Here is a 142,825-nt window from a genome sequence, read left to right as displayed (position 1 = left end):
ATCAGAGGAGGATCAACAGTATGCCACTACGAGGAGCAAGAGAAGTGTGAAAAACGCGAGGCAAAGAAATAGGGGAGAAGAATACGAGGAGCAAGAAAAAAAAAGCAAAATACAAAAACGAGGAGAACACAAGGGGCGAAAATCAGAGGAGGATCAAAAGTGTGGCACTAGGTGGAGTAAGAGAAGTGTGAAAAACCCGAGGCGAAGAAACAGGGGAGAAGAATACGAGGAGCAAGAAAAAAAAAGCAAAATACAAAATCGAGGAGAACACAACGGGCGAAAATCAGAGGAGGATCAACAGTATGCCACTACGAGGAGTAAGAGAAGTGTGAAAAAGCTGATGCGAAGAAACAGGGGAGAAGAATACGAGGAGCAAGAAAAAAAAAGCAAAATACAAAAACGAGGAGAACACAAGGGGCGAAAATCAGAGGAGGATCAACAGTATGCCACTACGAGGAGTAAGAGAAGTGTGAAAAAGCTGATGCGAAGAAACAGGGGAGAAGAATACGAGGAGCAGGAAAAAAAAAGCAAAATACAAAAACGAGGAGAACACAAGGGGCGAAAATCAGAGGAGGATCAACAGTATGCCACTACGTGGAGTAAGAGAAGTGTGAAAAAGCCGAGGCGAAGAAACAGGGCAGAAGAATACGAGGAGCAAGAAAAAAAAAGCAAAACACAAAAACGAGGAGAACACAAGGGGCGAAAATCAGAGGAGGATCAAAAGTGTGGCACTACGTGGAGTAAGAGAAGCGTGAAAAAGGCGATGCGAAGAAATAGGGGAGAAGAATACGAGGAGCAAGAAAAAGAAAGCAAAATACAAAATCGAGGAGAACACAACGGGCGAAAATCAGAGGAGGATCAACAGTATGCCACTACGAGGAGTAAGAGAAGTGTGAAAAAGCTGATGCGAAGAAACAGGGGAGAAGAATACGAGGAGCAAGAAAAAAAAAGCAAAATACAAAAACGAGGAGAACACAAGGGGCGAAAATCAGAGGAGGATCAAAAGTGTGGCACTACGTGGAGTAAGAGAAGCGTGAAAAAGCCGATGCGAAGAAACAGGGGAGAAGAATACGAGGAGCAAGAAAAAAAAAGCAAAATACAAAATCGAGGAGAACACAAGGGGCGAAAATCAGAGGAGGATCAACAGTATGCCACTACGTGGAGTAAGAGAAGTGTGAAAAACCCGAGGCGAAGAAACAGGGGAGAAGAATACGAGGAGCAAGAAAAAAAAAGCAAAACACAAAAACGAGGAGACCACAAGGGGCGAAAATCAGAGGAGGATCAAAAGTGTGGCACTACGTGGAGTAAGAGCAGCGTGAAAAAGCCGATGCGAAGAAACAGGGGAGAAGAATACGAGGAGCAAGAAAAAAAAAGCAAAATACAAAATCGAGGAGAACACAAGGGGCGAAAATCAGAGGAGGATCAACAGTATGCCACTACGTGGAGTAAGAGAAGTGTGAAAAACCCGAGGTGAAGAAACAGGGGAGAAGAAAACGAGGAGCAAGAAAAAAAAAGCAAAATACAAAAACGAGGAGAACACAAGGGGCGAAAATCAGAGGAGGATCAAAAATGTGGCACTACGGGGAGTAAGAGAAGCGTGAAAAAGCCGAGGCAAAGAAACAGGGGAGAAGAATACGAGGAGCAAGAAAAAAAAAGCAAAATACAAAATCGAAGAGAACACAAGGGGCGAAAATCAGAGGAGGATCAACAGTATGCCACTACATGGAGTTAGAGAAGTGTGAAAAACCCGAGGTGAAGAAACAGGGGAGAAGAATACGAGGAGCAAGAAAAAAAAAGCAAAATACAAAAACGAGGAGAACACAAGGGGCGAAAATCAGAGGAGGATCAAAATGTGGCACTACGTGGAGTAAGAGAAGTAAGAAAAACCCGAGGCGAACAAACAGGGGAGAAGAATACGAGCAGCAAGAAAAAAAAAGCAAAATACAAAAACGAGGAGAACACAAGGGGCGAAAATCAGAGGAGGATCACCAGTATGCCACTACGTGGAGTAAGAGAAGTGTGAAAAACCCGAGGCGAAGAAACAGGGGAGAAGAATACAAGGAGCAAGAAAAAAAAGCAAAATACAAAAACGAGGAGAACACAAGGGGCGAAAATCAGAGGAGGATCAAAAGTGTGGCACTACGTGGAGTAAGAGAGGCGAAGAAACAGGGGAGAAGAATACGAGGAGCAAGAAAAAAAAAAGCAAAATACAAAAACGAGGAGAACACAAGGGGCGAAAATCAGAGGAGGATCAGCTGTATGCCACTACGAGGAGCAAGAGAAGTGTGAAAAAGCTGATGCGAAGAAACAGGGGAGAAGAATACGAGGAGCAAGAAAAAAAAAGCAAAATACAAAAACGAGGAGAACACAAGGGGCGAAAATCAGAGGAGGATCAACAGTATGCCACTACGAGGAGCAAGAGAAGTGTGAAAAAGCTGATGCGAAGAAACAGGGGAGAAGAATACGAGGAGCAAGAAAAAAAAAGCAAAATACAAAAACGAGGAGAACACAAGGGGCGAAAATCAGAGTAGGATCCAAAGTGTGGCACTACATGGAGTAAGAGAAGTGTGAAAACCCCGAGGCGAACAAACAGGGGAGAAGAATACGAGGAGCAAGAAAAAAAAAGCAAAATACATAAACGAGGAGAACACAAGGGGCGAAAATCAGAGGAGGATCCAAAGTGTGGCAAACCGTGGAGTAAGAGAAGTGTGAAAAACCCGAGGCGAAGAAACAGGGGAGAAGAATACGAGGAGCAAGAAAAAAAAAGCAAAATACAAAAACGAGGAGAACACAAGGGGCGAAAATCAGAGGGGGATCAACAGTATGCCACTACGAGGAGCAAGAGAAGTGTCAAAAACCCGAGGCGAAGAAACAGGGGAGAAGAATACGAGGAGCAAGAAAAAAAAAGCAAAATACAAAAACGAGGAGAACACAAGGGGCGAAAATCAGAGGAGGATCAAAAGTGTGGCACTACGTGGAGTAAGAGAAGTGTAAAAACCCAAGGCGAAGAAACAGGGGAGAAGAATACGAGGAGCAAGAAAAAATAAGCAAAATACCAAAACGAGGAGAACACAAGGGGCGAAAATCAGAGGAGGATCAACAGTATGCCACTACGTGGAGTAAGAGAAGTGTGAAAATGCTGATGCGAAGAAACAGGGGAGAAGAATACGAGGAGTAAGAAAAAAAAAGCAAAATACAAAAACGAGGAGAACAAAGGGGCGAAAATCAGAGGAGGATCAACAGTATGCCACTACGTGGAGTAAGAGAAGTGTGAAAAACCCGAGGCGAAGAAACAGGGGAGAAGAATACGAGGAGCAAGAAAAAAAAAGCAAAATACAAAAACGAGGAGAACACAAGGGGCGAAAATCAGAGGAGGATCAACAGTATGCCACTACGTGGAGTAAGAGAAGTGTGAAAAACCCGAGGCGAAGAAACAGGGGAGAAGAATACGAGGAGTAAGAAAAAAAAAGCAAAATACAAAAACGAGGAGAACACAAGGGGCGAAAATCAGAGGAGGATCAACAGTATGCCACTACGTGGAGTAAGAGAAGTGTGAAAAACCCGAGGCGAAGAAACAGGGGAGAAGAATACGAGGAGCAAGAAAAAAAAAAGCAAAATACAAAAACGAGGAGAACACAAGGGGCGAAAATCAGAGGAGGATCAACAGTATGCCACTACGTGGAGTAAGAGAAGTGTGAAAATGCTGATGCGAAGAAACAGGGGAGAAGAATACGAGGAGCAAGAAAAAAAAGCAAAATACAAAAACGAGGAGAACACAAGGGGTGAAAATCAGAGGAGGATCAACAGTATGCCACTACGAGGAGCAAGAGAAGTGTGAAAAACGCGAGGCGAAGAAACAGGGGAGAAGAATACGAGGAGCAAGAAAAAAAAAGCAAAATACAAAAACGAGGAGAACACAAGGGGCGAAAATCAGAGGAGGATCAACAGTATGCCACTACGTGGAGTAAGAGAAGTGTGAAAAACCCGAGGTGAAGAAACAGGGGAGAAGAATACAAGGAGCAAGAAAAAAAAAGCAAAATACAAAAACGAGGAGAACACAAGGGGCGAAAATCAGAGGAGGATCAACAGTATGCCACTACGAGGAGCAAGAGAAGTGTGAAAAACGCGAGGCAAAGAAATAGGGGAGAAGAATACGAGGAGCAAGAAAAAAAAAGCAAAATACAAAAACGAGGAGAACACAAGGGGCGAAAATCAGAGGAGGATCAACAGTATGCCACTACGTGGAGTAAGAGAAGTGTGAAAAAGCCGAGGCGAAGAAACAGGGCAGAAGAATACGAGGAGCAAGAAAAAAAAAGCAAAACACAAAAACGAGGAGAACACAAGGGGCGAAAATCAGAGGAGGATCAAAAGTGTGGCACTACGTGGAGTAAGAGAAGCGTGAAAAAGGCGATGCGAAGAAATAGGGGAGAAGAATACGAGGAGCAAGAAAAAGAAAGCAAAATACAAAATCGAGGAGAACACAACGGGCGAAAATCAGAGGAGGATCAACAGTATGCCCATACGAGGAGTAAGAGAAGTGTGAAAAAGCTGATGCGAAGAAACAGGGGAGAAGAATACGAGGAGCAAGAAAAAAAAAGCAAAATACAAAAACGAGGAGAACACAAGGGGCGAAAATCAGAGGAGGATCAAAAGTGTGGCACTACGTGGAGTAAGAGAAGCGTGAAAAAGCCGATGCGAAGAAACAGGGGAGAAGAATACGAGGAGCAAGAAAAAAAAAGCAAAATACAAAATCGAGGAGAACACAAGGGGCGAAAATCAGAGGAGGATCAACAGTATGCCACTACGTGGAGTAAGAGAAGTGTCAAAAACCCGAGGCGAAGAAACAGGGGAGAAGAATACGAGGAGCAAGAAAAAAAAAGCAAAATACAAAAACGAGGAGAACACAAGGGGCGAAAATCAGAGGAGGATCAAAAGTGTGGCACTACGTGGAGTAAGAGAAGTGTAAAAACCCAAGGCGAAGAAACAGGGGAGAAGAATACGAGGAGCAAGAAAAAATAAGCAAAATACCAAAACGAGGAGAACACAAGGGGCGAAAATCAGAGGAGGATCAACAGTATGCCACTACGTGGAGTAAGAGAAGTGTGAAAATGCTGATGCGAAGAAACAGGGGAGAAGAATACGAGGAGTAAGAAAAAAAAAGCAAAATACAAAAACGAGGAGAACAAAGGGGCGAAAATCAGAGGAGGATCAACAGTATGCCACTACGTGGAGTAAGAGAAGTGTGAAAAACCCGAGGCGAAGAAACAGGGGAGAAGAATACGAGGAGCAAGAAAAAAAAAGCAAAATACAAAAACGAGGAGAACACAAGGGGCGAAAATCAGAGGAGGATCAACAGTATGCCACTACGTGGAGTAAGAGAAGTGTGAAAAACCCGAGGCGAAGAAACAGGGGAGAAGAATACGAGGAGTAAGAAAAAAAAAGCAAAATACAAAAACGAGGAGAACACAAGGGGCGAAAATCAGAGGAGGATCAACAGTATGCCACTACGTGGAGTAAGAGAAGTGTGAAAAACCCGAGGCGAAGAAACAGGGGAGAAGAATACGAGGAGCAAGAAAAAAAAAAGCAAAATACAAAAACGAGGAGAACACAAGGGGCGAAAATCAGAGGAGGATCAACAGTATGCCACTACGTGGAGTAAGAGAAGTGTGAAAATGCTGATGCGAAGAAACAGGGGAGAAGAATACGAGGAGCAAGAAAAAAAAGCAAAATACAAAAACGAGGAGAACACAAGGGGTGAAAATCAGAGGAGGATCAACAGTATGCCACTACGAGGAGCAAGAGAAGTGTGAAAAACGCGAGGCGAAGAAACAGGGGAGAAGAATACGAGGAGCAAGAAAAAAAAAGCAAAATACAAAAACGAGGAGAACACAAGGGGCGAAAATCAGAGGAGGATCAACAGTATGCCACTACGTGGAGTAAGAGAAGTGTGAAAAACCCGAGGCGAAGAAACAGGGGAGAAGAATACAAGGAGCAAGAAAAAAAAAGCAAAATACAAAAACGAGGAGAACACAAGGGGCGAAAATCAGAGGAGGATCAACAGTATGCCACTACGAGGAGCAAGAGAAGTGTGAAAAACGCGAGGCAAAGAAATAGGGGAGAAGAATACGAGGAGCAAGAAAAAAAAAGCAAAATACAAAAACGAGGAGAACACAAGGGGCGAAAATCAGAGGAGGATCAAAAGTGTGGCACTAGGTGGAGTAAGAGAAGTGTGAAAAACCCGAGGCGAAGAAACAGGGGAGAAGAATACGAGGAGCAAGAAAAAAAAAGCAAAATACAAAATCGAGGAGAACACAACGGGCGAAAATCAGAGGAGGATCAACAGTATGCCACTACGAGGAGTAAGAGAAGTGTGAAAAAGCTGATGCGAAGAAACAGGGGAGAAGAATACGAGGAGCAAGAAAAAAAAAGCAAAATACAAAAACGAGGAGAACACAAGGGGCGAAAATCAGAGGAGGATCAACAGTATGCCACTACGAGGAGTAAGAGAAGTGTGAAAAAGCTGATGCGAAGAAACAGGGGAGAAGAATACGAGGAGCAGGAAAAAAAAAGCAAAATACAAAAACGAGGAGAACACAAGGGGCGAAAATCAGAGGAGGATCAACAGTATGCCACTACGTGGAGTAAGAGAAGTGTGAAAAAGCCGAGGCGAAGAAACAGGGCAGAAGAATACGAGGAGCAAGAAAAAAAAAGCAAAACACAAAAACGAGGAGAACACAAGGGGCGAAAATCAGAGGAGGATCAAAAGTGTGGCACTACGTGGAGTAAGAGAAGCGTGAAAAAGGCGATGCGAAGAAATAGGGGAGAAGAATACGAGGAGCAAGAAAAAGAAAGCAAAATACAAAATCGAGGAGAACACAACGGGCGAAAATCAGAGGAGGATCAACAGTATGCCACTACGAGGAGTAAGAGAAGTGTGAAAAAGCTGATGCGAAGAAACAGGGGAGAAGAATACGAGGAGCAAGAAAAAAAAAGCAAAATACAAAAACGAGGAGAACACAAGGGGCGAAAATCAGAGGAGGATCAAAAGTGTGGCACTACGTGGAGTAAGAGAAGCGTGAAAAAGCCGATGCGAAGAAACAGGGGAGAAGAATACGAGGAGCAAGAAAAAAAAAGCAAAATACAAAATCGAGGAGAACACAAGGGGCGAAAATCAGAGGAGGATCAACAGTATGCCACTACGTGGAGTAAGAGAAGTGTGAAAAACCCGAGGCGAAGAAACAGGGGAGAAGAATACGAGGAGCAAGAAAAAAAAAGCAAAACACAAAAACGAGGAGACCACAAGGGGCGAAAATCAGAGGAGGATCAAAAGTGTGGCACTACGTGGAGTAAGAGCAGCGTGAAAAAGCCGATGCGAAGAAACAGGGGAGAAGAATACGAGGAGCAAGAAAAAAAAAGCAAAATACAAAATCGAGGAGAACACAAGGGGCGAAAATCAGAGGAGGATCAACAGTATGCCACTACGTGGAGTAAGAGAAGCGTGAAAAACCCGAGGTGAAGAAACAGGGGAGAAGAAAACGAGGAGCAAGAAAAAAAAAGCAAAATACAAAAACGAGGAGAACACAAGGGGCGAAAATCAGAGGAGGATCAAAAATGTGGCACTACGGGGAGTAAGAGAAGCGTGAAAAAGCCGAGGCAAAGAAACAGGGGAGAAGAATACGAGGAGCAAGAAAAAAAAAGCAAAATACAAAATCGAAGAGAACACAAGGGGCGAAAATCAGAGGAGGATCAACAGTATGCCACTACATGGAGTTAGAGAAGTGTGAAAAACCCGAGGTGAAAAAACAGGGGAGAAGAATACGAGGAGCAAGAAAAAAAAAGCAAAATACAAAAACGAGGAGAACACAAGGGGCGAAAATCAGAGGAGGATCAAAATGTGGCACTACGTGGAGTAAGAGAAGTAAGAAAAACCCGAGGCGAACAAACAGGGGAGAAGAATACGAGCAGCAAGAAAAAAAAATCAAAATACAAAAACGAGGAGAACACAAGGGGCGAAAATCAGAGGAGTATCACCAGTATGCCACTACGTGGAGTAAGAGAAGTGTGAAAAACCCGAGGCGAAGAAACAGGGGAGAAGAATACAAGGAGCAAGAAAAAAAAGCAAAATACAAAAACGAGGAGAACACAAGGGGCGAAAATCAGAGGAGGATCAAAAGTGTGGCACTACGTGGAGTAAGAGAAGCGTGAAAAAACCGAGGCGAAGAAACAGGGGAGAAGAATACGAGGAGCAAGAAAAAAAAAGCAAAATACAAAAACGAGGAGAACACAAGGGGCGAAAATCAGAGGAGGATCAGCTGTATGCCACTACGAGGAGCAAGAGAAGTGTGAAAAAGCTGATGCGAAGAAACAGGGGAGAAGAATACGAGGAGCAAGAAAAAAAAAGCAAAATACAAAAACGAGGAGAACACAAGGGGCGAAAATCAGAGGAGGATCAACAGTATGCCACTACGAGGAGCAAGAGAAGTGTGAAAAAGCTGATGCGAAGAAACAGGGGAGAAGAATACGAGGAGCAAGAAAAAAAAAGCAAAATACAAAAACGAGGAGAACACAAGGGGCGAAAATCAGAGTAGGATCCAAAGTGTGGCACTACATGGAGTAAGAGAAGTGTGAAAACCCCGAGGCGAACAAACAGGGGAGAAGAATACGAGGAGCAAGAAAAAAAAAGCAAAATACATAAACGAGGAGAACACAAGGGGCGAAAATCAGAGGAGGATCCAAAGTGTGGCAAACCGTGGAGTAAGAGAAGTGTGAAAAACCCGAGGCGAAGAAACAGGGGAGAAGAATACGAGGAGCAAGAAAAAAAAAGCAAAATACAAAAACGAGGAGAACACAAGGGGCGAAAATCAGAGGGGGATCAACAGTATGCCACTACGAGGAGCAAGAGAAGTGTGAAAAACCCGAGGCGAAGAAACAGGGGAGAAGAATACGAGGAGCAAGAAAAAAAAAGCAAAATACAAAAACGAGGAGAACACAAGGGGCGAAAATCAGAGGAGGATCAAAAGTGTGGCACTACGTGGAGTAAGAGAAGTGTAAAAACCCAAGGCGAAGAAACAGGGGAGAAGAATACGAGGAGCAAGAAAAAATAAGCAAAATACCAAAACGAGGAGAACACAAGGGGCGAAAATCAGAGGAGGATCAACAGTATGCCACTACGTGGAGTAAGAGAAGTGTGAAAATGCTGATGCGAAGAAACAGGGGAGAAGAATACGAGGAGTAAGAAAAAAAAAGCAAAATACAAAAACGAGGAGAACAAAGGTGCGAAAATCAGAGGAGGATCAACAGTATGCCACTACGTGGAGTAAGAGAAGTGTGAAAAACCCGAGGCGAAGAAACAGGGGAGAAGAATACGAGGAGCAAGAAAAAAAAAGCAAAATACAAAAACGAGGAGAACACAAGGGGCGAAAATCAGAGGAGGATCAACAGTATGCCACTACGTGGAGTAAGAGAAGTGTGAAAAACCCGAGGCGAAGAAACAGGGGAGAAGAATACGAGGAGTAAGAAAAAAAAAGCAAAATACAAAAACGAGGAGAACACAAGGGGCGAAAATCAGAGGAGGATCAACAGTATGCCACTACGTGGAGTAAGAGAAGTGTGAAAAACCCGAGGCGAAGAAACAGGGGAGAAGAATACGAGGAGCAAGAAAAAAAAAGCAAAATACAAAAACGAGGAGAACACAAGGGGCGAAAATCAGAGGAGGATCAACAGTATGCCACTACGTGGAGTAAGAGAAGTGTGAAAATGCTGATGCGAAGAAACAGGGGAGAAGAATACGAGGAGCAAGAAAAAAAAGCAAAATACAAAAACGAGGAGAACACAAGGGGTGAAAATCAGAGGAGGATCAACAGTATGCCACTACGAGGAGCAAGAGAAGTGTGAAAAACGCGAGGCGAAGAAACAGGGGAGAAGAATACGAGGAGCAAGAAAAAAAAAGCAAAATACAAAAACGAGGAGAACACAAGGGGCGAAAATCAGAGGAGGATCAACAGTATGCCACTACGTGGAGTAAGAGAAGTGTGAAAAACCCGAGGCGAAGAAACAGGGGAGAAGAATACAAGGAGCAAGAAAAAAAAGCAAAATACAAAAACGAGGAGAACACAAGGGGCGAAAATCAGAGGAGGATCAACAGTATGCCACTACGAGGAGCAAGAGAAGTGTGAAAAACGCGAGGCAAAGAAATAGGGGAGAAGAATACGAGGAGCAAGAAAAAAAAAGCAAAATACAAAAACGAGGAGAACACAAGGGGCGAAAATCAGAGGAGGATCAAAAGTGTGGCACTACGTGGAGTAAGAGAAGTGTGAAAAACCCGAGGCGAAGAAACAGGGGAGAAGAATACGAGGAGCAAGAAAAAAAAAGCAAAATACAAAATCGAGGAGAACACAACGGGCGAAAATCAGAGGAGGATCAACAGTATGCCACTACGAGGAGTAAGAGAAGTGTGAAAAAGCTGATGCGAAGAAACAGGGGAGAAGAATACGAGGAGCAAGAAAAAAAAAGCAAAATACAAAAACGAGGAGAACACAAGGGGCGAAAATCAGAGGAGGATCAACAGTATGCCACTACGAGGAGTAAGAGAAGTGTGAAAAAGCTGATGCGAAGAAACAGGGGAGAAGAATACGAGGAGCAGGAAAAAAAAAGCAAAATACAAAAACGAGGAGAACACAAGGGGCGAAAATCAGAGGAGGATCAACAGTATGCCACTACGTGGAGTAAGAGAAGTGTGAAAAAGCCGAGGCGAAGAAACAGGGCAGAAGAATACGAGGAGCAAGAAAAAAAAAGCAAAACACAAAAACGAGGAGAACACAAGGGGCGAAAATCAGAGGAGGATCAAAAGTGTGGCACTACGTGGAGTAAGAGAAGCGTGAAAAAGCCGATGCGAAGAAACAGGGGAGAAGAATACGAGGAGCAAGAAAAAAAAAGCAAAATACAAAATCGAGGAGAACACAAGGGGCGAAAATCAGAGGAGGATCAACAGTATGCCACTACGTGGAGTAAGAGAAGTGTGAAAAACCCGAGGCGAAGAAACAGGGGAGAAGAATACGAGGAGCAAGAAAAAAAAAGCAAAACACAAAAACGAGGAGACCACAAGGGGCGAAAATCAGAGGAGGATCAAAAGTGTGGCACTACGTGGAGTAAGAGCAGCGTGAAAAAGCCGATGCGAAGAAACAGGGGAGAAGAATACGAGGAGCAAGAAAAAAAAAGCAAAATACAAAATCGAGGAGAACACAAGGGGCGAAAATCAGAGGAGGATCAAAATGTGGCACTACGTGGAGTAAGAGAAGTAAGAAAAACCCGAGGCGAACAAACAGGGGAGAAGAATACGAGCAGCAAGAAAAAAAAAGCAAAATACAAAAACGAGGAGAACACAAGGGGCGAAAATCAGAGGAGTATCACCAGTATGCCACTACGTGGAGTAAGAGAAGTGTGAAAAACCCGAGGTGAAGAAACAGGGGAGAAGAATACAAGGAGCAAGAAAAAAAAGCAAAATACAAAAACGAGGAGAACACAAGGGGCGAAAATCAGAGGAGGATCAAAAATGTGGCACTACGTGGAGTAAGAGAAGCGTGAAAAAACCGAGGCGAAGAAACAGGGGAGAAGAATACGAGGAGCAAGAAAAAAAAAGCAAAATACAAAAACGAGGAGAACACAAGGGGCGAAAATCAGAGGAGGATCAGCTGTATGCCACTACGAGGAGCAAGAGAAGTGTGAAAAAGCTGATGCGAAGAAACAGGGGAGAAGAATACGAGGAGCAAGGAAAAAAAAAGCAAAATACAAAAACGAGGAGAACACAAGGGGCGAAAATCAGAGGAGGATCAACAGTATGCCACTACGAGGAGCAAGAGAAGTGTGAAAAAGCTGATGCGAAGAAACAGGGGAGAAGAATACGAGGAGCAAGAAAAAAAAAGCAAAATACAAAAACGAGGAGAACACAAGGGGCGAAAATCAGAGTAGGATCCAAAGTGTGGCACTACATGGAGTAAGAGAAGTGTGAAAACCCCGAGGCGAAGAAACAGGGGAGAAGAATACGAGGAGCAAGAAAAAAAAAGCAAAATACATAAACGAGGAGAACACAAGGGGCGAAAATCAGAGGAGGATCCAAAGTGTGGCAAACCGTGGAGTAAGAGAAGTGTGAAAAACCCGAGGCGAAGAAACAGGGGAGAAGAATACGAGGAGCAAGAAAAAAAAAGCAAAATACAAAAACGAGGAGAACACAAGGGGCGAAAATCAGAGGGGGATCAACAGTATGCCACTACGAGGAGCAAGAGAAGTGTCAAAAACCTGAGGCGAAGAAACAGGGGAGAAGAATACGAGGAGCAAGAAAAAAAAAGCAAAATACAAAAACGAGGAGAACACAAGGGGCGAAAATCAGAGGAGGATCAAAAGTGTGGCACTACGTGGAGTAAGAGAAGTGTAAAAACCCAAGGCGAAGAAACAGGGGAGAAGAATACGAGGAGCAAGAAAAAATAAGCATAATACAAAAACGAGGAGAACACAAGGGGCGAAAATCAGAGGAGGATCAACAGTATGCCACTACGTGGAGTAAGAGAAGTGTGAAAAACCTGAGGTGAAGAAACAGGGGAGAAGAATACGAGGAGCAAGAAAAAAAAAGCAAAATACAAAAACGAGGAGAACAGAAGGGGCGAAAATCAGAGGAGGATCAAAAGTGTGGCACTACGGGGAGTAAGAGAAGTGTGAAAATGCTGATGCGAAGAAACAGGGGAGAAGAATACGAGGAGCAAGAAAAAAAAAGCAAAATACAAAAACGAGGAGAACACAAGGGGCGAAAATCAGAGGAGGATCAAAAGTGCGGCACTACGTGGGGTAAGAGACTTGTGAAAAACCCGAGGCGAAGAAACAGGGGAGAAGAATACGAGGAGCAAGAAAAAAAAAAGCAAAATACAAAAACGAGGAGAACACAAGGGGCGAAAATCAGAGGAGGATCAAAAGTGTGGCACTACGTGGAGTAAGAGAAGTGTGAAAAACGTGAGGCGAAGAAACAGGGGAGAAGAATACGAGGAGCAAGAAAAAATAAGCAAAATACCAAAACGAGGAGAACACAAGGGGCGAAAATCAGAGGAGGATCAACAGTATGCCACTACGTGGAGTAAGAGAAGTGTGAAAATGCTGATGCGAAGAAACAGGGGAGAAGAATACGAGGAGTAAGAAAAAAAAAGCAAAATACAAAAACGAGGAGAACAAAGGGGCGAAAATCAGAGGAGGATCAACAGTATGCCACTACGTGGAGTAAGAGAAGTGTGAAAAACCCGAGGCGAAGAAACAGGGGAGAAGAATACGAGGAGCAAGAAAAAAAAAGCAAAATACAAAAAGGAGGAGAACACAAGGGGCGAAAATCAGAGGAGGATCAACAGTATGCCACTACGTGGAGTAAGAGAAGTGTGAAAAACCCGAGGCGAAGAAACAGGGGAGAAGAATACGAGGAGTAAGAAAAAAAAAGCAAAATACAAAAACGAGGAGAACACAAGGGGCGAAAATCAGAGGAGGATCAACAGTATGCCACTACGTGGAGTAAGAGAAGTGTGAAAAACCCGAGGCGAAGAAACAGGGGAGAAGAATACGAGGAGCAAGAAAAAAAAAGCAAAATACAAAAACGAGGAGAACACAAGGGGCGAAAATCAGAGGAGGATCAACAGTATGCCACTACGTGGAGTAAGAGAAGTGTGAAAATGCTGATGCGAAGAAACAGGGGAGAAGAATACGAGGAGCAAGAAAAAAAAGCAAAATACAAAAACGAGGAGAACACAAGGGGTGAAAATCAGAGGAGGATCAACAGTATGCCACTACGAGGAGCAAGAGAAGTGTGAAAAACGCGAGGCGAAGAAACAGGGGAGAAGAATACGAGGAGCAAGAAAAAAAAAGCAAAATACAAAAACGAGGAGAACACAAGGGGCGAAAATCAGAGGAGGATCAACAGTATGCCACTACGTGGAGTAAGAGAAGTGTGAAAAACCCGAGGCGAACAAACAGGGGAGAAGAATACGAGGAGCAAGAAAAAAAAAGCAAAATACATAAACGAGGAGAACACAAGGGGCGAAAATCAGAGGAGGATCCAAAGTGTGGCACTACGTGGAGTAAGAGAAGTGTGAAAAACCCGAGGCGAAGAAACAGGGGAGAAGAATACGAGGAGCAAGAAAAAAAAAGCAAAATACAAAAACGAGGAGAACACAAGGGGCGAAAATCAGAGGGGGATCAACAGTATGCCACTACGAGGAGCAAGAGAAGTGTCAAAAACCCGAGGCGAAGAAACAGGGGAGAAGAATACGAGGAGCAAGAAAAAAAAAGCAAAATACAAAAACGAGGAGAACACAAGGGGCGAAAATCAGAGGAGGATCAACAGTATGCCACTACGAGGAGCAAGAGAAGTGTGAAAAAGCTGATGCGAAGAAACAGGGGAGAAGAATACGAGGAGCAAGAAAAAAAAAGCAAAATACAAAAACGAGGAGAACACAAGGGGCGAAAATCAGAGTAGGATCCAAAGTGTGGCACTACATGGAGTAAGAGAAGTGTGAAAACCCCGAGGCGAAGAAACAGGGGAGAAGAATACGAGGAGCAAGAAAAAAAAAGCAAAATACATAAACGAGGAGAACACAAGGGGCGAAAATCAGAGGAGGATCCAAAGTGTGGCAAACCGTGGAGTAAGAGAAGTGCCAAAAACCCGAGGCGAAGAAACAGGGGAGAAGAATACGAGGAGCAAGAAAAAAAAAGCAAAATACAAAAACGAGGAGAACACAAGGGGCGAAAATCAGAGGGGGATCAACAGTATGCCACTACGAGGAGCAAGAGAAGTGTCAAAAACCCGAGGCGAAGAAACAGGGGAGAAGAATACGAGGAGCAAGAAAAAAAAAGCAAAATACAAAAACGAGGAGAACACAAGGGGCGAAAATCAGAGGAGGATCAAAAGTGTGGCACTACGTGGAGTAAGAGAAGTGTAAAAACCCAAGGCGAAGAAACAGGGGAGAAGAATACGAGGAGCAAGAAAAAATAAGCATAATACAAAAACGAGGAGAACACAAGGGGCGAAAATCAGAGGAGGATCAACAGTATGCCACTACGTGGAGTAAGAGAAGTGTGAAAAACCTGAGGTGAAGAAACAGGGGAGAAGAATACGAGGAGCAAGAAAAAAAAAGCAAAATACAAAAACGAGGAGAACAGAAGGGGCGAAAATCAGAGGAGGATCAAAAGGGTGGCACTACGGGGAGTAAGAGAAGTGTGAAAAAGCTGATGCGAAGAAACAGGGGAGAAGAATACGAGGAGCAAGAAAAAAAAAGCAAAATACAAAAACGAGGAGAACACAAGGGGCGAAAATCAGAGGAGGATCAAAAGTGCGGCACTACGTGGAGTAAGAGACTTGTGAAAAACCCGAGGCGAAGAAACAGGGGAGAAGAATACGAGGAGCAAGAAAAAAAAAAGCAAAATACAAAAACGAGGAGAACACAAGGGGCGAAAATCAGAGGAGGATCAAAAGTGTGGCACTACGTGGAGTAAGAGAAGTGTGAAAAACGTGAGGCGAAGAAACAGGGGAGAAGAATACGAGGAGCAAGAAAAAATAAGCAAAATACCAAAACGAGGAGAACACAAGGGGCGAAAATCAGAGGAGGATCAACAGTATGCCACTACGTGGAGTAAGAGAAGTGTGAAAATGCTGAGGCGAAGAAACAGGGGAGAAGAATACGAGGAGTAAGAAAAAAAAAGCAAAATACAAAAACGAGGAGAACAAAGGGGCGAAAATCAGAGGAGGATCAACAGTATGCCACTACGTGGAGTAAGAGAAGTGTGAAAAACCCGAGGCGAAGAAACAGGGGAGAAGAATACGAGGAGCAAGAAAAAAAAAGCAAAATACAAAAAGGAGGAGAACACAAGGGGCGAAAATCAGAGGAGGATCAACAGTATGCCACTACGTGGAGTAAGAGAAGTGTGAAAAACCCGAGGCGAAGAAACAGGGGAGAAGAATACGAGGAGTAAGAAAAAAAAAGCAAAACACAAAAACGAGGAGAACACAAGGGGCGAAAATCAGAGGAGGATCATCAGTATGCCACTACGTGGAGTAAGAGAAGTGTGAAAAACCCGAGGCGAAGAAACAGGGGAGAAGAATACGAGGAGCAAGAAAAAAAAAGCAAAATACAAAAACGAGGAGAACACAAGGGGCGAAAATCAGAGGAGGATCAACAGTATGCCACTACGTGGAGTAAGAGAAGTGTGAAAATGCTGATGCGAAGCAACAGGGGAGAAGAATACGAGGAGCAAGAAAAAAAAAGCAAAATACAAAAACGAGGAGAACACAAGGGGCGAAAATCAGAGGAGGATCATCAGTATGCCACTACGTGGAGTAAGAGAAGTGTGAAAATGCTGATGCGAAGAAACAGGGGAGAAGAATACGAGGAGCAAGAAAAAAAAAGCAAAATACAAAAACGAGGAGAACACAAGGGGCGAAAATCAGAGGAGGATCAACAGTATGCCACTACGTGGAGTAAGAGAAGTGTGAAAAACCCGAGGCGAAGAAACAGGGGAGAAGAATACGAGGAGCAAGAAAAAAAAAGCAAAATACAAAAACGAGGAGAACACAAGGGGCGAAAATCAGAGGAGGATCAAAAGTGTGGCACTACGTGGAGTAAGAGAAGTGTGAAAAACCCGAGGCGAAGAAACAGGGGAGAAGAATACGAGGAGCAAGAAAAAAAAAGCAAAATACAAAAACGAGGAGAACACAAGGGGCGAAAATCAGAGGAGGATCAACAGTATGCCACTACGTGGAGTAAGAGAAGTGTGAAAATGCTGATGCGAAGAAACAGGGGAGAAGAATACGAGGAGCAAGAAAAAAAAAGCAAAATACAAAAACGAGGAGAACACAAGGGGCGAAAATCAGAGGAGGATCAACAGTATGCCACTACGTGGAGTAAGAGAAGTGTGAAAAACCCGAGGCGAAGAAACAGGGGAGAAGAATACGAGGAGCAAGAAAAAAAAAGCAAAATACAAAAACGAGGAGAACACAAGGGGCGAAAATCAGAGGAGGATCAACAGTATGCCACTACGTGGAGTAAGAGAAGTGTGAAAAACCCGAGGCGAAGCAACAGGGGAGAAGAATACGAGGAGCAAGAAAAAAAAGCAAAATACAAAAACGAGGAGAACACAAGGGGCGAAAATCAGAGGAGGATCAAAAGTGTGGCACTACGTGGAGTAAGACAAGTGTGAAAAACCCGAGGCGAAGAAACAGGGGAGAAGAATACGAGGAGCAAGAAAAAAAAAGCAAAATACAAAAACGAGGAGAACACAAGGGGCGAAAATCAGAGGAGGATCAACAGTATGCCACTACGTGGAGTAAGAGAAGTGTGAAAATGCTGATGCGAAGAAACAGGGGAGAAGAATACGAGGAGCAAGAAAAAAAAAGCAAAATACAAAAACGAGGAGAACACAAGGGGCGAAAATCAGAGGAGGATCAACAGTATGCCACTACGTGGAGTAAGAGAAGTGTGAAAAACCCGAGGCGAAGAAACAGGGGAGAAGAATACGAGGAGCAAGAAAAAAAAAGCAAAATACAAAAACGAGGAGAACACAAGGGGCGAAAATCAGAGGAGGATCAACAGTATGCCACTACGTGGAGTAAGAGAAGTGTGAAAAACCCGAGGCGAAGAAACAGGGGAGAAGAATACGAGGAGCAAGAAAAAGAAAGCAAAATACAAAAACGAGGAGAACACAAGGGGCGAAAATCAGAGGAGGATCAACAGTATGCCACTACGTGGAGTAAGAGAAGTGTGAAAATGCTGATGCGAAGAAACAGGGGAGAAGAATACGAGGAGCAAGAAAAAAAAAGCAAAATACAAAAACTAGGAGAACACAAGGGGCGAAAATCAGAGGAGGATCAACAGTATGCCACTACGTGGAGTAAGAGAAGTGTGAAAAACCCGAGGTGAAGAAACAGGGGAGAAGAATACGAGGAGCAAGAAAAAAAAAGCAAAATACAAAAACGAGGAGAACACAAGGGGCGAAAATCAGAGGAGGATCAAAAGTGTGGCACTACGTGGAGTAAGAGAAGTGTGAAAAACCCGAGGCGAAGAAACAGGGGAGAAGAATACGAGGAGCAAGAAAAAAAAAGCAAAATACAAAAACGAGGAGAACACAAGGGGCGAAAATCAGAGGAGGATCAAAAGTGTGGCACTACGTGAAGTAAGAGAAGTGTGAAAAACCCGAGGCGAAGAAACACGGGAGAAGAATACGAGCAGCAAGAAAAAAAAAGCAAAATACAAAAACGAGGAGAACACAAGGGGCGAAAATCAGAGGAGGATCAACAGTATGCCACTACGTGGAGTAAGAGAAGTGTGAAAAACCCGAGGCGAAGAAACAGGGGAGAAGAATACGAGGAGCAAGAAAAAAAAAGCAAAATACAAAAACGAGGAGAACACAAGGGGCGAAAATCAGAGGAGGATCAACAGTATGCCACTACGTGGAGTAAGAGAAGTGTGAAAAACCCGAGGCGAAGAAACAGGGGAGAAGAATACGAGGAGCAAGAAAAAAAAAGCAAAATACAAAAACGAGGAGAACACAAGGGGCGAAAATCAGAGGAGGATCATCAGTATGCCACTACGTGGAGTAAGAGAAGTGTGAAAAACGCGAGGCGAAGAAACAGGGGAGAAGAATACGAGGAGCAAGAAAAAAAAAGCAAAATACAAAAACGAGGAGAACACAAGGGGCGAAAATCAGAGGAGGATCAACAGTATGCCACTACGTGGAGTAAGAGAAGTGTGAAAATGCTGATGCGAAGCAACAGGGGAGAAGAATACGAGGAGCAAGAAAAAAAAAGCAAAATACAAAAACGAGGAGAACACAAGGGGCGAAAATCAGAGGAGGATCATCAGTATGCCACTACGTGGAGTAAGAGAAGTGTGAAAATGCTGATGCGAAGAAACAGGGGAGAAGAATACGAGGAGCAAGAAAAAAAAAGCAAAATACAAAAACGAGGAGAACACAAGGGGCGAAAATCAGAGGAGGATCAACAGTATGCCACTACGTGGAGTAAGAGAAGTGTGAAAAACCCGAGGCGAAGAAACAGGGGAGAAGAATACGAGGAGCAAGAAAAAAAAAGCAAAATACAAAAACGAGGAGAACACAAGGGGCGAAAATCAGAGGAGGATCAAAAGTGTGGCACTACGTGGAGTAAGAGAAGTGTGAAAAACCCGAGGCGAAGAAACAGGGGAGAAGAATACGAGGAGCAAGAAAAAGAAAGCAAAATACAAAAACGAGGAGAACACAAGGGGCGAAAATCAGAGGAGGATCAACAGTATGCCACTACGTGGAGTAAGAGAAGTGTGAAAATGCTGATGCGAAGAAACAGGGGAGAAGAATACGAGGAGCAAGAAAAAAAAAGCAAAATACAAAAACGAGGAGAACACAAGGGGCGAAAATCAGAGGAGGATCAACAGTATGCCACTACGTGGAGTAAGAGAAGTGTGAAAAACCCGAGGCGAAGAAACAGGGGAGAAGAATACGAGGAGCAAGAAAAAAAAAGCAAAATACAAAAACGAGGAGAACACAAGGGGCGAAAATCAGAGGAGGATCAACAGTATGCCACTACGTGGAGTAAGAGAAGTGTGAAAATGCTGATGCGAAGAAACAGGGGAGAAGAATACGAGGAGCAAGAAAAAAAAAGCAAAATACAAAAACGAGGAGAACACAAGGGGCGAAAATCAGAGGAGGATCAACAGTATGCCACTACGTGGAGTAAGAGAAGTGTGAAAAACCCGAGGTGAAGAAACAGGGGAGAAGAATACGAGGAGCAAGAAAAAAAAAGCAAAATACAAAAACGAGGAGAACACAAGGGGCGAAAATCAGAGGAGGATCAACAGTATGCCACTACGTGGAGTAAGAGAAGTGTGAAAAACCCGAGGCGAAGAAACAGGGGAGAAGAATACGAGGAGCAAGAAAAAAAAAGCAAAATACAAAAACGAGGAGAACACAAGGGGCGAAAATCAGAGGAGGATCAACAGTATGCCACTACGTGGAGTAAGAGAAGTGTGAAAATGCTGATGCGAAGAAACAGGGGAGAAGAATACGAGGAGCAAGAAAAAAAAAGCAAAATACAAAAACGAGGAGAACACAAGGGGCGAAAATCAGAGGAGGATCAACAGTATGCCACTACGTGGAGTAAGAGAAGTGTGAAAAACCCGAGGCGAAGAAACAGGGGAGAAGAATACGAGGAGCAAGAAAAAAAAAGCAAATTACAAAAACGAGGAGAACACAAGGGGCGAAAATCAGAGGAGGATCAACAGTATGCCACTACGTGGAGTAAGAGAAGTGTGAAAAACCCGAGGCGAAGAAACAGGGGAGAAGAATACGAGGAGCAAGAAAAAAAAAGCAAAATACAAAAACGAGGAGAACACAAGGGGCGAAAATCAGAGGAGGATCAACAGTATGCCACTACGTGGAGTAAGAGAAGTGTGAAAAACCCGAGGCGAAGAAACAGGGGAGAAGAATACGAGGAGCAAGAAAAAAAAAGCAAAATACAAAAACGAGGAGAACACAAGGGGCGAAAATCAGAGGAGGAACAACAGTATGCCACTACGTGGAGTAAGAGAAGTGTGAAAAACCCGAGGCGAAGAAACAGGGGAGAAGAATACGAGGAGCAAGAAAAAAAAAGCAAAATACAAAAACGAGGAGAACACAAGGGGCGAAAATCAGAGGAGGATCAACAGTATGCCACTACGTGGAGTAAGAGAAGTGTGAAAAACCCGAGGCGAAGAAACAGGGGAGAAGAATACGAGGAGCAAGAAAAAAAAAGCAAAATACAAAAACGAGGAGAACACAAGGGGCGAAAATCAGAGGAGGATCAACAGTATGCCACTACGTGGAGTAAGAGAAGTGTGAAAAACCCGAGGCGAAGAAACAGGGGAGAAGAATACGAGGAGCAAGAAAAAAAAAGCAAAATACAAAAACGAGGAGAACACAAGGGGCGAAAATCAGAGGAGGATCAACAGTATGCCACTACGTGGAGTAAGAGAAGTGTGAAAAACCCGAGGCGAAGAAACAGGGGAGAAGAATACGAGGAGCAAGAAAAAAAAAGCAAAATACAAAAACGAGGAGAACACAAGGGGCGAAAATCAGAGGAGGATCAACAGTATGCCACTACGTGGAGTAAGAGAAGTGTGAAAAACCCGAGGCGAAGAAACAGGGGAGAAGAATACGAGGAGCAAGAAAAAAAAAGCAAAATACAAAAACGAGGAGAACACAAGGGGCGAAAATCAGAGGAGGATCAACAGTATGCCACTACGTGGAGTAAGAGAAGTGTGAAAAACCCGAGGCGAAGAAACAGGGGAGAAGAATACGAGGAGCAAGAAAAAAAAAGCAAAATACAAAAACGAGGAGAACACAAGGGGCGAAAATCAGAGGAGGATCAACAGTATGCCACTACGTGGAGTAAGAGAAGTGTGAAAAACCCGAGGCGAAGAAACAGGGGAGAAGAATACGAGGAGCAAGAAAAAAAAAGCAAAATACAAAAACGAGGAGAACACAAGGGGCGAAAATCAGAGGAGGATCAACAGTATGCCACTACGTGGAGTAAGAGAAGTGTGAAAAACCCGAGGCGAAGAAACAGGGGAGAAGAATACGAGGAGCAAGAAAAAAAAAGCAAAATACAAAAACGAGGAGAACACAAGGGGCGAAAATCAGAGGAGGATCAACAGTATGCCACTACGTGGAGTAAGAGAAGTGTGAAAATGCTGATGCGAAGAAACAGGGGAGAAGAATACGAGGAGCAAGAAAAAAAAAGCAAAATACAAAAACGAGGAGAACACAAGGGGCGAAAATCAAAGGAGGATCAACAGTATGCCACTACGTGGAGTAAGAGAAGTGTGAAAATGCTGATGCGAAGAAACAGGGGAGAAGAATACGAGGAGCAAGAAAAAAAAAGCAAAATACAAAAACGAGGAGAACACAAGGGGCGAAAATCAGAGGAGGATCAACAGTATGCCACTACGTGGAGTAAGAGAAGTGTGAAAAACCCGAGGCGAAGAAACAGGGGAGAAGAATACGAGGAGCAAGAAAAAAAAAGCAAAATACAAAAACGAGGAGAACACAAGGGGCGAAAATCAGAGGAGGATCAACAGTATGCCACTACGTGGAGTAAGAGAAGTGTGAAAAACCCGAGGCGAAGAAACAGGGGAGAAGAATACGAGGAGCAAGAAAAAAAAAGCAAAATACAAAAACGAGGAGAACACAAGGGGCGAAAATCAGAGGAGGATCAACAGTATGCCACTACGTGGAGTAAGAGAAGTGTGAAAATGCTGATGCGAAGAAACAGGGGAGAAGAATACGAGGAGCAAGAAAAAAAAAGCAAAATACAAAAACGAGGAGAACACAAGGGGCGAAAATCAGAGGAGGATCAACAGTATGCCACTACGTGGAGTAAGAGAAGTGTGAAAAACCCGAGGCGAAGAAACAGGGGAGAAGAATACGAGGAGCAAGAAAAAAAAAGCAAAATACAAAAACGAGGAGAACACAAGGGGCGAAAATCAGAGGAGGATCAACAGTATGCCACTACGTGGAGTAAGAGAAGTGTGAAAATGCTGATGCGAAGAAACAGGGGAGAAGAATACGAGGAGCAAGAAAAAAAAAGCAAAATACAAAAACGAGGAGAACACAAGGGGCGAAAATCAGAGGAGGATCAACAGTATGCCACTACGTGGAGTAAGAGAAGTGTGAAAATGCTGATGCGAAGAAACAGGGGAGAAGAATACGAGGAGCAAGAAAAAAAAAGCAAAATACAAAAACGAGGAGAACACAAGGGGCGAAAATCAGAGGAGGATCAACAGTATGCCACTACGTGGAGTAAGAGAAGTGTGAAAAACCCGAGGCAAAGAAACAGGGGAGAAGAATACGAGGAGCAAGAAAAAAAAAGCAAAATACAAAAACGAGGAGAACACAAGGGGCGAAAATCAGAGGAGGATCAACAGTATGCCACTACGTGGAGTAAGAGAAGTGTGAAAAACCCGAGGCGAAGAAACAGGGGAGAAGAATACGAGGAGCAAGAAAAAAAAAGCAAAATACAAAAACGAGGAGAACACAAGGGGCGAAAATCAGAGGAGGATCAACAGTATGCCACTACGTGGAGTAAGAGAAGTGTGAAAAACCCGAGGCGAAGAAACAGGGGAGAAGAATACGAGGAGCAAGAAAAAAAAAGCAAAATACAAAAACGATGAGAACACAAGGGGCGAAAATCAGAGGAGGATCAACAGTATGCCACTACGTGGAGTAAGAGAAGTGTGAAAAAGCCGAGGCGAAGAAACAGGGGAGAAGAATACGAGGAGCAAGAAAAAAAAAGCAAAATACAAAAACGAGGAGAACACAAGGGGCGAAAATCAGAGGAGGATCAACAGTATGCCACTACGTGGAGTAAGAGAAGTGTGAAAAACTCGAGGCGAAGAAACAGGGGAGAAGAATACGAGGAGCAAGAAAAAAAAAGCAAAATACAAAAACGAGGAGAACACAAGGGGCGAAAATCAGAGGAGGATCAACAGTATGCCACTACGTGGAGTAAGAGAAGTGTGAAAAACCCGAGGCGAAGAAACAGGGGAGAAGAATACGAGGAGCAAGAAAAAAAAAGCAAAATACAAAAACGAGGAGAACACAAGGGGCGAAAATCAGAGGAGGATCAACAGTATGCCACTACGTGGAGTAAGAGAAGTGTGAAAATGCTGATGCGAAGAAACAGGGGAGAAGAATACGAGGAGCAAGAAAAAAAAAGCAAAATACAAAAACGAGGAGAACACAAGGGGCGAAAATCAGAGGAGGATCAACAGTATGCCACTACGTGGAGTAAGAGAAGTGTGAAAAACCCGAGGCGAAGAAACAGGGGAGAAGAATACGAGGAGCAAGAAAAAAAAAGCAAAATACAAAAACGAGGAGAACACAAGGGGCGAAAATCAGAGGAGGATCAACAGTATGCCACTACGTGGAGTAAGAGAAGTGTGAAAATGCTGATGCGAAGAAACAGGGGAGAAGAATACGAGGAGCAAGAAAAAAAAAGCAAAATACAAAAACGAGGAGAACACAAGGGGCGAAAATCAGAGGAGGATCAACAGTATGCCACTACGTGGAGTAAGAGAAGTGTGAAAAACCCGAGGCGAAGAAACAGGGGAGAAGAATACGAGGAGCAAGAAAAAAAAAGCAAAATACAAAAACGAGGAGAACACAAGGGGCGAAAATCAGAGGAGGATCAACAGTATGCCACTACGTGGAGTAAGAGAAGTGTGAAAAACCCGAGGCGAAGAAACAGGGGAGAAGAATACGAGGAGCAAGAAAAAAAAAGCAAAATACAAAAACGATGAGAACACAAGGGGCGAAAATCAGAGGAGGATCAACAGTATGCCACTACGTGGAGTAAGAGAAGTGTGAAAAAGCCGAGGCGAAGAAACAGGGGAGAAGAATACGAGGAGCAAGAAAAAAAAAGCAAAATACAAAAACGAGGAGAACACAAGGGGCGAAAATCAGAGGAGGATCAACAGTATGCCACTACGTGGAGTAAGAGAAGTGTGAAAAACTCGAGGCGAAGAAACAGGGGAGAAGAATACGAGGAGCAAGAAAAAAAAAGCAAAATACAAAAACGAGGAGAACACAAGGGGCGAAAATCAGAGGAGGATCAACAGTATGCCACTACGTGGAGTAAGAGAAGTGTGAAAAACCCGAGGCGAAGAAACAGGGGAGAAGAATACGAGGAGCAAGAAAAAAAAAGCAAAATACAAAAACGAGGAGAACACAAGGGGCGAAAATCAGAGGAGGATCAACAGTATGCCACTACGTGGAGTAAGAGAAGTGTGAAAATGCTGATGCGAAGAAACAGGGGAGAAGAATACGAGGAGCAAGAAAAAAAAAGCAAAATACAAAAACGAGGAGAACACAAGGGGCGAAAATCAGAGGAGGATCAACAGTATGCCACTACGTGGAGTAAGAGAAGTGTGAAAAACCCGAGGCGAAGAAACAGGGGAGAAGAATACGAGGAGCAAGAAAAAAAAAGCAAAATACAAAAACGAGGAGAACACAAGGGGCGAAAATCAGAGGAGGATCATCAGTATGCCACTACGTGGAGTAAGAGAAGTGTGAAAAACCCGAGGCGAAGAAACAGGGGAGAAGAATACGAGGAGCAAGAAAAAAAAAGCAAAATACAAAAACGAGGAGAACACAAGGGGCGAAAATCAGAGGAGGATCAACAGTATGCCACTACGTGGAGTAAGAGAAGTGTGAAAAACCCGAGGCGAAGAAACAGGGGAGAAGAATACGAGGAGCAAGAAAAAAAAAGCAAAATACAAAAACGAGGAGAACACAAGGGGCGAAAATCAGAGGAGGATCAACAGTATGCCACTACGTGGAGTAAGAGAAGTGTGAAAAACCCGAGGCGAAGAAACAGGGGAGAAGAATACGAGGAGCAAGAAAAAAAAAGCAAAATACAAAAACGAGGAGAACACAAGGGGCGAAAATCAGAGGAGGATCAACAGTATGCCACTACGTGGAGTAAGAGAAGTGTGAAAAACCCGAGGCGAAGAAACAGGGGAGAAGAATACGAGGAGCAAGAAAAAAAAAGCAAAATACAAAAACGAGGAGAACACAAGGGGCGAAAATCAGAGGAGGATCAACAGTATGCCACTACGTGGAGTAAGAGAAGTGTGAAAAACCCGAGGCGAAGAAACAGGGGAGAAGAATACGAGGAGCAAGAAAAAAAAAGCAAAATACAAAAACGAGGAGAACACAAGGGGCGAAAATCAGAGGAGGATCAACAGTATGCCACTACGTGGAGTAAGAGAAGTGTGAAAAACCCGAGGCGAAGAAACAGGGGAGAAGAATACGAGGAGCAAGAAAAAGAAAGCAAAATACAAAAACGAGGAGAACACAAGGGGCGAAAATCAGAGGAGGATCAACAGTATGCCACTACGTGGAGTAAGAGAAGTGTGAAAATGCTGATGCGAAGAAACAGGGGAGAAGAATACGAGGAGCAAGAAAAAAAAAGCAAAATACAAAAACGAGGAGAACACAAGGGGCGAAAATCAGAGGAGGATCAACAGTATGCCACTACGTGGAGTAAGAGAAGTGTGAAAAACCCGAGGCGAAGAAACAGGGGAGAAGAATACGAGGAGCAAGAAAAAAAAAGTAAAATACAAAAACGAGGAGAACACAAGGGGCGAAAATCAGAGGAGGATCAAAAGTGTGGCACTACGTGGAGTAAGAGAAGTGTGAAAAACCCGAGGCGAAGAAACAGGGGAGAAGAATACGAGGAGCAAGAAAAAAAAAGCAAAATACAAAAACGAGGAGAACACAAGGGGCGAAAATCAGAGGAGGATCAAAAGTGTGGCACTACGTGGAGTAAGAGAAGTGTGAAAAACCCGAGGCGAAGAAACACGGGAGAAGAATACGAGCAGCAAGAAAAAAAAAGCAAAATACAAAAACGAGGAGAACACAAGGGGCGAAAATCAGAGGAGGATCAACAGTATGCCACTACGTGGAGTAAGAGAAGTGTGAAAAACCCGAGGCGAAGAAACAGGGGAGAAGAATACGAGGAGCAAGAAAAAAAAAGCAAAATACAAAAACGAGGAGAACACAAGGGGCGAAAATCAGAGGAGGATCAACAGTATGCCACTACGTGGAGTAAGAGAAGTGTGAAAAACCCGAGGCGAAGAAACAGGGGAGAAGAATACGAGGAGCAAGAAAAAAAAAGCAAAATACAAAAACGAGGAGAACACAAGGGGCGAAAATCAGAGGAGGATCATCAGTATGCCACTACGTGGAGTAAGAGAAGTGTGAAAAACCCGAGGCGAAGAAACAGGGGAGAAGAATACGAGGAGCAAGAAAAAAAAAGCAAAATACAAAAACGAGGAGAACACAAGGGGCGAAAATCAGAGGAGGATCAACAGTATGCCACTACGTGGAGTAAGAGAAGTGTGAAAATGCTGATGCGAAGCAACAGGGGAGAAGAATACGAGGAGCAAGAAAAAAAAAGCAAAATACAAAAACGAGGAGAACACAAGGGGCGAAAATCAGAGGAGGATCATCAGTATGCCACTACGTGGAGTAAGAGAAGTGTGAAAATGCTGATGCGAAGAAACAGGGGAGAAGAATACGAGGAGCAAGAAAAAAAAAAGCAAAATACAAAAACGAGGAGAACACAAGGGGCGAAAATCAGAGGAGGATCAACAGTATGCCACTACGTGGAGTAAGAGAAGTGTGAAAAACCCGAGGCGAAGAAACAGGGGAGAAGAATACGAGGAGCAAGAAAAAAAAAGCAAAATACAAAAACGAGGAGAACACAAGGGGCGAAAATCAGAGGAGGATCAAAAGTGTGGCACTACGTGGAGTAAGAGAAGTGTGAAAAACCCGAGGCGAAGAAACAGGGGAGAAGAATACGAGGAGCAAGAAAAAAAAAGCAAAATACAAAAACGAGGAGAACACAAGGGGCGAAAATCAGAGGAGGATCAACAGTATGCCACTACGTGGAGTAAGAGAAGTGTGAAAATGCTGATGCGAAGAAACAGGGGAGAAGAATACGAGGAGCAAGAAAAAAAAAGCAAAATACAAAAACGAGGAGAACACAAGGGGCGAAAATCAGAGGAGGATCAACAGTATGCCACTACGTGGAGTAAGAGAAGTGTGAAAAACCCGAGGCGAAGAAACAGGGGAGAAGAATACGAGGAGCAAGAAAAAAAAAGCAAAATACAAAAACGAGGAGAACACAAGGGGCGAAAATCAGAGGAGGATCAACAGTATGCCACTACGTGGAGTAAGAGAAGTGTGAAAAACCCGAGGCGAAGCAACAGGGGAGAAGAATACGAGGAGCAAGAAAAAAAAGCAAAATACAAAAACGAGGAGAACACAAGGGGCGAAAATCAGAGGAGGATCAAAAGTGTGGCACTACGTGGAGTAAGACAAGTGTGAAAAACCCGAGGCGAAGAAACAGGGGAGAAGAATACGAGGAGCAAGAAAAAAAAAGCAAAATACAAAAACGAGGAGAACACAAGGGGCGAAAATCAGAGGAGGATCAACAGTATGCCACTACGTGGAGTAAGAGAAGTGTGAAAATGCTGATGCGAAGAAACAGGGGAGAAGAATACGAGGAGCAAGAAAAAAAAAGCAAAATACAAAAACGAGGAGAACACAAGGGGCGAAAATCAGAGGAGGATCAACAGTATGCCACTACGTGGAGTAAGAGAAGTGTGAAAAACCCGAGGCGAAGAAACAGGGGAGAAGAATACGAGGAGCAAGAAAAAAAAAGCAAAATACAAAAACGAGGAGAACACAAGGGGCGAAAATCAGAGGAGGATCAACAGTATGCCACTACGTGGAGTAAGAGAAGTGTGAAAAACCCGAGGCGAAGAAACAGGGGAGAAGAATACGAGGAGCAAGAAAAAGAAAGCAAAATACAAAAACGAGGAGAACACAAGGGGCGAAAATCAGAGGAGGATCAACAGTATGCCACTACGTGGAGTAAGAGAAGTGTGAAAATGCTGATGCGAAGAAACAGGGGAGAAGAATACGAGGAGCAAGAAAAAAAAAGCAAAATACAAAAACGAGGAGAACACAAGGGGCGAAAATCAGAGGAGGATCAACAGTATGCCACTACGTGGAGTAAGAGAAGTGTGAAAAACCCGAGGTGAAGAAACAGGGGAGAAGAATACGAGGAGCAAGAAAAAAAAAGCAAAATACAAAAACGAGGAGAACACAAGGGGCGAAAATCAGAGGAGGATCAAAAGTGTGGCACTACGTGGAGTAAGAGAAGTGTGAAAAACCCGAGGCGAAGAAACAGGGGAGAAGAATACGAGGAGCAAGAAAAAAAAAGCAAAATACAAAAACGAGGAGAACACAAGGGGCGAAAATCAGAGGAGGATCAAAAGTGTGGCACTACGTGAAGTAAGAGAAGTGTGAAAAACCCGAGGCGAAGAAACACGGGAGAAGAATACGAGCAGCAAGAAAAAAAAAGCAAAATACAAAAACGAGGAGAACACAAGGGGCGAAAATCAGAGGAGGATCAACAGTATGCCACTACGTGGAGTAAGAGAAGTGTGAAAAACCCGAGGCGAAGAAACAGGGGAGAAGAATACGAGGAGCAAGAAAAAAAAAGCAAAATACAAAAACGAGGAGAACACAAGGGGCGAAAATCAGAGGAGGATCAACAGTATGCCACTACGTGGAGTAAGAGAAGTGTGAAAAACCCGAGGCGAAGAAACAGGGGAGAAGAATACGAGGAGCAAGAAAAAAAAAGCAAAATACAAAAACGAGGAGAACACAAGGGGCGAAAATCAGAGGAGGATCAACAGTATGCCACTACGTGGAGTAAGAGAAGTGTGAAAAACGCGAGGCGAAGAAACAGGGGAGAAGAATACGAGGAGCAAGAAAAAAAAAGCAAAATACAAAAACGAGGAGAACACAAGGGGCGAAAATCAGAGGAGGATCAACAGTATGCCACTACGTGGAGTAAGAGAAGTGTGAAAATGCTGATGCGAAGCAACAGGGGAGAAGAATACGAGGAGCAAGAAAAAAAAAGCAAAATACAAAAACGAGGAGAACACAAGGGGCGAAAATCAGAGGAGGATCATCAGTATGCCACTACGTGGAGTAAGAGAAGTGTGAAAATGCTGATGCGAAGAAACAGGGGAGAAGAATACGAGGAGCAAGAAAAAAAAAGCAAAATACAAAAACGAGGAGAACACAAGGGGCGAAAATCAGAGGAGGATCAACAGTATGCCACTACGTGGAGTAAGAGAAGTGTGAAAAACCCGAGGCGAAGAAACAGGGGAGAAGAATACGAGGAGCAAGAAAAAAAAAGCAAAATACAAAAACGAGGAGAACACAAGGGGCGAAAATCAGAGGAGGATCAAAAGTGTGGCACTACGTGGAGTAAGAGAAGTGTGAAAAACCCGAGGTGAAGAAACAGGGGAGAAGAATACGAGGAGCAAGAAAAAAAAAGCAAAATACAAAAACGAGGAGAACACAAGGGGCGAAAATCAGAGGAGGATCAACAGTATGCCACTACGTGGAGTAAGAGAAGTGTGAAAATGCTGATGCGAAGAAACAGGGGAGAAGAATACGAGGAGCAAGAAAAAAAAAGCAAAATACAAAAACGAGGAGAACACAAGGGGCGAAAATCAGAGGAGGATCAACAGTATGCCACTACGTGGAGTAAGAGAAGTGTGAAAAACCCGAGGCGAAGAAACAGGGGAGAAGAATACGAGGAGCAAGAAAAAAAAAGCAAAATACAAAAACGAGGAGAACACAAGGGGCGAAAATCAGAGGAGGATCAACAGTATGCCACTACGTGGAGTAAGAGAAGTGTGAAAATGCTGATGCGAAGAAACAGGGGAGAAGAATACGAGGAGCAAGAAAAAAAAAGCAAAATACAAAAACGAGGAGAACACAAGGGGCGAAAATCAGAGGAGGATCAACAGTATGCCACTACGTGGAGTAAGAGAAGTGTGAAAAACCCGAGGTGAAGAAACAGGGGAGAAGAATACGAGGAGCAAGAAAAAAAAAGCAAAATACAAAAACGAGGAGAACACAAGGGGCGAAAATCAGAGGAGGATCAACAGTATGCCACTACGTGGAGTAAGAGAAGTGTGAAAAACCCGAGGCGAAGAAACAGGGGAGAAGAATACGAGGAGCAAGAAAAAGAAAGCAAAATACAAAAACGAGGAGAACACAAGGGGCGAAAATCAGAGGAGGATCAACAGTATGCCACTACGTGGAGTAAGAGAAGTGTGAAAAACCCGAGGCGAAGAAACAGGGGAGAAGAATACGAGGAGCAAGAAAAAAAAAGCAAAATACAAAAACGAGGAGAACACAAGGGGCGAAAATCAGAGGAGGATCAACAGTATGCCACTACGTGGAGTAAGAGAAGTGTGAAAAACCCGAGGCGAAGAAACAGGGGAGAAGAATACGAGGAGCAAGAAAAAAAAAGCAAAATACAAAAACGAGGAGAACACAAGGGGCGAAAATCAGAGGAGGATCAACAGTATGCCACTACGTGGAGTAAGAGAAGTGTGAAAAACCCGAGGCAAAGCAACAGGGGAGAAGAATACGAGGAGCAAGAAAAAAAAGCAAAATACAAAAACGAGGAGAACACAAGGGGCGAAAATCAGAGGAGGATCAAAAGTGTGGCACTACGTGGAGTAAGACAAGTGTGAAAAACCCGAGGCGAAGAAACAGGGGAGAAGAATACGAGGAGCAAGAAAAAAAAAGCAAAATACAAAAACGAGGAGAACACAAGGGGCGAAAATCAGAGGAGGATCAACAGTATGCCACTACGTGGAGTAAGAGAAGTGTGAAAATGCTGATGCGAAGAAACAGGGGAGAAGAATACGAGGAGCAAGAAAAAAAAAGCAAAATACAAAAACGAGGAGAACACAAGGGGCGAAAATCAGAGGAGGATCAACAGTATGCCACTACGTGGAGTAAGAGAAGTGTGAAAAACCCGAGGCGAAGAAACAGGGGAGAAGAATACGAGGAGCAAGAAAAAAAAAGCAAAATACAAAAACGAGGAGAACACAAGGGGCGAAAATCAGAGGAGGATCAACAGTATGCCACTACGTGGAGTAAGAGAAGTGTGAAAAACCCGAGGCGAAGAAACAGGGGAGAAGAATACGAGGAGCAAGAAAAAGAAAGCAAAATACAAAAACGAGGAGAACACAAGGGGCGAAAATCAGAGGAGGATCAACAGTATGCCACTACGTGGAGTAAGAGAAGTGTGAAAAACCCGAGGCGAAGAAACAGGGGAGAAGAATACGAGGAGCAAGAAAAAAAAGCAAAATACAAAAACGAGGAGAACACAAGGGGCGAAAATCAGAGGAGGATCAAAAGTGTGGCACTACGTGGAGTAAGACAAGTGTGAAAAACCCGAGGCGAAGAAACAGGGGAGAAGAATACGAGGAGCAAAAAAAAAAAGCAAAATACAAAAACGAGGAGAACACAAGGGGCGAAAATCAGAGGAGGATCAACAGTATGCCACTACGTGGAGTAAGAGAAGTGTGAAAATGCTGATGCGAAGAAACAGGGGAGAAGAATACGAGGAGCAAGAAAAAAAAAGCAAAATACAAAAACGAGGAGAACACAAGGGGCGAAAATCAGAGGAGGATCAACAGTATGCCACTACGTGGAGTAAGAGAAGTGTGAAAAACCCGAGGCGAAGAAACAGGGGAGAAGAATACGAGGAGCAAGAAAAAAAAAGCAAAATACAAAAACGAGGAGAACACAAGGGGCGAAAATCAGAGGAGGATCAACAGTATGCCACTACGTGGAGTAAGAGAAGTGTGAAAAACCCGAGGCGAAGAAACAGGGGAGAAGAATACGAGGAGCAAGAAAAAGAAAGCAAAATACAAAAACGAGGAGAACACAAGGGGCGAAAATCAGAGGAGGATCAACAGTATGCCACTACGTGGAGTAAGAGAAGTGTGAAAATGCTGATGCGAAGAAACAGGGGAGAAGAATACGAGGAGCAAGAAAAAAAAAGCAAAATACAAAAACGAGGAGAACACAAGGGGCGAAAATCAGAGGAGGATCAACAGTATGCCACTACGTGGAGTAAGAGAAGTGTGAAAAACCCGAGGCGAAGAAACAGGGGAGAAGAATACGAGGAGCAAGAAAAAAAAAGTAAAATACAAAAACGAGGAGAACACAAGGGGCGAAAATCAGAGGAGGATCAAAAGTGTGGCACTACGTGGAGTAAGAGAAGTGTGAAAAACCCGAGGCGAAGAAACAGGGGAGAAGAATACGAGGAGCAAGAAAAAAAAAGCAAAATACAAAAACGAGGAGAACACAAGGGGCGAAAATCAGAGGAGGATCAAAAGTGTGGCACTACGTGGAGTAAGAGAAGTGTGAAAAACCCGAGGCGAAGAAACACGGGAGAAGAACACGAGCAGCAAGAAAAAAAAAGCAAAATACAAAAACGAGGAGAACACAAGGGGCGAAAATCAGAGGAGGATCAACAGTATGCCACTACGTGGAGTAAGAGAAGTGTGAAAAACCCGAGGCGAAGAAACAGGGGAGAAGAATACGAGGAGCAAGAAAAAAAAAGCAAAATACAAAAACGAGGAGAACACAAGGGGCGAAAATCAGAGGAGGATCAACAGTATGCCACTACGTGGAGTAAGAGAAGTGTGAAAAACCCGAGGCGAAGAAACAGGGGAGAAGAATACGAGGAGCAAGAAAAAAAAAGCAAAATACAAAAACGAGGAGAACACAAGGGGCGAAAATCAGAGGAGGATCATCAGTATGCCACTACGTGGAGTAAGAGAAGTGTGAAAAACCCGAGGCGAAGAAACAGGGGAGAAGAATACGAGGAGCAAGAAAAAAAAAGCAAAATACAAAAACGAGGAGAACACAAGGGGCGAAAATCAGAGGAGGATCAACAGTATGCCACTACGTGGAGTAAGAGAAGTGTGAAAATGCTGATGCGAAGCAACAGGGGAGAAGAATACGAGGAGCAAGAAAAAAAAAGCAAAATACAAAAACGAGGAGAACACAAGGGGCGAAAATCAGAGGAGGATCATCAGTATGCCACTACGTGGAGTAAGAGAAGTGTGAAAATGCTGATGCGAAGAAACAGGGGAGAAGAATACGAGGAGCAAGAAAAAAAAAGCAAAATACAAAAACGAGGAGAACACAAGGGGCGAAAATCAGAGGAGGATCAACAGTATGCCACTACGTGGAGTAAGAGAAGTGTGAAAAACCCGAGGCGAAGAAACAGGGGAGAAGAATACGAGGAGCAAGAAAAAAAAAGCAAAATACAAAAACGAGGAGAACACAAGGGGCGAAAATCAGAGGAGGATCAAAAGTGTGGCACTACGTGGAGTAAGAGAAGTGTGAAAAACCCGAGGCGAAGAAACAGGGGAGAAGAATACGAGGAGCAAGAAAAAAAAAGCAAAATACAAAAACGAGGAGAACACAAGGGGCGAAAATCAGAGGAGGATCAACAGTATGCCACTACGTGGAGTAAGAGAAGTGTGAAAATGCTGATGCGAAGAAACAGGGGAGAAGAATACGAGGAGCAAGAAAAAAAAAGCAAAATACAAAAACGAGGAGAACACAAGGGGCGAAAATCAGAGGAGGATCAACAGTATGCCACTACGTGGAGTAAGAGAAGTGTGAAAAACCCGAGGCGAAGAAACAGGGGAGAAGAATACGAGGAGCAAGAAAAAAAAAGCAAAATACAAAAACGAGGAGAACACAAGGGGCGAAAATCAGAGGAGGATCAACAGTATGCCACTACGTGGAGTAAGAGAAGTGTGAAAAACCCGAGGCGAAGCAACAGGGGAGAAGAATACGAGGAGCAAGAAAAAAAAGCAAAATACAAAAACGAGGAGAACACAAGGGGCGAAAATCAGAGGAGGATCAAAAGTGTGGCACTACGTGGAGTAAGACAAGTGTGAAAAACTCGAGGCGAAGAAACAGGGGAGAAGAATACGAGGAGCAAGAAAAAAAAAGCAAAATACAAAAACGAGGAGAACACAAGGGGCGAAAATCAGAGGAGGATCAACAGTATGCCACTACGTGGAGTAAGAGAAGTGTGAAAATGCTGATGCGAAGAAACAGGGGAGAAGAATACGAGGAGCAAGAAAAAAAAAGCAAAATACAAAAACGAGGAGAACACAAGGGGCGAAAATCAGAGGAGGATCAACAGTATGCCACTACGTGGAGTAAGAGAAGTGTGAAAAACCCGAGGCGAAGAAACAGGGGAGAAGAATACGAGGAGCAAGAAAAAAAAAGCAAAATACAAAAACGAGGAGAACACAAGGGGCGAAAATCAGAGGAGGATCAACAGTATGCCACTACGTGGAGTAAGAGAAGTGTGAAAAACCCGAGGCGAAGAAACAGGGGAGAAGAATACGAGGAGCAAGAAAAAGAAAGCAAAATACAAAAACGAGGAGAACACAAGGGGCGAAAATCAGAGGAGGATCAACAGTATGCCACTACGTGGAGTAAGAGAAGTGTGAAAAACCCGAGGCGAAGAAACAGGGGAGAAGAATACGAGGAGCAAGAAAAAAAAAGCAAAATACAAAAACGAGGAGAACACAAGGGGCGAAAATCAGAGGAGGATCAACAGTATGCCACTACGTGGAGTAAGAGAAGTGTGAAAAACCCGAGGCGAAGAAACAGGGGAGAAGAATACGAGGAGTAAGAAAAAAAAAGCAAAATACAAAAACGAGGAGAACACAAGGGGCGAAAATCAGAGGAGGATCATCAGTATGCCACTACGTGGAGTAAGAGAAGTGTGAAAAACCCGAGGCGAAGAAACAGGGGAGAAGAATACGAGGAGCAAGAAAAAAAAAGCAAAATACATAAACGAGGAGAACACAAGGGGCGAAAATCAGAGGAGGATCAACAGTATGCCACTACGTGGAGTAAGAGAAGTGTGAAAAACCCGAGGCGAAGCAACAGGGGAGAAGAATACGAGGAGCAAGAAAAAAAAGCAAAATACAAAAACGAGGAGAACACAAGGGGCGAAAATCAGAGGAGGATCAAAAGTGTGGCACTACGTGGAGTAAGACAAGTGTGAAAAACCCGAGGCGAAGAAACAGGGGAGAAGAATACGAGGAGCAAGAAAAAAAAAGCAAAATACAAAAACGAGGAGAACACAAGGGGCGAAAATCAGAGGAGGATCAACAGTATGCCACTACGTGGAGTAAGAGAAGTGTGAAAAACCCGAGGCGAAGAAACAGGGGAGAAGAATACGAGGAGCAAGAAAAAAAAAGCAAAATACAAAAACGAGGAGAACACAAGGGGCGAAAATCAGAGGAGGATCAAAAGTGTGGCACTACGTGGAGTAAGAGAAGTGTGAAAAACCCGAGGCGAAGAAACACGGGAGAAGAATACGAGCAGCAAGAAAAAAAAAGCAAAATACAAAAACGAGGAGAACACAAGGGGCGAAAATCAGAGGAGGATCAACAGTATGCCACTACGTGGAGTAAGAGAAGTGTGAAAAACCCGAGGCGAAGAAACAGGGGAGAAGAATACGAGGAGCAAGAAAAAAAAAGCAAAATACAAAAACGAGGAGAACACAAGGGGCGAAAATCAGAGGAGGATCAACAGTATGCCACTACGTGGAGTAAGAGAAGTGTGAAAAACCCGAGGCGAAGAAACAGGGGAGAAGAATACGAGGAGCAAGAAAAAAAAAGCAAAATACAAAAACGAGGAGAACACAAGGGGCGAAAATCAGAGGAGGATCATCAGTATGCCACTACGTGGAGTAAGAGAAGTGTGAAAAACCCGAGGCGAAGAAACAGGGGAGAAGAATACGAGGAGCAAGAAAAAAAAAGCAAAATACAAAAACGAGGAGAACACAAGGGGCGAAAATCAGAGGAGGATCAACAGTATGCCACTACGTGGAGTAAGAGAAGTGTGAAAATGCTGATGCGAAGCAACAGGGGAGAAGAATACGAGGAGCAAGAAAAAAAAAGCAAAATACAAAAACGAGGAGAACACAAGGGGCGAAAATCAGAGGAGGATCATCAGTATGCCACTACGTGGAGTAAGAGAAGTGTGAAAATGCTGATGCGAAGAAACAGGGGAGAAGAATACGAGGAGCAAGAAAAAAAAAGCAAAATACAAAAACGAGGAGAACACAAGGGGCGAAAATCAGAGGAGGATCAACAGTATGCCACTACGTGGAGTAAGAGAAGTGTGAAAAACCCGAGGCGAAGAAACAGGGGAGAAGAATACGAGGAGCAAGAAAAAAAAAGCAAAATACAAAAACGAGGAGAACACAAGGGGCGAAAATCAGAGGAGGATCAAAAGTGTGGCACTACGTGGAGTAAGAGAAGTGTGAAAAACCCGAGGCGAAGAAACAGGGGAGAAGAATACGAGGAGCAAGAAAAAAAAAGCAAAATACAAAAACGAGGAGAACACAAGGGGCGAAAATCAGAGGAGGATCAACAGTATGCCACTACGTGGAGTAAGAGAAGTGTGAAAATGCTGATGCGAAGAAACAGGGGAGAAGAATACGAGGAGCAAGAAAAAAAAAGCAAAATACAAAAACGAGGAGAACACAAGGGGCGAAAATCAGAGGAGGATCAACAGTATGCCACTACGTGGAGTAAGAGAAGTGTGAAAAACCCGAGGCGAAGAAACAGGGGAGAAGAATACGAGGAGCAAGAAAAAAAAAGCAAAATACAAAAACGAGGAGAACACAAGGGGCGAAAATCAGAGGAGGATCAACAGTATGCCACTACGTGGAGTAAGAGAAGTGTGAAAAACCCGAGGCGAAGCAACAGGGGAGAAGAATACGAGGAGCAAGAAAAAAAAGCAAAATACAAAAACGAGGAGAACACAAGGGGCGAAAATCAGAGGAGGATCAAAAGTGTGGCACTACGTGGAGTAAGACAAGTGTGAAAAACTCGAGGCGAAGAAACAGGGGAGAAGAATACGAGGAGCAAGAAAAAAAAAGCAAAATACAAAAACGAGGAGAACACAAGGGGCGAAAATCAGAGGAGGATCAACAGTATGCCACTACGTGGAGTAAGAGAAGTGTGAAAATGCTGAGGCGAAGAAACAGGGGAGAAGAATACGAGGAGCAAGAAAAAAAAAGCAAAATACAAAAACGAGGAGAACACAAGGGGCGAAAATCAGAGGAGGATCAACAGTATGCCACTACGTGGAGTAAGAGAAGTGTGAAAAACCCGAGGCGAAGAAACAGGGGAGAAGAATACGAGGAGCAAGAAAAAAAAAGCAAAATACAAAAACGAGGAGAACACAAGGGGCGAAAATCAGAGGAGGATCAACAGTATGCCACTACGTGGAGTAAGAGAAGTGTGAAAAACCCGAGGCGAAGAAACAGGGGAGAAGAATACGAGGAGCAAGAAAAAGAAAGCAAAATACAAAAACGAGGAGAACACAAGGGGCGAAAATCAGAGGAGGATCAACAGTATGCCACTACGTGGAGTAAGAGAAGTGTGAAAAACCCGAGGCGAAGAAACAGGGGAGAAGAATACGAGGAGCAAGAAAAAAAAAGCAAAATACAAAAACGAGGAGAACACAAGGGGCGAAAATCAGAGGAGGATCAACAGTATGCCACTACGAGGAGTAACAGAAGTGGGAAAAACCCGAGGCGAAGAAACACGGGAGAAGAATACGAGGAGTAAGAAAAAAAAAGCAAAATACAAAAACGAGGAGAACACAAGGGGCGAAAATCAGAGGAGGATCATCAGTATGCCACTACGTGGAGTAAGAGAAGTGTGAAAAACCCGAGGCGAAGAAACAGGGGAGAAGAATACGAGGAGCAAGAAAAAAAAAGCAAAATACAAAAACGAGGAGAACACAAGGGGCGAAAATCAGAGGAGGATCAACAGTATGCCACTACGTGGAGTAAGAGAAGTGTGAAAAACCCGAGGCGAAGCAACAGGGGAGAAGAATACGAGGAGCAAGAAAAAAAAGCAAAATACAAAAACGAGGAGAACACAAGGGGCGAAAATCAGAGGAGGATCAAAAGTGTGGCACTACGTGGAGTAAGACAAGTGTGAAAAACCCGAGGCGAAGAAACAGGGGAGAAGAATACGAGGAGCAAGAAAAAAAAAGCAAAATACAAAAACGAGGAGAACACAAGGGGCGAAAATCAGAGGAGGATCAACAGTATGCCACTACGTGGAGTAAGAGAAGTGTGAAAATGCTGATGCGAAGAAACAGGGGAGAAGAATACGAGGAGCAAGAAAAAAAAAGCAAAATACAAAAACGAGGAGAACACAAGGGGCGAAAATCAGAGGAGGATCAACAGTATGCCACTACGTGGAGTAAGAGAAGTGTGAAAAACCCGAGGCGAAGAAACAGGGGAGAAGAATACGAGGAGCAAGAAAAAAAAAGCAAAATACAAAAACGAGGAGAACACAAGGGGCGAAAATCAGAGGAGGATCAACAGTATGCCACTACGTGGAGTAAGAGAAGTGTGAAAAACCCGAGGCGAAGAAACAGGGGAGAAGAATACGAGGAGCAAGAAAAAGAAAGCAAAATACAAAAACGAGGAGAACACAAGGGGCGAAAATCAGAGGAGGATCAACAGTATGCCACTACGTGGAGTAAGAGAAGTGTGAAAATGCTGATGCGAAGAAACAGGGGACAAGAATACGAGGAGCAAGAAAAAAAAAGCAAAATACAAAAACGAGGAGAACACAAGGGGCGAAAATCAGAGGAGGATCAACAGTATGCCACTACGTGGAGTAAGAGAAGTGTGAAAAACCCGAGGCGAAGAAACAGGGGAGAAGAATACGAGGAGCAAGAAAAAAAAAGCAAAATACAAAAACGAGGAGAACACAAGGGGCGAAAATCAGAGGAGGATCAAAAGTGTGGCACTACGTGGAGTAAGACAAGTGTGAAAAACCCGAGGCGAAGAAACAGGGGAGAAGAATACGAGGAGCAAGAAAAAAAAAGCAAAATACAAAAACGAGGAGAACACAAGGGGCGAAAATCAGAGGAGGATCAAAAGTGTGGCACTACGTGGAGTAAGAGAAGTGTGAAAAACCCGAGGCGAAGAAACACGGGAGAAGAATACGAGCAGCAAGAAAAAAAAAGCAAAATACAAAAACGAGGAGAACACAAGGGGCGAAAATCAGAGGAGGATCAACAGTATGCCACTACGTGGAGTAAGAGAAGTGTGAAAAACCCGAGGCGAAGAAACAGGGGAGAAGAATACGAGGAGCAAGAAAAAAAAAGCAAAATACAAAAACGAGGAGAACACAAGGGGCGAAAATCAGAGGAGGATCAACAGTATGCCACTACGTGGAGTAAGAGAAGTGTGAAAAACCCGAGGCGAAGAAACAGGGGAGAAGAATACGAGGAGCAAGAAAAAAAAAGCAAAATACAAAAACGAGGAGAACACAAGGGGCGAAAATCAGAGGAGGATCATCAGTATGCCACTACGTGGAGTAAGAGAAGTGTGAAAAACCCGAGGCGAAGAAACAGGGGAGAAGAATACGAGGAGCAAGAAAAAAAAAGCAAAATACAAAAACGAGGAGAACACAAGGGGCGAAAATCAGAGGAGGATCAACAGTATGCCACTACGTGGAGTAAGAGAAGTGTGAAAATGCTGATGCGAAGCAACAGGGGAGAAGAATACGAGGAGCAAGAAAAAAAAAGCAAAATACAAAAACGAGGAGAACACAAGGGGCGAAAATCAGAGGAGGATCATCAGTATGCCACTACGTGGAGTAAGAGAAGTGTGAAAATGCTGATGCGAAGAAACAGGGGAGAAGAATACGAGGAGCAAGAAAAAAAAAGCAAAATACAAAAACGAGGAGAACACAAGGGGCGAAAATCAGAGGAGGATCAACAGTATGCCACTACGTGGAGTAAGAGAAGTGTGAAAAACCCGAGGCGAAGAAACAGGGGAGAAGAATACGAGGAGCAAGAAAAAAAAAGCAAAATACAAAAACGAGGAGAACACAAGGGGCGAAAATCAGAGGAGGATCAAAAGTGTGGCACTACGTGGAGTAAGAGAAGTGTGAAAAACCCGAGGCGAAGAAACAGGGGAGAAGAATACGAGGAGCAAGAAAAAAAAGCAAAATACAAAAACGAGGAGAACACAAGGGGCGAAAATCAGAGGAGGATCAACAGTATGCCACTACGTGGAGTAAGAGAAGTGTGAAAATGCTGATGCGAAGAAACAGGGGAGAAGAATACGAGGAGCAAGAAAAAAAAAGCAAAATACAAAAACGAGGAGAACACAAGGGGCGAAAATCAGAGGAGGATCAACAGTATGCCACTACGTGGAGTAAGAGAAGTGTGAAAAACCCGAGGCGAAGAAACAGGGGAGAAGAATACGAGGAGCAAGAAAAAAAAAGCAAAATACAAAAACGAGGAGAACACAAGGGGCGAAAATCAGAGGAGGATCAACAGTATGCCACTACGTGGAGTAAGAGAAGTGTGAAAAACCCGAGGCGAAGCAACAGGGGAGAAGAATACGAGGAGCAAGAAAAAAAAGCAAAATACAAAAACGAGGAGAACACAAGGGGCGAAAATCAGAGGAGGATCAAAAGTGTGGCACTACGTGGAGTAAGACAAGTGTGAAAAACCCGAGGCGAAGAAACAGGGGAGAAGAATACGAGGAGCAAGAAAAAAAAAGCAAAATACAAAAACGAGGAGAACACAAGGGGCGAAAATCAGAGGAGGATCAACAGTATGCCACTACGTGGAGTAAGAGAAGTGTGAAAATGCTGATGCGAAGAAACAGGGGAGAAGAATACGAGGAGCAAGAAAAAAAAAGCAAAATACAAAAACGAGGAGAACACAAGGGGCGAAAATCAGAGGAGGATCAACAGTATGCCACTACATGGAGTAAGAGAAGTGTGAAAAACCCGAGGCGAAGAAACAGGGGAGAAGAATACGAGGAGCAAGAAAAAAAAAGCAAAATACAAAAACGAGGAGAACACAAGGGGCGAAAATCAGAGGAGGATCAACAGTATGCCACTACGTGGAGTAAGAGAAGTGTGAAAAACCCGAGGCGAAGAAACAGGGGAGAAGACTACGAGGAGCAAGAAAAAGAAAGCAAAATACAAAAACGAGGAGAACACAAGGGGCGAAAATCAGAGGAGGTTCAACAGTATGCCACTACGTGGAGTAAGAGAAGTGTGAAAATGCTGATGCGAAGAAACAGGGGAGAAGAATACGAGGAGCAAGAAAAAAAAAGCAAAATACAAAAACGAGGAGAACACAAGGGGCGAAAATCAGAGGAGGATCAACAGTATGCCACTACGTGGAGTAAGAGAAGTGTGAAAATGCTGATGCGAAGAAACAGGGGACAAGAATACGAGGAGCAAGAAAAAAAAGCAAAATACAAAAACGAGGAGAACACAAGGGGCGAAAATCAGAGGAGGATCAAAAGTGTGGCACTACGTGGAGTAAGAGAAGTGTGAAAAACCCGAGGCGAAGAAACAGGGGAGAAGAATACGAGGAGCAAGAAAAAAAAAGCAAAATACAAAAACGAGGAGAACACAAGGGGCGAAAATCAGAGGAGGATCAACAGTATGCCACTACGTGGTGTAAGAGAAGTGTGAAAAACCCGAGGCGAAGAAACAGGGGAGAAGAATACGAGGAGCAAGAAAAAAAAAGCAAAATACAAAAACGAGGAGAACACAAGGGGCGAAAATCAGAGGAGGATCAACAGTGTGCCACTACGAGGAGCAAGAGAACTGTGAAAAACCAGAGGCGAAGAAACAGGGGAGAAGAATACGAGGAGCAAGAAAAAAAAGCAAAATACAAAAACAAGGAGAACACAAGGGGCGAAAATCAGAGGAGGATCAAAAGTGTGGCACTACGTGGAGTAAGAAAACTGTGAAAAACCCGAGGCGAAGAAACAGGGGAGAAGAATACGAGGAGCAGGAAAAAAAAAGCAAAATACAAAAACGAGGAGAACACAAGGGGCGAAAATCAGAGGAGGATCAACAGTATGCCACTACGTGGAGTAAGAGAAGTGTGAAAAACCCGAGGCGAAGAAACAGGGGAGAAGAATACGAGGAGCAAGAAAAAAAAAGCAAAATACAAAAACGAGGAGAACACCAGGGGCGAAAATCAGAGGAGGATCAGCAGTATGCCACTACGTGGAGTAAGAGAAGTGTGAAAAACCCGAGGCGAAGAAACAGGGGAGAAGAATACGAGGAGCAAGAAAAAAAAAGCAAAATACAAAAACGAGGAGAACACAAGGGGCGAAAATCAGAGGAGGATCAACAGTATGCCACTACGTGGAGTAAGACAAGTGTGAAAAACCCGAGGCGAAGAAACAGGGGAGAAGAATACGAGGAGCAAGAAAAAAAAAGCAAAATACAAAAACGAGGAGAACACAAGGGGCGAAAATCAGAGGAGGATCATCAGTATGCCACTACGTGGAGTAAGAGAAGTGTGAAAAACCCGAGGCGAAGAAACAGGGGAGAAGAATACGAGGAGCAAGAAAAAAAAAGCAAAATACAAAAACGAGGAGAACACAAGGGGCGAAAATCAGAGGAGGATCAACAGTATGCCACTACGTGGAGTAAGAGAAGTGTGAAAATGCTGATGCGAAGCAACAGGGGAGAAGAATACGAGGAGCAAGAAAAAAAAAGCAAAATACAAAAACGAGGAGAACACAAGAGGCGAAAATCAGAGGAGGATCATCAGTATGCCACTACGTGGAGTAAGAGAAGTGTGAAAATGCTGATGCGAAGAAACAGGGGAGAAGAATACGAGGAGCAAGAAAAAAAAAGCAAAATACAAAAACGAGGAGAACACAAGGGGCGAAAATCAGAGGAGGATCAACAGTATGCCACTACGTGGATTAAGAGAAGTGTGAAAAACCCGAGGCGAAGAAACAGGGGAGAAGAATACGAGGAGCAAGAAAAAAAAAGCAAAATACAAAAACGAGGAGAACACAAGGGGCGAAAATCAGAGGAGGATCAAAAGTGTGGCACTACGTGGAGTAAGAGAAGTGTGAAAAACCCGAGGCGAAGAAACAGGGGAGAAGAATACGAGGAGCAAGAAAAAAAAAGCAAAATACAAAAACGAGGAGAACACAAGGGGCGAAAATCAGAGGAGGATCAACAGTATGCCACTACGTGGAGTAAGAGAAGTGTGAAAATGCTGATGCGAAGAAACAGGGGAGAAGAATACGAGGAGCAAGAAAAAAAAAGCAAAATACAAAAACGAGGAGAACACAAGGGGCGAAAATCAGAGGAGGATCAACAGTATGCCACTACGTGGAGTAAGAGAAGTGTGAAAAACCCGAGGCGAAGAAACAGGGGAGAAGAATACGAGGAGCAAGAAAAAAAAAGCAAAATACAAAAACGAGGAGAACACAAGGGGCGAAAATCAGAGGAGGATCAACAGTATGCCACTACGTGGAGTAAGAGAAGTGTGAAAAACCCGAGGCGAAGCAACAGGGGAGAAGAATACGAGGAGCAAGAAAAAAAAGCAAAATACAAAAACGAGGAGAACACAAGGGGCGAAAATCAGAGGAGGATCAAAAGTGTGGCACTACGTGGAGTAAGACAAGTGTGAAAAACCCGAGGCGAAGAAACAGGGGAGAAGAATACGAGGAGCAAGAAAAAAAAAGCAAAATACAAAAACGAGGAGAACACAAGGGGCGAAAATCAGAGGAGGATCAACAGTATGCCACTACGTGGAGTAAGAGAAGTGTGAAAATGCTGATGCGAAGAAACAGGGGAGAAGAATACGAGGAGCAAGAAAAAAAAAGCAAAATACAAAAACGAGGAGAACACAAGGGGCGAAAATCAGAGGAGGATCAACAGTATGCCACTACATGGAGTAAGAGAAGTGTGAAAAACCCGAGGCGAAGAAACAGGGGAGAAGAATACGAGGAGCAAGAAAAAAAAAGCAAAATACAAAAACGAGGAGAACACAAGGGGCGAAAATCAGAGGAGGATCAACAGTATGCCACTACGTGGAGTAAGAGAAGTGTGAAAAAGCCGAGGCGAAGAAACAGGGGAGAAGAATACGAGGAGCAAGAAAAAAAAAGCAAAATACAAAAACGAGGAGAACACAAGGGGCGAAAATCAGAGGAGGATCAACAGTATGCCACTACGTGGAGTAAGAGAAGTGTGAAAATGCTGATGCGAAGAAACAGGGGAGAAGAATACGAGGAGCAAGAAAAAAAAAGCAAAATACAAAAACGAGGAGAACACAAGGGGCGAAAATCAGAGGAGGATCAACAGTATGCCACTACGTGGAGTAAGAGAAGTGTGAAAATGCTGATGCGAAGAAACAGGGGACAAGAATACGAGGAGCAAGAAAAAAAAGCAAAATACAAAAACGAGGAGAACACAAGGGGCGAAAATCAGAGGAGGATCAAAAGTGTGGCACTACGTGGAGTAAGAGAAGTGTGAAAAACCCGAGGCGAAGAAACAGGGGAGAAGAATACGAGGAGCAAGAAAAAAAAAGCAAAATACAAAAACGAGGAGAACACAAGGGGCGAAAATCAGAGGAGGATCAACAGTATGCCACTACGTGGAGTAAGAGAAGTGTGAAAAACCCGAGGCGAAGAAACAGGGGAGAAGAATACGAGGAGCAAGAAAAAAAAAGCAAAATACAAAAACGAGGAGAACACAAGGGGCGAAAATCAGAGGAGGATCAACAGTGTGCCACTACGAGGAGCAAGAGAACTGTGAAAAACCAGAGGCGAAGAAACAGGGGAGAAGAATACGAGGAGCAAGAAAAAAAAGCAAAATACAAAAACAAGGAGAACACAAGGGGCGAAAATCAGAGGAGGATCAAAAGTGTGGCACTACGTGGAGTAAGAAAACTGTGAAAAACCCGAGGCGAAGAAACAGGGGAGAAGAATACGAGGAGCAGGAAAAAAAAAGCAAAATACAAAAACGAGGAGAACACAAGGGGCGAAAATCAGAGGAGGATCAACAGTATGCCACTACGTGGAGTAAGAGAAGTGTGAAAAACCCGAGGCGAAGAAACAGGGGAGAAGAATACGAGGAGCAAGAAAAAAAAAGCAAAATACAAAAACGAGGAGAACACCAGGGGCGAAAATCAGAGGAGGATCAGCAGTATGCCACTACGTGGAGTAAGAGAAGTGTGAAAAACCCGAGGCGAAGAAACAGGGGAGAAGAATACGAGGAGCAAGAAAAAAAAAGCAAAATACAAAAACGAGGAGAACACAAGGGGCGAAAATCAGAGGAGGATCAACAGTATGCCACTACGTGGAGTAAGAGAAGTGTGAAAATGCTGATGCGAAGAAACAGGGGAGAAGAATACGAGGAGCAAGAACAAAAAAGCAAAATACAAAAACGAGGAGAACACAAGGGGCGAAAATCAGAGGAGGATCAACAGTATGCCACTACGTGGAGTAAGAGAAGTGTGAAAATGCTGATGCGAAGAAACAGGGGAGAAGAATACGAGGAGCAAGAAAAAAAAGCAAAATACAAAAACGAGGAGAACACAAGGGGCGAAAATCAGAGGAGGATCAAAAGTGTGGCACTACGTGGAGTAAGAGAAGTGTGAAAAACCCGAGGCGAAGAAACAGGGGAGAAGAATACGAGGAGCAAGAAAAAAAAAGCAAAATACAAAAAAGAGGAGAACACAAGGGGCGAAAATCAGAGGAGGATCAACAGTATGCCACTACGTGGTGTAAGAGAAGTGTGAAAAACCCGAGGCGAAGAAACAGGGGAGAAGAATACGAGGAGCAAGAAAAAAAAAGCAAAATACAAAAACGAGGAGAACACAAGGGGCGAAAATCAGAGGAGGATCAACAGTGTGCCACTACGAGGAGCAAGAGAACTGTGAAAAACTCGAGGCGAAGAAACAGGGGAGAAGAATACGAGGAGCAAGAAAAAAAAAGCAAAATACAAAAACAAGGAGAACACAAGGGGCGAAAATCAGAGGAGGATCAAAAGTGTGGCACTACGTGGAGTAAGACAAGTGTGAAAAACCCGAGGCGAAGAAACAGGGGAGAAGAATACGAGGAGCAGGAAAAAAAAAAGCAAAATACAAAAACGAGGAGAACACAAGGGGCGAAAATCAGAGGAGGATCAACAGTATGCCACTACGTGGAGTAAGAGAAGTGTGAAAAACCCGAGGCGAAGAAACAGGGGAGAAGAATACGAGGAGCAGGAAAAAAAAAGCAAAATACAAAAACGAGGAGAACACAAGGGGCGAAAATCAGAAGAGGATCAAACGTGTGGCACTACGTGGAGTAAGAGAAGTGTGAAAATGCTGATGCGAAGAAACAGGGGAGAAGAATACGAGGAGCAAGAAAAAAAAAGCAAAATACAAAAACGAGGAGAACACAAGGGGCAAAAATCAGAGGAGGATCAAAAGTGTGGCACTACGTGGAGTAAGAGAAGTGTGAAAATGCTGATGCGAAGAAACAGGGGAGAAGAATACGAGGAGCAAGAAAAAAAAAGCAAAACACAAAAACGAGGAGAACACAAGGGGCAAAAATCAGAGGAGGATCAACAGTATGCCACTACGTGGAGTAAGAGAAGTGTGAAAAACTCGAGGTGAACAAACAGGGGAGAAGAATACGAGGAGCAAGAAAAAAAAAGCAAAATACAAAAACGAGGAGAACACAAGGGGCGAAAATCAGAGGAGGATCAACAGTATGCCACTACGTGGAGTAAGAGAAGTGTGAAAAACCCGAGGCGAAGAAACAGGGGAGAAGAATACGAGGAGCAGGAAAAAAAAAGCAAAATACAAAAACGAGGAGAACACAAGGGGCGAAAATCAGAGGAGGATCAACAGTATGCCACTACGTGGAGTAAGAGAAGTGTGAAAAACCCGAGGCGAAGAAACAGGGGAGAAGAATACGAGGAGCAAGAAAAAAAAAGCAAAATACAAAAACGAGGAGAACACCAGGGGCGAAAATCAGAGGAGGATCAGCAGTATGCCACTACGTGGAGTAAGAGAAGTGTGAAAAACCCGAGGCGAAGAAACAGGGGAGAAGAATACGAGGAGCAAGAAAAAAAAAGCAAAATACAAAAACGAGGAGAACACAAGGGGCGAAAATCAGAGGAGGATCAACAGTATGCCACTACGTGGAGTAAGACAAGTGTGAAAAACCCGAGGCGAAGAAACAGGGGAGAAGAATACGAGGAGCAAGAAAAAAAAAGCAAAATACAAAAACGAGGAGAACACAAGGGGCGAAAATCAGAGGAGGATCATCAGTATGCCACTACGTGGAGTAAGAGAAGTGTGAAAAACCCGAGGCGAAGAAACAGGGGAGAAGAATACGAGGAGCAAGAAAAAAAAAGCAAAATACAAAAACGAGGAGAACACAAGGGGCGAAAATCAGAGGAGGATCAACAGTATGCCACTACGTGGAGTAAGAGAAGTGTGAAAATGCTGATGCGAAGCAACAGGGGAGAAGAATACGAGGAGCAAGAAAAAAAAAGCAAAATACAAAAACGAGGAGAACACAAGAGGCGAAAATCAGAGGAGGATCATCAGTATGCCACTACGTGGAGTAAGAGAAGTGTGAAAATGCTGATGCGAAGAAACAGGGGAGAAGAATACGAGGAGCAAGAAAAAAAAAGCAAAATACAAAAACGAGGAGAACACAAGGGGCGAAAATCAGAGGAGGATCAACAGTATGCCACTACGTGGATTAAGAGAAGTGTGAAAAACCCGAGGCGAAGAAACAGGGGAGAAGAATACGAGGAGCAAGAAAAAAAAAGCAAAATACAAAAACGAGGAGAACACAAGGGGCGAAAATCAGAGGAGGATCAAAAGTGTGGCACTACGTGGAGTAAGAGAAGTGTGAAAAACCCGAGGCGAAGAAACAGGGGAGAAGAATACGAGGAGCAAGAAAAAAAAAGCAAAATACAAAAACGAGGAGAACACAAGGGGCGAAAATCAGAGGAGGATCAACAGTATGCCACTACGTGGAGTAAGAGAAGTGTGAAAATGCTGATGCGAAGAAACAGGGGAGAAGAATACGAGGAGCAAGAAAAAAAAAGCAAAATACAAAAACGAGGAGAACACAAGGGGCGAAAATCAGAGGAGGATCAACAGTATGCCACTACGTGGAGTAAGAGAAGTGTGAAAAACCCGAGGCGAAGAAACAGGGGAGAAGAATACGAGGAGCAAGAAAAAAAAAGCAAAATACAAAAACGAGGAGAACACAAGGGGCGAAAATCAGAGGAGGATCAACAGTATGCCACTACGTGGAGTAAGAGAAGTGTGAAAAACCCGAGGCGAAGCAACAGGGGAGAAGAATACGAGGAGCAAGAAAAAAAAGCAAAATACAAAAACGAGGAGAACACAAGGGGCGAAAATCAGAGGAGGATCAAAAGTGTGGCACTACGTGGAGTAAGACAAGTGTGAAAAACCCGAGGCGAAGAAACAGGGGAGAAGAATACGAGGAGCAAGAAAAAAAAAGCAAAATACAAAAACGAGGAGAACACAAGGGGCGAAAATCAGAGGAGGATCAACAGTATGCCACTACGTGGAGTAAGAGAAGTGTGAAAATGCTGATGCGAAGAAACAGGGGAGAAGAATACGAGGAGCAAGAAAAAAAAAGCAAAATACAAAAACGAGGAGAACACAAGGGGCGAAAATCAGAGGAGGATCAACAGTATGCCACTACATGGAGTAAGAGAAGTGTGAAAAACCCGAGGCGAAGAAACAGGGGAGAAGAATACGAGGAGCAAGAAAAAAAAAGCAAAATACAAAAACGAGGAGAACACAAGGGGCGAAAATCAGAGGAGGATCAACAGTATGCCACTACGTGGAGTAAGAGAAGTGTGAAAAAGCCGAGGCGAAGAAACAGGGGAGAAGAATACGAGGAGCAAGAAAAAAAAAGCAAAATACAAAAACGAGGAGAACACAAGGGGCGAAAATCAGAGGAGGATCAACAGTATGCCACTACGTGGAGTAAGAGAAGTGTGAAAATGCTGATGCGAAGAAACAGGGGAGAAGAATACGAGGAGCAAGAAAAAAAAAGCAAAATACAAAAACGAGGAGAACACAAGGGGCGAAAATCAGAGGAGGATCAACAGTATGCCACTACGTGGAGTAAGAGAAGTGTGAAAATGCTGATGCGAAGAAACAGGGGACAAGAATACGAGGAGCAAGAAAAAAAAGCAAAATACAAAAACGAGGAGAACACAAGGGGCGAAAATCAGAGGAGGATCAAAAGTGTGGCACTACGTGGAGTAAGAGAAGTGTGAAAAACCCGAGGCGAAGAAACAGGGGAGAAGAATACGAGGAGCAAGAAAAAAAAAGCAAAATACAAAAACGAGGAGAACACAAGGGGCGAAAATCAGAGGAGGATCAACAGTATGCCACTACGTGGTGTAAGAGAAGTGTGAAAAACCCGAGGCGAAGAAACAGGGGAGAAGAATACGAGGAGCAAGAAAAAAAAAGCAAAATACAAAAACGAGGAGAACACAAGGGGCGAAAATCAGAGGAGGATCAACAGTGTGCCACTACGAGGAGCAAGAGAACTGTGAAAAACCAGAGGCGAAGAAACAGGGGAGAAGAATACGAGGAGCAAGAAAAAAAAGCAAAATACAAAAACAAGGAGAACACAAGGGGCGAAAATCAGAGGAGGATCAAAAGTGTGGCACTACGTGGAGTAAGAAAACTGTGAAAAACCCGAGGCGAAGAAACAGGGGAGAAGAATACGAGGAGCAGGAAAAAAAAAGCAAAATACAAAAACGAGGAGAACACAAGGGGCGAAAATCAGAGGAGGATCAACAGTATGCCACTACGTGGAGTAAGAGAAGTGTGAAAAACCCGAGGCGAAGAAACAGGGGAGAAGAATACGAGGAGCAAGAAAAAAAAAGCAAAATACAAAAACGAGGAGAACACCAGGGGCGAAAATCAGAGGAGGATCAGCAGTATGCCACTACGTGGAGTAAGAGAAGTGTGAAAAACCCGAGGCGAAGAAACAGGGGAGAAGAAAACGAGGAGCAAGAAAAAAAAAGCAAAATACAAAAACGAGGAGAACACAAGGGGCGAAAATCAGAGGAGGATCAACAGTATGCCACTACGTGGAGTAAGAGAAGTGTGAAAATGCTGATGCGAAGAAACAGGGGAGAAGAATACGAGGAGCAAGAACAAAAAAGCAAAATACAAAAACGAGGAGAACACAAGGGGCGAAAATCAGAGGAGGATCAACAGTATGCCACTACGTGGAGTAAGAGAAGTGTGAAAATGCTGATGCGAAGAAACAGGGGAGAAGAATACGAGGAGCAAGAAAAAAAAGCAAAATACAAAAACGAGGAGAACACAAGGGGCGAAAATCAGAGGAGGATCAAAAGTGTGGCACTACGTGGAGTAAGAGAAGTGTGAAAAACCCGAGGCGAAGAAACAGGGGAGAAGAATACGAGGAGCAAGAAAAAAAAAGCAAAATACAAAAAAGAGGAGAACACAAGGGGCGAAAATCAGAGGAGGATCAACAGTATGCCACTACGTGGTGTAAGAGAAGTGTGAAAAACCCGAGGCGAAGAAACAGGGGAGAAGAATACGAGGAGCAAGAAAAAAAAAGCAAAATACAAAAACGAGGAGAACACAAGGGGCGAAAATCAGAGGAGGATCAACAGTGTGCCACTACGAGGAGCAAGAGAACTGTGAAAAACTCGAGGCGAAGAAACAGGGGAGAAGAATACGAGGAGCAAGAAAAAAAAAGCAAAATACAAAAACAAGGAGAACACAAGGGGCGAAAATCAGAGGAGGATCAAAAGTGTGGCACTACGTGGAGTAAGACAAGTGTGAAAAACCCGAGGCGAAGAAACAGGGGAGAAGAATACGAGGAGCAGGAAAAAAAAAAGCAAAATACAAAAACGAGGAGAACACAAGGGGCGAAAATCAGAGGAGGATCAACAGTATGCCACTACGTGGAGTAAGAGAAGTGTGAAAAACCCGAGGCGAAGAAACAGGGGAGAAGAATACGAGGAGCAGGAAAAAAAAAGCAAAATACAAAAACGAGGAGAACACAAGGGGCGAAAATCAGAAGAGGATCAAACGTGTGGCACTACGTGGAGTAAGAGAAGTGTGAAAATGCTGATGCGAAGAAACAGGGGAGAAGAATACGAGGAGCAAGAAAAAAAAAGCAAAATACAAAAACGAGGAGAACACAAGGGGCAAAAATCAGAGGAGGATCAAAAGTGTGGCACTACGTGGAGTAAGAGAAGTGTGAAAATGCTGATGCGAAGAAACAGGGGAGAAGAATACGAGGAGCAAGAAAAAAAAAGCAAAACACAAAAACGAGGAGAACACAAGGGGCAAAAATCAGAGGAGGATCAACAGTATGCCACTACGTGGAGTAAGAGAAGTGTGAAAAACTCGAGGTGAACAAACAGGGGAGAAGAATACGAGGAGCAAGAAAAAAAAAGCAAAATACAAAAACGAGGAGCACACAAGGGGCGAAAATCAGAGGAGGATCAACAGTATGCCACTACGTGGAGTAAGAGAAGTGTGAAAAACCCGAGGCGAAGAAACAGGGGAGAAGAATACGAGGAGCAAGAAAAAAAAAGCAAAATACAAAAACGAGGAGAACACAAGGGGCGAAAATCAGAGGAGGATCAACAGTATGCCACTACGTGGAGTAAGAGAAGTGTGAAAAACCCGAGGCGAAGAAACAGGGGAGAAGAATACGAGGAGCAGGAAAAAAAAAGCAAAATACAAAAACGAGGAGAACACAAGGGGCGAAAATCAGAAGAGGATCAAACGTGTGGCACTACGTGGAGTAAGAGAAGTGTGAAAATGCTGATGCGAAGAAACAGGGGAGAAGAATACGAGGAGCAAGAAAAAAAAAGCAAAATACAAAAACGAGGAGAACACAAGGGGCAAAAATCAGAGGAGGATCAAAAGTGTGGCACTACGTGGAGTAAGAGAAGTGTGAAAATGCTGATGCGAAGAAACAGGGGAGAAGAATACGAGGAGCAAGAAAAAAAAAGCAAAACACAAAAACGAGGAGAACACAAGGGGCAAAAATCAGAGGAGGATCAACAGTATGCCACTACGTGGAGTAAGAGAAGTGTGAAAAACTCGAGGTGAACAAACAGGGGAGAAGAATACGAGGAGCAAGAAAAAAAAAGCAAAATACAAAAACGAGGAGCACACAAGGGGCGAAAATCAGAGGAGGATCAACAGTATGCCACTACGTGGAGTAAGAGAAGTGTGAAAAACCCGAGGCGAAGAAACAGGGGAGAAGAATACGAGGAGCAAGAAAAAAAAAGCAAAATACAAAAACGAGGAGAACACAAGGGGCGAAAATCAGAGGAGGATCAACAGTATGCCACTACGAGGAGTAAGAGAAGTGTGAAAAACACGAGGAGAAGAAAAAGTGGAGAACAATACGAGGAGCAAAAAAATAAAAATAAAAGACAAATACGAGGAGCAGACAAGGGGGGAAAATAAGAGGAGGATCAAAAGTGTGGAAATACGAGGAGCAAGAAAAGTGGGAAAAACACGAGGAGAAGAAAAAGGGGAGAACAATACGAGGAGCAAAAAAGAAAAAAAAAAGAAAATACGAAGAGCAGAAAAGGGGGGAAAATAAGAGGAGGATCAAAAGTGTGGAAATATGAGAATCAAGAAAAGTGGGAAAAACACGAGGAGAAGAAAAAGGGGAGAACAATACGAGGAGCAAAAAAAAAAAGAAAAATACGAGGAGCAGACAATGGGGGAAAATAAGAGGAGGATCAAAAGTGTGGAGATACGAGGAGCAAGAAAAGTGGGAAAAACACGAGGAGAAGAAAAAGGGGAGAAGAATACGAGGAGCAAAAAAAAAAGAAAAATACGAGGAGCAGACAAGGGGGGAAAATAAGAGGAGGATCAAAAGTGTGGAAATACGAGGAGCAAGAAAAGTGTGAAAAATCCAAGGAGCAGGAAAAGGGGAGAAAAATACGAAGAGCAAAAAAAAAAAAAAAAAACAGAAAAATACGAGGAGCAGAAAAGTGTGAAAAATAACAGGAGCATCAAAAGTGTGAAAATACGAGGAGCAAGAAAAGTGTGAAAAATCCCAGGAGCAGGAAAAGGGGAGAAAAATACGAGGAGCAAAAAAAAAAAAAAAAGACGAGGAGCATGAAAAGGTGTGAAAAATGCGAGGAGCATGAAAAGGTGTGAAAAATGCGAGGAGCCAAAAAAAAAAAAATCCCCTGAGAGTTCTGCCCCGCCCTCTCCTCTATCATCTTAAGCTGCTGGGCAATGTGATCATCACACATATTTTCACATCCTTTAAAAAAAACATAGTTTTTAAAAAAATGCCTAAATGTAAATGGATGCAAAGTCAGACATTTACAAACAAAAAGGTTCAGAGCAGACTTTGGTTTCATTCAAACCAGAAACACTCTTAAAAAGCATTACAGAGAGTAAGGACAGTGCAGAGAGCAGGAACAACGTGGCTAGAATCTAGTAAATGCATGTGAAATTCTACCATAGAGTTTGTTTTCAATCCATGTGGAGGGGAGGGTGCGAGGGAGGGGAACATTATTACAGTCCCCCAGGGGTGTCTCCTCCTCTGACAGGCCATCATCATACAACAGTGAGTCGGATGGGGTGGACACGGCCAGGTCCAAGTAGTCCTGGAAGGGAGAGAGACCTGGTCACTCCTGGAGCAGGTCATTGCTGGACATGCCCACCCCTCCCCACCCCCGCCCTGCCTGATAGCAGAAGCCCCAGCCGAGTCCCACCCCGCACCTATCAACCTCTCGCCAGATCTGAGCCCCTGGCCAGGTCTGTCAGCATGAGTTCCCCCAGCCTCTGGTCCTCATCACAGAAAATCACCTCTTGGAGGCAGAAATGTGTTCCCTCATTGTTCTGGTCCTCTCTCTGCAGCGCTAGGGGCACCAGGCCCAGCACTGGAGAACAGGCCTGTTTATAAAACCTGAGGCTCTGGGATTGCAGTCCCGTGACTCATGTGGGAAGGCCAAGACACATTCCCCATCTGCTCCACACTTTCTGGCTTCCCTCCAGGCACTCCTGCCATCTCCAATATCAAGTCAGGACCAAGAAATCTGAGTCATCGGTGTGGGTTTTGCATAAGATGCTGCTAGAGGCTTCAGCTCCCAAGCAGGATGATTTGTGAGGACCGGCTACTTCCACTGCCCTGGTTAAAGGTGTCAAGAATGCTTCCAGTGTGTTTCTGGCTGGTTCTCAGCACTGTTCTAGGAAAGCTGTTTGTAGGCATCAGCTATTACCTCTGTTTAGGGCAAATCATAGGATGTGCCCAAACGATACACCAAGGTTGGGTTTTATTCCAAGGGGCCCAGTCCATGCATCTTGCCTTCCATGTTTGGAGAAATGACAACTTTCAGTAACTGTGTCAATTTAAGGATGAAACCACCAGAGGGCAAGCAAGGTCTGTGTCTATTTTCTTTACTTGCATCCCCAGCATCTAAGGCAGAATACAGGAGGCAGCCCATTGCCCAATCAATATTAGTGAAAACTGTGTTGATTTCCTCTATCACCTAGAGTTGTAAACTGGAGGCACACAGATATGTTGTTTGGCCCACACTGAGCTTTTGGAAATTGCTATAAAAACTGGGAAACATAAACATCCCTTAAAAAGCCCTGGCATGCTGGCACTCTTATTCCTACAGGTTACATTGTCTATGGTAACAGGTCCTTCAGAGCCAGCTGGTAGGTTACTATTTGTCACAGTTTCCACTGCTCCCTTCACTTCCCACCCCTAGCCAGACCCTTCATAGAATCTGAATTTAGGACACATTCATTCCAACTTTACTTCCTCAAGTTCCATTATTGAAAATAATTTTGTTTGGCTTTGGCATATCTTCTTCCCACCCCTGTCTGTGGAGGGCTCTTCCTAAGTGTCAAGGTAAAAATCCTGGTTTCTCCCTAATTTCAAGAAGTCCAAGAGGCCTGGATTAAGGATAAAGGTTCGTGCCCGCCCCGCCCCCTGCCCCCAGTCTGCCCTGCCCCCTACCAGGAGACGACATGACCATCTCACTCTGCACAGCCGCACTCTGCCTTTGTATTGGGAATTCCATGAACTGGGGTGAGGGAAGTGGCACCAGGGATTGGCTCCGGGTACTCACTCTGCTCTTAACCATCATCTTAGATATCTAGGTCTTTGCTGATGTCGGCAAACACTGGCCTCTTGTCTGGTTCCCGCTTCCAGCACTGCAGCATTAGACTGTACCTGGTGAGACAAACAGGTGGGTGGTGACAATCCAGCAAGGATTGCCCAGTCACAACCACCACACCCAGTACAGTGCACCTGGGCCCCAGAGGCTCTGGTCCAAAATCCCAAAGCTGTTCCTGTGTCACTGACATCCTTCTCTGAGTTGGGCCAGGGTATGATGGGTCAGCAGGGGCTCACAGTGTCTGGCGCTGTGGTCCAGCCATGCTTGTTATGGCAGCTAACGCAGAAATGCCAGTCCTTAAAACTCTTATGAAGGATGAACTGTGTATGAACACAAAAACCTGCCAAGCACACTCTGTCTTGCACCTCCCTCCCTCCCTCCCCTGGGGCTCTGGCAGGGCTGCAGGGGCCACCTTGTGGGTGAGTGCTGGGCCTGTGCCTGCCAGTCTAGGGTGCCCAGGGAGGCAGCACCTACTCACCCTTGCACTCCCACAGCCCTGAGCCAGGCACATGGCAGGTGCATGACAGACTTTGTAGAATGAATGGACCAGTGTGTGTCTAACTATGGACGACCCCCTTCTCATGTGTTCTCAACCTGTTCTCCAAGGATCATCTGATGGAACCACCATTTGATGAGAAGATTCTGGTGCCCTCGAGCTGAAGTCCAGGTGCCATCTGCCTGCTCTTTGTCTGCCTTGGTGTCTCCACTTGGGCGCTCCCCTGTATGTACCCCTGGGGCCATTCTGAATTACCTGCCCCTCCCCAAGCATCCTGGGACAGGTCTCTAGCCTTAGACTGAAGCTGCTCCCTCATCCTTCCACCACCTCTCCTGGGGTCCTGCTCCCCCTCAGCTTGTAAGTCCCCCCAGGAGGCCCACCCAGCCCCCAGTGGAATCTGGGTCCCCAGCATCTGCCATCATGCCCAAGGGTGGTTCTCTGTCATCTGTGCCTTTGTCTTAGCCCGTTGCTTCCAGCTGCCCAGCTCGCCTAGGGCTGGCACCCAGGGCTGCCCAGCAGTGGGAAAGGATGAGTGTGCATGACCCCACCCCTCCAAAACCTGGAGTGTCAGTGGCTGGGGAGGCTGGACCAGAGAAAGCATGCTCACATCTCCTCGCTGCAGTTGTCTGGCCTCTCCATCCGATAGTCTGTCTTCAGAAGGTTGAAGAGCCGCTCTGGAGGAATCCCAGGGTAGGGGTTGCCGCCCAGGGTCACAATCTCCCACAGCAGGACACCAAAGGACCACCTGCAGAACCAGAGGGCCAATGAGCGACTGCACTGAGTCTGTGGCATCCTCAGCGCCCCAGATATCCTCCCCCTGGGCAGCAACAGGACCCGAGTTCCCTGTACAGAGAGTGGTCCAAGTGCCCACAGTTTCAGCCTAGGCTGACCAGACAGATGGAAGTGGAATGGAGGCGGGACCAGGTGTCTGCCTGCCCTGCCCCAACCCCCTGGCAAGCTGCTGCCCAAGCTCAGCCCCCATATCCAAAAAGGGCAGGTGGCTGACCCCTGAGGTGAAGCTCTGTAGCATCAGAGACGGCACAGGGAATGCAAATGAGCACAGTGAAAAGCAGGTCAAACTGAGGCCACAGGGCACCAGGGCACTCTGCAAAACCCCTTCACCTTTTCTGTGTGCCTGGAAATTTTCATAAGATGTTAAAAGGAAAAAACACTGCAATGGGAAAATATCAACTGTGAGGGAAAATTTACTGTCAAGTGGGGACAAAATCATCACAAAACAGCATTATCACACAAGCCCGTTTACAGTAATAAAGAATGCCTGCATGCCACGGACAACTCTAGGCAAGGCCTGTGAGTGCTGGCCGTAGTTATTTTGGGATGGTGGGGCCCCATTGACTTTTAGTCTCATTATGCTTTCCCCTGCATTTCCAGTTGTTTTACAGTCCACTTGGTAATCAGAACACAGCTGTTAAAACTGTTTAAGAATTGCCTTTTCACAGCCTACTTTATTTAAAACATGCAAGGCTGTTTACAGCAGAACATTTGGAAACAAGTCTGTTGTGGTTTTCAAAACAATTGAGAATGCAGTTGGACTTGGAAGACTTGAGTTTTGGTCTTGGAGCAGTTTGGGTACCGGAAACCCATTCAAGGTCACTCCACCCTAAACCTGTCTCTGGGTGGGGACCAGTCTCCAGGGACCTGCTTGAAGCCCGCTCACACTCAGGCTCACAGAGAGGGAACTGTTCAGCTGGGACTGTGTGTCACTGAGATGTCCAAAGAGAGGGCAGGGGAGGTGGGGGAGGCAAGGGGGCTGCAGCTATGGCTCACATCCTCATGCATTCCACCGTGGCACTCAGAACTACTGCCTGGGCCTTTGCCATTTGCTGTGTGAGTACACAAAGCTTCCCCATCCACAGCCCCCCAGTTTGGGGAGGTCACTCTGGACGGCTGGAATGAGCTGACAGGGACTCAGGGCAACTCTGTTCCCCAGCAGAGCTGCCCAGACAGGTGCATACATGTAACCTCCACCCCAGGAAGGCAACACCCAGACTCACACATCACTCTGGGTGGTGTAGATATGATCAAAGAGGGACTCAATGGCCATCCACTTGACTGGGATCCGACCCTAAGGAAGGAGTGAAAGAAAGGCATTAACGTTGCTCTGAGATCCTAGGAACTGGTGTGTGTGGGGGACACATCTCAGGCTCTTTCAGCTCTTAGGGAACACTGAGTAATGACTCCAGTGTGTTCCTGGGTAGAGGCCAGCAGCCCAGCCTCACAGGGGCTGGAGTCCTAGCCCCGCCTTCCTAGGCTTGGCTGAGACCCCCGAGGGAGTCAGTCGGCCTGCCCACAGCTATACAAGGTGTGCTGGTCATGCACCACATCCCAAGGAATTGATGCTAAGTGCAAGCCAGGCCCCACTGTGGTCACTTCTCGGGAGATCAGGGGCACTGCACCCTGGGTGCTGCCCAGTGGGTAGGCTGGAAGCACTTCCATCAAGATCTCCCCTGATTTCTGAGGGTGAAGGGGTCTGGGAAGCCAACATCCAGTGTTTCCATCTTGGGAATTTCTGACACAAATGAACACACTAAAGGCCTTTCTAAGAAGCTCTGAGCGAAGAAATCAATGTGAGTGTCTTGAGTCTGATTTTTCCCTTATTTTATCCCAGGGCCCTTTTAGCATCCTCTAAAAGACTGTCCTCCACCATGGAGAGGCTGGAGTTCAACCTAACAAATCCTTTCTAATGCAACTTAAGAAATAGCTTTTTGGTACAAATAGATCAGCGGGCTTTCCTGGTGGCTCAGTGGTAAAGAATCCACCTGCAGTGCAGGAGATGCGGGTTTGATCCATGGGTCAGGAAGATACCCTGGAGGAGGAAATGGCAACCCACTCCAGTATTCTTGCCTGGGGAATTCCATAGACAGAGGATCCTGCTGGGCTACAGTCCATGGGTCGCAAAGAGTCAGACACGACTGATCGATTAAACAACAACAAACAGGTCAGCATCAAGGCACAATCAATTAAAAAAAAGGCATTTGCTTTGGATTTTAATGCATTTATTGTACTTCTTTTTTTTTTTTTAAAGTACTATTTAGGATTCATACCCTACATGAAGTGTGACTGCTTCGAGGGTGTGTGTTTCTAACAATGCAACCTGCAGGCTGTGCTCTCAGGGGCCGAGCTTGGGCACCTTGTGCTTCCTTGCTGGGTGACACAGGGCCTTCCCGAGGACCAGTGCATCAACAGGAAGTTCCATCCAGCCCCCTCCACGGGGTAGGGAGCACCCCTCTCCACTTCCCCTTCAGCACTTCTAAGATGTGCTGTCACAACAGAAACCCCACAAGAAATCAAATGTCATCCTCACAGCCCCAGGAGCACCTGGGCTTCACTCGCCCCTCAGAGCAAAGCTGAAGTGTATGTCGTGGCTTTCTGTGTTTTTCTTTTTGAGCAGCATCTGTTCTGAATGCCAGCTTAGCTGTGTGTCTTGAGGGGGCCTGTGATCTTCCCTGTCTAGTCTGTCACAGGGAGGCTACTAGAAAGGGGTTGGGAGGATAGCAGCACCAAGAAAGTCAAGACCAATGTCACAGGGAAGGGGACCATACCAGGGAACCAGGTTTCCCAAGAAGGTCCCCGAACCACCTGTTTTAGTGACTTGGAAAAAGCTTCCCAAATCTCTACACTGTAACTCTGGACTTTGTCTCCAGGATCCTCCTGATTGCCTTCCAAACTCACTTAGTCAGCCGTTCCTAGGCCCTTGGACCAGGAGCATACCCTGCTGTAAAGTGGTTCAATCCTTTCTGTAAAGAATGACTAGCAAGCTTGGGTTTAATTCATTTCTTTTCCCCAAGCAAAGGACTAAAGTTACACAGAAAGTAAAACAGTGACCTTCACTCTGCAGCAGTGAGAGGAGCAACTGCAGACAAGAAGATTGTTATTTCTGCAGTGGTGGGTGACCTTTAGAAGTGATAGTGATGAAAAGTGAGAGAAGCTGCAGGAACCCCACTCCCAGCAGGGAGCTCCAAAACAGCACGTGTGGCTGTGAGGAAGAGAAGGAACAGGCTCAAGACTGAGTCCTGCTCTGGGTCTCTGGGGACCCAGGACTAGGAAAGAGTTCGGGGATGAGGACTGGAAGTTTGCACTCTAAAAACCCGCTTTATCTTCCTCAGATCAAAATCTGTCCCCACCCTGTGGGCTCCCTGACCATGCCCTCTGCCCTCAGGCCATCACACCCCAGAGCCTGGTACCTTGCTCCTCTTCACGTAGGAATCCTCTTCATAAACATCTCGGGACAGACCAAAATCTGAGATTTTCATCCTGTGGCCCTCGGCTACCAGGATGTTTCTGGCTGCCAAGTCCCGATGGACAAGCTGTGGAAAAGACAACAGCAGGGACCCCTGAACCCCGGGCCAATCGCTGGCGGAGGGGGCGCGGGGCTGGGGCGGCACGCACCTTCATCTCAGCCAGGTACTGGATCCCTTGTGAGATCTGCCAGGCAAAGGAGACAAGGTCGCCCATGGTCAGGGCCTGCTCCTCCAGGTTGTCCAGGTAACTGGAGTTGCGGCTGCCCCCGCTGCCCACGTAGCCAGGTCCCGCCTTGCGGCTCTCTCGGAGGAAGCCCCGCAGGGAGCCGTACTTGGCATACTCCACGATGAGGAGCAGTGGCCCTAGGGGCAGAGCAGTAGGTATGTGGGCTGGCTGCTTAGGTGACCCTGGGCAGGCAGAAGTTGGGCCAGCACGGGGCAATCGCTTCCAGCAGCCTGAGGACTCAAGCCTCAGCTCACTCTCCCATCACTCTGCTCTCCACCTTGCAGCACTATGTTACTTCAGTCATGTCTGACTCTTTGTGACCCTATAGACTGTAGCCTGCCAAGCTCCTCTGTCCATGGGATTTTCCAGGCAAGAAGAGTGGAGTAGGTTGTCATGTCCCCCTCCAAGGGATCTTCCTGACTCAGGGATTGAACCCAAGTCTTTTACATCTCCTGCATTGGCAGGCAGGTTCTTTATCACTAGTGCCACTTGGGAAGCTCCTCCATCTTGCAGGGGCTTTGGATTCCAAAGCCAGCTGCCTGGACAGTTGACCACAACCTCTTTCCTGGGTGTCCAGGGCAAGCAGTCACTGCATTTGAAGCTGCCCTGGGAGATAACCACTGCTGCTCGGATGTCAGGAACTTTCTGTACCCCTGGTCTTGCCACAGTATGGCCTGGGGACAGCTGATGGAGGCAGAGGTTCTGGACTGCCCCTGGCCACCCTCTCCCTGCCCTGCCTGCTCTCAGGCCACAGTCCTCCCCGAGGCCCGGCCCTGAGTGCTACTGGTGCCCCTGCTGCTCTCTCCCTGTCGGCCTCCCATCTCCCTCACACCCGAAATACACATGCACCCACGCGCACATGCACACACACACACACACACACACACACACACACACAAAGTGGGAGGCCCCCAGGGTGGCAAAGCAGTTTTGGAAGACTAATAGAGCAAAATGCTCTTATGTGAAAAATGATCTGCCATTGCCTTTGCCACCCCAGGCTGGGGTGGGGTTGAGATCACCTGGAGGTTATGGCATATCTAGTAGGTGCCCAGGAGACACTGCTCATCTCTGGACTTCCCTGTCTTAAGGGCTCAGCCTGGGGCAGGGTGCTGACAACCAGGATGTCGCCAGAGACCCCAGGGAACACTCCTGTGGCAGCCCTCATGGTCCACTGACACACAAGTTTCAGGCAAGAGCCAGAGAAACCATGCTTCCAGGAAGAGAGAGGACAGGTGCCAGAGAAGAAAAGGATGGGGATGAGGGAGAATGCAGAATGGAGCAGCCCAGAGCCCCTGGCTTGTGCCCAGCAGCTGCTAGTCCCCGGCTGGTCTTACCATCCTGGCTGCAGGCCCCGTACAGCTTGATGACTTGCGGGTGGTTGACCTGCTTCAGGAGGTTGAACTCTGATAGCAGGTCCCACAGCTCGCTTGGGGAGGCATTCTCTGAAATGCACAGAAACAAAGCAGGTCACAAAGTCCCTGCTACCACCATGCTGGGTCACAGGTGCAAACGAGGGGTCTACACAGACTTGTCTCCTTCCCAGACATCCTACTCAGGTTCAGACTGAGGCCTGCCAGGACCTCACTGCTTGGAGCTACTCTCAGCCCATGGGAGGGTCAACAGCGGCCTCAATTGCCTACAGGGAGTAAGAACCAGAGGAGCGCACTTCCATGTGAGCAGAGTCTTTCCATGGAAAGCCTTCTGGGCTGGGCTATGCATGCAAATGGCATTATTTCCCTGCAATCACCATCTCTCAAAGACAGTGGCGTTAACCCTTCGTTAACCCTTCTGGGGAGGTAAAGGGACTCCCTGGTGTCCCCAAACACCTGCCAACCAAGCACTTGGCAAAGGGGGGTGAGGCCCTGGAGAAAGGTGAAGGCCATGAGACTTCACAGAAGTCGTCTTGCCATGCTGAGTGTGTGTTTTCCAAGGGCAGAGATAGTTGTGCTCAGGAGCTTGGGTGTGGAGGTCTCCTGGCCAACTGTCCTCCTGGGTCATGGCCCCACATCCCACTGCCCAGTTGTGCCACTGCCTCTGGCTGTAGACTTGTCTGGAAATGAGAAGACAGCTGCAAGATGGGGCATTGGAACCCTTTGGACCACACATGAGTGACCCAGGGCCAGTCTCACTGTGCCCTCTTAGGGCCTGGGGTCTCATAGACAAGGGGCAACCCCAGTCTGAGGGCCTGGGTAAGTACACAAAAGTACCCGGCACTGCATGGCTCCCCGACTGCTGAACATCAGAGTGCATCAGCCTAAAATGTGCCCATCACATGGCCACTGGGCCCTCAGTTGGTCAAGCTGAGGCAGAACTCAGCCATGGCAGAGGACTGTCTACCCAGTCCCTGCTGAGAAGCAGCAGTGAGGATACCCAGCATGTGCTAAGACTGGGGCAGTGCTGGCCCACTAAGGGCTGGGGGGGATGGGGACTGGGAAAGGCAGGGACCTGGGGGACAGGGGCCAGTCCTTACAGGTGGTCTCTTCACCAGGACCTCAGTGGACGCTTGGCGAAAGAAATTAATGGGGCAGACTGAGGTGGGGAGAGCTGTCGGTTTTGAACTTAAGGGCTTTTAATTTAAACTCGGATCTTTACCCAACATTGATACACAAGCAACATGGCTCTGAAAGCTTTCAAGGGAGGAATGTCTTACCCTGCTTCTCCAGGGACCACACCAGCCCACATCATCCATGGTGGAGGTCCCTAGACTGCAGCCACTCAAGAAGAGCAGGGGAGGCGTATTGGTTCTTCAGGAGGCAGCAGGCTGATTGCCAGAGTCCTGGCTGTCATAAGGGCTTCATCCACCCACTGGGGCCCCCGCAGGTGTGAGTGGCAGAGCCCCCTGTGTACTGCCTGGGCACGTACCTTTCAGCATCTTCACAGCCACAGTCGTGTACCCTGCTTTGCCTTTCAGCCGAAAGGCTGTGGCCTTGACCACTTTTCCAAATTCACCTTCTCCCAGAGTTTTTCCAAGCACCAAGTTCTTCCGTGGGAATTCCCACTTGGGATCCTCCTACATTGGGTTTGAAGGAAAAAGAGAGGGAAGAGAGATGGCGAAGGTAAGAAGAAAGGAAGAAGGCAAGAGCCGGCGGACAAGCTCCATGTGCAGACGGCCGACTGTCACCTGAAGTGACAGGTGACAGTCACCATGTCCAAGGGCAAGACCCCACAGTCAGGCCCTGAGGTGCCATGACAAGATGCGTCCCCCCACAGGAAGGCAGGTGTTGCCACAGACTGGCTGGACTCCGTATGCTCATACCCTCACTGGCCTCCATCTACTATAGATGCCCTGGGCCACCTCAGGCCCAGGGCCTGGTATCTCCAGTGAGAGAGTCAGGGTTTACTCAGCACCCACAGGTGCTCACAGGGGGACCACAGCCTCTTCCCTGGGACTCAGGCCCAAGCCTCATGGCACCACCTCTGTTTTGGACACCAGGCACTGACAGTGGCCCAGGCTCCAGGACTTCCAAGAGAACTCAAGTGGCAGCTGTGGCCCCAGTTGCCTACCAGCCCTGCACTCCCAGCTACAGGATGGGGTGTCAAGAACACCTTCCTGGTGTGGCAGCCTCTAGAAAGTTACCACTGTGCCCCTCAGGTACCCCCCCCATCCCTCCCTGACAATGTGTGGAAGAGTCTGCTCCTCCCACAGCCCAGCCACTGGCCAGAACTTGCACACACCGGCCTTCCCAACACACCATGCCCACTGAAGACCCCTCTGGGGTGGGGTCTTCCCAGACCCCAAGACTGGCTCGAAGACCTGAACTCTGGGGATGCTGAAGCCTGTCTGGAACCTGCCTTCCCGTCAGCACTGGATGCCCAGGTCCCCAAGTCTTGCTGTGGCTGGGTGTGGGCATGGCTCCAGGGGCTGCTTATGATGTGCCTGGCAGGCTCGCCTAACCCACAGACACACACTGGTGACCCACTGCCCCCCCCCCGCCCAGGGACCAGAACCCTGTGTTCTTACGTCTGGGAGCAGAGGCAGGCTCCTCTAAGCACCACGGCCAGGGGCGCCTTCCAGCCAGCTCCCCAGGTGTCCTGGTGTCTCAGCTTCCCCAATAACCCATGTTGTTTGTTCTTTAAGTTGCAAAAGAGGCAGTCGTGTCTGACTCCCATGGACTGTAGCCAGGCTCCTCTGTCCATGAGATTCTCCAGTCAAGAATACTGGAGTGGGTTGCCATTTCCTCCTCTACCAAGAATCCATAGTCAGGCTCAAAGGTGACAACAGAGTCACCACCACCCTGGTGTCCACACTGCACTGGATAACAGCTGACTGCACATAAAGACTGGGCTAAGAGGGGATATCTCTCATTTGTTTCTCTTTAAAAGTGCTAAAACCCCAAAGTGTCCTCCCCACTTTATGTAAGACAGAACTAAGGCCAAAGGGTCGAATAATGTGTCTAAGACCTCAGAGCTGGTCAGTGTGGTCCTGGGCCTCCGGCCCAGCTCTGGCTTCTCTGCACTCTGGGCTAGAGGCTGAAAGTGGTCCGTGGCCCCCCCCCCCCCCACAGAAGAACCTCTCTCATTGTGTGTCTCAGCACAAACCGTCAGGGCATATAAGGGAATCAAATGGCTCGTCCCTGGGCCACGAGGGCCATTCCCAGATGTGGTGGCCACAGAGGCCTCCTTCCTGACTTTGCTGGTTCCAAACACTCAGCAGGTGGGAGGTCTCCAGCCCCCAGTCCCCATAGTATTTCAGTCTCCTCAGCAAAAACACTGGAGGGCAGACAGGCGGAGGAGCAGCCTGGCCGGGCAGGAGGTGGTGTCTGAGCCTCCCACACTAACTGCAGGCCCAGACCATGTCATGGAGGAGGAGGCTTGGGCTGATTCTCCCCTCTTGGCAGGCCAGTCACAGAGTCCTGGGGCCAGGCTCCCCTGATGGTGCCTGAGAGGCCTCTCAGCAACCCCACTCTCCAAGCCACAGACAGAATCCCCTCCTGGCTGCGGCCAGGCCCCCCACCTGCCAGTCTCTCTCGCCTGGATGGGGACAGTGTTTCATCATGGGGCTCCTACCCAACAGACTCCCCAGCAGAGCGACCCGTGGAAATGAAGGCAGAACATCAGCCTCCAGCCCTAGGGTGGTCCTACCTTCTGAGAATAAAACCCACACACTCCTCCTCAGGGCCTCCCCCAAGGCTGCATCCTCCAGCACTTGGGGCCTCCGTAGGAGATATCTTAGGTGGGTACAGCATGGCCTGCCCTCTCCTTGGAGCCTAATGGCCCAGATCTCAGTCATTTAAATCCACACCCATCCTTTTCCACACTGATTCACGCTCTCTGCCCCACCCCTGCCTTCTGCCCTCCCTGAAAGACATCTCGGTGGAGGTTAGAAGACAGCTGGAAGCTCACGAGGTCCTCCTGGCAGGCAAGGATGCAACAACCCCAAGGGCTCTGCCCCTTCTGTCCCCCCCTCCTTCCCCAGCTGCCCTAGACCAGAGGCTACCCACATGGCTACCTGGAAGGGCTGCCTCCCTGGCCCTGCTGCCACATGGAGAACCTCACCGGGATCTTGAAGGTGTCCACTGAGACCTGGTTCTCCATGGAGTCCAGAGAGGGCCGGCAGGCACCAGATGAGGAGTAGCTGACCGGAAAAGCTTGGGCGGGTCGACAGAAGGTCATCTCAGCCGAGGCAATGGGCGGCTTGTGGGCATTCTTGCGGTAGCGGTGGATGCAGAAGGTGGACAGCAGCACAGACAGCAGCACAGATACGATGGAGAAGACCACAGCTGCCGTGATCACTGTGCAGCAGAGGTCATCACGCAGGGTGTCTGCGGGCGAGTAGGGGCTGTGAGAGTAGACACCCCACAAGGGGGACCCCCAATACCCAACAGAGCCACACCTGTGACAGCCAGGAAGTGGCTGCTGTGACCGACTGTGAGCTGCCTGCCAACACTCCTGACCCATGGCAGGTACTGTTCTGTATGTTTTTGCTACAAGAGACTATTATTGCCCTTTTCTGGAAGGAATGAGCATTTATAAACATCCTGCCTGAGGTCACACACCAGAGGTTGTGCACCCCTGCACCTCCCCCACCCTGGAACGTTGCACTGAAGCCAGAGGCCCAGGGGCCCGGGGGGTGGGAGAAGTTCTTCTCCTGCATTCCTAATATCTTCTGTATTTTCTTCATGTTCAATATATAGTGGAGAGGAAAGACAAGTGGCCCAGGATCTGGGCCATGCAATGACCACCCAAATGCCAGAAAAGCTCCCCATGTGTTCAGTGGGGCCCCCCTGTTCTAGAAGAAGCACCTGGAGGGTGCTGGGAGGGGGGACCCAGCTGGCCAATGCCACAGGCCCAGGAAAGGCTCTACACAGGCACAGTCTGAGGAGATGCTGAGCTATTTGGTGGAATAACTAGTTTTCCAGCCCAATCTTTATTATAGAACTTGAGGCCAGGGAATTCTTTGGTGGTCCAGCAGTTAGGACAAGGAGCTTTCACGGCTGTGGCCAAGATTCAATCCCTGGTTGGGCACCTAAGATCCCATAAGCCTTGCCAAAAAAAAAAAAGGAACTTCGGGCCACAAGGCAGTCTTAGTAGCCTTGAGCCAGCTCCTTGTCTGCACACATGGGGGAACCAAGACCCCAGGGAAGGAGGAAGATCTCCTAGGTTTCTCTTCCTTCCTGCAATCTTCTCCCTTGCTCCCTGGAGGCTCAGGGAGGTGTGGGGATCCCGGCCAGCTGTGCCCCCCACCCCCCAACCCCCAATGCACCTTGGCTATCCTCCGGCTCGCAGAAGCACTTCTTCTTCTCAGGGAAGCAGTTGCAGATACCGAAGCCAGCTTTAATCCCCCGGCGCTCCCCAGGTTCGTGCCCACCAATGATGCTGCCGCCCCCTGAGGACAGACACCACCCACTCAGCAGCCCACTCTCAGCCTCCAGGGGGACCTGGCCAGCCAGGACCACCAGACAGGATCATGAGAGGCCCCTCCCCACCTGATGTCAGCACTCTCACGCCCAGGGAGCACAGTGAGATCAGAAGTCTAGGTCACCCCAGGCAAGAGCCTCAGCATGCATGCATGTGTGCTAAGTCGCTTCAGTCAGGTCGACTCTTTGCAACACTGTGGACTGTAGCCCACCAAGCTCCTCTGTCCATGAGATTCTCCAGGCAAAAATACTGGAGTGGGTCACCAGGCCCTTCTTCAGGGGATCTTCCCAATCCAGAGATCAAACCTGCGCATCTCCTACATTGGCAGGTGGGTTTCTTTACCACTAGCGCCATCTGGGAAGCCCCAGTTGCAGCATGATGAGCCCCCAAACCAGCTCCCTGGCTGCAGCAGGTGAGAGGAGGAACCCACAGGCTGCCCTGGGCCCAGGTCAAGGTCCACACTTGGTTACTTTTCAGAAGCAGAAAAGGGGCAGAGGGGGCAGCTGGCAGTCAGCAAAACGGGGGACAGGGAGTCGTGCCCCATGAGTTGGCTAGAGCAACACTGGAAGGGTGTGGGTCAAGCCAGCAAGCTCTAATTTGGGGGGAGGAGCACCTTTATTAAAAAAAAATGTTAGGAAAGGGCTCAGCACGCAAAACCCAGAAGCTTGGCTGGTCTGGCTGAAATGCAGGTGAGAGTCCAAGCCCCTTTAGCTTGTTACTCCCCCCACCCAATCAGGCTCCTGCTCGCTCAGAGTCACGGTGCAGGCTCATCGGGCTGCTTACGGAGGCAGTCCTGGGGGCAGATGTTGGGGTCTCTGCTCTCCACGGCATCACAGTGTCCATCGGGGCAGGTCCTGATGCTGGGGGAGCAGGTGGAGAAGTTCCTGGTTATCCCTACAACACAGAGTGGGCAGTTATGACCACAAGGGAGCAGCTGCCCTGTTCAGACTGCAGAGCCAGGAGGGTCACACCCCAGGGCCTTCCAGGTCAACCCTGTACCCCACCCCATCCCCTGCAAGGAAGAGCAAACTGAGATCTGAGCAGAGAAGAACCACACACAGAGCCCTACCAGCAGGGCATCCCTGAGGTACAGGGCAGCCAGGATGGTGGGGGCCAGAGGAGCCAGGCAGTCCCAGAGCTGTGCCAGGCTCACATCAGAGAGGCCAGAAGAGACCAGATGAGGCTGGGACCCTCTCTAGGCTGCACTGTGGGTGGGACCCTCAGATTGGTGGGCCCAGCTGGCAGCCAGTTACTGTCCACACCCAAGGCTGCTCAGGTCCCTCCTATTTGGGTCCATGTCCCCTGGGCTGGGAACTCCTGGGTAGAGCCTCTCTGAAGACCACTTTGGATATTTTGAATTATTTTAAGGTTTGTGTTTTCATGAAGTAAAGCCAACCATAAATGACATGTCAACAGTGTAGTCTACCTTAATTCCTCCACTTCTTGGATGCACAGTAATATTACCAAGAGATCTTCGAAAAGTGTCTGTGAACTATGTGTTTAAAAGCATTGGGTGAATGGGGGAAGAGTGGGGAGAAGGGATAGTCAGGGAGTTTGGGATACACATGTATACACACTATATTTAAAATAACCAACCAGAACCTACTGTATAGCACATGGAACTCTGCTCAATATGCTATAAAAACCTCAACGGAAAAAGGATTCGAAAAAGAATATATACACGTATATGTATACCTGAATCACTATGCTGTACACTGGAAACTGACACAACATTGTTCATCAACTATGCTCCAATATAACATAAAAAGTTAAAAAAAAAGAGAAGGCATTGGGTGAATATAGTGGCTCAGATAGTAAAGCGTCTGCCTGTAATGCTGGAGACCTGAGTTTGATCTCTGGCTTGGGACAGTCCCTGGAGAAGGAAATGGCTACCACTCCAGTATTCTTGTCAGAGAATTCCATGGACAGAGGAGCCTGGTGGGCTACAGTCCACAGAGTCCCAAAGAGTCAGACACGAGTGAGCGACTAACACTTTCAATTTCACATTCACAACTGCACATGTATTTATGTGTATATGGGTAGAGAAATGGATATATACATGTTAATTACCATCTGGTTTAGGCACCAATACAGAAATTCAGAATTTTAGAATAAAGTAAAAAGAAAACACACACATCTCAACTTTGGCCCCGACCTTCTCAAGTCCAGAGCGAGCTCAGTCTCAGGCACCTGTGATCCCATCGGTGATAAACAGTTGGAAGGTTCTCTGTTCCCTGCGCTCGTGACCACCCTCTCCTGGCATCAGGAGCCACGGCAGGGACCAAGCGCAGGGGAGGACTAGATGGGCAGGGGTGGGGGGTGTCACAGAGGCTGGCAGGGCCTGCATGCACAGACCCTACTCCCCCTCAGCCCCCATCACACTCCCCACCGCCTGGCTCTGCCCAGGGCCTACCTTTGCCATCTCCCTGTCTCCACTCGCACCTGCCTGTCAGAGAGCCCAGGCCACCGCATTCCTCACATTCAGGCTGCCTCTTGCTGACCACGCAGGACAGGGGGCAGCCAGGCTCTTCAGGCATGTCTAGGGGTGGCAGAAAGCAGTCATGGGGGGCCAGCCTGCCATGGGCACCCATGGGTGCAGGCAGCACTGGCTGGAGCTGTCCCGAGTTGAGCCCAGAGGGGAGGCAGTCACTAAACTCTGGGGGCGCAGGGTAGTGAGGGGGCTGCTGGGGGAGGGGTGGCATCATAGTCACACAGCAGGGGCAGCTAAGGGGCTGAGTATGGAGTGGGGATGGGAGGTGGCCAGACTCATCCAGGGACACGCAGGACACCCAATTAAACTTGAACTTCAGAGAACAGTGAATACCTGCTTTGTGTAAATATGGCCCTAATATCACAGGGACATAGGGGAGTTTGTCTTCTAATTCACTGCAAAGGCTGCACGAGATGTACTTACACCACAATAATTGCTTGTTGTTTACCTGAAATTCACACTCAACCTGGGTCCTATATTGTACCTGGCAGCCCTAAAACAAGTGCACAGGTAGGTCCTGCTGACAGAGGCGATGGGCAGCAGCGGCCACCCACAATGCTGTCACACTGGACTAAACTGTGTCATACCTCCCCCATCATCCTTCCAGTGCAGCTGTGCGCTGTTTTCTCATCTTACAGAGAAGGAGGCTCAAGAAAGCCCACTGGTCAGTGACGGGGTATAGGACGGCACCCTTCTGCAGGAACAGCCCGAGGCTCTGCCACGCCCCATCCACCCTGACCCTTCCCGCAGCCGGGCACTCACACATCCCTTCCACGGTAACGAGCAGCAGGGCCTGGGCTTGCTGGTGGGTTGGTTTCTCGGTGGCCACCACTGTGTACTGGAGCTGGGAACACTCGGGCCGCTGCAAGGCCTCCGTGTCATTCACGAACAGGGTCCCCGAGGTGTCCTCAGCTGAGGTGACCATCCCCAGGGCGCTGCAGTTGGCGCTGGAGGGCTGCAGCCTGTACTGCACTTGGATGCCGCTGAACTCCTGGCAGTTTTCCACGCAGACTTTCCCAATCTAGGCATGGGATCACGGAACCCTTAGCCAGGTGAGTAGACCACCTGGGACAGTGGCTGGAGGGGCTCCATGCCAGCTGAGTCCCAGGACAGTTTCCCACTCAGCCCAGAGATGGTGGCCCCCAATCTCCCCATCCTCCATGCCCCTGGAATCTGCAGACCCATCTGCCTGCCTGGCCTGGCCTGGCCCTGCGCAGACCGTGACACCACCCTTCATCCCTGCTCCTGGGAGCCGGAGGTGAAAAGAACACAGGGTGCCGGGCTTTGGTTTAGGGACTGGCCCTCCAGGGAGGCGCTTGCTGGCTTGCCCGGCTCACCCCTCACTTGCTCCCTCATTTGGGCACAGAGGCAGCCTGGATGCCTCCCACACACCTCCCTCCCCTCTGGGCAGGGGCCGTCGTGCTCTGGGCACCACTAGGGTCCATCCTCAGTGTCCTGCCTGGGTCACCTGCCTGGTCAGCCAGAGCACAGCACCCGGGCCATAATTCACACAGCAGGGTTGCTGTCCCACCCAGGTCCTGGAGCCTCCTCCGAGACTTGGGCCGGAACCCCTGGGAGAGAAGGGATACTTCTCCAGGGATGCCTCATGGCCACAGTGGTCACTGGGGCCTGAACTCTCCTTTTCCCTCCCTCACCACCCAAGGTGGAGTTAGGGCTGCTGGGGCTTGAGATCAGAAGCTCTGACCAGTCAAGGTCGAGGGCTGCGGGCCTGGCGGCAGTGATGGCACAGGGCCCCCTGCTTGCAGCCACAGGCCAGGCCCTTGCTCAGCCTTGCTCAGGCCCAGGGCAGAGCCAGGCTCCACCAAGCCCACTCCTCATACCACAACAAAACCACCTCCTAGGCTCCGAGCACTTCCTTGTACAGAGCGGGTTCACTTCCACTTTCTCCTGTGATCCTCAAAATTGCCTGAGATCACCACCTTCAATTTATAATCATGAATACTAAGGGGGGGCTGGTGAGAGACAGCAGTGTGTGTAAGGCTGGGCCAAGACTCGGGTCTCTGCACCCTCGTGAGTCCAGGCACAGGGAAAGACTTAGTCGTCAGGGGTGGGCGGTGTTGCAGAGGCTGGCAGGGCCCGCCCTCTCAGACCCCACTCCCACTCAGCCCTCATCACCCTCCCCACTGCCTGGCTCTGCTGACACACCCCTGGCAATGCCTATGCCTGCCTCAGCCCCCCTGGACACCCCTCAGGGCCCCCTGCTTCGTCACCTCTCACCAGCCTTGCCCTCTGCTTCCAGGAAAGGCCTGGCGGGGGTGGCAAGTGGGGTGGCCTGGCCACGTCCAAGGATGTGGCTCTTCTTGTGCTGGGTCCTAAGTGGCTGCCAGGAGCGGAGGTGGCATGGGAACCAACCACAGAAACTGGCAAAGCCACTGTCCTAATTAGGAGATGACCCTAAATGGGATATTCTAAAGGGCACATGGCCACAGCTATGCCATTAGGAGAATGCAGTATGTTAAGTCATGCCTGCCATAACTGCAAGTAAACTTTAAAAAGTGCTTCAGAGAAACATTCTAGAAAGAATTGCACCAAAACGTTAAACACTGGCTGATATGAGGAAAAGAGATCACTCTTATCTATCCCTTATATCCTTTTGATGAATTCTTACCACTTCCCTTTTTTTCTACTTCTAATCACTATTTTCTGATGACAAATGCAAAATAAGCTCTAGCAAACAGACTTGCAGGAAAGTAGGAAATAGAAGCACTTCCTGTCTTTCCTTGCAGAGGTCTCCACTAATGCCTATGTTTGCACACTTGGAAATTTCTGGCAATGAAGACTTGGTTTTGAACATATGGAGCCACCTAAGACCAATACTTCTGCAAACTACTTTTCCCACTTCATTCACCAGGAATGTCTTTCCAAGTCAGCATAGATTTAACTGGCACTGCTCTTTCATTAGTAAAAAATGTAAACATGCTGAGAAGGGAGAGGGCAAAGAGGGCCCACAAAGCCCACCAGCCCCACTCCTTTCTCCCACGGCCTTAGCCTCCTTGGCTTTGTGCCTGTTGCTCCCCAGGGCCACTCTGTGTGCTCAGGGAGGTGGTGTCCCCCATGTGACCCCATCCTGGGAGTCCCTGCTCCTCCATTCCCCTCCCCAGGCTGGCAAGAGGCCAGGAGCTCACCTGGGCAAAGCGGTGGGCCCGCCGGCTCATGGAGAAGGAGTAGGCACTGGGCAGGCTCAGGCTGATGGGCAGCACGGACACATTGAAGTGGAGGAGGACGACACCCTCCCCCAGGCCCTGGAAGTCTGAGTCGTTGACCAGCACGGCCAGCTGCACAGCCCAGCTCTCCGAGATGGGGAGGCTCTGGTTGAGAACCAGCCCTGCAGGTGGAGGCATGTGATGATAGGTAGGGGCCCTGCCCAGGGTGGAGACCACTGCCCCACGATGCTGCACATCTCCCCTGCAAAGCATTCCCTGGACACATGGGCATACGTGTGACAACAGGTACTTCTACCCACACGGTACACAGACAACAGACCTGGCTGTAGGCACTAAGGTTGAAATATTTTAAATGTGAGTCACTGTGCTGAGCTGAGCCCAGAAGACCCTCCTCAGCTGGGAGGTAACCTCAGTGAGGTGTGTGTGTGTGTGCATGTGTATAAGAAAGATGCATGTCAGGGCAAGGACACACAGGTAAAGACCCACCACCACCACCAGCAAGGTCCCAGAAAGACCGTCCTGGCCCCTGAGAACTTCTCGCAACAGTACCAGCCTCCTATGGACCCTCAGATTCCACAGGCCTCAAGCACCCAGGAGCTTCCACACTCCTGAGCAGTCACCGTGTGCCAAGGCTAAGATCCCCATTTAGTGGAGTACAAAGGAGGCAAGGATCTCTGGGTGCACATGGCATACAGAGTGAGTGTGCAGGGGCAAGGATGACATTTTCCCTTGCACAGAATAGAGGTCATCAGAGCTTGGTGAGGAAGAAGACAGGAAATAGGATTAGGTCAGGCAGAAAGGGGTAAAGGCACCAGTGATCCTGGGTTCCCCAGAAGCAGGCCTCCAAACAAGGATCCAAGCACAAGTGGCATATTTGAAAGGTGATCCTACAAAACATAGGCAGGAGAGCAGGCGAGGGAGGTGGGGAGGTTTGGCAACTGATGAGGACACCCAATCCTGCAGGTGAGCCCTGGGGGCACGTGGTGCTTAGCCCTGAGGGTGGGCACATTTCAGAAGTCAGACAGGACAGTCATCCCAGAACCCTCCAATTTGAGGGCACAGAGCTGCTACTGGACATCAACTCCTGTTAGTGGAGAGTTGCTGGGGGGGGGGGTGGTTAAGGATCCCTGGGCACTTGGGCACCTAGGAGGTTGCGGTGAGCCCTGGCGTGGTCAGCACAGGGTAGTGTGGTGGGGGTCCTGCCAGGGTCAGCCTTGGCCTTGGGGCAGTTCAGCGAGAAAGGACAGCCTGTAAACACCCACCAAGGTGGCCAAGGTGAGCCCAGCAGAGACAAAGGCTGGGAAGAGGGTTGGAAGGGGTGGCCACCTGGGGCTGAGAGGGCCAGGACAGGTGTCTACTTGTGCAGGGTGCTGCCCTGCCCAAGGAAAGCAGGTCGCCAGTTCCCCAGGGGGCCCTGTCAGGCCACACTGGTCCCCTCTTACTGTAGTCATGCACGGTTGCCCGCACAAAGCTGCCGTTGGCCTGGGCCAAGGTCTCATTGGGCATGTGCTCCACTCGGAAGGTCCGGAGGGCCTTGGCATCCCCAGAGAGCAGCGTGTTCGTGTACCGTCTCAGGAGCTCCCCAGAGGCTGGCACCACGTCTGCATCGAAGACACGTAACGTGGCTACCACTGTGCCCTGCAAAGAATATGGGGGCCAGTCAGGGCCCCGAAAGCCAGAGCCCATAGGAGGGCATGTGCCCTGCAGGTGGATCAGGTGTGTGCGGTCAGAGCTGGCTCCAGGGACAGCCTGACCAGGGTTCAAGCTGCAAGGGGCCCCCAGCCAGCCTGCTTGTCACCCTTCCTGGGCCACTGCACCTCACCTCTGCAACAGGTGCAATGGCATCTCCAGACTTCCCATGATTATGGGTTAGAACAGATGCCCTGGTGCTCTGTGGAAGACCTCATTCAGGTCCCCACAGTGCAGAGTGGGCACCCCCACTCTCCTTCCAGGAAGCTGGGCCCCGCACAGTGGAGAAGTTAGCTCAATGTCATGCAGTGACAGATGACAGAGCTGGGACCTAAGCACAGTGTCCACCAGAATGCTCTCCTACAGCTTCTTCTGTACCCCAGGCTAGATGGGGTCATGAGGGGGGTTCTGAGTAAAGCCACATGTCATCTCTGCTCTCACTCCTGGCCAAGCTCCACAGTGTTACCATGGAGCTGCCCCGCCAGGCTCATGGGACATTTCCCTACTCCATGTGCTTTCCTCTTGCCCATCCATCCACCAAACCTGCTCCCTGGGTGTCCAGAGAAGCAGGCAACCACAGCATATCCGACCCCGACCCTCCCCTTGCTCCCGCCAGCCTGCCGGCTGCAGGACAGCCCAGGGCCCAGCAGGTGGCAGTCACGCTCCGCCTGCACAGGCAAGAGGAAGGCGGGGCCCCGATGGGAGGGGCGGCGCAGGGACACCCCTGCCGGATCCACTGGCCTGTCTTCCTCCACTCCGGGGTACCCTCCCTGAACTCACTGGCCCTCCCTTGAGGGGCTGACAGCCCGAAGAAGGGAACACCCTCCTGGCAGATGTCCTCTCCGTCTCCTTGGGGCAGTGTGCCCCACCTCTGCAGTACCACAGTTGTGCCCCTCTGATGCGAGCCCTGATGGTTGAGTCAGAGGCTGGGCACCCTTACCCTCAACCCCACCGGCACCCCAACCCCTCCCCTCACCCGCTTCCCAGGGCAGAGGTCAGCTCGGGGCCAGCGGGGCTGGTCCTCTCTCCTCCTCAGCTGTCCTGGAAACCAACAAAACCCCAACAGACAGACTGATGGACAAATGAAAGACGAATAACCACAGTGATGGTCAGCCACATGTCTGGATGGCTAGATGGACAGCTGAATAGACCGAGGAACAAATGACGAATGGAGAGACCCAGATGCACAACAAAGAGATGACAGACACTAGAGAAGCACCAGACAAACGCATAGGCACCTCCTTCCGCTTGAACTCCACCACCGCGCTGGCACTGTCGACGCCCCCGAAGAAGGTGGGCGCAGAGTCGTCCTCGTCGTACACGGTCACAGGGAAGGGCACCATCACCTCCTCCTCGCGCATGCCCATGTGAACCGTGCACGCGGCCACCAGCTCATACTTCTCCCGCTGCTCACGGTCCAGGGTCCAGCGCGTGCTCACCTCCAGGCTGTCCAGATCGCAGCGGAAAGGCAGACTCTCACCTGAGCACCAAACAGACCAGCAACCCCAGGATGACCCTGAGCTGAGGGGAGGGTGAGCTGCCTTCCTCAGGGCCCCACAGGGAGCAGTGTGCAAGAGGAGACAGAGCTGGGGTGCATGCTGGGCCTGGGCCGTGGCCCCTCTTCAGCTTCCACAGTGGAGCACAGCCTCCAAGCACAGTTTGCAGTGGAGATTATGCTCTGAGCATCACTGTGCCTGCAGCCTGCACTGGTGCTGATAGGGAAGAGCAGGGACCAGGAGGTCTGCCTCAGGTCCTCAACCCAATCACCTAGGAGGGCACACCCCTTCACACACCCTGCCTGCCTCCTCTGTGGCGAGGGCTGGCACCAGTCACGCTGCAGGCCCAGAGATCCAGCTCCTAGCGTTTGCTGGTATCTGAAAAACTGTCAGGAATTTTCTTAACTGTGGAAGCAAGACATGCTCATTTTAGAGAATGTGAGAAAAAAGCCACAATTCCACCACTTGAAAACCAACATTGGGGACATCTGGTGTAATTTCATGTTAACACACAAATATTTCTGACTGCCTGGTTTGGATCCCTGCCCTATACACCTGCAGGCTGCGTGGCCTGAGGCTGATGGTTCTGTCTCTGTTCTTCAGCTTCCTCGCCAGAAGATGAAGTGAAGTGAGAGTTGCTCAGTCATGTCTGACTCTGCGACCCCATGGACTATACAGTTCATGGAATTCTGTAGGCCAGAATATTGGAGTGGGTAGCCGTTCCCTTTTCCAAGGGGGTCTTCCCAACCCAGGGATTGAACCCAGGTCTCCCACACTGCAGGTAGATTTTCTATCAGCTGAGCCACCAGGGAAGCCCCAGAAGATGAGATGCTGTGTGTGTTCATCGCCAGACACTGCTGTAAGTTCAATGACTAACTGCAACCTGGTGAGGGGAGGACCAGTAATAACAATATACTCTTCAACCCAAGCCTGTCCTCGAATTCATCCTCCAGAAAGGACCCAGAAAGGGGGAAAAGCTGAACGCTTGAAGGTCAACAGTGACCACCCCATAGCCAACCTCAGGAGGGCTGTCAACTCCACTTGGTGGAAAATCACATCAGAGCCACATATTACATGTGAACTACACATTTCCCTGTATTGCTTATGGTTACAAAAATGGCTTTTCTTTTTAAGCGAAAAAGGCAGCACACTAAACCATATGCTTTGGGGACAATTTTGTACAAAGACATCCATCCCTGTGGCAGGATAAATGAAGGGATGTGGAAGTGTGAGTGACTACTTTCCTTACACTACTGAGTGCTCCTTTAACGTTATGACCATGTGTGGGTGCCATCAACCTGGGGGGAATCCAGGCTTCACTTACCAGCCATCCAGCATAAAAGTGTCCCCTTTAAGTCCCCTTTAAACTGTCCAATGGCACCTCACACACAGCGGCTCAGTTGCCTTCTCTCATCTCCACTCGGATCCAGTGCCCTTCCCCTACCCCATATCCATGTGGCTTCCCCAGGGCCATCGTGTGGTAGGACTATCTTGTGACAAGGTCCACTGTCCTTACAGTGGCTCAGGCGGAATCCTGGAACCATGCTTGGTCCCCTTGTGAATCTCTCAACACCCCACATTCAACTCCCCAGAAAATCTTGCTGGATCTTCCTGCAAAAACATGCCCAGAATCTGCCTGCTTCTTGTGGCCTAAAGGCTTTCACCCTCAACCCCAGTCCTCATCCTCTCACTCAAGGATGTCTCCTGCCTCTTCATAGTTTTCCTGCTTCCTCCAAACCACTCGCCCCAAATCATTTCGAACACATCAGCCCGACTAACCTTTTAAAGTAAGTTATATCCTGTCAATGACACCCTCCCCCCACTCCTGAAAACACCTTCTATGGCTCCCTAGTCCCCTCATCAGGAAGTCCTGCCCCCTCCCTTGCATTTTTCTGCCCTCAGCAGCCTCTGCCCTCCCCTCCAGCCGCACCTCCCCCTCCGCACTTTTGAATGAGCTCGCCCTGCTTGCTGGGCACCCTCCTTTACCTTGCTCCAGCCACCTGATTTAGGACAGTGGTCTCCACCAGTCCGTGCCTTCTCAGCATTACCTCCCACCTGGTCCCTTCAGAGGCCACCCAACGTCCTTAGCGCCTGTGTGGTCTCCACCTGCCCCAGGCATTGAAGGTCCAGACAGGCAGGATTTGGGCCTGACCTTGTTCACTGTTTCATCCCTGGTCCCTAGAACCATGCCTGGCCTGTGGCCAGCATACATGAGATACACGTGGACCTCTGAATGAATGGATGATGGGGTGGTGTAGTCAACTTGGACGGCTCATGTAGAGGAACTGCAGGGCCATGCCTGGCACTCGGCAGGCATCGAGGAAGGCTCCATGCGGCTGGCACTCACCTCCCAGGAGCCTGTAGGCCACACTGACGTTGGGGCAGAGGAACTGCACGGGCAGCAGGCAGAACTGGTGGAAGGTGCCAGGGGGCCTGTTCTCCCGGATGCGGAAGGACAGGCCTGACTCAGGGAAGCAGAGCTCCCGGGGCTTGAGGGCGCCGCAAGCTGGGAAGGAGGCATTGATGATGGAGAAGTACACTCGGGCACAGCCTGGCCACTGGCACTCGCCCTCACGTAGGGATGTGGGTGACAGGAAGACCCGCAGGTAGATGGTAAGCAGCGGGAAGCCGCCCTCTGCAGAGACAAGTCAGGCCCCGCCAGGGTGTCAGCCACACCTGCCCAGCTGGGATCTGAATGGGGAGAGGGCAGGAGCTCCGGGCTGGTGCAAAGCCTAGTCCTCACCAAGGCTAGCAGGGCTCTGCTGGGAACCCCGCCCTGCCCCCTACCTCCTGCTTGCCCCCTACGGCCCTGGACTTGGGATCTGGCAGCCTCAGGGCCCTATGGCTCTGCTCCCTCATCCTGGGGGGTGCCTCACAGGTCCATCTCTCTGATTATTCCAAATCTCAGTTCAAATACCCTTCCTCAGAGAGGTGCGCTGAACCCTGGGTCTAAGATGGAGTGCTTCCCCAAGGCAGGCTCTTGGCACCTCAGGTGACCTCCCTTCCCTCCCTCACCCACTACCCCAACCACTTTCTTTCTTTTCTCACTTTTAAAAACACTACAGGGGTGGAATTGGGTGGGAGGGGGGAGAGAGGTTCAAGAGGGAGGGGACATATGTATACCTATGGCTGATTCATTGTGATGTATGGCAGAAGCCAACACAATACTGTAATTATCCCTCAATTAAAAATAAATAAAACACTTATTCTATTCTATTTTTGCCAGTGTTGCTGCTTGTGGGATCTTAGTTCCCTGACCAGGGACTGAACCCAAGACCTCAACAATGAAAGCTCAGAGTCCTAACCACGGGACCCCCAGGGAATTCCATGCCACCCCTGCAGAGACACAGACTTCCCCAGCACCTAGAGAGGGGATTTCTGGCAAATTCCATCATGGAGGCACCATAGCAACCCCCGTCCAACCCATCTGGATCTCAGCTGGGGCGGGGGCTCTTCCTGGGCCTTCTATCTTAGCTCTAGGTAAGTGTCCCCCCGCTACATCTACTCCTCCCATATTCATCAGTTCTCTGCTTCTTACTAGCCTGTCCTCTGTTGCTCCAGTCCCCTGCTGTGGTTAATAATTCTCCGTATAAACTTTCTCTGTTCTAATTACTGTGATTTCTCTCCTGACTAGAGCTGGCAGGTGCATGAGACTGCTCTCCAATCACGAACAGAACAGGCCTCCTATGAAACTCAGACCCTTGGCAAATTTCACTCTGGCAGTACTGTTCACAGCAGAGTGTCTGCCTCTCAGCACTCACAGGAGCTCAGAGCTGGCGTGAGGGCCCAGGGAGGCCATGTCTATAGAGCAAGAGGTGGGGTTGTGATCACCATTTGGTGCCACAAGGCAGAACTCTGCTCCACAAACAACCTCCTCCCAGTACCAGGGTCACACATGGCCTTCACTCCAGCTTGGACCCCTGCTCTGAGAAGCCGTCCAGGCCTTCCTCCTGCTCCACTTTCCTCCCCGGCACCAGGCCCCAGTCCTCACCAGGTGCCAAGAGCAGCCTGCTGCTGATGGTAAGGTGGGCTTTCTGTGCAAACAGCTGCTTCTCCACCAAGTTCCAGATCATCCACTAAATCAAGATCTTGGGATGTCTCTAGCCTTTCTTAACTCTTCTCTCACAACCCCACATCTCTGTTAATCCAACTGGAAGACATTTGGAGCCAGCATGGAGAGAGCCCCTCAAGTCCTCCACATAAGTTCTCCAAAATCCCAACAGCCTCAGGAGGCCTGAGGGTCATCAGTGGTCCTCAAGCTCATCCTGGCTCCCTCACGGGCTGGACAAAGAGGACAGGCCAGCCCCATCTCACTTGCTCCACTCTTACACAGCAGGAGTCGTAGGAGCTGTGTGATGGGCTCTAAGGAAGGACCAGGTGAGGGCAGGGCGGGGTGGGTAATGAGGCATGTGGGGGTGGGGTCAGGGCCGCCCCCTTACTGCGGATGTTGAGCTTCTCCCAGGAGCTGTGGTCCAGGCTCTGGTTAAGGTAGAGAAGCCCCGTGTCCTCCTGGATGCGGACCCAGTCATTCTCGTGCAGCCGCGTGTGGTAGGCGCTGTAGAGGTGCTAGCCCAGGCGGAAGCTGGGCATCTCCTCTGGCACGTCCTGCAGGGCATGGACATAGAGCAGGGGCGTGCCGGCCGGCTGGTCCACGTATAGCTTCTCCCAGTAAGCGTCCCTGGAGAAGTAGAGTCCCAGCGGGGCTGTGGGAGGCAGGGAAACACGTGAGGGAAGGAGGGACTGAGGGACGACCACGGTGCAGAGCCCAGCAGCCCTCCCAGGCAGATCACCTTTCCCAGCGGCCTAACTTCACATTTTAGTAATAGCTTCCTTGTGGGCCAAAAAAGAAAACTTAGGTCTTTCTCATCTGTATTCCTAAGAACATCAACACACAGTTATCTGTATAGCTAAACACTAGCTGCAAATACACTGCTTTAAAACAGAAAAAGGAGGAAGTGAGGAAGCATAAACAGTTGCAATATCATCCTCGATTACCTGAGATAGATAAGCACGTAAACCACTCGGCTTTCACCCAAGCTTCTGAGCAAATCACCTGGAGCCAGAGTTTTGAAGTGTACAAGACGCTGCCAGACAAGCAGAGCAGGCAGGGGTCCCCAAAGATGAACTAGAGCACTTTATAAGTAACAACATTCGTGCATGCTAAGTCACTTCAGTCGTGTCCAACTCTTTGTAACCCTATGCACTATAGCCCTCCAGTCTCCTCTGTCCTTGGAATCCTCCAGACAAGAATACTGGAGTGGGTTGCCATGCCCTCCTCTAAGAGATCTTACCGACTCAAGGATTGAACCTGCATCACTTACACCTCCTGCATTGGCAGGTGGGTTCTTTACCACTAGTTCCACCTGGGAAGCCCCTGTAAGTAACAAAATCTTCATCTAAAGTCAAACATGCTCCTACCATAGTACCGAAAAATTCCACTCCATTTATCTGAAAAAAATGAAAACATATGTCCGTCAAGTGACTTGTTCACAAATGCTGGGGTTATTCACAGAGCCAAGAACTGGGAAGAACCCAGATGTGTTCCAGCAGGTTATCAGATAACAAACCTCAGTCCATCACACCATGGAACCCTATGCAGTTAGGATGGGGCACAAACTATTGATACACACGACAGCCTGGACACATCTCATAGACATCCTGCTAAGTGGAAGAAGCAGCACAAAAGAATCACATGGCACCATTCCAGACTGATTTTAGGTGACAGAAATCAAACTGGGTACCAGCTGGGGGTAGGGGAGGTAATAGACTGGAAAAGCAGGGGGCATATTCTGGGAAACATACATGTTTCATATCTTGATGGGGTGTGGGTCACACAGGGACATCCATTTGTCAACAACATACAGCCAAGATTTGTGCATTTCAACGTATGTAATTGTGGCCTAAATTTATCACTGAGAGGCTGTGGGTAGAGCTGTAAATGCCATGAGGAAGAGGGATGCTGACCATGGCCACGCTGGGTGAACCAATGGGGCACTCATCCTACTACTCTCTTGACTTGGTGTATGTTCAACATTTTGCATCATAAACAGTTATTTTTAAATAGTAAGAAATTTTAAAAAGATGGATAAATGGGCAGGTGATGCTTTAAAAAAAAACTGAAAACCTGCCAATATTCTCTACAAAGCATAAAAAATACTAACACACAAAGCAAACATGAGAAACATTGTACTTGTGTGTGAGTGATTTCTCTTTTCAATCAATTTGTTTCCACCTACATTCTGCTTCTCTTGCAGCCACCAAGATGAGTGGTTGGTCCACTCCACACCAGTGGAAGATACCCTGGGGCTGCCTGGGTCCTTGAAGACACACTTGTGTGTGGGAAACAATCAAGAGCCAACTAGAGTCAGGTGAGGAGAACTGGTGAAGACCTTTTGGATCCCAAAGTGGTGAAACAGAAGAAAACTGGAAGGTTGCCAGCACTGTGCCAGGCTTCCCAAGGATGACTTCAAAGGCAACCCGGCTGGGAATGCCAACTTGAAGTGTGCATTGATTGGGTCCCACCCACCCAGTGTGGGTGCTGCCCTGCCAAACAGGCTGGACCACAGAGCCAGCAGGAGAGGGAGGGAACAGGAAGAGAAACAGAGGGAGAGAGAGGGAAGGAGGGAAAAGACAAATGGGGCTAAGGACAAAGGTAAGTAAGGCAGAGAGGATGGAGGGGAGAGATGCTCTGGCCAGTAGTCAAAGGCTACTGCACACCCGGCACTAAAGACAGAGATGGAAGGAGGGGGCTGCAGGTACGGAGCTGACTTATTAGACCTTCGGAAAACTGCTCCCTAGGAGTGCTGTCCCTGGAGTGGGACCCAGAATCACTGGGTCTCTGCAGGTGAGGTACTGGGAAGGGCAGCTGAACTCCAAGGAGCTGGCCCTGTGCCCAAGTCAGGCTCTGCGTGTGGCCTTCCTGCCCTGCCACCTCTTGGGGGAAGGGATCCACCCAGAGCATCATGCTGCCTGCCATCCAAGGGGGTGGCAGCTCCAGGAGCCCTAGGAAGAAGTCACTCTGGGGAACTCTGGGGAGGGAGCACTGAGACCTGACTTCCCTTGCCGGGGGTCTCACTGGTAGAGACCACGACAGGAGCCACCCACACATGGCTGGATGCCACCCTCCTGTCCCACAGCCTCCCAACTGGCCACGAGGACATGGACTGCCTCTCAGATACACTCAGAGTGTTCATTTCTTCGGGATTTAGTAGCCAACCCTAGCAGGGATGGCTGGCAGCTCAGAGAACTGTGTCAGCCCCAAATGGCCTCAAGACTGGCCTTGATGCTTCTGTGAAAAGGCAGCCAATGGCACTAGCTCGGAGCAGGCCTTTTGCAAGCTGGGCAGAGTGACAGGCCACAGCTGACAGATCCTCCTGCACAGCTAGGATGCACTCCACTGGCTCACGCTTCCTGAGAAGTACACAGTTCGGGGTCCCAAAGAGGACCCTACAGCACTGCTCATACTGCTCTTGTGACAAAGGCAGGAGGGTTCCTGTGGTGTTTCCTCAGCCAACGAGAGGGAAGGGGCAGCTGCTCCCTACCTGTAGTGCACTGAAGCCCCACTGCACTGCCTGGCAGAGTAATAAACCTGGGTCTGCACTCCTCACAGAAATCAGAAGGGCTCCGAGCCCACGGTGGCCCCCTGTCCTGCCCCAGTAAGGCCGGGTCTGGGAAGGCAGATTCAAAGTGGGGGTCAACACCAGACACAGCCCTGCTGCCCCAAAACAAGTGCCTGATTCATAAGCAGCAGCCCAGCTTCCTTTCCCTCCAACACTCCATGAAGGTTGCAAGTCAAAGAGTCTAGGGGGAGCTCTGGGGTGGGCTGTGGGGGGCTGGGGAAGGAGCGCAGAAGCTGATGCTCACAGCCCTGCGGACAGCAAGAGGAGTGGCTTGCTTTTCCCTCCACTGCCACCTTCTCCAGAGGACCTGGCCCACCGCATTCACCCACCCCGCCTCTCAAAGGTGCAGAGTGGGGTGAGCACGGCCAGGTGGACTCACACAGCACGAGGCCAGGCCCCGTGGCACATGGTGACCCTGCATTTTCTTCGCAGCCCCAGATGGAGCTGCTGATGGGATCACTGCTTTGCAAACAGACACCTGGGCAGGACAGAAAGAAAGTTGTTTGTATGCTCGAGGGCACATGTGCAGCCAGCCAGGGGATTGGGATTTGGAGGGCTGTCTTTCCAGCAGCATAGCCCTCACCGGCCTGCTCAACCCCATGTCACATGGTCCAGAACCCACGGTTACTGTGCCCACCCTCCACCCCCACCCCAAGTCCTGGGCAGTGACCGCAAGTCAGGGACACTGGCCTGCAGTAGAAAGCAGCCCCGGAGGGTGCACCATCTTTCGGGAAGGTTGACTTTCTGGCCACAAAGAGAATGAGAGATTTCCCAGTGGCTTGACAGGGTGGTGACCTGGTGGCAGTCCAGGCTTGTGACGCCATGCTGGATGGGAAGGGGGCTCTGTGCTGCCAGCCTCCTTCTCATCCTGGCAGAAAGGTGAGCGCCAACCACTAGCGATCTGAGATGCTGCCTTCAGGGCCCCAACCCCAGAGCTGCAGGAGACTCAGTTGGTGGGGAGGGGGAAAGCCCAGGGTGGGTGTGGGTGGGTCCCCCAGATGGCACACAGCCAAGGGCAGCCTGTGTCTGCCAGCCTGCCTGGCCACCAGCTCTCCTTGGTGTGCCAGAGCTCTCCGTGGAGAAGTGAGGTCTGCATTCTGGTCTCCGGAGTACTGTCAAGGATGGTGTGGGACGCCTGCACCCACATCAGCAGAATATCGCGACTTTTGCCTTCTTATTCTCTCAGGATATAATCCCTGTGGCCTCGGTCAGCTGTGCAAGAACTGGCAGCCCTGGGAGCCACCCATGGGGGGTAGGGCTTGCAGATCGGTCTTCTAAGCGGGGGCGAGATGCTCACTCCACCTACCAGGTAGTGAGGAGCAGATCCAGAATAGGGCTCCTCCCCTGGGGCCCCCTTGAGCACATGTACATTCAATGGTCCAGGGGCTGGGAGGTGCCTTGAGCTCCAGGGAGCCCCCACCTCCGAGCTGGTCCAGTCACCACCACACAGACTTCACGTGCAGGATGAGAGCACTGCCTGCTCTCATCTCCGAGCCAGGTCCTACAGGATCCATGTGGGGCCTGGTCTGTTGCTGCCAAAAGTGATTTGTGGGTTGGGCGATGATTGTGAGCAGAAACAGTCTTAAATGCACTTAAAATGCTTCCCAGGTGGTCCCTACTCAGGGCATGGCCGCCTTAATGCTCCTCCTTGTCACAGACACGTTTAGATGGAAAAACACATGGTCCAAGGTAGGGAACGAGGGTGTGGGTGCAGGGCTGGCCTCAGGGGGGTGTAGCCTGGGGAGACCACAGTTCCCCATACTTGGTTTAATGCTCTCCTGTCATTGTCCTAAAATAATTCATAATTCTAGAACAATCTGCATTCTATGGTGGGCCCTACAGATGATGGGGCCAACCCCAGAGGGTGAAGGAGAAGAGCCCGGAAAGGGCCATCAGAGGTGTCCAGTTTCCTGGGGCTGTGCAGCCTCTGTAAAGTTCTAGCCTCCTCTGGGCCTCACTTTCTCTGACTGTGAACAAGAGAAGGGCAGGCTGGGGAGAGGAGGAGCTGGTATAGGCCTCACCTTTGCACAGGTACACGCGGTATGAAGTTCACACTTCCGATTTATAATCACTGGGCAAACCTCTTCACTGCCCCATTAAATAGGTAAGAACACGGAGGCTGGGAGGTGAGAAGACTTCCCATGGTCAAACAGCTGGAGGGTGGGCATCTTGGGGTTTGGACGATGACTAACAAAGCGGCGATGGGACTCAGGAGCAAGGCAGATGCTGGCCCCACCAGGAAGCCCCAGGCCTTGCCAGCTGACCACCCCTCCCTGCTGGCACCGTTTTGCCAGGAAGGGCTTTTTGACCAACCTCTGATGAGAGTCTCCCCTGGAACTTGGGGCAGGTCGACACAGCAGGACTTGTAAAACCTGCCCCACCCACACCTTCCACCCCGAATGCTGCTGGGTGACAGGGTCCTCCCCCAACACCTAGTCCCACGTTTCTGCCTCGACAGATGTTGCCAGCACCACGTGGGGTTCTGGCCCCTCAAGTTGCCCTGGCATCACACCAGAGGGTGAGGAGCTGGGCTTTGCTCTCACAGGAGTGGGGATGGGTCCCACACTGCTCATGACATACCTGCCAAAGGTCCTGGCTGCTGCTCGCATTTGCAGAGACCCCAGGCCCCCTTCATGGCATGTGTGTGTATATGCATGAATGTGTATGCACAGGTATGCAGCAGATGGAAACAGAGACAGGCATGTGGGCCCAAGGCCCCATATGCTCCCACCCTGCCCCACCCCTGCAGGAGAAGATGTGCAACTAACACTCAGTGGGGACAGCGGGCTGTCCTGTTCCAAGGAGGGCCTCCTCCAGCATCTTTACAAGCAGAGCCACCAGGCATGGATGGTCTCATTCGGCACACGCAGTCACCAGCCTTTTTGTATCCTGGAAAGGCAGTCTTCAATGCTCCACACCTGGCTGGATGTGTCATTTACTCACATTTGTATGCAGAGAGAAGCAGGCCCAAGTCTCTACTTCACTTTCACTCATTCAACTGTCCACAAGCTCAGCCCTGTGTGAACACTCACACATGAACACTGGTCATACTCGTACACATTCTCAGACCCACACAGAAGCTGTGAGTGCCCTCCTGTGCGGTGGAGAACCATGCAGGTGGACGAGGGTTTCTGGTTGTCATCCCTCACTTCTGCAGCACATTGTGGGGACATCCTGCATGCTCTGCCTCAGTCCATGCCAAATGCACGCAGCCCCTTGGCGCCAATGTAGCCCACGCCCTTGCCCCGCGATCACCTCCCATAGCCCCCAGATGCACCCATCACCAGCCTTTGTGCACCAGCCTCAGCTCCCCCGTGTACTGGAGGGTCACCTCCCGCTGGCCCCCGAGGCTGCAGACCAGTCCTGGCCCCTGCAACCCAGCCAACTTCTCAATATGCAGTGAGCTGTGACCCCACTCTGGGGAGGGAGCCCCTTCCCCAAGCTCCTGCCCTCTGCCTCAGGGTGGCCCACAGCTCTCTTACACTCATCACTGCCGATCAACTCTTATGTTAACCTCCTCTGGTCCAGTCGCTGTGTGGGTGTCTCTGGATTGGACCCAGACTGATACACACATCTCTCTTACACTTAGCATGTCACATGCACATTCTCTCACACTGTTGCAGACCCACCCCCACCTCCCCCATCTTCTTGCTCATTTAGTGAGACATACCGAGCCTACCCAGTCCTAACTGCAGGCTCACCTCACCAGTGCCCCCTGGTCAGCCCTGGCCATGAGAGGCCATGCACAACTCCCCTGAGGTTCCTTTGACCTCCTTGCTACCCTCGACTGAGGATGTGCTGCCAGTCTGACCATACCAACCCAGATCCAGGCAGGTGCTTCCTAACTGGGCACCCTTGACTAGAGTGAGTGGCAGTCACCGTGGTCATCCCACACAAGGCCCCAGACAACCAATGTCCTAGGACTGCAATGTAAAAGCCAGAATTTGGGGCTCTCAAGAAAAAAACACATGGCAAGATGGTCTGATCTAAGAACTGAGTGGGGTGACAATAGTGCCCACATGTGTGTGCAAGGCAGTACCTTCCCGCAGAATCCACTCACCGGGCAGCCCTGCTCCTGCCTGTGACGAGCACCAGATCCTGCAGATGACAGCTTTATTATGGCCCAGCACAATCTCCTTAACAGACGGTGGTTTCCTAATGCCATCACTTCTGCAGGAACAGGAAGCAGACCTCATGGACTCCTCCCCAGGGACTGCCCCTCTCCCTGAGGGCCAGCTGTCCCTGTGGAGGGTCCCCCTAGCCCCACCGCCCAGACAGCAACTTTTGGCACCATTATCCTCTCCTCGTCCACCCCATGCCCCTCCTCTCATATCCTGTTCACATTTTCTCTTTATTCTAGTTGAATATTTGACATGTACAAGCAGTATATTTTGCAGAACATTTATGTCAAAATAGTGTTCTGCAACAAACACTCATGAACCTGTGGCCAACTTAACTGGACGTTTAGCAACAGTGCTGCCCCTCCCACACGCCCCTTCCACCTCATACACTCACAGAAACATGAATCTGGGTCTTTGTTTCCCTTGCCCCTCTTTTTAAAACACTTTTACCTTATTCTTGAAAGGCACTTCTGCTGGGCAGAGAATTCTGTGTGTGTGAGTGTTCAGTCATGTCCAACTCTTTTGTGACCCCATGGACTGTAGCCTGCCAGGCTCCTCTGTCCATGGAATTTTCCAGGCAAGAATATCTGGAGGGAGTTGCCATTTTCTCCTCCAGGGGATTTTCCCGACCCAGGGATTGAATCTGCATCTCCTGCATTGGCAAGCAGACCCTTTATCAACTGTGCCAACTGGGAAGCCCACTTGGGAAGCCCTGAGACTTCTACAGGACAGTTATTCTGTCCTTCAAAAGCGTGATTCTGCTGTCCTGCTTCTGAGAGGTCTGTACTCAATTCTGATGATTCCCTTCTTGGTTCTCTCTTCTCTCTGGTTGCTTCAGGACCTCCTGTGTTTGGTGCTTTCCTATTTCATTCTGATGAGCCAGCCTGCTCACCCCCATGTGGGTTTCCTCCGTCTCAGCTTATCTTCTAGGTGTTCTCTCCAGAGCATCCTTAAGCAAATGGCAGCCAGTCCCACAGCTCGAATGGCTGCCTCTGGGCCAAGGAATGCCACGTTCACCAGCCCTGACCTCCACCCAAGTACCAGAGACATCCGTACCAACTCGCTCCATCCTCTCCCTCATCTCAGTTCAGCTTAGAGGACCACCTAGCCTCCCTGAGCCCACTCTTTTTTTTTTTTTTGGCTGTACTGGATCTTAGTTGTGGCATGCAAGATTTAAGTTCCTGGACCAGGACTGAAGCCAGGCCCCCTGCTTTGGGAGCACAGAGTCTTAGTCACTGGACCACCAGGGAAGTCCCTCCTTGAGACCACTCTTGACCCCATAGGCCACTTGCCCCAGAGCAGCCAGGGTCAGTCAGATCATGTCACAATCTGTCTGAAACAACAAACTAGTGAGTGAAACAACAAAGGAATCCAGGAAGGAACAAACTAATACATAAATGGTTTTAAGCACAGAGTGGCGGGGGGAAGGTGGGCGGGAGGTTAACAGCTGGGCACATTTGGAAAACAGTGAGACTTTGGGATAGGAGAGGGGGCAGGGTATCAGAGAGATGGGTGATATCACCTTGGTCAAGACCCCCTGGCTTGGTCTGACAGGCACAGGGAGCCACAGGTGGGTGGCCAGTGGCAGGATGAGTGCAATGGAGCCTCACGGATGCCCCTCCCCACCCCATGAGGCTCACGTGGGGCACACAGCACTCTCTAGTGCACGACCTGCCTGGGTGAGGCCAGAGTTGGCATTGAGCAAAGAAACCCTGAGGACACCTAAGAACAAAATCACTGACCACGGCTCAGGAAATGATGGCCTGGTAACTGAGGAACACTGCCAACTGGGAGACATTAGGCAGAATGACATACACATGCACACACACACATGTGCACTCTCAGGCAGGGTCACCCTGTAGGATGCTCCACACACCCCACGATCTCCATTTTTTGTCCCAGATGGAGGCTGGTTTTGCAAGGGATTGTAATGTAATTTTGGCTTTTTAGGAAAAAAGCACAGGTCAGGAGAACCAGTGCCTATGAGCGCAGAGAGGGCCCTGCAGGCCAGCCCCACTTTGGCCATAAATGGGGCTGATGGTATGCTCAGTACCTCCTGTGTGTGGCCATAAAACCATCACCACCATCACCACCATTACCCAACCACAATCACCACCCCCAGCTACACCATTACCACTACCATGATCACCACTCTCCCCACAAGCACCATCACCTTCACCCCCCTCACCTACACAGCATCACCACCACCATCACTAACTTCACCTGAACTCCAGCCCCCCACTATATTATCATCCCCACACCCTAACCACTACTGACACCATCACCACCCTCCCCACAACCATCACCTCACACCTTCACCCACCAGCTTCACCACTACTGCTGACCATGCCTACACCATCACCACCCACCATCACTCCACCCTCCAACCATCGCCACCATCATCACTCTGCTAGGCATCCAGAGGCTTCCAAATGAAGCAGCTTTGCCAGGTTTGACCCACATAAGATGTGGGAAGAAAGCTGGACTGGAAAGACCCACAAAGCCAGCCCGGGCCTGTCCTGTTCACTGCTGCATTCCCAGAACCTTGCCTGATGCCTGGCACAGAGCAGGCGAGAAGGGAAGGCCTGGGTGGCCCTTTGAGAGCCAGCCACCTCTGTTCACGGGTCCTGGGCTCAGCTTAGATGTCACAAGCCAGTGCCTCCTTGCAGGGAATATGACAGCTTGCCCCAGTCCTCATGCTGGGAACTGAAGCCTCTCTACAAAATCATCAAGAAAACTCTGGCCTGTGCAGGTGTACCCAAAGCTGAACAGCTAAGTGCATACATGGGTGGTGAATACAAGCCAGGGCTAGCTACTTTACTTGGTGCCCAGTGAGGACACTAATCACCATGAGAGCAGCCTCAATTCCAGTCTTAAATTCCCTCTTCCCAAATGCTGCCAGCAGCCCTCAGTGGACAGCCTGTGTGCCACTGTGGCCACAAGGCTGAGTGGCCTTCCTGGCCCGGACTGGGCACACAACAAAGGCCAGCTGGCACAAAGGCCTGGCACACAAGGAGGAGTGAGCAGCCACCCTGGCACACCCTGGATGCCTGGGGCTCTCCACGCTCCTGAGGATTCTGTCTAGTGCAGAGCCCAGGCACCTGCCTGCCTGTCTGGTCAGGGACTTCACACATAGCCCAGCTCTGCAGGCTTTCCCTCCATCATCCCTTCAGACTGAGCCTCATCGTGTGGTCCACGGTGGGCAGGGCAGGCGATCACATGCAGGGGTACTGTGTCTCCCCACACACCTGTCTGCGTGGGCCCTGCCTGGACAGGGTGGCTGGTGGCCTGGAGAGAGGAGGAGAAACCCGAGGACCAGGCCTTGCCTCAGAGGCACCACAGACCTGTACGTACAGGTACATTCCTCCACACGTGAAAAGCTCTGACTTGCCCACCTTACCCGAGCTCTTACTGTAGACCTCAGTCTCCCCGTCTGTTTCCCAATTCTGAGGAAGAGAATTCACTTCTTGCTCTCAGAATGGAACTGCAACCAGGCCTAGGTCTCCTGACAACCCCCTCCTCTGCCATGCCATCTACGTAGTCCTCTGCTGATGGGCAGGAAGGGGTCAGGGTGTGGCTGAAGTTTGGGGTAGTGAGGTGTGCAGACGAGATCTGCAGCCCAGCTGCATGGAGCCAGCAGCCCAAATTCCTCCCTTGTGCCCAGGCCCCAACCTTCTGTTCCCAGAGGCCTGAGGGCCAGGCTGCACCTAGCAGGCACCCGTGGCCACCACCCACATCCCCAACCACCCGGACCAGCTGCAACAGCTTCGCTCAGATGATGGACACTCATGCCCAAATGTGATTTCCCAGCTGCCACTGAGTTACTCACCAGCCTCACTAGCAGTTCCTTCCAGCTTCTATGCAAAGGAAACTGCGAATTAGGTTACAATTAATTTCTTTACCCAGGGCAAAGCCTGACTGGAAAAAGACTGGCCACCCAAGTGGCCTGATGATGACTGTTCTGCAGGTCACCAGGCTCCCTTGGCTCTGGGGTTCCTGTGCTTTGTAACCCCAGCCAACGGCAGGTGTATCAGCCCCGGCCTGGTCAGGTCAGCCCTGGCGACTGGCCAGGACATCCCAGGCTTTGACTCTGCTGCTGCTGCCCAGCAACTGTCCCCCTCTCACCCAGCAGGGCACTATGACTCAGATCTCAACAAATGTGTCACCTCATTGGACCTCCTTGAACAGCCATGGTCCTGCCCCTTTCTGCCCCTCCCCCCAGCACCGGTCTCGCCCAGCCCAGGTTTACCATTAACCAGCAAGGGCTTCCCCGAAGGTTCATCAGGTAAAGAATCTGCCTGCGATGCAGGAGACACAGGTTCGATCCTTGGCTCGGGAAGATCCCCTGGAGGAGGAAATGGCAACCTACTCCAGTATTCTTGCCTGGAGAATCCCATGGACAGAGGAGTCTGATGGGCTACAGTCTATGGCGTTGCAAAGAGTTGGATTTAACTCAGCAAGAGTGAGACTTCTTTATTGGGTTGGCCAAAAAGGTCGTTTGAGTTTTTAATGCATGATATTACAGAAAAACCCAAACGAACTTTTTGGCAAGCCAATGCATTCTTCCCGAGAGGCTCTATTCCAAATGCTTCACGTGCATCACCCTACTAATGGACACGACAACTGCCAGAGGTAAGGACAACTTCTGGTTCCTGTCTTAGAGCAAGGAAACCAAGGCAGAGAGAGGCTACCTTGCCCAAGGCTGTACAGAGTGAGTGAGCCAGGACTTAAGGGTTCTACTCTTAGGTATACATGGCCACCAGGCTCCTCTGCTCGGTGACGGCTGTGCACACACATGTGGAAAAGCCAGGGCACCATGACCTGGGACTCCAGGCCACCCATCCACCTGCTTGCTGACCAGGTGGAAAATGCAACCTAAATAATCCTCCATAGTCTTCTTCAGTCTCCTCAAAAATGCAGGTGCCCTTAAAAGTCTCCTCGTGGAAATTTGCTCTTTCATATCTCAGTGAAACAGAGCAAAGGCCCAGGAAGGCATGAACAGGGGGGAGTTTGCTCGGCCAGCGCTGTCCAACAGGGACAGACATGGTCAAGGCTGCTGAGTGTGCAGGTACCTGGGGATGCTGGGGGCCTGATGTGCCCATGCCCCCTGGACACAGGACTGAGCCTTGAGGGGTCCTTTTCTTTGCTGCTGTTAGATCCTACTATTCGATACCTGGGTTGGGAAGATCCCCTGGAGGAGGAAATGGCAACCCACGCCAGTATTCTTGCCTGGAGAATCCCATGGACAGAGGAGCCTGGAGGGCTAGAGTCCATGTGGTTGCAAAGAGTAGGATACAACTGAGCATGTGTGCGTGCACACGTGCACATGCATGCACGTACACACACACATTTCACCTTCAGAAGTGAGTCTAGATACAAAGGAGAGATTTCAGTGTGACTCGTGAAAGCAGAGAGACAAGTGCAGAGCCAGGCCCAGGCCACGCTCCTTCTCTGTCTTCCTGCATGGCCCACTCAGTGCTCAGCCTCTCTGCGTCTGTTCCCAGCTGTGAACAGGGACAGGGACCCTCCCTGGAAGGGCTGCTGGGACCAAGCACCTACTGGTGGGAGCCAGAGCCACTTCTCCTCTTTTCTCCCTCTCTTTTTTTTTTTTTTTTTTGCAAAGAACTTGTGGTTTATTAAAGACAACTTGTCGTCAGCAGCATTTATTCAACGAACAAAACAAATGAAAAAATAAAAGCAGACTAACATTCTGACCCTTAGAGTGAGACTAACTGAATTCATTCAGCCCAGTGTCCAGAGTCCTAGGGGCAGCTTCCCAAGGAGGAAGCCTTGGAGTCTCGGGGTCTCTTGGCACCTCCCTTGAGAGTCTTGCCGGGGGGTGGGGGCGTGGAAATTGCCAAGGGTAATTCTTCCCTTTGGAGGAGTTCAGTCTAACCTGGGTATGGTCCCTGTGCTCTTTTGACCTTCATCACAAAGTCAAGGAGAGGACACTGGACCCAGGTCTGCCACTGAGGCAAATCAGATGCAGTGATGCAGGATGGTCCCAGGAAAGAGGAGGGCAGAGGGACAGGCGAGAGGGAATGCACTGGGGTCCTGGTCAGTGTCTGCTGGGTCACAGGCTGCGGCCCCAGCCTCGGGCTGTGAAGGGATCACGCAGGGGCTGACCACCAGCAGACGAGTTCTGGTACAAGGGTGACCCAGGCTGCTGGGAGGATGTGTGTTTCTGCCTCATACTGGTGTGGTGTCTTTACACACTAGTTCTCCCTTACACTCAGTTCTACCACAGAGCTCAGAGCTCCCCCAGCCAGGACCTTCTGGAAAACCAAGAAGGTCCCAGAAGGCAGGGAGAGAGGATGCTGACTGACTCTGGAAGGTCAGGAAGACCATGTCTCCAACCTGCTTCCTCCTTTCCAGCCTTACCCTTCATTTCCAAACCAAGCACTTGCCAACCCGCAATAAATAACCAGGAGTCCGAATAAAGAGCAAAAATCTTCCAGATACTGTGTGGGAAGAGGAAGAAAAAGGGAAGCATACAAAGTCCCAGAAGCATCCACAGGACAGCCTGGCAAGGAGCCGCCTCCTCCCTGACTCCTGAATGAGACCTCCTTGGGCCCACAAAGGCTTCCTGATAACCCCCTAGTCAAGATCTTCCCACCCTGAGCAGGTGGGAACACCTGGTGGAAATTTGATAAAGCAAAGTAAACTCAACAACAAAAGAAGGTCCACCCAATTGAAACAGGGGCAAAATAGTTGCTTCCCCAAAAAAGATACAAATGGCCGAGAAGGAAGTAAAAAGACTCTCAGCATCACTGATAATTAAGAAAAAGCAAATCAAAACCATAGGTGAGGACACTGCTTGTATCCAAGAAAATTGATACAATTTAAAAATATAAACAGAAACTAACATGTGTTGGTGAGGATGTGGTAAAACTAGAACTCTCACACACAGCTGGTAAAATTGTAAAATGTTTCAGTTGTTATCAGAAAATAGCTTGGCAGTTCCTCAGAAAAGAGCTTGGCAGTTCCTCAGAAAAGTTGAAATTATCACATGACCCAGCAATTCTACTCCAAAATAAACACCTAAGAGAACTGAAAACAGGGATTCAAACAGATACTCACACAAAAATATCCACAGCAGCATTATTCACAAAAGTCAAAAGATGTAAACAACCCAAATGTCCACCAAGAGATGAATGAATAAATAAATGTGATACATGTTGCATTGGCCCTAAAGTTCATAAACCCAAACAAACTTCCTGGCCAACCCAATACATGCAATGTAATATTACTCACCCTTAAAAAGGAATGAAATACCAATACATGCTACAACACGGATATACCTCCAACCAAGTAAAAGGAGCCTGATACAAATGAAAGGTCAATTTATTTTAAATATCCAAAATAGACAAGCCCATAGAGACAGGTGCAGAGTGGCAGTTACCAGGGGCTAGTGTGGGGGGACTAGGCGCACTGCCTAATGGGTATGGGGTTTTCTTTGGGGGGTTAACAATAATGTTCTGGAACTACACAGGGGTGATGAATATGTAATGCTGTGAATGTACTAAATCCCACTCAACTGTTCACTCTAATTTTGTTATGTGAATTTCATACCTCAAAAGAAGTGAATTTTAATTGTTTACCACCCTGTTCTTCCCCCCATCTCCGCAGGAGAGACCACCCTGGAAGAGGCAGGGGCACAAGTCCAGAGCGGACCCCAGGAGCCTGCACAGGTGCCCCAGTGTGCATCCCACCAAACCACCATGCTCTCCTCTGCACACTGGCTTCTCTTGCAGAGAAAAGGACCCTGTGATGGGATTCCAGCCTGTGGAAATGGGCAAAGAGCCCAGGGCCCTAGAAACCCGACTCCTCAGAGCTCTGGGCCCCTCTTGTGCACACAGTCAGGTGTGGAGTGGCTGCCAAGGGCAGGGGGCGGGGAGCAGGAGACAAATGAACAGTGTTGAGACGTTGAGACTGGGGGTTTCTGTCACCCCCAAGTTCATAGTCTTTCCTGCTCACATAGGTACAGGGGATAGGTGGCTGCAGAAGAAGATTCAAGAGGGTCCCAGCGGAAACTTCTCAAGGCTCTGTGGAGTCACATGTGTGATCTCCTGTAAAGATCCCCTGCAGGTGCCAATCTGATGAGGAGGCTCAACCCAGTGGCAAAGCATGTGCTCACAGCACAGAGTACACGGTCACCTTGCACCCATGTCATGGCCAAGAGGTGGCGGAATGGAGTGCTGATTCCATCCTTTCTCCTTCCCAGAAAGAAAAAAAAAGAGCATCAGATGCACCATGGGCAATGCTGGAAAGGCAGGATAGGGGAGGAGGGAAGGAGAAAGCACACTCTGAACCAGCCCCCCAGCTTCTGGGTCTTTCCCTGTTTCACCGTATCTGTGTCTTTGACTGTTTCAGGGGTAGAAAAACTTGAGAAAGAAACTCCATAAACTCTTTCCCTCCACTCGGACTCCCACCACCACGCTGTGCACCCCAGATCGCCCCCCACCCCCACACCTGTCTCACTCTCAGGTTCTGGCACACAGAACATATATCTTCCCAAGCATTTTCCAGGCTGTTAGTTAAAGCTTAGGAACTTATAGTTTTTCTTTTCCTTTTTTTTTTTTTTTTTTTTTTTTTAATTAAAGCTTAGGAACTTACATGGTTTCTTTCCCCCTTTTGCTAAGACTAAGAACCACTGGAGTTTTCTGGCAATCCCATAGGCAGGAATGGGGGACTAGAACCAGTTCTGATGTCCATTATCTCACCAGAGAGGTTCTGACTGTTTCAGAAGCCAAATTGTTTCTTCAATCACAGGGCAGTCAGAGCTGGTAATCAGGGCACAGCTTGGAGCTCTGCCTCCCTCTCCCGGCCACCCTGCCCCTTAGATACTTCTCTGGAGCCCAGGGCCCTGTGGAACCCAGACAGTAGCTCCCAGGTCAGAAGAGTGAAGGCTTAAGATGGGGATAAAGTAAAGTCCCAGTACCTGAATCTGGGGGCAGTGGGCTGGGGCCCCCAGGACGTGGGTCTGCAGGGGCAGGGGTGTCTTCCCTGAGTGGGTCCCAGAACTGATCCCTGCCTGCCACAGAGGCCCCCAGTCCCACTAGGTATCCTTGATGTCATGGAGAGCCTGCATCGGCCGGACCAACAGGTGGGCACACACCTGTCCAGGTGCACAGGTGACCTTTCTACAGTGGTGCCTTGGCTGCTATACTCTGTGGAGCCGCTCACCAGGCAAAAGCAAACAGAGGTGTTTGCTCAGGGCTGGCCACCTGCTCTCCTTGAGGGCCCAGGTGGTGCCTGATCTGCCTTCCCCAAGCTCCTGCTGGCGTCATCACACCCACAACCACGCTTTCTAGGGGGTATCAGTTCTACCTCCCTGCTCTCTCTCGCCCCACCCTACCTTGCCCAGGGTCTTGCAGTGGACAGCTGATAGGGCCACTGGCTTTCAGGCTCCAGCCTCAGGGACAGGTGCCAGGGGCTCCCACAATTACCCAGCTGTGAGGCCAGAGCTTGATGGAAGCCCAGGTCTCGTCTGGTCCAGAGCTTGGGAAGGCGGATGGTGGGAGGATTGGGAGGTGAAGCCAGGCAGGAAGTGGGCCCCGTCCACAGGGGCTCCCAGGGCTTCAGCCCAAAGAGGACAATACCCTCAGGTCCTCTCAGGTATGGCGGAGCTCTGTCTTGGGAGCCACAGCCTCCCTTGAGCATGGGAACACGGGGGTCAGGGAGGGGGACCTGCGCTGCCAGTCCGCTGCTCTGGGGTAGGGAGGGAAAGCCATGTGGGCTCTGGAGGCCTGAGTCTTCATACCCCTTCAAGCCCCTCTGAGACTACCCAGGTCATGGCCCTGGGTGATCTCTCTGAGTCACACCAACCCCCCAGTCTTCCAGGAGCTGAAGCATGCCCACCCATAAAGCATAGCACTCTGCCCTTGAAGACCCAGGGGAAGCAAGTGAGAAGGCAGGAGGGAGGGAGGGAGGGAGGGGGATGTCCTCCACCGCCTTCACACCCTGTGGCCCAAGCCCAGAAGGGCCCCTTTCCTGCCTGGCAGCCCACCATCCCTGCTTCCACCCGGCCCCACAGCCTGCCTTCTGCCATGCACTTCCATTTGATATCACACACACACATTTGAGATAAATGACAGCTTGGCGCTTCCTTTACTGCCCATTTCTCCTACATGGAGATAGCTCTGAGGTCAAAGTCACCTTCTGCATTCTCCCCGGGTGCACCCCTAGTCCTGGAGAAGCTGCCTGGGTGGCAGGTGGTCCCTCGGAGCGTGTATGTGGGCTGCTCACCAGTACTGTTATTGTTACTATTAAGTCACTCTCTCAGAAAAACAATTGCAGAAACCAGGAGGAAGAAGAGAAAGAAATGAAGAGGAGAAGATGAGGGACTGGAGCCTGAACACAACCCCCACAGGAGGAAGTGTCCTCCCCCACATCCACAGGAAGGGGGTGGGTCTCCAGAGTGGAGACTAGCCACTTCTTCAGGATAGAAGGAAGCAATACCGCTGTTGGGGGGCACTTCTCCAGCTCTGCCTCTTTCCTGGGGAGCCCAGTGGGCACTTTCTTCTCCCAGAATGTCCTGGAGTCCAGGTAAGGAGACACAGTCATACCCATGTGCCCTGAAGCCCAGCCCCTGCCCTCCCCCACTCCTCAGCACAGTGGCTTCTGTCAGGTTCTAGGTCCCCAGGCAGAGGCGGGTACAAGGGTCACACTCTCAGCCTACACCACTAGCACGCTCCCTCCCCTGGGGCCAGTTATGACAGGATCCCACCTGGAGGCAGTTCCTGGACCTGTAGGACTCCCAGACATCAGCTACAGTAGCAGTCCCATCTGAGAATCAGCCAGAGTCCTGCGGGCTCCTGACTCAGGTGTTGGGGAGCATGGCAGCACACTTCCGTCCCAGACCCAGGCCAGGCTGTCCCTCGGGCCCCTGGAGCACCCCACCAGAGGGTGACCAGTGGGTGAGCAGACTCAGGGCCACCTTCCCCACACCCATCCCCGGACTCCTCCTGAGCCCTGTTGCAGGTCCCCACCACCGCTGGCCCAGAGGAGGGGCTTGCTGAAAACCAGAGGACCAGGGCCACAGAGTCATGAAGTCCTCTTCACGGGCTCAGGTACACGGGCTGTGGGAGCCTCAGTTTTCTTACCTATGAAATGGGAATACAAGGCCACATCCCTCAGGGTTTCAGGAGGATACAGTGAGTAGCAGACAGGCGGTGCTGAGCACAGGATCAGCATGCTGTGGGCCCCCTGGGGTGGCTGTTGCTGGCATCACCTTATCCAGTTAAGACCAATAGGCAGAGGGCACCTCTTTTGGGTCACAGGGGGAGAAGCCCTCAGGCAAGGCAGCAGTTTCCTGCCCCCCCCCCCACTTCCGCTTGGCACCCCATACTTCAGGTTAACAGATCCCATAATTTTTCATTTGTTTTCTCCTCCCCTGGCTAAAAGGCCATTAGCACCCCATTAGGTAAAAGAATCCCATTTTCTTCACACCACCAAGGAAACAGTGATTTACTTAGCCATCCTTAATGCAATTCTGCAGAATAAAGGCAATTTTGCAATGGTCTCAATAAACTTCCCCATTTGCTCTCTGCTTGCAGACCCTACTCTTAGGAGCCTACCAGCTGACCCAGCCCCTTGCTCCCTCAGAAGGCTGGACTCTGCTAGGGCCCAGGACAGTCAGTGTGGAGCGCAGGCAGCTCTCAGAGGCCAGAAGGGCTTAGGGGGACCCAGGTGAGCCTGATGAAGCACACCACCACTCGTCCCTGGCCAGAGAGGGAAGGGGCAGAAAGAGAAACAAAGAGGTCGGCAGAGCAGTCTTCCTGGCTGAGGGGCTGCGCTGGCACCTGCTGGTCCCAGCAAAAGTGGCACACCCAGGTCCAACTGCAGAGGGGCAGGGCCCACAGCCTGGAGAGCAGGCTGGAAGTCATGGCCAGTACTGGGAGTGAGAGGCCCCAGGGGCGTGCAGGCACAGGGGGCAGGTCTCTCCTTGTGGGCAGAGGTACTGAGCAAAACAGGAACCCAGAAGCCAGGCCAGGAAGATGGGAGGTGCGAGGCCTCATGAGGAAGAGCAGGGAGAAGGTGCTGGGTGAGCAGTCAGCCTGAGACATTCAGGGAGAGCCCTGGAAGCTGGGAATCAGTCTCTTCATCCATGCCACGGGGACATCTGTACCTGCACTGGAGCAGTAAAACGCCACACACTCTTCTGAGAACAACTTCTAGATGGGTCCAGGATGCCCCAGGTGGACAGGCTGTGCCCCCTGAGTGTGAATAGGGAGGAGCAGGTGTCCCTGTGTATACACGCAGGGGTCGCAATGTGTGGGAGTAGCAGGGAGGGGGGCTGGGTTTCCCAGATAAGGGTGTAGTGTGAGGGGCCGAGCATGGGTGTGAGTGTGTCCACAGGCCTCATGATCACATATCCTTGAGAAAGGGCAGTGGTGTCTCGGTGATCACCAAGAGTGAGCATGAGAGTGTGTGAGCATGGATTCAAGAGTGTGTGTGTGTGCCCATGTGTGCCCTCACACAGATACCAGAGTGTGGGTGAGGAGTACTGCCCTACTCTGGGAGTCTGTGTCTGGGATGGCGCCTTTTTCTGAAGGCGTGTGAATTCTTACACAATGAGAGTGTGTACACATGGAGAGGGGCACACACTAGGGGTCTGGTGATGTCCTATGACCTTGGTCTGAGCACCCCTGAGCCCTCTAGCCCATCCCTGCCAGCCCTGAGGCAGTGCTTTCCTTCCCCAACACTGGGGTCCAGGCCACTGCCGCTCCATCTGGTTGCCTCCCTACCCTGCCTCTCATCAGTCATCCAGCACAGAAGAGAGCTTCCGGTCTGGGGGAGGTAGGTCTAGGCCAGCAGGGAGGGCTTTCATCCCCTAGAGACCCAGCCCATACCCCAGGTAAGAGGCACGGCCACTGAAGGGCTGCATCCACAAGGGGCCGCCCTGAGGCCGGGCTACTCCCAGCCTGGGTGAGTCCCGGAGCAGTGGCCCTGGCTCACTTGCGGCAGTCTGGAGCGCCACACTGAGAGAGCTCCAGAACTGCCACTCTGAGTAGTGTGCCCGCAGGCCTCTCCAAACGCCCAGCTGTCTCCTCCTGAGTACCGCGGGGCCACCTCTCCACTCTCAGTGTCGTCAATCAGTTTCTTACTCATCCTGTTGGAAGAGTGGGTGGGGCAGGAGACCTGCTTTCCCTGGATTGGAGGGCCTTTCTCCCACCACCCAACTCCTTAAGTCCAGGCTGTGAAAAAGCCACTTGCATTCCTACCAAGTGTCACAGGTCCATGCTAGCAGCCCCGCTCCCAGTCCAGTCCTCCTAGCCTCAGCTGGACACCTTGGCTAAGCACAGGAGAGGCATGGGAAGTCCTCTTCTAGGTTCTGAGGCCACCAAGTCCACCCTGGCTTCGGCCTCTCACCTGATCACCCGCCCATTACTACAAAGTTGCAACGCAGAGTTACAAGAGATCTTCTGAAGGCCTTGTCTGTGTTTACTTCTGCGGAGTCTTCATCCTTCTTCTGTCTGTTTCCGCCTCACAGCACCCTGACCCCAGACTCCCAATGCTTCCCCCATTCTTCCCCGGGGCATGGGAAGGATTTCTCCCCTGCCTTTCCTGTGATGGGCTGGGGGCCCATCCTAGTGTAAGTATCTGACTCTTGAGTTTAGGATCCAGTCATACAAATGAAACCTTGGGCAGGCCTGTGAACCCACCGTCTGTGCAGGACCCAGGGCCAGAAGCAGGGAACCACTCACTGCCTCTTGTATTCCCAAAGGCTGAAGGGAAAGGTGGGGAAGGGTGGTGGGGGCTACTCTCAGAGGGAAATTTAGTACATACACATAAGTATTTAAGAAAAAGAAATCAGGGACAATTTGAGAGAAACTAAAATTCGTGGCCACGGGGGGCAGGGGGTAAGAAGCAGATTCCACAGCCTTGGGGTTCATTCATCTGTTGAGAGTTTTGGAGGTGGGGGCAGTGACCAGCCTCTGCAAAGCCACTTCGAATCCTCCCAGCACTGATGCTGACAACACACAGCCCTACTCCACTCCAGGATGGTAAAAGCGCTTGGTGCATGTTGGCCCCGAACCGTCAAACGGTGCCAAAGGCTGCACCTTCAGGTACCCCTGTGGGGCAGCAACAGGGGACTCTAAAGAAGTGGGTGGGACTGGAGCCAGGGCCGGTGGCGCTGGGCCAGCCTGAGCGGGCCCTCGAGGGCAGCCTCCCTAAAAACCACAGGCTTGGGGGATTTTTAAGAAGTAGGGTGGCAAAAACTCACAAGGAAAAGCAACCGTTTTAAAAAGATCAGATCCCCTCCGCTCTCACCTGAGAGAGGATATCAGAGCTGGAGGAGAAACGCACCGACGTGGAGTGTGACAAGGAAACCAAAATGGAGCAATCGTTTACAGAAACACAACTCCTCCTGCCCCAGTGGCAGGCTTTTTAGGGCTACCTTACCCGTCCTCCCCTACCTGCACCAAAACGCCAACAAGATCCGCTTGGTTCGCCCCGAGACGCTGCTGTGGCCCGAGGCGCAACCAGGCAGGCGAGCGTGGCTGCGACTCGGGCCCTGGGCACAGGCGCCTGGCCCGTGTCCGGCTCCGGCCGAGACCCACCCAGCCTGGGGCCCGAGGCGCGCTGCCCGCCACACCACCCCACTCCCAGTGGAGCCCAAGTGGCCAGTAACTGCCTGGCCCGCTGCCCGCCGTGAACAGAAAGGCATTTTCAAACGCGTCCACTCCACCGCACGGCTCCAACTTCACCCCGGCCGCTGCGGGCACCAGTCCTCGACAGAACTCACCTTCCCCGAGCAGGGGCAGCAGCAGAAGCAGCAACCTCAGCCCCACGGCGCTGGCCGTCGCCTTCGCCATCGCCGATGCACGCTGCGGCTGCGGCGAGAGGGACGCTTCCTTGGGCTGGGGGGCTCAGCAGCGGGGTGCGGCGCTCAGCACCGCCCGTCCTGGAGCGGAGGACGCAGTGAACACTGCGGGCACCGAGCGTCGGGGCGCGGGCTCCAGGGCACTCTCCGCAGCTGTGCTCGGGGCTCGGAGCACATGACTGAGGAGGGGAGGGCGCGGGCTGCGCACGAGGCGAGAGCAGGGGCGGGGCGGGGCAGTGAGGGCGGCGTGGTGGGGGGGGGCGGAGTGGCGGGGGGGCGGGGCCAGGGTGCGGAAGTAAAGGCGGGGCGCCGGGTACCTCCCCAGGCGATCCCTGGTGCGCTTACCCCAGGGCGAGGGTTAGTAGACCAGAGCCGGACGCGGGGTGCAGGCCGGGCGGGGCACGAGTAGGGGCGAGGTGCGGGGTCCGGGTACCGGCCTGGCAGCCGCAGCCCCAAGCCGTGCACCTCCGCACGCACAGTCACTCTTCCTCAGCCTGTGCGCCCTCTCGCTGTCTCTGCGCTTCGACCTTCCCTGCCGCCCAGAGAGGGCAGGGAAACCAGGCGGGGATGCGGATTCTGGGCGGACTGGCTGGGAGTGAGCCGGAAGGGACCTGCAGACCAGGCAGGTGCCCCGCCTCCAGGCTCCGGGCACGGGCGCATCCTCCGCCATTTCGCGGAGGGGGGAGGTGCGGTGGGTGCGCGGCCTCTCTGGCGGCCGAAGGTGGGAGGAGGGGAAGAGCCCCCGCGAGGGACCCTGAGCCGGCGCCTTCTGTGCACTCCAGGGGTGCGCCTGGTGAGTGGCTTCTGTAGTCCCTCTGGGGGTGTCCTAGCGTTAGTTTGTGAACCCCTCTTTAGGACTGGTCCAGCCAATGAAAACAGGGATCTGACCGGGCACACCTTTCAAAGAGACCTGGAGCCAGCGTTAACGGAATGCTTGGAGGGTAATACCCTTTCCCCCCCACCACACATTAGAGTTCTTAGGATGTGGGGCTGACAGGGTAGCAGAGCAAGTAACAAGAAGGAACTGGAGCCCAAAAGAATTTAATTTTTGCACCAAGAAATGATGCCTATAAACACATCTGATACTAAAGAGGGAAGACTCTGGGTCCCTAACATGGGAGGTCCTGGGGTGAGGGGGGAGGTGAGTACTAGGCTCCTGTGGGAAAAGTCCACTGTTCTCCTCCCACCTCCCAGCTGCCTTTTGAGGTCTGGCCCCCACCAGGGCACAGAGGAATGGGATGCACATGGGAGCTTGGGGTGGGAGGATCCCAGGTCCCTAGGCCTGAGGTGCCCCTATTTCAGGGTCTTTTCTTCCTGCTGTGCACAGAGCTGCGCCCTCCTGCCTGGCTGAGCTCAGAGCTGAGTAAGAGCTGTGCACATCACTGCAGATATGAAGTCAAAGTGAAGTCACTCGCCATGAGGAGGAGGAGCTGCCGAGACAGGCTGGCTGGGGGCTCTGCCCCCTGAGATGTCCAAGCCAGCCTGTTGGCAGAAGGCCAGGGCACAGTGCTATCAGCTCAGGAGAGCCACCCTGCGGCCACCAGACCTTATGTTGCCTGCCTCACCCTCCCAGGGCTTCAGGCTCTTGGACATCTGGGGCTGGAGTTGGCTGTGGGGGATTCCCCTGGGTGTGGGCGAGCTACCTCTGGTGCTAATAGTAACCACCAAGGCTGAGCTGCTCAGGCCTGTGCACAGCTAAGGGACCTGAGTTAGGAAGGGAGATCCCAAGAGAGACTTCTTTGTTACACACAGACTTCTGTGACAGGAGGATGCAGAATGAAGGGGGGTGGCCTGGTGCATTCTTTCCAACTGGCCCCACCCTTGTGGAACTGCCCCAGCCAAGCCTTGGCTGACACTGGTCAGGCCGGATGTCCAGTCGTGCTCTGGGTGACCACCTCAAGGGCCCATTGGACACTGTGCTCCTGCCTGATCCCCTCAGGCCCTTCCACTCCTTCCCCACCACCACCCTTGGGGGTCTTGAGAGGACATCTAAGACTATGGTGGGGGTATTGCCTTCTTCTTAGAAAAAAGTCCAGGGAGCCTCCTATGTGTAGTTTTATCCCCGTCTGTGTATGTACACATGTATGCATGAGCATATACCTGTGTCATGTGCAGGACACGGATGTACACTCGCCCCCATGTGTATGCCCAGAGACCTGACCAGATAATCATCTAGGAGAGGGCAGAGGTGAAGCGTTGGGCTTTCTGGCCTTGGGTCCTGCATATCTATGAGACCCCCATGAGTCCCAGACAAGGCCCATCTCCACCAGGAGGCCTGACATCAACTCTTTGCCCCAGTCACCCTTCCATGGGCCACCCCAATGGAGTTGTTTTTCTCCTCTGAATTTCTGGCCCCACCTTGCTCTTTTCCCTTCCTTCCTCTGTTCTTCCTTTTCCTCCCTTGCCTGCTTCCCTCCCTCTTCTCTGGAAGAATCTCTTCTCCATTCCTCCCCACAGCACAAGAACCAGGCTAGCTGCATCACTGGGGCCTTGGGGTCTTCATCATGTACTAGAACATGGGAGTAATAATACAGTAACTACCTGGCAGTGCTGTGAGGCTGAACCCAAATGAAGCTTTGACAGAATCAGCACTGTTTCTGGTTGTCTAGAAAATGAGCTTTTTTTTTTTTTTTGGCTCTTCTTCCAGGGGTCCTCTAAAGTCCAAGGTGCTGTCTGGATGTTAGGCTGGGGGCAGTGACCTGGTGTGAAGGTTGCAGGTAGGCTCTGAGTTGTATCGAAGCCATCTCTCTCTGGTCTGTGTGACCTCAGCATGTTTGCAACATCTCTGGGCCTCGGGAAAGCAGAGCTCTCTCCCTTTAGGTGCCTGAGGACAGGTGAATCCGAGGCAATGGGCAGGAGCTGTCCTTGTTATCACTGGTTCCCGTCAGCTGTGGAAGCTGAGCTGAGGCAAGAGTGGTCGGTGGACCTAGCTCAGGTAGCACAGAACACAGGTGACCCCTAAAACGGGCTGTCTGCTGCCCCAGCTCTGGCTTCCCACCTGCACAGGTAACAAGTCACACCTGCATGGGGCTGGCAGCCAATGATACCAGCCTGCAGGAGCCAATGCCTGTCTCCAGCCCTCCCCACAGGACCTACAGCTTTCTCAGTGGAAGGAGAGAGAGCCCTAGAACCCCAGAGTCCTCTTTGCCACCGCAGCACTTATCTGAGCATGTAATTACACATTCGGGAGTGGTGGGTTGATTTCTGCTCATACCTCACCCAGGCTTTGGGGGCTTTGCTCACATCAAGTCCCCAGCCCAAGGGTACCACTGGCTGGAGACCACTGGAACCTAATGGGGCCTCAGGCCTGGCAGTGCCTGCCTCTTGCCTCAAGGACACCAAAGAGAAGGACTGACCTAGCTTACAAGCAAGCCATAGCAGTAACAGGGAGCTCGAATTGGCCAGTCCAACAGGTATGACCTGAATGCTCTTTAGAAAAAACATCTCCCAGGGCAGTTTCATAATCTGCCTTGTAATGCAGATTTAGACAAGTTTTTACGAATGCACTTTTTAAAATAGGTCTTAATGGATCCTTTGCAGTAGTTACAGCCCATTGTGTAAATGCAAACAGAAGGTTTTTTGAAAACATGTATTATTGATCAGAAAGGCAGCAGCAATTAGAAGCCAGTATGTCATGTCATTCAATACACACTTCCTATACAGTCCTGCTTGTGCTCATTCATAACTTTCTGACAAATTATCCTGTCACTGGGAAGCCTTTTCTTTTCCCTTTTGCTTCTAGAAGCAAAGGCGAACCTCTCCATCAGTTATTAGCTAGAGGTGAATGAAAAATTAAGCTTACCTTTACCATCACAAAACCTATTTATGAATTCTCCAGTTTCCAGACTGAAATGACAAAACCTTCAGGTAAGATGGATGATGCCTCTCGATTTGTTCTGTGGCCCACAGTGGAAAAACAAAACAAAACTGGTGACAGGTAGCATATGCTACCTGTCATGTTCAGGTGGGCAGAATCACAAAGCCAGGGAGGTCTGCCTTGTGGCAGGGTTGCTTAGCCAGGGTCTACAAGGAGGGGCCTTGAATGTCCCTCCCTGGTCATGTAACCTAAAATGATCAACAAGCATGAAGTTGAGCCTTGTTTTTGCTCAAAAATTCACATCCGAGTCTGTATTTCACCTGATCTGCACATTTACCATTTACTCTTCTTGAAAAGTTCATCTATTTAATAAATACTTGCTGGGCACTATTTTCCCAGCACCCTTTTCAAACTACAGTGAGCTAAGCCAAGACCCTTCCTTTGGGGTGCTTCTCAAGGACAATCACCAACACATAAGGTACAGACACACAGAGCATTCACAAGTGACCCCAGATGGGGAGGGGCATGGGGCAGGGTGTCTGTCAGGGCAGATGTCCCGGGGAGTTGACTTTGGGCAAAGAAGACAGAGCTCTGGGGATGGTGCTGCCCACAGGGAGTGGGGGAAGTGACAGGGTGGGCCTTGGGGTTTCCTCTGTTGCCCCAGCAGGGATAAGGGGTCTTTGTCTCCCCATGAAGCACCTCCTTGGCAGCCTCACCTCACCCCTCTAGAAGGTGCAGTTCTGGTCTCTGAGAGGGTTACAGCCTGCAGGATTGGCAGAGTGAATGCTCTGACCCAGGCAATCTTTAGGAGTGGAAAATGTCTGCTGTGTTCTTGGTGTGCTGACAAATAGGAAGTCCATTGACTTAATGTCCTGTAATGGCTTCTGAGGCCTCCTTGCCCAGGATGGGGTGGGTGCAGCTCCAGGCACGGTGTGCTGCTTCTACATCCATCTCAGGCCTGCGGGTGCTGAGGCAGTGTGTGTGTGGGGGTGCCGCCATCCCTGGAAAGGAGGGGGAGGGGGGCTGGCCACCTGCCTGTGGGAGGGCATAACCTGTGTGGCTCCCCCAGCCACCTGTGCTTACAGACAAGCCCGCGAGCAGCAGGGCACTGACTGACCCCCGTTCTCCCCACCCCAATCCAGGAAGTGCTCCTAAAGACCTTGTTCAGTGATGGCAGCAGCCCCAGGTGGCCAGGGGAGGTGGGGAGTGCTGTCTCGGGTAGATCTAGGGTGCCACCATTGCTTCCTCTCTAACACCTCCCTAAAGGTGGCTATCTGAACCTAGGTGCATGGTTGGGAGGTAGCTCCCAGCTCTGCTGTAGACACCTCACCCAGCCCAGGTGGGCACCCCTCAGCACCCCTGTTTGCTGAGAAGCTGGCCAGCCTGGCCTTCATCCCCAGTGCTGTCCACAGAATGTTCTGTGATGGTGGTAACTTCCTCCTCTGTTCCATCCAATGTGAGGGCCACTAGCCAAGTGTGGCTGTGGAGCACTTGAGATATGGATGGTGCGACTCAGGAACTGAATTTACAATAATGTAAAATTAAGTAGTCATACATGGCTATGTACTTATTGGGCATTGATGCTCTAAGAAACACCTTCCCGGCTTTACCCTGGGGCTCCTGGGGGGCTGGGCAGGCTCCTAGCCCAAACCTCCCCCGCTGTGGGGAGAGCAGAGAAACCAGAGCCTGCTGAGTCCCAGTGGGCTGTCTGATCCAGCAGCTTCCACTCTGTTTCCTGGTGGATTGAAAGTGCCAGAGCCCCCACCCCCACCCTCAACAGCAGCAGTCTTGCTGGGGTTCCCCCTGGGCACACTCTCTCTCGTCCTGGGGAATCTTCTGTTCCCCTGCAGACCCAGCACCAAGCCTGACCACGTCTACTGAAACCCCTGCCTCCTGTAGGCAGAGTGGGCGTTGGAGGGCCCTGTTCTCAGGGGCCTCTTTGGAAAGGGGCTGATGAGCTCATGCATGTTAATATGTTGTGATGAAGGGCTGTCAGGGGACTCTGTGCAGCAGCCTGAGACCCAAGGGCTTGCTTGCTGGGGCTGGGAGCTCAGCATCTAGCCCCTCTCCAGGGCCTACCTCCCTCTGCTCCCGAGCCACCCTGCCTCCAATGGTCTCAGACTCCCTACGTGTTCTGTGGCCACTGACCTCCACTGGCTGTTCCTTCTGTCTTCCTGCCTGCCTCTGGCCCCCTCTGTTGTTCAACTCTTAATTGTCACTCAGAAGTCTGGGCTCCAAGATACCACTCTCCCTAGCCAATACTCAGATGCTCCATCTAAACAATTTGAAGGGAACCCAGTATGCTTCCTGGGTTTCCCTGGTGGCTCAGTGGTAAAGAATCTGCCTGCGTTGCAGCAGTCGCAGGAGACGTGGGTTTGATCCCTGGGTTGGGAAGATCTTTGGAGGAGGATATGGCAACCCACCCCAGCAACCTTGCCTGGAGAATCTCACAGACAGAGCAGACTGGCAGGCTACAGTCCATGGGGTCGCAAAGAGTTGTACCCGACTGAAGCAACTGAGCACACACACACACACACACGCAGTGTGCTTCCTGTTTTGTTTTTGTTTTTGTTGTTGTTTTGGCCATGCCCTGCAGCATGTGCGAGCTTAGTTCCCCAACTAGGGATCAAACCCATATCCCCTACATCGGGAGCATGGAGTCTTAACCACTGCACAGCCAGGGAAGTCCTGCTTCCTGGTTTAACTGTGCTGGATTTATCTCCCGGCCCTCTCCATGGGGACATGATGAGGACTCAGGGTGCTAGTTGGATGACCTGCTGTGAGGAATGGCCCTGGAAGCTAAGAAGACAGCCTGGGCAGAGGCACAAGGTGCATTCAGGAGGCAGGAGGTAGGGCAGGGCCATCTGCTGTGACAGCATCAGTCCTTACCGGTGCACACTCACACCCCTCTGCCCCCAACTCCCTCTGGGCTGCCTCCTTGGTGTGAACAGAAGCCTGTTGAGTCTGTAAACATCAGTGGAAAGGGTGACAGGAGCAGGGCTGGAGCCGGAAGACAATTCACAGGAAGGGAACAGGAGGCCCCAAATAAATCATTCAGGGCCTGACATTTGGAGCATTTGAGTTTGAGACCAAACACAGATGCCCTTTAGATAAATACATTCTTGAGACGTGTTCCACAGGAGAAGTTTATGACTTGAATAGGTTTTTAGTGTCAGATGAGCATCAGGAAGTGTTTTGTTGAGAGACCTTCTCTTAAAAGCTCAGAATCCTTCTCCTCCCTCTGACCCTTTAAACAGAAGGATACAGGGATCCTCAACAAGGGGAGCTTCTCTTTCTCCAGGTTCCCTGGGGATTGGCCCTGGGCTGGGATTGCTCAACTGAGGAAGGTTCTGGAAGGTTCTGAAGACCTCAGTGCTCCAGGCCAGCAGGGTTGGGGGTGAGGGTCTCTCAGGAAGCTGATTTAGAAGCATAGAAGCACCCTCCTCACTCAGAGCAGCTCTCCCACTCCCCACCCCCAATTCCTCTCTCCACAGAGGTCCACAGGAATGAGAAGGGCTCTGTGTGGAGATCGTGGGTCCCCCTCAAGCCTACAGAGGTTGGCAATTTTCTGTGGGTTGGAAACTTTACAAAGTTCCCCCACGCTGAAGCCCAGGAATACGAAGGAGCTGGGCTCACTGCAGGCCCTACGCCAGAGAAAGGAGACATGAGGAGAAGGTCAGATGCAATCATGTCTGGAAGCTTCTCCCTTCTGGCTTAGAGACAGGCCCCTACCTGCCCATCCCGGGCTCTGTCCCAGGACCTCCAGGGAGCCCTGCGGCTGCTCTCTGCCCAGCTCCAGCCCGGACACCAAGTAGCCACTGGTGGGGCTGCTTCTACTACCCTGTGTGTGCTGCTCAGCCCTTGCCCTGCCCCCCAAGACAGGGGCTGCATTGTGAGGGGTGGATGCAGTTGCAACCTCTGCGAATTGTAACCTGTCCTTGAATGAGGCTACCATGGAAGAACTCACCACAGATTGTCTGTGCTGTGACTCAGCCACACAGGGAGGCCCCCTGGCTGAGCCAGGCAGAACTTGGGCTTGTCTTTCCACCACACGTGGGTGTGGGTGGGCTGGGGGCACACAGGAAGGCCTAGGACCTGGCTCACGGAAACCACATGGATGGAACTGAAAGGAAGCCCATGTGAACTTTGTGGGCACAGCAGTCCACCTCCTAGTACAGCTGTGAGATGAGCACTCAGGTGGTGGGGGATGGGAGAGAAGGGACCACTGTGTCTGTGCTGTTCTCCACACAGGACATCTCCCGGGGGCAGGAGAAAGGTTCTAATCAATCAATACACCAAGACTCCACACTGATTTCAGGGAGGGCCCCTCGTTTCCCTTAGGTGACTTCTGAGGACACCCGGAACCACATTTTCAACCACTCCTATAACTGAGAAACTGCTGTAACTGAGAAACTGAACCTCGGCTTTTCCACGTCTGTGGATAATTCTGCCCTCCCACTCCGCCCCTCCATCTCCCACCCCCTAGCAATGGCCCTCAGAGGCCTGTCTCAGACCCTCTCTTTGCCCCAGATCCCTGGGGTCTCGTGGAAAGCTGATTCAGAAGCTTAGAAGCATCCTCCTCACTCACAGCAACTCTCCTTCCCCTCCCCAACCCCCACCCCCTCCTACCCACAGGAACCTGATGGCTGGTCTACAAGATGTATTTATCTAAATGGCCAGATCACTCCCTGTCCTAGTCATTTCATCCATGGCTGTGTCAGGCAATGAATGAACAGGGAGACTGATGCAGAGAGGCCGGGACTGAGCAGGCACCTGGGTGCCTGCTCTCCTCCCTACCCCCGCCCCGGGGCCCCGAGCTTACCTCCTTCGCTCCTGGGACTTGCCCAGACCCTCATCAGGAGTCCACCTCAGGGATGGAAGAGAAGAGTTTGGATGAAGCACCTATGATCTTCTAAAGCTTCGCTCCTGCCTCATAATTGTTTCCTTACAGGATCCAGACGCTTGGATACAGCTGATTCTCTAACACCATTCACAACCTTTTTTTGTTTTCTTCACGGTTGTCTTGGAAGCAGCTGCCCACAAATGCAAGCAGCCTTCGTCTTTGGGGGCTCCTGCGACCTTGCCTATGGTGGGGGGCAGGAGGGAGTGACCTCTGTTTTATTTCCCAGGTGGATACCCAGGCTGCAGAGGGGCTTTGCCTGGTTACCCATTTGTATCTGTAATTTATCAGCAATCTCAAAATCCTAAAGGTTGAATTATGCATGTCTGACCCCTGGAAGAAAAGCTGAGTGAGGTTTCCCTGGGAGGCAAAGCTCTGAGGCCTGAATCATCTCTCCTAGAAGAGGAGGCCGGCCTTGAGTGAGCACAGTGGGAATGGCTCATGGCTGTGGAGAACCTACATGGGGGCAGCCCTGGACTGGAGCTTCTAACTCATTCAGGGTCACAACACCCGCCTGGGTGGGAGCAGTGCCCCATTTTCCAGGCAGATTGCTGAGGTGCAAACCCAGCTGTTCCTTCTCTGGGCTTCTTGCCCTCACTTCACTGTTGGTTTCCAAATTCTAGTGCAAGGCTGGTCAAACACACTGTGAGCCTGCCCCCCAGGTTCTAACTCTGGGTGTGGGGGTAGGGTGACACATTGTCCTCGGGACTAGATCCCTGGGGCTGCTGATGCCGCTGGTACCCGGCCCACTGGGTGGGGATCAGCTGCCCAGAGCATGGTGCAATGGGAGAGACACAGGTGAGGATCTCAAAATGGAAGGTGCCTGCTTCACTCTGCTGCTCGCACACCCTGTTCCCAGTGAGCCTCCCCTCCTCTGTGTCTCCTCCCTTTCTGCAGCCTCCATCTGCCCCTGGCTGATGCCCATGGCCCTGGCTTTGCTGGGAGCCCACCCAGAACTCACCTTCTCTGCTCCTCTTCAGGGACCCACCTGTGTTTGCAGACAGCTGTCTCCTCCTAACACCCGTTTTTTTCAGCTGGGTCCCTCATGGGAGACTCAGACCCGACTGAGTCCACTGGGTGATCCAGCACACTCACTGTGCAGGTAAAGGGTGGTCATCTCTTTGTTTTGGCTGGATTCTACTGCCATCCAACTCTTGCATGGGGTGGAGCTTCAGAGAGTCTCCAGCAAACATGATTCTCTCATCTGCAAAGCAAGTGGGCTGTCACCATCACCCAGAACATGCCTGCTCCATTCCTCTGCAGGGACACACCTGTATTTGCAGACAGCTTTCTTCCCCTAACACCCATGTCTTCAACTGGGTCCTCAGAGCAAGACGGTTATTGCCATCATCCTGATGACCACGTGTTTGGCTCTCGGGGACCTGGTCTCTGCCAAGCCATGGTCCCTTGACAGAGGCTAATTCAGGTCCTGTGCATGGCCAAGGGGGACTGGGGAAAAAGAGGAAAGAGAGGATGCCAGGGGACTCTGCCCCTTAGTCAGAGGCTCACAGGCCCCTCCAGACAGCGCATATACATGGCAGTGGTGGTGCTGGCAGCAGTGACTCTGGCTGGCCTGTGCATTGTTATTTCCAAAGACCGAGTCTTTGAAGCAAAGGAATTTTCATTCCTTTTACATTAATGAAAAAACTTGCAACCAGAGGAAGCACCCCACTAAATGACTGATGCTCCACAAGATACGCACTGTTCAGAAATGTCTCCTAGTCAATGAAGAAGTCAGTGGAATAAATAGTCAGTGGAATAAAAAGTAATCTGGCTACTCTAGGAATTAATATAAAAATATCAGATGCAGGATTTATAAGGGATGCCACCTCCAGCTAACCCTCCCTGGGTTAAATACCCCAAGGATGATGATTTACATCCTGTGCTGCAGGGCTCTGCCAGCATAATCGATAGGGGTGAGAAATGGGGCCACCCGGCCATGCTTGCCTGCAGGGCTGGGGAGGGGAACTGAGGGGGCACAGGGCAGCCCTGCAGGCTGCTAGGAGCAACAACCCACTTGAGCTGTCTGTCCTTTCTTCCCCTTCCTCTGCCTCACTGGTGAGCTCCAGACCCGTGGCCCATGTGTTTCTGGAAGCCTGGGCCATGGTCCCACTGGTCCTCACCCCTATGCCCAGCTCCTCCAGGCCTACAGGAGGCGGCCTAGGGAGAGGAGGGCAGGGCAGGCTGAGCCAGGTGCTGCCAAGACCAGAGCAGTGGGACCCGCACCCCAACCCTGGAAGCCTGGGCAAACCTCCTGACAGTAAGCAATCACACAGCCATCTTTGCTCTGCAAGAATTACTGTCCCCAAGTCTTGGTTTAGGGTGAAACTTGCCTAAGCAACTATTTATTCCCACTGTCCCAGACTTAGGATCTGCTGTTGGATTTAAGCCCTTGTTGGGCATTCCTGGGGTGCTTCCCTGAGGGAGCTCCAGGCTGGGGCTCGTGCCCGGAAACAGATGGGCCTCACTGCAGCTACAGGGCTGGCTTCCCTGCTGTGCTAGGTGAGATGTGCATCATCCCCACTCCTCCATGGTGAGGGCTATGCCTGCTCAGTTTTGCCCCAGTGTGCACCAGCCACACTTGGCGGGGGCTGGGCAGTGGGTTGGACCAGCCGGTGTCAGGGCCAGCCAGGCTGCCCCTGGGGGGTGGAGCGGGGGGCAGAGGAATATCCTGTCATCTGGCCCTTGATGTTGAGGCCCCGGAAGAGGCGAAAGCAAGGACGACAAAGTGTTTACTTACTCCTCAGCCCCTCCCTGCCAAGCCTCCCATGGTCCCTCAGCCACACTCTCTACTCTGGAGTTGCAGCAGCTGTTGGGGGAAGGGGCACCAGCCTCTCATCATGCACTGCCCAGCCCTCTGCTCTAGCATTAAGCCTAGTCATTGCCCTTCAGGAGTGTCATCTTCTTCTCTGACCATCCAGCCCTCAAGGGAAATTCCTGTAGGGCTGGCAGTGAGGAAAGTCTGCGGGAAAGAGAAACTAGGGTTCCTTGTTCTTGATCCCACAAGAACCTGGCCCTTCCCCGGGAGGCCTACTGGTGTCTCCTTAGCACATCCACCCTGAGCAGCCTGGCTGAGTGCCCCGGTGTCCGCCACACTTCTGTTCACACCCACACTGAGTGGGCCCAGCACAGGCCTCCATGCCTCATGTGAACTAAAGCCAGGGACAAGTGACCCTGAGCAATCTCAGGGACAGAAAGGCCCAAAGGGACCACTCGGTCTAAGCCTTATCACAGAAAGACTGAGGTTCCACTGAGACTGGCCAAGGCCACAGGGTAAAGCTGGCCTCCTGGCCTGAGGGCAGTGCCCTCTGCCCTCTGCCTGCCAAATCACCCTGATGCTGGTCTAGGCTACTGTGCAGTCATCCTCAGTCCTACTAAAGGGAGAAACATAAACTCAAATACGATTTTCATTGTATCAGGAGTTGAATGGTGTCCCCCCAGATCCATATATTAGAGTCCTGACTCTGTTAGCTTAGAATGTGATCTGATTCAGAAACAGGGTCTTTACAGATGTAATCAGGTTAAAATGAGGTCACTGGGGTGGGCCCCAATCCAATATCACTGGTGTCCTTATAAAAAGAAGGAATTTGGACAGAGTCAGGCCCAGAGGGAAGGTGAGGTGAAGAGACATAAGCTGAGGAGAGAGCCCGTCGAAAGATCCTCCCATCACAGCCCTCAAAGGAACCAGCCATGATTTCAGACTTCCGACTCCAGAACCGTGAGATAATAACAAGCCATGCAGTCACCGGAAACTGATGCAGACTGGAAAGAAGGTCCTGGTAATGAACATAGAGCACTATTAATTTTACTTTTTTTGGGGGGGTGCTTTTGGTGTTTCAGATTTTGCTGTTGTTTAGTCACTAGTCGTGTCTGACCCTTTGTGACCCCATGGACAGTAGCTTGCAGGCTGTTCTGTCCATGGGATTTTCCAGGCAATCATACCGGAGTGGGTTGCCATTTCCTTCTCCAGTTCCAATTATTTGTATGCTTTTAGTTTTCATTATGAATTCACAAACTGGGGTGTATTTATCAACGGTCAGAGACTCAGGAGAGGATGCTGATGGGGAAGTCTGCTCAGTGCATTCCAGGAGCTGAGGCCCTCCTGGGATGTGGGTTCCCAGGTTGCTGGGATAGAGGGCAGAGAATTGCTGGATATGTGTGTGGGCCACTGAAGTGTGAAATGGATGAGGACACTATAGCCCACATTTCCCGCTGTCTTAGTGATGTTTTCTGTCCACACTGATGGCAGTGACCTTGATCAGGAACCCCATGGTGACCCATACAGGGCACCTCCATCCAGCCAAAGAGATGGAAGCAATGGGCTACTGAGTGCTTGCTTGTCCCTTCACATAAAAACAGGTCAGTGTTGTTCTAGTGAAAAGGACTTTGTGGGCATTACTGCTGTAGGCGTAATCACACAATATGAATTCTAAACAAAATCACAGACCCCCATTTGGTGAAACTTATTCCAGGGAATTTCAGTGTATTGTTTGACACCCTGTTGACTCACACTGCTTAGTGCATTTTTGCTCTCACAGCAGCTCTGTCACTACTGGGTTTCAGTGGAGGCTTAAAAAAAGCAATTTCTCTGCAGGCCACAGCTCTAAGATCACAGGAGGGATTCACAGACCTCACAACCTTTGGGAAAATGACCAAATATCAAAACTAATACCAAACATTTTGCTACCAAGAAGACATTTCCCATTAAACAGAAACCCCCAGGGACTTCCCTGGTTGTCCAGTGGTTACAAATTCACCTTCCAATGTAAGGAGTGTGGGTTTGCTCCCTGGTCGGGGAGTTAAGATTCCCACATGCCTTGAAGCAAAATAAGTAAATAAAACAGAAGCAATGTTGTAAATATGAACTTTCCTGGTGGCTCCAGACAGTAAAGGACTTGCCTGCAGTGCAGGAGACCTGGGTTTGATCCCTGGGTTGGGAAGATCCCCTGTAGAAGGAAACGGCAACCCACCCCAGTATTCTTGCCTGGAGAATTCCATGGACAGAGGAGCCTGGCAGGCTACACCATGGGGTCGCAAAGAGTCAGACACAACTGAGTGATTAACACTTCCACTTTCAATGCTGTAACAAATTCAGTAAAGACTTTTTAAATGGTCCACATCAAAAAATCTTAAAAAAATATAAATAGAAACCACTTCCAGGAATGAGACACTTCCTCTCCCACATATGGCAGACCCTCTGGAGTAGCTCTCACTGACCCAAATGTACTAGAGCTCCCCCAGGACAAGGAACTCTGTGTCCACCCATATTCTCAGTCGGTCATCCACAGAGCAGGTGCTGCATCCCTGGGTCAGAGAAATTCAGGGAAGTCCAAGAGATCATCAAGGGCAGCATTCTCACTGTCTATTACTCAATAACAAGCCATCCCCAAACTGTCTTAAAACAACACCGTTATTTCTTTTGCTCACGAGTCTATAACATGGGCAGTCCTCAGCAGGCATATCTTGTCTCTGCTGCACTCCGCTTAGCTTAGGGTGGCTCACAGCAGGACTGGAATCACATGACTTGTGTCATGTAGAATCACATGGACTTCCTCACATGACTGTGTGTGGTGCTGGTTGCTAGCCCAGACCCTCTGCCTTCACTGGAACTGTCCACCAGGGCACAGACATACAGCCCTGTAGGAGCTGGGCTTCCTTAGAATACGGCGGTCAAAGTCGTATCACCTTCTGTATCCTTGTCTCCAAAGTCCCCCTGCATCCCTCCGTCACATTCTATTTATCATAGCAGTCACAAAGTCCAGCCCAATTTCTAGGAGAGGGGAAACAGAATCCATCTCTGGATGGGGGTGGTGGTGGCAGGATTCTGGAAGAGCCGGCAGGACAGAAATATTGCTGTGGTCATTTGCAGCCTGCGACATCCTGGTCCAGAGGTCACACTGGGGAGTCTGGGTCAAGGGGGCAGGTTCCCAATGTGGTCCACCATCAGGAGTTAGGGACAGAGTCCAAAAATGCCTCCCTACTGCTCCTGAAGTGAGTCTGAGCTAACACTGAACAGGCCACACCTGTGTCCCCTTTGGCTCCGTAGGCCCATCGGCACAAAGACCAGCAATAATCCTCTCTCAAGACTCCTCAGCTTCAGCTGTCTGTAATGCCAGGACTCTCTGATCTATGGAATGAGTCATCAGTGGCATCTCCTTCAGCAAATGACCCATTCAAAGGGAAGATTTGTTATGCCTGGGGCATTTTATGAATGTTGTTGCTTTGTCTGGCAAGCTGTGATTCCATTAGGAAAAACAGCCGGCATGAGATGATGCTGCCAGGGCAGATGCTTGGATCGAGGGCACATGGGGGGGACCGGTGGCCTGTACCATGGCTGCTTCCTCCCACCTACCTGAGGGGGACCCTGGGTGCTCAGCTCCTCCCAGCCAAATCATAGAGTGGAGGTTGCAGGCTCAAGCTTGCACTCTACATTTGTGACACCTGTGTGAGACAAAACAACCCTGAGCTGGGCTCCCCTGGACCCCAACACAAGGGAGGAGCTGGCCAGGCTGCAAAGACAGCTGTCTGCACCCAGCACCCAGGCCCATGCCCTGGTCTTCCACTGCCTGGTATGGGTGAGTGTGCACCACCACCTGAGGCCTGTGCACCTGTTCACAGGTGACACTCACCTGGCAGCGACAGGCAGCAAAGGGCTCAGCTTCAGGAGTGCTGGATGCCAGGGGCACACCCTCTCCTCCTTCCCTTGCTTTCCCCATGAGGCCTAGCACAGTGCTGGGCACACACAGGGTCCTGTGGCCTCCTGCTCATTCTCAGAACAGGTCAAGGAAGACATGGACCTCAGGGTCTCTGAGACGGGGCAGAGTGGGCTGTGGCTGTGATGCTAGGCAGGGCTGCTATGAGGACCCCAGAGGGCTGGGGTGGGTGTGTTCCTACCCCTGGTTGGAGTTCCCTCCAAATTCTGGATCAAACTATTGGATCTGAGACTCAGAAGGGACTGCAGCCATCTCCAAGGTCAATGGAAGAAAAGGGAGCACTTGAGTCCTCAGAAAGTGAGGGTCCTGGGCTCCTTGGAGCCTCTTCCACTCCTGGTCTGACCCCCACATTTCTCTCCTTGTCACTAATCCCCATGGCCCCTCCCAGAGATTCTGTCCAATTACTGAGCCCTTCCTCAGCTGCAAACCCCCTGTCATCAGTGCAGAAAGGGTTCAAAGTGGTGCCTGCCCCAGGGTGGGGGTGAAACAGAGCAGGGTATGGGCGAGGGCTCTGGGAACTGAGTGTGATAAGGACAATCCACGGACATCTCTCTTCCTCTTCCCAACACTGCCCCCCAAATGTTCCTATTCACCCGGCAAAGCTCGACCTTGGGTGGCCCAGTTTTCTGCCTCCCCCGAGTCCTCGCCTGGCTGGAGGAGGTGAGGGAAGCTGTCTGTGTTCAGGACCCTCTCTCCACAACAGTGGTCTCAGCCACCCTGGTTGCTCGCTCCCTGTCTTCTGTGCCTCCGCAGCCCTCACAGCCACCTCCCTGGGCCTCCAGATCTCTTAGAAGGACCTACTCAGCCTTTTCCAGTCCGTCTGCACCACCCACTCAGTCACAGCTCCTGAGCCTTGTGCATCGTCTTGCTGCAGCTTGAACCCACTTCTCAGGCTTCCTGGATCACTCCCTGTCAGAACATGCTGGAATGCTCCTCATCTTCAAACCCAAACTCCAAGACCTTGTGCCTATCCCTTATTCCTTGGCTCTTTTTCTGGGGGGAGGAGGGGCCTCATTGCTCGCAGGATCTTTGTTCTCCAACCAGAGATCGAACCTGTATCTCCTGCAGTAGAAGCATGGAGTTTGAACCACTGGACTGCCAGGGAATTCCCTCGGCTCTCTTGACAGGTGTTATCTTTGTAACCACCTCCTTTTCTGGCCCCTGTGGTCCCTGCAGCCCCCTGCAACCCCTGTGGGCCCCGCCCTGCCCTGACTCTGGCTTTGTCTAAGCCTGAAAGCTGAAGGACCTCCACCCAATGGGCCAGAAGTGACCCTCTGCTGTCCACGTACACTCAGCTCCTGGCAGCACTGGACTGCTCCTCCACCTGCCTGCACACCCGCACCCCCTCCTCCGCCCCCATCCCCAGGCCTCTCCTCACTTGGCTTCCTGGATACACCTCCTCCTCTTCTTCATCTGTGTGCCTTCCTTGTCTCCATTACTAAACATGGATGTGTTCACAAAAGATCCCCAACCTGGGCCGTCAGTTTAGCCCACACTGACTCCTCAGTGACCGCATCCAGACCCAGCTTGAAACCCAGTCCACCCCACCCCCAACACTCTCCTCCATCCCCCATCTATTCCCAGCCTCTCCTCCCCACTAAAGTCCACTCACTAAGCTGCCTGCCCTCCATGGACTCTCTGCATGGCCCCCAGAGGGCATCTCAGGTTTAATGCATCAAAAGTAAACTTTTTTTTTTTTTTTTGTGGCTGTGTCATGTGGTTTGCAGGATCTTAGTTCCCCAAACTGGGATTGAACCAGTGACCTCAGCATTGAAAGTATGGTGTCTTAACCACTAGACTACCAGGGAATTCCCAAAAACAAACTCTTAATTTCCACTTTTCCCATCCCCAAATCTTGCTTGTCCTTCACTTATTCCCATCTTAGTAAAAGGGTTCATATTCACTCAGTTTCTCAGGACAAAGACCAAAGAGTTACAAGTGATTCCCTTCTCTCTTTCATACCTTGAATCTGACCCAACGGCATGTTCTGCTGGGTCTCCAGAACATACTCAGAATCTCATCCGTCTGCGTTGGTCCAAGCTGCTGTCCTCTCCAGGCTGTCACAGTGGCCTCCTTCTCAGGCTCCCACCATTGTTTCATCCCCTTCCCACAGTCCCAGAGGGGTGCTGGGGAAAAACTCAGCCCGTTGCATGGAGCAGGCAGCTGAGGTCCCAACCCCACCAGGGTGGAATCTCAGCAGCTGCACCAGATCACCTGCCCCTGAGCCTGCATCCTGAAGGGTAAGTAGTCCACAGCCAGCTCAGATGGGTGGCTGTCACCCATCTGATGCTCACCCACCAACCTCTGCTCACCCCACCTCCCTGACCTCAGCCTCCCCCTGCCTCCTCCTCCCCTCCCTCTTCTCCTCCTTCTCACTCCACTTGGGCTTCTCCAGCCTGTTGTAGGTGTGTGCTCAATTGCTCAGTCGTGTCCAACTCTTTGCGACCCCATGGACTGCAGCCCACCAGGCTCCTTTGTTCATGGGGATTCTTCAGGCCAGAATTCTTGAGTTGGTTGCCATTTCCTCCTCCAGGGGCTCGTCGCCTCTTAGGGATAGAGCCCTTGTATCCCTTGTTTCCTGCATTGGCAGACGGAGTCTTTACCACTGAGCCACTTGGGAAGTGCCCCGCCCACCCCACGACTGCTCTTCTTTAAATATAGCAAGCCTGTTGGTACTGGGGACTCTGCACTGGCTGTCCCTTCTATCTGGGAGATGCTTGCCCTTGACCTCTCCTTCACTTTGCCCAGATGTTGGCTCAGATGTTCCTCAGTGGCCATGCTCTAAGAAGCAGTCTCCCATGCTCTCCCTGCTCCACTGGGCTTTCTTTAGAATCCTGTTATGTTTGCATGGTTATATTTGTTGGTGTGCTTTGCACGTGCATGTATGGGTTTACATGAATGTAAGCTTCCAAGAACAGGGAGTTTGCTCTTTTGTGTCCCTAGTGCCTAGAATAATACTTGGAACATAGTAGATGCTCAAATAGCTGTTGATTAACTCAGTAAATGAGATGATGTTGCATCCACATCAGGACATGTGGGTTCCTGGGCCTTCCCAATAGCTGTGTGCTATTCCACAGGTGGACATGCTCAGGTTTAATTATCTGGCCCCTCACTTGAGGACATTTATCATTCTTATTCTTTTGCTACAATAAACAAAGTTTCATTGCACATCTTTGTACACCCATCTTTGCATTTATGTGTGAATATAGTGAAAAATCAACAATTACAGGCTCTGCACTTGCTGGATCAAGGAGTGTGTGCATTTAAAGCTTTGGTAGATAATCCTAAATTGTCACCCAAAAATATTTTTTACCAAATTATGATTTTTGAATTTTTAAAATATTTGAAAATCCATATGTCAAAGAATGAATTAGCCTCACTCCTTTAAAGAGCTCTTGAAACTGAGATCAGGCTCTGCGACTGAGTGTCATTTCACAAGGGTGAGACTGAGTCTCAGGGAGGGCATAGGGACTGTCATTCCTTGGCCATGGCCATGGTAGTCAACACACTCCAGCCCTGGGGTCCCACACCCTAGCCTCTTTCACCCTTACAGAAATCAGCCTTCAGTGCCTGTCACTGGCTGACTTTGGGAAAATTTAAGGACAGTCACTGAGAGTGGAGGGCTGTTATTATTCTGTATTGTCAGGAACTTCCTGAAGCACCAACCCAATAAGGATCTATTCAATGCTGGCTATGTGCTGCAACAGTGTGGACACAGCCTTCAACAACCCAGAAAAGCTTGGCCTTCAAAGAGCTTGCAGGGCATTCAAGGAGACAGATAATGAACAGGAGAGTACGTCAGATGGGAAGGAAGGATATGAGAAAGCCAAACCAGCAGAAACCGTATGACTGCCAGTTTCAGACAGGGCTTCAGGTCTTCACACCTCTGAGTTCTCACACTCTTGTGCAGCTCCCTCCCTCCAAGTTTGAACTGGACCTGGGACTTTCTTTTAATGACTAGGAAAGGCAGAGTGATGGGCTGGCACTACCAAGACTAGGTTACAAATGCCTGTGAGGGGACTTCCCTGGCAGTCCAGTGGCCAAGACTCTGCACTCCCAATGCAAGGGGCTCAGGTTCAATCCCTGATTTTGGAACTAGATCCCACATGCTGCAACTAAAGATTTGGCACAGCCAAATTACTTAATTAAAAAACAAACAAACGTCTGTGAGTCTGTCTCACTGGCACGCCCTCCCTTTCCCCTTGCTCACATTGATGTTTTGAGCAGCACAGGAGGGCCCATGTGCCAGGGACTGAGGGCAGCCTGGGAAGAGACAATTACTGCCCACAGCCTCATAAGACAGCCTTATGCAGACCCAGCCCTGAAAGGACCCCAACCTAGCTTGCCTGAAGTTATGAGAGACCCAGAGGAATAACAAGACCACACCCATATTCCTGACCCATAGAAACTGTAAGATAAACATGCAAATACTGTCTTTAAGCTTCTACGTTTTGGGCTAACTTGTTACTCAGCAATAGCTAACTCACACAAAGGGGAATAGAGAGTGCCAGGGAGGTGATGCAGTTTAAAATAGGATAGGAGGGAAGGAATTATTTGAGAAGACTTGAAGAAGGGGGAGACTGAGCCTTGGGATTCCAGGGGCAGAGTTGGATTTTGGATGGCAGTTACAAGGGTGGCTGGAATAGAGTGAGAGGGGCAAGAGGCAGGGGCAGGAAAAAGATGGATGGAAGGATGTCACGCTAGCATTTTTTTTTTGACCCTGAACTTGGGCAAAGGGGGATTTTAAGACTTTGAGCAAATGCACATTTCAACAGGGTCCAGGTGGGTGATAGGTTTAAGGGAAGGTGGAGGGTAGCAGGGAGATGGCCAGAGGTGTCAGGTCCCCAGTTTACATGAAAGGTGACCATAATAATAGACGTAGGGTGTGAGGGAAGAGTTCCTACATCTAAGGGGTGGGGTGTAGGGGGCAGGTTTGGGGAAACCTGGCGGTTGGGGTTCACAGGCCCAAGATGCCTGTCCGACCTTGAGGCGGAGGGCTGAGCAGGCAGTTGGGTCAGGCAGTGTGTACAGTATTTAAGGCCACAGGACAGGAGTGAGCGTGGGGGTAGGTGAGGAGAGGACCAAGGGGTGGGAGTGAGGCAGGGAGTTTGTAGTCCAGCCAAGGACAGCATGGGACCAAAGTGCTGGGTTACCGAGAGTTGAGGCTGAGCACTGACTTAGCAACTGGGACGGTCAGTGTAGAGTGAGTCCAACAGAGGCCTGTCTGAAGGACGAGGAAGTAAGCATATTTGGATCTGGTGGGAACAGACACAGTGTGTCTGCAGAGGGACACACTCAGGACACAACATCAAGGGAGGGAGTGGGAACCAGGCCCAAGACAGGGAGAGGGCAACAGCCCTGGGAGCTGGTGGGGAGTCAGGGCATCTGGTCCTCGGGAAATTCCAAGGACCCGGGTGCCCCTGCAGTTCATGCCTGCCCCCGGCCCCCCACCTCACTAGCAGACTAGTTACCCTGGGGGTATCAGCAGGGCTGGAGATAAACTGGGCAACTGCCTTCGGAATTTCCTGACCTGGATGAGGTTCAGCCTTTAATCTCATGTTGTATCTATAGCCTTGTCTCATGTGGTTTGTGAGAAGCTGGGGAAAAAAAAGAAAAGGGCTGATAAGCTTCACAGAGGGGAGGAGAGACCAACCCAAGACGTTTTGAGTGAGCTCCAAGGTGCCAGTGAGGGGAAGGACAGAGACTCAGGGGGCATGGGTCTGAGCTGAGGGTGCAGCCAGGGGATGCCGAGTGTGCCAGGCTGCAAGACCAGCCCCGGTCAGACACCCGCTGTGGGGCTGGACTTCCCAAGCCTGTTTCTCCATCAGACAAATGGCGTGCCTGGGAACACCACCTCACAGGCTGTAGAGCAGGAGCAGGAGGTGGGCAGGGAGGGACCTTGTGTCCTTCTGGGAGAGGGACTCAGGTGGCACCAGTGGTGGGGGGTGGGGAGAGTGCCCTGGAAAGTCAAAGTGTTGCTCTGTGTGATGGGTGGGAGGGTGGTGCAAAATCGTATCTGTGAAAGTATAAACCTACCACTGAACTGAGGAAAAATGCCGTCTGAAACAGCATCTGCTTCCCTTCCTCTTTGTCTGGGCCCAAGAGGATTTGCTGCCTCTCAGGGGCCAAGAAAGCAGGTAGGAAGAGCAGGATGCGAGGGCTGGATGTCTTGACAAATTGAATTTTCCTTCTTTTCTGGCCTCCTGGGGGAGATATTGTGTCCTGCATTGATGCAAATGTGTTCAAAGTGCACTTTCCACAGACTCAGAAATAACGAGCTGCCTTTCCGCTGAGGCCTGGGACCATGGCAAGGACCCTTTTGCTGAAGGTGGCCCGTGGCTGGTCACAGAATCTGTGGCTGGCACAGCGGCAGAGTCCAGGTGCCATGATGGGTGAGCCAGGGGAGCCTGCAGAAGGCATGCAGAGAGCAGCAACCCCAGGAAGCATCTAATATACTCCTTTTGCTGTGGGGAACCAGGGCCCAGAGAAGGCACTGAGCTGCCTGGGGCAGGCAGGGAGTCCTGGGCACCTGGCCTGCTTCTCCCTGCCCCACCCTCCAGGCCGTCTCAGACCAGGTTTGCTTCTGGGAAGGAGCAAGGAGCTGTCAGCCAGCAGTTGGTCTTCAGCCAGGAGTTTGGGCTTTGGCCAGGAGTTGGTATTTGTTAAAAGAGATGGAAAAGGTGAAACTGTTATCAAGAGGCAGTATCTGAGGGCTGAGTTCACTGCAGGGTCTCAGGAACTAGATAGCATCAGCCTGGCCTGCTCAGAGGACATGAAGGAAAACTAGGGCAGTCACACATGGGAGTCGCCTACTCTCCAGCTGGCCTGCCCAGTGCTCCTGAGAGCCCGGAAGATGGAAAACAGGTTAACAAGTCCGGGAGGAAATGAGCAGAGATGCCTTTGCTGCCAAGGGCTTGGTTCAGCAACCCGATTGCTTCTGGCTTCCTCACCGGCCTGAGGCTGGTAGTGATGGCCATTTCTGGCAGAAGGATGTCTGGGTTTGAAAGTTGGAAAGGAGTTCTTTGGAAGCCTCGGATCCTGGTCTGCATGGTTCTCAGCTTTGCTGTCTCAAGAAAATGTGGGCTCCCAGGTGGTCCCCATGGCTCAATATTTGCCTCTTGTTTCACAACAGGTGGGCCTCTATTTAGATGGAACCCAAGAGCGGAAGAGGGTTCTGCTGCTGAGAAAACGTTTGGTGAACTTCACTACCCACTCCTGATTCACTGAACATGGTCACGGATATTCCTTTCATGGGATAAAGAAAATAGTGGCAGACTCGGCAAGGTCATTCTTACCTTCCTTTCCCTTATGATCTGCACTAATTGCGGCTGGAAAGCTAATTAAATTCCCAGCCTGTCTTGAACTAAGTGTGGTCAAATAATACAGTTCTAGTAAATGAGATATAATTGGCAGTCAGCTGGGGGGTTCTGGGCAGACTTGTTTTCTTGATTAAAGAGCCATAGGTGGCTGGTATTTCTAATTTTCTCTCCATTTCCCTTTTTCCTGCCTTGCAGGTGGATATGACACCAGGAGTTGTGGCAGTCATGTTGTAACACTGAGGCAGAACACATGAAAAAGAGGCAAAGTCCTTATGGAGACAGGGCTTGACATGGCTGAGCTGTTGAACCTAGGCCAGCAGCTGTCAACTCACAGGCCTCTTGTAATCTGAGGTAAAACCAAGCTTTATTTGTCTAAGCTGTTGTGTTTGGAATTTCTGCAGCTGAAAGCACTGCTGGCTAATGCACACCACTATGACAAAGTATCAGCCAGCATCACAGGTGACAGTGAAACCCTACCTGCATTCCCACTACATTTTGAGATAGGGGTGTGTTCGCTGTAACCACCAAGAATGATAACAATACAAATAACATTTCTGAGTATTCATTACATGCCAACAACTATCCTAAGCAGTTAGCATATTGGCTCATCTGATCTTCCAACAATCCCGTGGGGAACGTTTTACAGGTGTCAAAACTAAGGCACAGAGAGGTTGAGGGAACTTGCTCAAGTTAGTAAGCAGTGAGCCAAGATGTGAATTCAGAAAGTCTGGCTCCAGGATCCATCCTCACAGTCACATGTGATACTCACCCTCTCTCTCTCTACAATTAAGAGTCAGGGGAGACCAGCATAGCCCTGATCGAGGCTTCTTGTCCTGAGCTTCATGGCTGCCTCATTCCTTCCTTTCATGCACTTCTCCGGGGAAGCCAGCTACCTGCTAAAGGAGGGTGGAGAGCCAGGATCAGAGCTGGAGGAACTGCGATCTGAAATGTTTGACAGCCTCGGGCTGGGGCAGCCTTTGGGGCTACTTCACAGACAGCCAAGACCCCTCCTCTGCTCCAGGGCATGTATGAGTGAACACTGTCAATATTTTTTCTCTTCCTTCTCCCATTTCCCAAGTTGATTAACCCCACTTCTGATGAACATCTTTTTCATTTATTTTTAAAGCTACTTTAGTATTCAGTAATGGTGAAGGCAATGGCACCCCAGTCCAGTACTCTTGCCTGGAAAATCCTATGGACAGAGGAGCCTGGTGGGCTGCAGTCCATGGGGTCGCTAAGAGTTGGACAGGACTGAGTGACTTCACTTTCACTTTTCACTTTCAAGCATTGGAGAAGGAAATGGCAACCCATTCCAGTGTTCTTGCCTGGAGAATACCAGGGACAGAGAAGCCTGGTGGGATGATGTCTATGGGGTCACACAGAGTCGGACATGACTGAAGCGACTTAGCAGCAGCAGCAGCAGCAGCAGCAGCAGTATTCAGTAATACTGGTGAGTCTTATAGGATGGGGAGCTGGCTGTCTCTTCTTCACCTATTATCACTTAGAGCATTTTTCTCTTTATTCATTTACTTATTTTAATGTGCTTTGTTGCTGTGTGGGCTTTCTCTAGTCTCAGTAAACCAAGGCTACTCTTTGTTGAGGTGTGAAGGCTTCTCAGTTCGGTGGCTTCTCTTGTTGCTGAGCACAGGCTCTAGGCACACTGGTTCAACAGTTGTGGTGCATGGACTTAGTTGCTTCTAGGCATACAGAATCTTCCTGGGCTAGGGATTGAACTCCTGCATTGGCAGGTATCTACCTGCCTTATCCACTGTACCACCAGGGAAGGGAAGTCCTTACAGCTTTTTTTTCAATTGTGAAGGAAATACATGGCTGCTATAAACCCTTAACATAGTTCAGAAGTGTGTGAAATGCAAAGTATGATTTTCTGCTCCTATGTTTTCAACCTCCAGGGTCTTTCCCCATAACTCAGAAGGATAATGTTGCCTATGAGATTGGAGTGTGTCCTTTTAGTTTTCTCTACAGAAACACAGTCACCTTTGTAAGATGCACATCTCTTATCTTAAATTTTAAAAAAATCAGACTATACATGGCATTTTGTAAATTTCTGCTTCTCCAAAAATAATTCATGGACTTAAATTTGGTTCATTTTAGGAAGGAAGTACTACAATTTCCTTAGTTAACTTTGTGTCCATGGACACTGATTGTTTCCAATGTGTTGCTTTCGTGTACTTGTGTGCTAGTTTGGGTTAAAGGGGTTCCTATAAATGGCACACTTGTGTGCATGTGCACACCTATCACCATCAAACAGGTATGACAGGCATGGCCAAGTGCCCTTTCTCACTCCTGTCCCAGGCCCTCTTCCACTGACTGAGGACAAGAGTGCTCCTCATCCATGCCTTGCTAATCGTAGATACTTTCAATACTTAAAAATGTTGCAAACACCCCATCACAACATGCAGTTCCCTGATCTTGGTTTCTAAATACAGCCCCCACTAAAAGGAACCAGGAACCAAGGCTCCTTGGAGAAATGATTGATTCCAGGGTTGGGGCAGGGAACTTAAAAATGGGCTTAGATGGACTTCCCTGGTGGTCCAGTGGCTAAGACTCTGTGCTCTCAATGCAGGGGGCCAGGGTTTGAGCCCTGATCAGGGAACTAGATCCCATATGCCACAACTAAGACCCAGCATGGCCAGATAAATACATAATTTTTTAAATGGGCTTAGAATAGCTTGCTGTGACAGAAGGTAAGAAAGTAATCAAACTATGATGGGGTGTGTCAAAGGGACACAGGAGCCAACTTGAAGGCTCCCATTGACCCAACTGGGATATTTTGAGCATCAAAATAAGTAATTACAAAAATGAATTATAACCACTAGAATTAAAAAACTCCATGCATCCTATGAGATTGCATGCTTGCTCAGTCATGTTCCACTCTTTGCAACCCTATGTAGCTTGCTAGGCTCCTCTGTCCATGGGATTCTCCAGGCAAAAATACTGAAGTGGATTGCCATTTCCTTTTTCAGGGGAGCTTTCCAATCCAGAGATTGAACCTGCATCTCCTGCAATGACATGCAGATTCTTTACCATCTGAGCCACCTGAGAAGCCTAGTAAAGAAAAAAGGAAAGGCTAGCCTTCACAGTAGAATGTCAGCTAAGAAGTATAGATAGAACTTAGAAAAATTATCATTTGGCAACAATTGTAATGATAACTGATACAGACGAGGATCAGCAGCAGATGAACTTGTTGATTACAAAAGGAAAAGTAGTAACTTGGGGCCTTCCCAAGGCAGAGTGGGGGTCTGGGAGATAAAGTTATAGTAGTCCTTACAGGGGAGGGGAGGATAGACAGAGTTCCAACTTTACATCCTCCTAGTGGATGATTCTGAAAGCTTCTCGGGGGGCCCAGCAGCCCCCGGTCCCCATGATGACCACCCTTCTATTGGACTTTCTCCTCTCTTACTCCTGCCTCCTGCCATCACCTCCCCAACCAACTCCCACCCCAAGTCCTATCTCAGGCCCTGCTTTGGTGGGGACCAAGGCAACCTGCTTGGTGGGCTGCTGAGCCCCAGGGTGTCCATGCAGCTTGGGGAGACCAGTCAGGAGCATCTGCCACGGTTGAGTTGAGGGCCACTGTGGCTGGGACTGGCGGGTTTGCTGATAGACCATGGGGGACAACAGCACAGTCATGGTGGCTCTGCTCCCAGGCTTTGGAATGGAGCACTGGAAGGACGAGGTTGCCACCTGCTGCTATGCGGGAGAGTTCCAGGCAGAGCTGTGCAAGTGCTGCTAGTTACCCTGGAGGTGCCTTCCAGAGCGTCAGAGTGACCTTTGTGGGTGACATCAGTGCACAGATGCATGAAGCCATTGCCTGAATGAGCTCACCATGGAAGGAGTGGGGAAGAGAGGAGGCTACCAAGAATGGAGGCTCCTGGGACATTCCAAAATCCACACATCAGGACAAGAGGGTGAGGCCAGCCAGGGAACCAAGGAGGGTGGGTGGCAGGTGAGGTGAGACTCCAAGCCAGCTGTGTGAGCCGGGATTCTGCTGCTGCTCTGCGGGTCCCAGCCAGGGAGAGGAGTGCTGCCAGGAGGGAGTGACTCACCCCGTCAAGGGCAGACAGCAGTGTGGAGGGCATGACAGCTTGGATGCGAGCGCATCCCTCAGACATCCCGAGATTCAGGAAGGAGGGGTCAGCTGCCTCTGGAGCTGCTGCATCTCTGATATGTCATTAGCACTCTGGAGGAGGACAACTGAGCTTTTCTCCTTTATGACTTTTTAAAAATCTGTTTTCTACTTTGAGCAGATGTTATTTTTTTGTGTAAGAAAAACCAGTGTATCTTATTTAATTTAAAGGTAAGTTAGGATATTTGTAAATTATGTATCAGCTACAGGGTTAATAACCAAAATATACAACAAACTTTTACAACTCAAAAGCAAAAAAAAAAAAAAAAAAAAATGAAAGAAATTTGATTTAAAATGGGCAAAGGACCTAAATACAGACATACCTCCTTTCAGCATCCTTTGCTGTACTGTGTATCACAAATACTGCTTTTTATTTTTTCAAATTCAGTGTCCATAGCCAAAAAAAAGTAAGTTAGGTTCCAGACATAATCTAGATCCTTTAGGCACAGTGGTGGGCTAGTGATAACCTCATGGCTACCAAGTGCGTCTCGGGACTTTACACCCAGGGGAGGACAGTTCACCTGGGTTTTGGTTCAGTGGGGCTGGACTTCTAGGTGATCCCGAGCAGCTTCCCCTGGAGAGAACCAGACTCCCATTTCAGACAGCCTGTGTAGAGTCTCTTGTCCCCTCTGTGGTGCTGCTGCTTCTGTCCATGAGGACGGAAAAGTGGCCTCTGCACACTGGGTTGGCAAGGGGCAGAGGGGCAACACTGCCTGCCATGCTGTTTGTCTGCCATGACCTTCCTCAGAGGGCAGGCATGGAGGTCATTGTCTCCTGGCTCCAAGGCCAGCTCAGCAGGGCCATCTGACTGCCATCACAAGTATCCATGGTTAAAATAGATTTATTCAGCATTCACCTGTTACGTGGTAACTGAGCACCCACTCTGTGCCATCCACCATTCTGGTTGCTAGGTATGTAGCAGTTAAGGGAAGATGCAGTCAGAGTAAGGTCAGGGACCATCTAACCATCTCATCCTCTTGTTGTATGGCATCATTGACTCAATGGACATGAGTCTGAGCAAACTCAGGAGAAAGTGAAGGACAGAGAGGCCTGGCATGCTGCAGTCTATGGGGTTGCAAAGAGTGGGACATGACTGAGTGACTGAACAAAAACAACAAAGGTCAGGAACAGGAGGATGACTGTGACTGTGGATGCAATGAGCAGAGGCAGGCCCAAGGGCCTGAGCTGAGCTGCTGCTACAGCCCAGTCTGCAGTGCCTCTCCTAGTGGAGAACTGACAGTGGCCAGGCCTGGGAGCCCTTTGCAGAAGCAGCCCCACACCAGGCGAGGAGTCTGAGGACTGGGGCAGAAAGTGCTGCCCAGCGTCGTGAGTGAGTGCCCTTCTCCCAGCCTCAGCCCACTCACTGCCACTCCTTCACAAAACATTCCATGCTCACTCACCCTAGCTGCCCATGCTGAGCCCCTGGCCCCACCTGGCATGCTGCCCAGGAATGGTGACCTTGGCCTGTACCACAGGGACAGGTCACAGGCAGTGGCTCCTCTACAGGACAGGCCACACTGGAGTCATTTATAAACACATCACAGGACAACTCCAAGCCAGTCGAAAATCAATGCAGTAAAACAAAAAATCAAAAACCAGAAGTCTGCTAATGCAGTAACCATAAGCAGCTTTCTCTGGACCCTGGGCTCTGGGTGGTTTCTATGGTGATGGTTCCTTGGGGCTTTGGACCCCTGGAAATGTGGGGATCAGTGCTTCAGTTCTTCTCACAGCATCTCCATCAACTTCCTTTTCAGCTGAGTCTCCAGGGTGAGAGCCTTCTCATCACTTTGTTGTTTTGCTAGATTAGCCTGTCTTTTCTGATCTGTGCACCAAGCGTGAGTTACCTTTATAACTGAAAAGCCAATGCTTCCATTAAGATTCAGAGGAAAGTTTATAGTTTACTTATAAAAACAATAGAAATGGCTCTGGCCAAGTTGAGTTGGGTAAAGTAGGCGCCTGAGGGGTCTTCTGGCCAGCACCTGACCCACTGCGGAGCCTCTGGGTGTTTGGCAGGACACAGAAGTGAGCCAGTTGCCGATTCATGGATCCCAAGGCCTCTTGGTTTGGGCCTGGAGTCTTCCTGGCCTCTGGGTCTCCTCCTGTCGCTGTCCCCTCCCATTTTTCTTCTTCCAAAATGACCAAAAGAAATACAGCCTCCCATTTCAGTGGGGGAAAAAATTCATCTAAGTAGCTTTTTAATAAAAACAGAGGCTCTTGCTTGACCACAAAATCAATTAGTTGGTGGAGAATTTTATTAGTCAATCATGTAAGTAATTAAAAATATTGATTGATGGGGGCACCAGGGGCCGAAAGTGGCTGCTTCTCCCCAGCAGTGTGGGGCGGTGGCTGGCATGGGGGCACCGGGAAGTGATCCTAAGTGGGGACTTTTGAATCACTCCCCAGTGTGCCTCTCCCAAGGTCAAACTGGGACATATTAGACAAGGGAGTCAGTCGATCTTGGAGCCTCCATTTTCTCATGTGAAAAACAACAGGGCTGATAACATGGTATTCTTTCGTGGACTAAATGAAGCAGAACTTGGATGGTGAGTGGCATGGCTCTAAGGGTTCATGACAGGTGGGGCTGTATTCCTGACTGTCAAGGAATTCTAGGCCAAGGAATTCAAGTTCAGTCTTGTCCTGGGGCCAAGGGTAGGAGGGACAGAACGGTCAGGGGGCCTGGTCTTCTGAGTCAGGCCTCGCCAACAGGCAAGGGCTCTGCCGGGTTTTGTCTGACCAGAGGTGGATCAGGTAATGTGGGTGCCCAGCCTCCTATGCTCAGCACCCAACTCAAGTTCAAAGGGAGAGGAAATGGACTCCCTGTTGGCAGGGGAGTGGCAGATTTCTGAGAGAGCATGTGGAACAAGAGCACTTTTGTGGCCAGTTTTGGAAAATATCACCTGCTACATTGGATCCCTTCCTGGAGGCCTGAGGATGGTGTCCTCGGCCTTGAGAAGCACCCATCTTGGTGCCCACTGTGGAGGGATCATGAGGGGGGAACAAACCTCCACTGACTGAGTGCCCTGCCCTGTGTCTGCCTCCTCTTCATGGCACATGCAGTGGAAATCACTGCCCTGCTCCACAGATGAGGAGTGGGGATCTGGTGGCTCCATCACTTAACTGCTCTGTTGTAAGTTCTCTCCTCCATTCTGGGCCTCCTGGTCCCCTAGTCCAGTGGATGCAGGGAGGCTCACCTCATCCTGGGAGGCCCCTCAGGATCAGACTCCATGGGTGCCTCCCCTAACATCTAAGAGATCTGTGTAATGGGCCAGGAAGATGGGGCTTCCTGTAGGGGGAGAGGAGGAACTGAACCTGAGGGTCTTCTGCTGTCAGTCCCTTCCTCCACCTCCTTGCCCACAGGGTGCAGCCTTGCCTGAGGGTCCTCAGGAGGGATCCCTGGTCTGATGGGAGCCCAGGTCCTCAGGACCACCTGGGACAGTCACCCCCACACCAGGCCCCAGTCCGGCTGCCCCTTCCTCCCCGGGAACCCTGTAAACCTCACCTGTCTGGGCCCTAAAGGCTTGCCCCACCACGAAGGCTTCTGAGCTTCCTTCCTGGCACACAGTTTTGCAAAGCCACCCCGGAAAGCGGGCCCTGGGGGTGCTTTATGCAGGCTGTTCGTCCTCTGTAAAGCCTGGCTATTTGTTTAGACTAGCTGACATTTCCATGGTATTTTATTAAAGAAAATATCCTGGGGAGAAGGCGGGATGTTTGCACACAGCTTATACCCTCCGCCTCTGGTCCCCAGCGCCCAGGAGCGGGTAAGGCGGCCAGCCTCTCCCCCACCCTTCTTCCCTGAGAAAGGAGGGGTGGTAGGCAGCCACACACAGGTGCAGGGATCCTTCCAATCTCTGCTTGGCCCCATGCTCTGAGGGGCAGGACAGAAAGAGACCAGGCAAGACCATGGCTTCCTTCTCGGTGGGACTGTGGTCAATGACCCCACTGGGGACTCCCGGCCAGCTCCATCAGTTGTGCCCTGTATTAGTCTGTTTCTGGATCTTGTGTACTGTGCCCTTTGCTCTCCTTTGTGTCTTTGTTATCAGCATCTGCTAGGGGTTCCCCCGCAGTCAAAGGGCTGAGTTAACTGCTGGCAGCCTTCATTCTGAGCTAACAATCCTAGTTATTCTGTGGGATCTGTCTCAAGGTGCCAGGGGCACCTGTGGCCAGAGGAATCTCCTTCCCCATCAGCCATCACCCAAGCACTTCTGAGGTGGCCGAACTAGGGTGTTGCCTCTCCCCCAGCACCAGACAAAGGTGTCACAGTCACACTGACTGGGGTGTGAGTCCCAGCCCTGCACAGCTGCCAATGAGGGCCTGCTGAGCAGCCCCGTGGGGGGCCCTTGGGTGCTTGCTGTGCATGCTGGACCTTCCCCAGGGCAGCACCCTGGGGGTCCCCGTCTCCCTCACCATGGCTGGAATGCAGTCTAGGTATGAGGTCCTGGAACCTGGCTTTGCAAGCAGATGGAACACTGGTGCACTCCAACACTGTGTTCTTACCTGTCCTGGAGAAAAGAGAAGAAGGACAGGCTCGGCACTGTCTTCCAGTGACACGGGGCTGGTTTGGCCTTAATTAAATCACCCTCAGCCCAGCTCATAGTTATAAATTGCTATCACGCCCATGGACCCATTTCAAGCATCAACCTTCCATGTCTATGCAAACAACCCCACAACCTCCACTTCAGCTCCCGCCTGCAAACCACAGGAGGTGTTTCCATTTTAACCAAAATCAACTACCGACAATTAGGGATCCTTGGCCTAATTCATCATGAAAGGGCTGCACATCTGTGGATTAGGAGAGTACAACTGCCTTCCTCCTGAGAGGAGACTGAGCCGCCAGGCCTAGAGTGGCCCAGTGGGTGGGGCTGAGCAGGTGGGAGTGGGGGTGGGGGAGCCCAGATTCTACTTACTGGAGGTGTGGATGATCCCACCTGCCAGGAAGCCCCTGTGGGTCAAGTATTAGTCTTGTCAGCATATAGGGGTGAGCAGAGTCCCGGATGCTGAGAGCCTATCTGAGGGGTCAGGCCTGGGCCTCCTCACAGGGGGTGGTGAGTTGCGGGGAGGGGTGGGTTGGGAGGGGGAAGAAAGGGAAAGGGAGGGGACACAGAGGGAAGAGGGCAGGGGAAAGGGGGGAGGGGATAGCAGCAGCATCTGGGTCCTAGACCAGAGCAGACGCCTCTCACTGGCCTCCCTGCTCCCCTCGGGTCCCCCAACACCCTCCTTCACACAAGCATTAGCCAGAGTGAGCTTTCCAAATGACAGTCAGACCCTGAAACTCCTTCATGCAAACCTCCCAGCAGCTTCCTGTTGCCAGCAGAATAAATTCCACATCCTTTCTGATGGCCCTCAGGGCCCTTCATGGCCTCTTGACTCCTCTCCTTCTTCAGCCACTTACTTCCCTGGGACCACGCTGCCACCTATCCATCCTTCCAGCCTCAGGTCCCTGCATTTATATTTCTGTTGGGCTCCCTGTCTCCTCACCTGTCTGGCTTTTTGTCTCTCTCAAGCTCAACTGTCGTTTCTCAGGAGAGGTCCTTCCTGAGCACTCCCAGCCATCCTGCGTGAATCACCTCCCAGCAAACCCTGTCCCCTTGGCCCATCTGCCCCCTTCACGGACCTGCTGGTCAGAGTTGGCAAGCATGTTCCTTATTGACCTGTTGGCCTTCTCTCTGCTAACAGAAGTAGGGGACTCACCTCTCTGGCCCATGCTCTGAATGGTTGCTGCTTCAGGCACAAGAGTGCCCCCCTCTGCCCCGCAGGCTGTCAGCTTACTGAGGGCAGTACTCCTTCTGCCTCCAAGCCGGGTACACGGTGTGATGCCCTGACCTGCATGGGCTCCGTTCACTGGGTCATGGTGCTGATCTTCTTCCCTCTGTACAGACGAGGAAACACTGCCTCCCATACCCCGTGCCCTGGAGGGGCGCTCCCCAGTGAGCAGAGCGGCAGCTGGGCCAGCACTGGCTGGAAGGCCTGTGCTGACCCTCAGGCGAGGCCCTGACCCTGACCAGCCACACATGGCCCAACGCCTGGTGGCCCTCCAGCTGCAGCGGACATCTGCTGCAGCTGGGCCTGGCCTGCAGCTCTGCCACATGTGTTCTGTCTCAGACCCTGCACTGGGGACACCCCTGGTGATGTGAGACTCACACTGCAATTCCCTGTGACGTAATTAGCTCCCCAGAGCCTGGGGAGTGGTCGGCTGCAGGTGGGCAGAAGGTGGGCTTCCCTGCAGGTACGTGTGTGCGGGCACGTGCGCCTGTGTGTATGTGTGTGTGTGTGTGCATGCATGTATGCATGTGCATGTGAGTGTGTAGAGTCGCTCCTCGGGGACTGAGAGGTCTGGGGTGGAGAGGTAGCACAGTTGGGTCTGCTTTTTAAAGAGATAGTGTCATGGGATGTCTAAAGGCTTTGGAATCTCAGAGGCCACACTTCCTGATGCTCCACCCCTTTCAACCTCTCAAGGGTCTCAGTATACTTATCTATAAAACAGGGCAACAGTTCTACCTCACCCTCAGGCTCACCATGAGGATGAAAATGCAGGACAAGTGCTGAAGGCCCGTCCCACCCCGAGTAGGTGCTGGGAAGTGTCATGGAGAGGACTGGGGTGGGGCGGGAGGGAGACCTTGGGGTCCAGCACACTTAGTGGCAGGACCTTGGGGAAGCCGGGAACCTCAAAGGCGACCTTGTTCCTGACTACTCAGGAGGTAGCTGGGAAGGTCCATGAGAGGATATAGGCCCAAGAAAGCCGGCCCGGGTGACAGGAGCTAGAGAGACCGTCACGCTCATGACTGAAATCTGAGCTCTGTTCAGGCCTCCACTGCTGGGTGTGGGCCTATTTGGGGACTCTGCTTTTTCCTCTGGAGCCTCCTGAGATCTTCCAGCCTGGGAAGATGAAGAGTGCCAGCCCTTGGGGATTCCCAGGGGTTCCGTGGAAGCTGGCAAGGGGCAAGAAGCTTCAGCACCTGTGCTCTACCACACAGGGAGGGTGCACCCACTCCTCCAGCCAGGTTTGTGGGTTTTCTGGGGCTGTTGGGGCAGAGATGGGGTAGCTGAGGCCACACACCCTCCTTCTCGTAGGATTCACCTCCTGTCACCTCTTGTCTCAGGCCTCCAGGGCAAGTCCTCTGGAGGTTCAGGGTCCATGTTGCTCTCCAAGGTGCTCTCCTTCAGCAGCCAGATTTGGGATGTGGAGAGGATTAAAAACAAGAGCAGTTAATCCCAATCTGCATCTTTGTGTTAATCATTCAGTCATGTCCAATTCTTTGCTGCCCCACGGACTATAGCTCGCCAGGCTCCTCTGTCCATAGAATTCCCCAAGAATATTGGAGTGGGTTGCCATTCCCTCCTTCAGGGGACCTTCCCAACCCAGGGATCGAATCCAGGTCTCCTGCATTGTAAGCGGTTTCTTTACCATCTGAGCCACCAGGGAAGACCAATCCCAATCAACTATATATAACATAGATAACTAATAAGGAACTCCTATATAACACAGGGAAGTCCACTCAACACTCTGTAATGATCTACGTGGGAAAAAAAGTCTAAAACAAAGATACATATAACTGATTGTTTATATAACTTTGCTGTATACCCAAAACTAACAAAACATTGTAAATCAATTACACTCTATTAAACAAACAAAAAACAAGAGCAGTGTCAGAAAACGCTCTCCAGCCACCCAGGGTGGGGACCTTTGGGTGGGGGAAGCCCCCTGTACCTCCCAGGCCTCAGCCATGTCATGGGAGCTGGTCTGCCCTGCCTGCTCCAGGGCCACCTGAAGTCCAAGTGACAGTGCTGTGTGAAAGGATGGAAGTAATAAAAATAATGAACACAAGCCAGCACAGGTTGTTATTTTACCCTCCATGTCCTAGTTCTGCTAACTCCCCTGGCTCTGGGCTGAGCTGAATGCCTCCCTGTAATGAGATGATGAACAGTTTATTCCTTTGTGTGTAGCCAACCAGAAATTCAGCCTGCAGCACTGCAATCTGTGCCCAGTGGGCAGCCCCGGAGCCTTGCCCTCTAACTCAGTTTCCCCTCTGATTCGCGGTGCCAGCACGGGGTTACCTCTGTGCTCTCCTCCTCCGGAGTTGGGCTGGGTTTTTCCTGTGTTTTCTGGCATCTGTCCAAGCTGGCTTTCCCTGATCATGGATTGTTCTAGCTCTTCACGTGCATATGCCATCTAAGGGGATGGAAGCTGGAGAACACTGCACCTAGTACCCCATGTTTCCCATGACCTGGGCATATCCCCTCAGAGCATGAGACAACCCAGCTGCCAAACTGAGGCTGCCTGGCCATGCCTTCTGCTTGGTGGGACTCCTTGAGGGAAAGCCTGGGCCATAGACTAGCACCAGCCTCTGAATCCTCCTCCTCTTGCACCACAGAGCATTGGACAGAGGCCTTGTGCTTCCCACCACCTCTGAGGCCCAGTGCTCCTGCACAGAAGGACTGTCATCACACAGGCAGGATGAAGACCCTGGGGAGGCCACCCCATCATGCCACACAAAGTCCCTACCCACTGGCCAACCCATGACCCTGGCCCCTCCCATTGCAATTCCGGGGCACCCCATTCTCTGAGCCTCACATGTACCCAGGCCCTAGGCACCATCAGCACTGTCCCTTCTATGTCCCCAGGTGAGCCTCCTCTGTGACACCTCCTGTGATGGCAGGGCTGGGGACAGGGCCAGTCCCCTGCCTCTCTGAGTCTCTAGGCTATTCTGCTCCAGGGAGGGGCTATGCATTACCTGCCCCTCCCCTAGGCCCTGCTGGGAGGTGGGATGAAAAAGGGTCCAGTAACCAGGTCACCATCCCTCCAGAGCCCTACCCAGCTGGACCAGTGGACCACAGACGTAGTGATGAAGTCAGAATCACAGGTTCCATCCCATGGGCCAAGCTCTGGGCCTCTGCCTGGGGACGAGTCAGTGCATGAGCCAATGGGCAGGATGCATCTGTCACTCTGTTCTCGGACATCCCTAGTCCCTGAGCTCCTAGCCTGACCTGCCCTAGGCTGCAGGCTTCTGCTTATGGGATGGATCCTTCACTCGATGCCCAGAGTTAAACGGGCATTTCTTTGCTGCTTTTTCTTATCCCTAACACAGCTTCTGGGATTAATTATCAATACAAAGTCATATTTGAAAGGTAGTTACAGAGCCAGCCCAACATGAATACCATAACTCAATAAACAGCAAAAAAAACAATGGAGATCACCAGACCATAGACCACTCTCCTCTATGAAGACAGATGCAAAAAACCTTAAATTATTAGCAAATAAAATAATATGCCACAACCAGGAGGCCCATCCCTCTGGTAAGCAAGGCAATACACTGGTAGAAAGGGTATTAACAGAGTCCACTCTTTAATTGGTCAGATGGTGGACAGTGTTTGGAGGGGTGCAAAGGGACTTTAGGACCCAGCAGTGCTCTGACCTGGGTGGGTGACACCGACGTAGGCACTCTGGAGAATTCATGGAGCTACACATTTGAGCTATGCTGTCACTATGTGGTGTTATGCTTCAAAAACAATTCAATAAGAAAAGTAACCAACAGAGAAAAGATGTTGCTTCAATAAGAAGCAACCAACATACAGCAAACTGAGAACTAGCAACTTAAAAAATCAGTAAGAAAAAATAAAAACAATCTCAACCCACTCCAATATTCTTGCCTGGAGAATCCCACGGGCAGAGGAGCTTGGTGAGCTTCAGTCCATGGGGACACAAGGAGTGGGACAGGTAGAGAGGGAGGTGGGAGGGGGGATCGGGATGCGGAATACATGTAAATCCATGGCTGATTCGTGTTAATGTCCGGCTTCACTGGACCCTTGCACCCATCTGGCCTACTCAGGTTTCAGGGGCAGAGGCTGGGGTATGTCCCCCACATATACTTGCCCCCCGGCAGTAGTGGGCAGGAGCTGGTCTCTTCATTTCTCACCAGCACTTGGCAAAATCAGAAATAAGTTCCAGGGGCCCAGCATGCTGCCATGATCTCCACAGCCCACAGCACTCTCTAGACTCAAAGAATTCCATGGTCACATCTGATTTTTCCTGCAGGAGCCCATCCATGTTTACATGTCAGAGTGCAGTGGAGGTGGAGCTGGGGTGGCCTCTCTGGGCCTTGAATCCCCCACCGCCACCCCCAAGAAGATGGTCGTGGTGTCTGCTCACAGTGGACCCCAGGGAGGGAGGCTCGGACCTGGGGAGTGCCTGAAAGGATAGTAATGCAATCACCACCCGAGACCAAGAGCCTTCACATTTTTCACACCTTTTCAAGCTCCTTGCATTTTTCACACCTTTTCATGCTCCTCGAAATTTTCACACGTTTTCATGCTCCTCGTATTTTTCACACCGTTTCATGTTCCTCGAATTTTTCACACCTTTTCATGCTCCTCGCATTTTTCTTTTTTTTTTTTTGCTCCTCGCATTTTTTATACCTTTTCATGCTCCTCGCATTTTTTACACCTTTTCATGCTCCTCGCATTTTTCACAACTTTTCATGCTCCTCGTATTTTTCTTTTTTTTTTTTTTGCTCCTCGCATTTTTCACACCTTTTCATGCTCCTTGCATTTTTCACACCTTTTCATGCTCCTCGTCTTTTTCTTTTTTTTTTTCTCCTCGCATTTTTCACACCTTTTCATGCTCCTCGTCTTTCTTGTTTTTTTGCTCCTCGCATTTTTCACACCTTTTCATGCTCCTTGCATTTTTCACACCTTTTCATGCTCCTCGTCTTTTTCTTTTTTTTTTTTCTCCTCGCATTTTTCACACCTTTTCATGCTTCTCGTCTTTCTTGTTTTTTTGCTCCTCGCATTTTTCACACCTTTTCATGCTCCTTGCATTTTTCACACCCTTTCATGCTCCTCGTCTTTTTCTTTTTTTTTTTTCTCCTCACATTTTTCACACCTTTTCATGCTCCTTGCATTTTACACACCTTTTCATGCTCCTCGTCTTTTTTTTTTCTGCTCCTCGCATTTTTCACACCTTTTCATGCTCCTCGAATTTTTCACACCTTTTCATGCTCGTCGTCTTTTTTTTTTTTGCTCCTCACATTTTTCACACCTTTTCATGCTCCTCACATTTTTCACACCTTTTCATGCTCCTCGCATTTTTCACACCTTTTCGTGGTCCTCGCATTTTTCGCACCTTTTCATGCTCCTCGCATTTTACACACATTTTCATGCTACTCGTCTTTTTTTTTTTTGCTCCTCGCATTTTTCACACCTTTTCATGCTCCTCGCATTTTTCACACCTTTTCATGCTCCTCCCATTTTTCACACCTTTTCATGCTCCTCGCATTTTTCACACCTTCTCATGATCCTCGCATTTTTCACACCTTTTCATGCTCCTTGCATTTTTCACAACTTTTCATGCTCCTTGTATTATTTTTTTGCTCCTCGCATTTTTCACACCTTTTCATGCTCCTTGCATTTTTCAAACCTTTTGAAGCTCCTCGCATTTTTCACACCTTTTCATGCTCGTTGCATTTTTCACACCTTTTCATGCTCCTCGCATTTTTCACACCTTTTCATGCTCCTTGTATTTTTTTTTGCTCCTCGCATTTTCCACACCTTTTCATGCTCCTTGCATTTTTCAAACGTTTTCATGCTCCTCGCATTTTTCACACCGTTTCATGTTCCTCGTCTTTTTTTTTTTTGCTCCTCGCATTTTTCACACCTTTTCATGCTCCTAGTATTTTTCTTTTTTTTTTTTTTGCTCCTCGCATTTTTTACACCTTTTCATGCTCCTCGCATTTTTTACACCTTTTCATGCTCCTTGCATTTTTCACACCTTTTCATGCTCCTCGTATTTTTCTTTTTTTTTTTTTTGCTCCTCGCATTTTTTACACCTTTTCATGCTCCTCGCATTTTTTACACCTTTTCATGCTCCTCGCATTTTTCACAACTTTTCATGCTCCTCGTATTTTTCTTTTTTTTTTTTTGCTCCTCGAATTTTTCACAACTTTTCATGCTCCTTGCATTTTTCACACCTTTTCATGCTCCTCGTCTTTTTCTTTTTTTTTTCTCCTCGCATTTTTCACACCTTTTCATGCTCCTCGTCTTTCTTGTTTTTTTGCTCCTCGCATTTTTCACACCTTTTCGTGCTCCTTGCATTTTTCACACATTTTCATGCTCCTCGTCTTTTTCTTTTTTTTTTTTCCTCGCATTTTTCACACCTTTTCATGCTCATCGCATTTTACACACCTTTTCATGCTCCTCGTCTTTTTTTTTCTGCTCCTCGCATTTTTCACACCTTTTCATGCTCCTCGAATTTTTCACATCTTTTCCTGCTCGTCGTCTTTTTTTTTTTTTGCTCCTCACATTTTTCACACCTTTTCATGCTCCTCACATTTTTCACACCTTTTCATGCTCCTCGCATTTTTCACACCTTTTCGTGGTCCTCGCATTTTTCGCACCTTTTCATGCTCCTCGCATTTTACACACCTTTTCATGCTACTCGTCTTTTTTTTTTTTTGCTCCTCGCATTTTTCACACCTTTTCATGCTCCTCGCATTTTTCACACCTTTTCATGCTCCTCCGATTTTTCACACCTTTTCATGCTCCTCGCATTTTTCACACCTTCTCAGGATCCTCGCATATTTCACACCTTTTCATGCTCCTCGCATTTTTCACACCTCTTCATGGTCCTCGCATTTTTCACTCCTATTCATGCTCCTCGCATTTTTCACACCTTTTCATGCTCCTCGTCTTTTACTTTTTTTGTTTTTTTGCTCCTCGCATTGTTCACAACTTTTCATGGTCCTCGCATTTTTCACACCTTTTCATGGTCCTCGCATTTTTCACACATTTTCATGCTCCTCGCATTTTTCACACCTTTTCGTGCCCCTTGTATTTTTTTTTTTGCTCCTCGCATTTTTCACACCTTTTCATGCTCCTTGCATTTTTCAAACATTTTCATGCTCCTCGCATTTTTCACACCTTTTCATGCTCCTCGCATTTCTCACACCTTTTCATGCCCCTTGTATTTTTTTTTGCTCCTCGCATTTTTCACACCTTTTCATGCTCCTCGCATTTTTCACAACTTTTCATGCTCCTCGTATTTTTCTTTTTTTTTTTTTTGCTCCTCGCATGTTTCACACCTTTTCATGCTCCTTGCATTTTTCACACCTTTTCATGCTCCTCGTCTTTTTCTTTTTTTTTTTCTCCTCGCATTT

The 142,825-nt window shown here is 49.7% G+C and overlaps 1 protein-coding gene, 1 long non-coding RNA gene and 1 other non-coding gene across 3 annotated transcripts; 1 reads left to right on the top strand and 2 right to left on the bottom strand.

Annotated features, from left to right (window-relative positions):
- Positions 1-53,721: 53,721 nt before the first annotated feature.
- LOC122691404 (proto-oncogene tyrosine-protein kinase receptor Ret-like) lies at positions 53,722-103,029 on the bottom strand. Its single transcript, XM_043897970.1, is given in 20 exon segments — positions 53,722-53,993; positions 55,467-55,490; positions 55,492-55,570; positions 56,618-56,755; positions 58,026-58,096; positions 60,216-60,338; positions 60,421-60,635; positions 61,833-61,940; positions 63,361-63,508; positions 65,995-66,260; positions 67,202-67,324; positions 68,140-68,250; positions 69,770-69,895; positions 70,610-70,868; positions 72,994-73,193; positions 74,475-74,670; positions 75,960-76,201; positions 78,565-78,852; positions 80,657-80,920; positions 102,710-103,029. Coding segments are annotated over 20 exon segments (3,231 nt in total). The 5' UTR covers positions 102,780-103,029; the 3' UTR covers positions 53,722-53,813.
- Positions 103,030-103,077: 48 nt separating this feature from the next.
- On the top strand, positions 103,078-126,539 carry LOC122691406. Its single transcript, XR_006340407.1, has 6 exons — positions 103,078-103,144; positions 103,643-103,728; positions 105,435-105,504; positions 125,350-125,501; positions 125,732-125,887; positions 126,422-126,539. It is a non-coding gene; the product is annotated as an uncharacterized LOC122691406 (long non-coding RNA).
- Positions 119,953-120,025, bottom strand: TRNAE-UUC. The gene has a single exon. It is a non-coding gene; the product is annotated as a tRNA-Glu (tRNA).
- Positions 126,540-142,825: the final 16,286 nt, after the last annotated feature.

This window comes from Cervus elaphus, unplaced genomic scaffold (genome assembly GCF_910594005.1).
Source record: "Cervus elaphus unplaced genomic scaffold, mCerEla1.1, whole genome shotgun sequence".
NCBI lineage: Eukaryota > Metazoa > Chordata > Mammalia > Artiodactyla > Cervidae > Cervus > Cervus elaphus.
This window is presented reverse-complemented; position numbering and strand designations above follow the sequence as displayed.